The sequence below is a fragment of the Malus sylvestris genome, chromosome 6 (assembly GCF_916048215.2).
Source record: "Malus sylvestris chromosome 6, drMalSylv7.2, whole genome shotgun sequence".
Classification (NCBI taxonomy): Eukaryota; Viridiplantae; Streptophyta; class Magnoliopsida; order Rosales; family Rosaceae; genus Malus; species Malus sylvestris.
Genome location: NC_062265.1, coordinates 27,466,370 through 27,588,265, shown reverse-complemented (window position 1 = coordinate 27,588,265; position 121,896 = coordinate 27,466,370). Strand labels below are relative to the sequence as shown.

Sequence of the window (121,896 nt, the reverse complement as noted above, 5' to 3'; positions counted from 1 at the left end):
CATCGAGCAAGCAATAATATTGTAAGTTGTAACTCTGCGTAAGATTCCACATAGGCTCTAAGTTATCTGCTTGCTAAAAATGAATAAATATGGATTTGGAACTTCAACAAAACTTTGGTGGGGGGTGTTTGTAGTTTGCACGTTAACTTTTACCCATTTCCGAGGTAAATGTGAAACCTAATTACAACTCTGTATTCGTCTAAAACCAGTAAAGCCTATTGTGTTGTAGCGATAAATATCACATTTCATGTCCTGAGCTCTCCTGCTTTTGGGAAAAACTTACCAACTTTAGATGCAGTATAGTCTGCTAGAGTACACTAACATGGAACCCTAGTTTTGGAGTCACGTTTCACAACTGTATTCCTTTTACCAGATAGAGTGCAAGATATTTTAAAGTGAAAATAACAGCTTCTTAATATATGAACCAAATCAAATTGATGTACATTTGTATGGGTCCTCAGCCAACCCGATCGATTTGAACGAGGCTTTGGATTTGGGTTGAATTTATTTGGATCCAATCTTTTTAATATTATTATTAAAAAAAGGGAGAAAGATTCAAAACTATTAATTACATTAATTTATTTGGATCGGCTTAATCGAAGTTAACTTGAATGTTGAATGTGAATTAAATAAGTGGGTTAAAACTCAGGTTAACCTTATAAGTCCGGCCGATTATGAGATTTTACGAAAGTTCAAATGATAAGCCAGTTAAACTCGATCTACTAATTGTAACACGATTAATTGGATTTAAATCAAGCAAGGGATGTTTTATTTAAATCAGACGAGATGAACTTGAATTCTCTGTTAGAACTAAATAAGTGGGTTAAACTCGTTATCAATAAGGATGCATGGTTAAGCGACTTTCACCCTGAATTATAACTGCCATATTTCTAAAGACATTTTTGCATTTCAACAAATTTAACATAGCTACACAAGAAGTAAAGAAACGTGCATATTCTTGATGAATGCAATGCCTTTTCAAGCATGGAGTTTACAAATCTAGCTAACTTCTCTTTCGAACCAACACCTTCAACCCACCTGCCATATGGGCCGTCAAGAGAGGAACAAAAACCGGCCGGTCCTCCCCACAAACCGGTCTGATCTCAAACCGCCTCAACACCGAAGCCATCACATACTTCATCTGAATAAAAGCCATCTCCTTCCCAAGACAAACCCTTGGACCGGCCTGAAAAACCGGGAACTTATATGGACTCACAAATTTCAAAACCTTATTATCACCATCACAACCCGGTTCAATGTCAAACCACCTGTCCGGGTTAAACTCAAACCGGTCTTTTCCCCACAGCTCCTCCATCCTCCCCATCCCATATGGAAAATAAGTAACCCTATCTCCCTTCCCAACCCAAGTCCCATCTGGCAAGACAGTGTCCACCTCAGCATGCTTGGAATCCCATGGGACTGGTGGGTAGAGCCTCATAGTCTCACACAAACTAGCCCTCAGAAACCTCATTTTTTGCAAATCATCAAACCCTAGTTTTTCCGTACCATTGTTTTGTACGACGACATTTTCGACTTCGTTCACAATCTTGTGGGTTATGTCAGGATGCTTGCTGAGCAACCAGAAGAGCCAAGTCATGGCTGCTGAGGTGGTGTCACGTCCGGCAAGTATGAAACTTATCACCATGTCTCTCACCACTTCCTCCCCGTGTCCTGCTAGTAACAACCGTGACAAAATGTCGTGGCTTTCAATTCTCTCTCCTTCATCTCTTTCAAGAATCTTCCTTTTGTTTTGGATTATTTCTGCAACAAATCAATCAAATCACAGTATTAAGTACCGATGCGACGGAAATGTCCGGGTATGAAAATATATACAAAAATATCAAATAAAATACCCGAATTTTGTTTACAAAAACTAAAATACCCGTATTTTATTTACAGTACATTGTCAACAATTTTTCCCAAGAGAATATTTTACACTACTTTAATTTACAAAAAGAGATTCAATCTAAAGTATTTTCGGTGTCTTGTTGATATGAACAAATTAACGTGAATAGTATCGACTAATATCAATTATATTAATCAAAATTTTATCCTCCATATTGGCAAATATAAACCAAATCTCAACCAGTTATGGACAATTAATGTTTCAGCGTAAACCAAAATAAAATCGGGAAGTAATTGAAATTTCATACCATGAACAGAGCCATGAACGAGATTCACTGCTTCCCTGAGCTTCTTTTCGGACCCAATGCTCAAAGCACGCTTCATCTTCCACATCAAATACAAAGGAGCTGTAGCCCTTCTGGCACTTATCTCAGCAGCACAATCAAAAGCTTTCACAAGGGGAGGCACGGGTCGGCTCAAATCCAAGCAAAATGGGTCGGTGCCCAATGAAACCTTGCACACAGTGTCAAAAGCAAACATCTTCAGTATTTCCTGCATATCCAAAACCCTTTGGCTCTCTGCAGCTTCTTCCAGCAGCGGAATAAGTCGGCCCTCGACTTCTTCCTCAAGAGTCTTCACAACAAACTCCCTCAGGGACTTTGTGCTGAACTCATGGCTCGCGAGCTTCCGCTGCGTGGACCACAAGTCGCCATCCACGTTGAATATGCCGCAGCCCAGAAGGTCCCCGAGGAACTCAGTTAGGGGTTTTCCCTTGGGGAAGTTTGCAAAGTTTGTTTTGAGAATGTGCTCCACGTTGGATGGGTTTGCCGTCAAAACAATGCGTCGTGCACCTATCCTGTGCACAACTATAGTCTGTGACGGTGAGGCTGAGAGGAGACTGGTGTACCAGTCTAGGAGGTTGTGTTGGTTCTTGCAGAAAGAGATAAAGCAGCCAATTATGGGGTAGGAAGGAGGCCCATAGGTAGAACTCAATGGTGGTTTCGGTAGTTTTGTTTGATATTTCCGGATGGTGGTGAAGAAGACGTAGAGGAGGAACAAAAGAGACCAAAGTAAAAGGAGAGCTAAAAACATGGCTGCCTTTGAAGAGAAAACTTCGGTTTGCAAATGGAGATTTTTTGAGGATGAAAGATGAGAGGGTAAGAGGGAGTATTATATATACTATATGCGTAGAGATGGACTTCAAAATTTTGTTGATATATAAATTGTTTGTAAATTTGTGAGGTCTCCACTCAAAGGTAGCTAGGGTCTACATGATCATCTAGAGATATTGAATCCGTCCCTACTCTACTTGCATAAAATGTGCAACAAAATTAATTAGTCGTTTTAAAAATATAATGTTGTTGGTATAACTCGTTATTCTTACTGTCATTTTTTTTTTAATATTAACAATCAGCATAAGTCCGAAAGGAAATGAAAGATTATATAAGAATATCATGAGATCACGATAGTCACAAGACCCGAATTATAAAATAATTGTTATATTATATTAAATCACATAAAAAAAAAGTGTTGCAATAAAATGAATGGGTAATGTTATGGAGACTTAATTTGTAAACAAAAACTAAATGACATGAAAGTTGATAATTAAATTATTACTTAATGTTGATTAACGTGCTTATTTTTTATTAGTCGCACATCATTTAGTTTGCAAATTTGATTTACAGTTTAATCTATTTAACATTACTCATAACGAATTACGCATGCAAATTGTGATATTTTCGTTTAAACATAAAGATTATATATATGTCTTGGTATTTTTAAAATCTATTAGGAAATAGAATTTAGAATTTATTAACATACATTAAAGAAGTGATTTATGTACCCTTTTTTTTTTCTTTGTCTACACACTTATTATTTTTATTATTTTTTTAATTCTCATTTAATTTATTCAGTTGAAAGGTTTCTCGTGTCACTCTTTGTATTAGTTAGATGGATGTGGTGGGTGCATATATGTATTATTCTGCCTAGTATAATTTAAGAATGGACAATAGGGTTTGATGTGTCATATTTGTAGATATATTAATAAATTTACTTGTTATAATTTGAGTATAATAATAATACCACGGGTTATGTTAACTCATAGTACATTGCAAAGTGCTCGTTTATTGCTTCTTCAGTAATCTTGGTCAAAATATTGTACATATACGTAATAATATCATTGAGCCATATAAAATTATAACGATGAGTAGGGTTTTTTTCTTCCTTAAAAAAAGGGAGACAACTGGTGGCAAACCACGGTTATTCACCCTTTTCAGGTCCAAAAAAGCTATGAGGAATTTCACCTTGCATGTGACTATAGTCAAGCAAACTCACCAGCTCGGAGCATCGAACCCAGGACCTCCCACATTTTTTTGTTTATTGGGGAGTCGCAGTCTGCACCATTTGATTAGTCAAGACCTAAGCATTATTTTTTGAATTGTTTTATAGAAACGATATTTTACTTTAAATGAATCTAACTATTGTAAATGAAATTCAAACTTAAGTGCAGTACACTTGCTCTTATAATCGTAAGTTTGTAGCTACGCCTATATTTGCTTGTCCTGCAAATTAGGTGCATGACTTTACTATGAGCGGATAATGAAGCTAATAGTAGGAATTGTTACTAACTAATCGCGCATGATTGCCTTCTCTTCTTGACTGCCTCAAGTTTTAGCATTATATATATCACAGCTGTTCTGCCTCATCGGCAGTGAGAGAGAGAGAGATACATATAGTAATTAATCACCTTTCGAACAAGAGATGATAATATTAATAATATGTAGAGTTCGTTGAAATATACCACATGGGGTAGAGACAGAGAATAAAATTTTAAATATTTTAATCGCACTTCAACTATTACTGAGATATTTTAATAAAATCTCATACATGTTATACTGTGCATATATTAATTAAGAAGTTAGAAACAATATCAATATAATTAGAAACCGGTCTTTGACCCTCTCTCAATAGTTTGACATGGTTAACTAGGAGCTCTGGTTTTTTTACCTTAGTTAATATGTAGGGTTAGCAGCTTTGGTATAAAATAATATTAAAAAATAATGAATCTCCACCTTTCAAACACAGATGTCAAATTGGAATTATCAAACCCTAAATGGAGGCGCAGTTTTTCACCTTTTTTCTTTTGACTTCATGAATAAATAACAAATCCAATTTTCAAAATGAAACATTGCTTTATCCTGTGCCGAAATATTAAGAAAAAAACCACGTGGAAAGTATTTAGCACGTTTTTTCTTTCCCCAAGTGGAACTAGCACTTTGCAGTTGGAGAAGAATTAGAAATATAAAAGCCATCCATTTTTCAGACCTACCTTATCCCCATTGGATCTCAGAATCAAACGTCCGATTGAATTTGGATTCTATTCGGACTTTAGTGTCCGAAGCTTAAGAATCAAATAATTTGGACCCGTGATTTGTATGAAACAGAAATCAAACCTCTTAATTTGTGTAAGATCGACTAACATGATGAGTTAATGATGATCATCAGATTTAATTTGAACATTCCGAATTGTTTGACTATTAGACTCTGGACAGTGATATTCGAAGTTTATTTCTGTCATGTATGACAACATCAAACAAAAATTGTCCATGGAAAATTAGGTAGTGCAAATCTTGTTTTTGAATAAATAATGAGAGTTCAAATTCAACTGTATTTGCTTGTGCCATTTGTTAATTAGTTAAAAGTGTTTTGGAGCTTGCGTCGAGTGTTTTTGTTGCTTTTAAAAACGACTGATCAAGCTTTCTGTTTTCAATTGAAGTCCGCACAGGAAAAAGATAATCAACCGACAACCAAAGAATTAATGTTTTCTTTGGCTACAACAACTAATTGATTTTTCAAATTAGATTATAACTAGCCTCCATGCATGCGCGTGAGTGCGTGCAGAAGATATTTTTTGAATCACGGCGTGCTACGTGTGACTTACACGGTTTAAATATATATATGTGTAAATTGACAAAATGAAAGTCAAATATTTGAAGTAAATTAATAATCTTAGATCATGCTAGATTAAACCCCTCATAAACCAATTAAAGTAGCTGAATTCACATAATAAAATATGTCTCTATAAAATTTACATTAAGAATAGAGAAAATAATATTTAATAAACAATTAATTGAACCACATTATTGCTAGCTCATTGTGAGGCTAAGTTCACCCCCTCCCCCTTAGTGTAGATAATATCGTTTGTTAAAAAAAAAAAAAACAATCATCTCTAAAAAATGTTGGTCTTGCGTTAATTATTTATAAATGTATTAGACTTATTTGATACATTTGGATGCCAAAACGATCTTCATTAAATTGATATTTTTGTAAGGATGAGTTGCAAATGAAGATTAAGACATCGAAAGGTTCTGATTATAATATTGTTATGGTGAATATTTGTTATTTACACATGGAAGAATGAGCTCATCTCACAAAAATGACTGCAAGCAGTATTCTCTAAGTAAACATGCAAAAAAATTCAATTGATAGTAAGAGTAGGTATCTGAACTAACAAACTAATGAAAGTGGGTGAACTGCCAGGAGGATCCTCGTAGTGAGGATCTTGGGAATCCTCCAATCACATCCGTTCATCGTACATTGTGCGGTCATAAATCATTGTAATTTTTTATATTTAAAATTGAATATAAACAGTACTTGACAAAAATTGACCGCACGATGTACGATGAACGAATGTAATTGGAGGATTACCGAGATCCTCATAAAAAGAATCCGACAAGGATCCTCTCGGTGAACTGAGCCGTAAAAATTCAAAAGTTCAATTTTGGTTAAGACTTGGGTCTTGTTGAACTAGTCATCACATTGGCGCATTCGGCTTTTTTACTTTGTATCTCTTTTTGCAGCTCTTATTTTCTCCCCCTCTCCTTCTCTTCAATACTCTTTCCTGAATTGAATAAAATCAATCAGATCTAGCCAAAAGTGAACCAAATCAATTATATCATTCATTTTCAACCAAATCAATTATATCATTCATTTTCATTTATAGTTCGTTACTGAATATGGTATCAATGAATAGGGTTTTTTTTTCCTTTCAAATTACAACCTAAACTAAATCAAACCGAATCGTAATGTTAATATTAGTTCGATTGTTTTCAAACTTAAACTAAACTCAACCGAACCGTTTTTTCCGTAAAATTTTGCACGCAAATCCCCTTGCATGTACGTACGAAAATGATTCCCCATCTCATACCTCACGGCACAAAAATAATGGAGAAGAATCAAATATGCTTAGCATGCGAACCAAAAGCTCTCAATTTTGTTTGGTGGGAAGTCTGTCTTCCATGTACCCTCCTACATTGCTAGTAATGTTATGTATTTCGTAGTTTGTTGCTTGCCTCGGAGTAGGTTCTATTTGTAATCTTGGCATCTTTGCCCTAAAAGTTTACCAAAAAAAAACAAAAAAACAAAAACTAGCTTGGAAGATTCCCTTTTCTCCCCACGGAGATATTGACACCAGATCTTTTCTCCCATAGAGATATTGACACGTGCTGTCACCTTTATCTCTCCATTCCAATCAGAGTGATGCTTCTCCTTTCAAGAAGTGACCGGTGCACCACCCAATCCTTTCCCCCATCATCAATACGGCGCCGTGTAATCCCCGCAATTTGGACAGGCCCTCTGAGTCTAAATGGTACGGTCCTCGCAAAGTAGGCCTTGTTGGAGACATCCAAACCAGTTTTAAAACTTGAAGCCTTCAACAAGTTGGATACTCCTGTCGGAAACAAACGTACCAAACTGATTTCGAACGTGCGCGGTCAAGGTTACAAAACGGCTGTCTCAAATTTGCACGTGGGTTTTTAATTACTTGCACCAACAGCTTTCGTAGACTGAAGTTGTTTGGACCACACTTCTTATAAAAGCACGAGCCTTCTCTTAATAAGCACATATCAAGTGTGTGTATATATATATTTTTTCTTTTTTTCCCCGTTTTTCTTATTTGTAAGTTTTTTATTTTATTACAAACGATATTTATACTTTTAAGTTAAGCTAAGAGTACGGAAAAGGGCTCGAATGTGATATATAGTTGGATGAATGCGTATCCACCACTTCAATCCACGGTAACATTCATAAGTTTAGTCTACAAGAATAAAAACCTAATGTTGAGCAAGTGTATGGAATTGTATCAACTAACCGACAATTCTGCAATGCATCGGTGCATTGGACAACTTGATTTGATAATTTTAGTTTAGTCGTTCAAACATTAGTGCATCCCAATACACGTGTGTACTATAAAAAAAACTCCCAACATACTTCTCTTAACGTTGAAAAAGGTCCTAAATTCGAGTAGTACGCCCTTCATTCGTAAGAAAGAAAGGGAGTGTAGAAAACTGCATATTCCAATTAGAAAACTGCACCCACTAAACCACTCAGCACACTCCTTTCTAATAAATTTGGGAATATTTCTAATCCAAGTTCCTCATTTGCAGTAGCTTGAGCATCATAGCCAGATCTGTCGGTATAAACTCCATTAAAGATAGAAAATACTATACGAGCGAAGTACAAAAAGCAATGCTAAGAGAGCGAAATACAATTTTTCGAACAAGATGATACAAAACAAAACGCGGTTCACGGTCCCTAGAACTTGTCGTTGTCATTCAAATTCTCGATAATTCCATCTTGCAACATTCCTAACTTACATCAAAATGGATGAAACTATTTTCCTTCCCCTAGAAAACACATACAGATAACAGACTTGTTGCCCCCGCCCCGCCGTCTGAACCATGCTTAACCACTTGAACTTTTCAGCCGTGCAATCAATTCATCCTGCACGCATCATTTCATGGATGAATAAAAGCAGATGAAGGTTTAATCTCCACAACAAAAAATGATAAGACCATCTCCAACCCTGGGCTAAAAGCTAAATTACCCCCCCAAATTACCCTCCCAAACACTCTCCAACCCATGCTAAAATTTTAGGCTAAATGCCAAATGCTATTTCTGGGCCAAATACCCCCAGCTTTCCCCCCGGGCTAAATGCGAAATGTTTATCGGAATTTAAATTTTATTAGATTAAAATGTTTATAAAATTAATTTACAATAATCTACATATTTATTTTTAAAAAAAAAATTGATTTAAGAAAAAAATTTAGGCTAATTTCATTCTTTAATAATTCCGGGCTAAAATTTTAGAGTAGAAGGGTTGGAGCAGAAAAGATGTTTCTGGGCTAAAAGCTAAATTTTCCGGGCTAAAAAAATTGGCTTTTAGCCCAAAGGTTGGAGATGGTCTAATAGAGCTTTATTGGACCTCAAGTGTCAACGGTCCACAACGCCGTAAACAACCGATTCCGGTTAACATGTAAATAGGTCCTTTAAAGAGATATTTAGACTTGAGATTAGATTGTCTTCATACTTACCTTTTTTCCCTTTACGGAAAGACGCTTAGCCTTCAGAAGGGCACGGAGCCTCTCGACAGTTAACCCGTTGAAGTCCCTACTAGATGATGCGTGACTGCTTGATCCCCCTGCACGTTAAAGCAATTGTAAGCTATAACTATAAAAATACAATTGATTTAACAAGAAATTCAGAAGAATAGAACTCGTCCAATAGATTATCAAAAACTGCTCGAATTTAAAAAGCATTGGGTCTTCCAGTGAAGACTGAATGGCTCCACCCATTATACATGGAATTACAAACACAAACACATCTCTCGAATGCTATAATTAAAATCAGAGATGTTGGCAAAAACAAGAGAGTTGAATTAAAATATATGATTTGAAATTGTAGACAGAAGTAATAAGACGGCAGAACCTTCGGAATCAAAACTGCACAATGTGAAATTCTTTGCGCCATGCAATCATTGTTGATTGGTAACCATTTCAAACCACAATGAGACCGTAAATTTATGTAATTGGCCATCAATTTCACATATAAGAGAAAATTTGTACCCTTTAACAAGCAATAAAGGTGATACAATTCAAAGATGGGACTTTACAACTTAACAAAATTATGAAACTTAAAAATTATAGTTAAGCGTAGGAGATGGATGTCAAGGGACCACCACACTAAAACCCTTACAAACTATCACGAACAAAACGTTCTTGTTATTCAAAACTGAGAACCCAATTCGTCCAACACAATTCTTTTAGTCAAAACACTTGATGATGACTTATGGCTGACTGATAGCAAATGCAATATAAAAGCTATAGAGCCTTACCTTGTCGAGAACTAGTTTGATTAATGGCTTTCTTAGCTGAAGCCTTGCTATCCAAAACTCTTTCAGCAGGCCTAAATGATAAACGAAAACAGGTAAACGAAACTGCACACAATCTTTTTTTCAGGTCAAATAGAGACTGAATACAATGATAAATATATATGAGCACCCAAAAACGCTGCACCAAGGGATGCCCATTAAGTAAAACCTCAAAATAGTTAGTTCATTCAAACATAAACATGTGGATCTTATCAATAAAATTCATGCCGTACCTCTTTTTAGAACCTTCAGCTGCACTGGCGCCTTTCACATCCTTTGAACTGGAATCTCCCTTCTGTTTCTTAAGTGTAAGTGATCTAATCAATATGTTCTGTTGGTTTGTCTGTATCAGTTGACCATCTGGATAAACAAGATCAAGCTGTAAAGTCAGAAGTGGAATAAAATGAATGGGATACAAAAATAACAAATTCTGCAAAACATTAGCGTGAGCAAAATAAATGTATTTTAGAAACTTAAAAGCACATGTAAACCTGGGGGTGAGGTGTCATGGGTACATACATAAACTCGCACCCCGCCCTGTAAAAGTTCTGCATCACGTAAGCAAAATCGAGAGAAGGGTAGTGGCGGAAGAACCAGATAGGAAGCAGACAAGATAATTGGTCCAGGTAGTTCTTTAAATTAATTTCTAAAAACACTTTCCTTGTAAACGGCCAAATGAGTGAAACACACAAAGAAATGCATCACAGAAAATTGATTTCGTGAGCTTGATCTAACTGACTTCTCATATTAGAAAACAAAACCTAGATACAGAAAACTATGATTACCTCTATAATTTCAAATTTTTTAGACTTTATACTCTTTCCAGCATTTGATCAATAAAGTATTGATTCAAATAACTTGGTACATTGTTGTTCTCCGATGAAGCATTCTAGGCCGCTAACTCCATTCTATGAACACACCAACATATTTTAATGCAATTGAGAAAAAAAAAAAAATGAGCATTCACATGTATACTTGGTAATAGATAAATGCTCCAAGTTCGCAAACATACGATTAGCAATTCAGTACTTTCAAAATGCATACAAGCTATATATATATATGTGTGTGTGTGTGTGTGTGTCTATATAACACGCAAAACGGAACATCTGTATAAATAAATAGAAAATCGTCCACGGGTAAAATCAATGTTGTGTCTTCAAATCTACTTTCTCACAGAGAATTGAAAACCCAATAGTCATAAACTCAATCAAAACAAAACCCAATACCTTTTACTTCCTAAGATACAGAATTACACCAAGATTATTCACAATCGACAACATACAAAAGCAAATTATACAATTCAGTCTGAACCCAAATCAACCTTAAAAAAATTTTTAAAAAAAAAAAAATCGAGGTCTTTTCTCTGAATTTACTTCCTAACTGTAAAACCCTAAAACCCAAATGCTTGTTTTAGTCACAGATTAATTGGAACCACGTAAAATGAAAAACAGATGATTTTTTCAATATTATATCGGCAACCCAAAAGGAAAATACAAATAAAAACGAAAGAAGATAAATTGATAACCGGATTGGAGGAGAGGACGGTGGAGGAGAAGAGGCCGCGGGAGGGGAGGTTCTGGAGGAGCATGGAAGGGCCGGAAGTCGTTTGATTCGAATCTGACGGCGGTTGAGAAGGCGAGGCCTCCATGGTGGCGCGTGAACAATCCCTTGGGTAAAGAAGTATTCACTCACACAAAGGTAAATAGCGGGAGACGGAGAGAGTCTTAGTTTGATTTGACGCCACTACTCTTCCCATTTCGCTATATATGGGGGTGGGACCGTCTGGGGCCCACCGACACTGTTGTAATAATTTGGCGGTCATTCTCGGTTTTTTGGAGGAAATTGGGGGAATTTAAATTTCCATATCGGAAAATAAAAATACAAAACGGAAATGATTTATGGAGTAGGGATGACAACGGTTCAGTTTGATACCGTTTGGTACGTGGGACGGGACGGAACGGAACGGGACCAGCCGTTCCGTCCCATGTTTGATGTTTCTGAAAACTATGGAACGGGTTGTCCCATGGGACAAAATTTGGCTGATTTTTCATTCCACCTCTTCCCCATGGAACGATCCGTTCCACATCCGTGGAACACAAATTTATAACATTTTATGACAAAATTTCTCCTTATCTTTTTCAATATTTACATCATATGTTCCATCATGTTCCGTCCCGTCCCGTCCTGTTCCGTCCTGTTCCGTCCCGTTCCGTCCCGTCTACGTACCAAATTGGGAACGGAAATGTTATACCCATTCTCATAACTACGAAAATTAACTATATTCATAACCGCTAATTAACTCTTAGGTATTATCCATAACCATACTTACCGAGTAACGAATTCCTCATCGATTAACAGTTATACCCATCTTCGTCAATACAAAAAATTAAAAATATATTCATTCAACTGACACATGATAATTTAGTAAATATTAATTTTGTCATTAAATATTTGATGTATAAAATGATTTAATGAATGAATTCTATGGAGTATAAAAATTAAAGCTAAACATTGATAATGTTAACTGATCGTTGATATCTCCCATAAGTACTATTTGTCATAGACCCGTCCCTGAACTTATTGTATTTTATTCTCGATGATGTGAATTGACGGATTTACCCTGAGGGATGGATTGAGTCGTTGAAATTGGGCAAATTTTCGATTTATTTTATTGCCCTAGTTTATTTTGGTCAAGTTTAGACCTAGATATTTTTATGGTTGGTGTTGTAAAAGGTTGTTTGGTGATGTGTTAGTGTGAGGACCACACACACACACCCAAAGATCTATCCCTCCCGTGCTCTCTCTCTCTCTCCCTCTCTCGGTCTCTCATCCATTACCGTACCATCGTACGGTCAAACTCCAAACCAACCCAAATTTTTTATAGATCGAGCCTATGGTGACTGTCTTCGAGTTCTAGACAGCCCTAGGATCTCAACTATACCATTTTCAAGTCGTTGAACCATCCGAAAACCCAAGAACCGTAACCCTCAATCGTGGTACTGTTCATGCACACTGTAATGTGAAGATTTCAGTGGTTTTTTAGCTTCTAGGGAGCTTTAGATCATCTCCACGAAGCTCGAAGAAGAAAACAAGGTGAAATGGACGTCGGGAAGCTCAGTTTCAACAAGTTGCAGAGGTGACTGGAGATTCGAGATTTCTTCGACGAGATTCTGATTTTTGGAGCTTAAAATTGGTAAAGTGGTGTTCTTCAAGTTTAGAGCTTCATTTTGGTGAAAATTTCATGAAATTTGGTTGAGAATTGAAGAAGAAATGACGATTTAAAGTTTTTCCAGTTTATCCGGTGACAGCAACGGTCCGCCGAGCCAAGGAAGGAGATGATGGAATATTCCAACGACGTCAGGTTAGTTTTAACGGTATATACTACTTTTTAACGGAATATTCCCTAATGCCGTTAGGGTTACTGTCAGTGTGCACGGCACATGTCCGCGCGTGGGAGGTTCGTCTAGCCGTGCCTTGGCCAGCGCGTGGCGATGCGTGGGTGGTCGGAAATTTTTTCTAAAAATATAGGGATGTTTGTGGAGTTGTGCAGATCACGTTGGTATATTCAAACACACCATTTGAGCATTGTATGAGAAGTTATTAGTTAGTTTTGTCTATGTGCTTTAAATTAACGTTTTTATAGTTGTTTCGCATATAGGGGAGACTTATCCCGAGGACGAGCGCAGTCACGGGCGATTAGGGGGCTACGACCCTTCGACATACCACTGAGTGGGCTTTTGGTTTTCAGTATATAATACAATTATATTATATATAATTCGGTTTGGATTCGGGGACAGATACGAATTGGGGACCCCTATAACCATATCCAAAATCATAACCGAATATTATTCACGATTTTTCCCTATATCCAAAATATACTCAAATTTTCATACACAAATCCAATTCATTCGGGCTGTTATCTACGGTTATCAGTTTTAACTAGTGTTCTAAAAATCGGCCTAGGCGGCCCCTAGGCAGTGGGCGGCGGGTTGCCGATCCGATTAAGCCCAAATCGTTGTATGAGTCGGAAAACCCATTCAACAGCGCCTAGGCGAGAATCTAGGCGGGCTAGGCGGAGTAGGCGGGGCTGGGCGGCTGAGAGATCTGCCTGGGCGATTGATTTTTTCTGGAAAAATAATAGTAGCCACAATGAAAAACATGAAGTTCAGTGACTACCGAGAAGAACTGGAGAAGATAGAAGGTCAGAGTAGCAAATGAGAAGATGATGAATAGTTAAAAATAAACTAGGCTTACGACGTCGTTTCCTTATCGTTATATTATATTTAATGCAAGTGGATGCCAGCATATTCTCATTCTCCAAAGTTAAATGGACTTGAAAATTAATGGACATTTTGACCCAATCAAAAACGTCCAGTACGAATCTAGTAATACAAATGATAATGGGCTTTTTCATTTCTAGTTTTTTTTATTAGAGTAAGAAGACTTGCAATAAGTTTTTAATATGTTTGCTATTTTTAAATATAAGAATGTAATTATTCATATGTTTTATGATAAATTTAATTAAAACAAAGGAACCACCCCACCCAACCCAACCCACTAGTAATTTTATTATGAACCACCCAACCCACTATGTGGGATTTTTACTTTTACTTTTTAAAAATTATATATAATCATTTAAAATGTCTTTTATATGGCATATATGCTTAATGTGTTTTTAAATTTTAGACTTGTTAGATACTCTTTTTGTATTTTATCATTCTTTTATTATCTTATTCAAGGATTTCATACAAGTATAATTTTTTATGTGTTAATATGCACTTATTTACAAGATATACAAGAAATTTACCTAAATCCGCCTAGATCCCACCTAGCAGCCTAGGCGCTAGGCGCCAGTCCGCCGCCCAACTAGTGCCTAACGTTTTTTAGAACCTTGGTTTTAACAGTTAGAATTATCATCCCTAGAGACTATTTTCCTTTTTGTGCTGTTTCTTTATGTTTATTAAATCTAAAATATGGTTTTTATACCAAATGGTCTTTGAAATTAACCCACGTCATCAAGATGATCATTGAAATTGAATTCTCTCTAACCGTGACCCCATGTATACTTCTAAAATTTGGACTACTTTCATAGGGCGTTGTGCACGTTGATTTATTTATTTAAAGTTTAAATTTAGTCTCACTTTTACACATCAACCATGCTTATGGCTTCGTCACCCTTCAAATGTTAGCCAGCATATCATGATTCACATAGACATATTGACATTTCGGGCGGGGACGTGTCAGGTTATCGATCATTGTCGTTCCTAAAAATAGATGATGCAAATCAATGTTGTCCTTCAGTTTGAATTTCATTAAAAAAATCTATTTATGTCCTGACATGACACATTTTAAACCCCTACTACAAAATTATGTTGGTGGATTAGAGAAAGTTTTACTTGAAATGCCAGTAGCTTTGTATCATGAGACTAATGGAATGGGTTGGACTCAACGCTAGTATTGTCCAATCCAAAATAACCAAACCGCTATAGTTTTAGTCTTTTCGAAGCCCACAATCGGACAAGTCAATATTGGGCCTGGTATAATGTACCCCGACCCGGCCCATACAAATTGCGCAGCCGCCTCACTCGCCCACTGTTTCGCTAGCAACCGCCAACGGTCAACGGTCAACGACCGAACCGCATGTAACACTGAGCAAAGCTACAAGTCAATCTAGTCAACTACAACCACGTGTCGGTCTTACTTCCACGTCACCGGTTCACCCTCGAACTCAGGGTCCAGCGCACGATAGAGACGCCCACCGGCCAGCATTGAAAACCGGATAAGAACTTGTGCTTAAAGTAATCTCAGCGAATCGGACGTATACAGCACGTAATGATTGAACCGACGAGTTCATCACGAACAATGCACCTTCGTCATCGCAACCGTCCACGCGTCCGAACGAGTAACTTTGACTTAGAAAGATGATAATCCAACGGCCTGGATTGTTTGTGCACGGAAAGAGGAGTGACGTGTGTGTTTTGGTTTTAGTGGTTAAATGATGTCGGAGCAAGAGTCGCTTGAAGGGGGGAGAGAGAGAGAGAGAGTTGGAATATTGGGTGTGTTGAGAGGAAAGATGGGTGTGCCGGCGGTGTTGACGATGGGGGAGGGAGGGAGTCCGAGGAGTCCAGAGGCGAAGCTGGGAATGCAGGTAGAGGATTTGTGGGACGTTCAGGAGCCACAGCTGAGTCCAACTGAGAAGCTCAATGCTTGCTTTGAGGGTGTCCCTGTTTCTGCTTTCCCTCCTGCTCCTGAGAATCAAGGTACCATTTTTACATCCATCCATCCATCCACACATACATACATGTAACATATATATATATATATATATATATATATATATGTATGTATGTATGTACGCATGCATGCTTATACAGGTAACAGATGTAATAACATGGGATCATATGTTAGAAATTTTAGTATATGAATATGTTGTGATGATCAAATGATTAGTTGATTAGAAATTCAGGAAAATACTTGGCTCATTACATGTCGTTTCTCGTTGCAAACAAATCACCGAATCGTCGTTTGTGGAGATCGAAATTTTCTTTTGAGATTTTAGCGATATTTTTGTATACGTATCAGACTGTCATTTGTTGCAAGTAGGGAGGTATGGAGCCAACCAGATCAATGTTTTTAGAAGAATTAAACAAAAATTAAGAGATAAAAAGTGGAAGATTGAATTTGGGACTGAAAATTTGCTTTTTATAATCATCTGATGTTTGTCTTTAATCTGGAATAATGTTTTGGAAAATTTGTTGTGATTCAGTGATTGAGATAAAGTCAGACACCAGTTTAGCAGAAGCTGTTAAAATCCTGTCCCAACACAAAATTCTTAGTGCACCGGTGGTGGATGTCGATGCGCCTGAGGACGCTAGCTGGATGGACAGATACATCGGTATTGTCGAGTTTGCCGGAATTGTCGTGTGGATCCTGCATCAGGTTAGCAAGTTAACAAACCTTATGCATTGAAAACGTTAACTATGTTGTTTATAAATGCATTGTCTTAGCGTTATTCCTCCTTGCCTGCAAATCATAAAAAGAAAAGTTATGCACACATGTCAAACTGTGATTCCTCTGGAAGGAGGAACGACTCCTTCAATGTTAAGGAGCTGAAGTATTTTCCTTTTTAGCTATAGACTCGGGAACTACTTGCTATATCACAATGTGGAGAAACTGAAAACATGATAATTGTGCTAATCTTGGCAGTCAGAACCACCGTCCCCGAGGACCCTGACTAGTCCATCTAGTGCAACTGCTCTTGCAGCAGCCGCTAATGGACCGAAAGGTCTTGATCTTGCAGGACTTGATTTCGGCTCTGAGTTTGCCGCAGCAACTTCAGGAAGTTTTTTCGAGGCTTTGACTTCTTCCGAGTTTTACAAGAACACACAGGTCATTCAATACTGTTGGCATCTTCAATAACATAAGCATTATTCATTCCCATGATATATGTATTAACATTTTAGCATACAGGTTCGAGATATCTCGGGGTCATTCCGTTGGGCTCCGTTTCTTGCTTTGCAGAGCTCCAACTCGTTTTTGGCCATGCTTTTGCTTCTTTCAAAGTACAAAATGAAGAGTGTTCCTGTCGTTGATTTGGGTGATGGAAAGATTGATAATATCATCACACAATCTGCTGTGATTCACATGTTAGCGGAATGCGCTGGACTTCAGTGGTTCGAGAGCTGGGGAACCAAGAAACTATCCGAGCTTGGTCTTCCCATGATGACTGCTAATCGCATTGTCAAGGTGAAATCTCTTCTCAGTTCCCATATAAAATTATCTTTTGATGAACTTGGGGATTTTTCTCATGCATAGTTACGCTTAACGCTTAACTTTGAATGCTTAATATTCTGTTGCAGGTGTACGAGGATGAACCAGTGCTGCAAGCGTTTAAGCTGATGAGGAAAAAGAGGGTTGGAGGGGTACCTGTGATTGAAAATGGTGGTAGCAAGGCGGTAGGTAATATAAGCCTAAGAGATGTCCAGTTCTTGCTTACTGCACCAGAAATTTACCATGATTACAGGTTCGTAGCGAAAAGTGTTAAACATTTTCATGAGAATTTTTAGTTGCAATGTAAATCTTGATCACTTTTTTGGCATGTCTTAACAGATCCATCACGGCGAAGAACTTCCTGACAGCAGTTGAAAGCAAGCATCATGAAGTCTACCCAACGTTGAGTACCATGGTTACGTGCAAAAGGGATGACACAGTTAAGGATTTAATCTTGATGCTGGACTCCAAAAAGATCCACAGGGTATACGTTGTGGACGATGATGGGAATCTGGAAGGAGTCATTACCCTCAGGGACATCATCTCAAGGCTAGTTCACGAACCCCGTGGCTACTTTGGTGACTTTTTTGACGGTGTTCTACCGCTGCCCCAAAACAGCAGGGTTTGAGAGAGGAATCAAGAGCAACATTCCGATCTTCCCCCAAACCGAAATGAGCATGTTCCTATTTCGTTTTCTTTTTTTTCTTTTTTTCCTTTCCCCCTTGTATGTAATGATCTCTTAGTCCTATGGTGGTTTTGCTGGTTGTGTTTTCGTTGTAGGCAAGTCTTTTGTAACTAGTGTTCTTCAGTTTGATAGAGCTTTTAACTTTCTGTAAATTTGTTGTATCCATGAGCTCCATGGGAGCTTTTCTGCAGTAATAATCTAATTATCAAAACTCTCTCTTTCTATCTACGTGTCTGCTCTATGAGTCTTGGCATTTACGAGCGATATTGAGAAAGCGAGGAGTCGAACTTTGGATCTCGAGGAGTCGAACTTTGGATCTTGGTATAAGGGGTAAATCTCTTGACGACTTGAGTTACAAGCCAATTTATGGAGATTGGTAAAGTTTTAACCTCTATTGGTAATGGGAATATCTTCATTGGGATGTTTTGAAGGTTTTGGGGGTTGAGACTTCGGTATCAACAATTACTCTCCTCCCAAGCAAGAAGCCAACTTCTTTTGTAGTACCTAGATTAAGCTCTTTAGACTAGTTTCCTCATTTCAAGCAAGAAGTGAACACTTCTATGCGTTGCATCTCATACATGATAGCTTTCTATATAATCATCTATCCATCGGATAGATAACTTTTCTGGATCTTATTGTTCGGAACCCGATGAGCAGGTAATTTGGACCGCTCAAATTGAATCCAACGGTCCTAATTAACTCGCTCCGCTAACTCACCTCACAAACTAAGGGCCCAGATCTGTTTTTCTCTCTTGATCGGTCTGGAGTCCTTGATCTTTAGGCTCCAGACTGTGAGGTCTAGAGAGGATCCAAATACCTATCTATCTCCCTCCTAACGTAATTTTGAGTTAGATAAACGAGGGCTTGGATTTCCAAATTCTTAACTTTAGAGAGACCAACTGGTTGATTTTCCTAACATTTGTTGTTGGAAAACGCTAGAATTAGTTGCCCATGCTTTCACAAACTAATCATGATATTCTTGTCCGAAGATCAAGTTGGATGGTTTCATGAAACATTAGCTGTTGAAAAATGCTAAAATCAATTGCATACACATGTGTGAACTAATCTTAACATTTCTTACTCGTATTCGACTGATCTTAACACTCTTATTAAAGGCAAGGGGTGGCTAATTATTAAAGGGAAAATTAAACCTCCTTGAGGTCCCATCAACTTAATCTTTGTGGCCACATAAACAAAAAAACACCAAGGCTTTTAAGTGATGATATTTACATATAAAGGCTATATATGTATATTACCATAAACCTATAACAGCCAATTTGCAGTTGCAGACAAGGCACGTTTATGGTTTGCACTTGCAGCATAGCAATTGGGGCTCTCTCTCTCTCTCTCTCTCTCTCTCTCTCTCTCTCTCTCTCTCTCTCTCTCTCTCTCTCTCTCTCTCTCTCTCTTTCTCTCTCATCATCCCCCAAATAATTGAAATTTGAGTGGATGACTATGAAACATTATGTTATGTCCCACCTTTATCTTTTTCATATTTATTTTTGGTTTTTTAGCTAAAATAGTCTCTATGATTGGATTAACTTTTCATTGGCTCTTGACATTCAAAATCGATAGTAGACCTGAGTTTGTCAATCGTAAATTATTTTGGTCATGCTGTTAAAAATTGTCAATATCCTCACTAAAAGGAGATATTGGTTTGACAAAAAAATCCTGAAAAAGGTAATCACATGATCGTTCACGTGACAATTTAACATGGACAAATTTGTTACGGAATGACCAAAATAATTTACGGTGGACAAACTCATAGAGCACTTGCTTCAATTTTCATTGTTAAGGACCAAAGTGGAGTTATGTCAAACTCATGGACCATGTTAACTAAAAAGGAGATTTTTTTTTTATTCAATTCAATAAGCATTTGTAGAACTCCGCCTGCATAAGTTTATCTTACACTATCGGTCTAAGTCCGAATAAAGGAGGAGGGGGAGGGCATCAAGTAATCGACAACCTACACTCTATTCTTACGTCAAATCCCTATGAGTACTTAAAACTAACGGAAAACTTGACACAAAAATAAACGCAATAGCATCCAAAAGATTCACACAACCAATCCTACATTGTGAGATAAAGCTTTATTATAGTTGTTGCGTTGTTTGTCAATGAGCATTTGTAGGTTCATCATTGATTAATTAAAAATAATATATTTAGTCTAATTAATTAGTTAAAAGAGTTCAAAGGAGGGCGAAGACTACAAGAAACTATTTCTAATTAAATTAATTTAATTTTCTACCCGTTGCAACAATGCCTTGCAGAAGCCAAACAGAGCGTTCCAAAACCAGCAATGTTCCCAACTTTGGGAACTTAGTGCTACACGAAACCACCAAATTGCATCTAAACACTAATAGCAAAAATTGCCACATGCTGAAAACCGAACCGAGTCGAGAAAGACCTCGGTTCGGTTCAGAATGTGGCGGAACTCGTCTTTGAGCCGAGTCATCGCAATCCCGTCCCCGTCTACAAGTTTATCATCTGAACAACCTTCTACTTTACCCTCTGGAAACTTAAAACCACTTATGCTGCTCATAAATAGGTCCTAATTCTAGCCAGACATCTTCATGATCTTCCCTATTTATAGCCGAAAAGTTCAAGATCGGAAATGCACGAATGAATCTAGCGATGACAAATTCATAACATCGCCTTTACACAATTGCGAAAACTCAATAAAAGAAGAGAAGAATTGTAGCAACCCAGCTAGAGAGATTCATGCAATATCCTGTAGACTCCATTCTTCAAATTTATAGCTCAACTTTCACTCATGTTCAGATGAAAAAATAAAATCGAAACTTAATTTCTGAATCTGTGTGTATATCGAATTCACTATTTCACACGAATGGTTTTAGTTCTTCTTCCGCACGCAGATAACATACAAGACTCGATGGCGATTCATGGAAATCAAATACATGAACCACGAAAAAATAAATCCACAGCATACGTAAAGCTAAATTCTATAGAACCTGTACAAAAGTTATTACAGTAGATTGATAGACGGGTTGGAAAATAGCTTTCACAAAATCCTGTGTTTATAACATTAACACCAGCAAAATATTTAAACAGATATCATCATCATAATCAAGCTACAATTTTTTTTTTTTCATTTTCGACTAGGCCTTGAGAAAATCAAAGGGCATACCTGTATTCCTATGTACTTTTTCTTCTCAGATGGTGCAGAACACACGGTGTCCCTTCAAACAAATCCAACACGTAGCTCTCCAAATCATCCGCTGTGTATTTTATATACTTCCCGGCATGCCTTCCACTCTCCAGCTGACTCCCAAACCTCCCCATAAACGATCTGTAAGCTGGGATCACCTTCTCCGATATAGATATCCGAAGCTCCTCCCGAAGTTGAGCATCCGGGACCTTCCAAGCTGTCTGGGTCCGATAGATTTCTTCAAAGTGTGCATTGAAGTTCTTAAACCTCTCCTTCAAAGCCATCCTCGAAGCATTACTCGTGCTCCCGCCAATCCCCTCGTCTTTCAAACAAGAGAGGGCCTTGCTCCAAGCAGCTCTTAGATACCCAGTAGCATACTGGCGTACCTGACCACGACGCTTGCGAACCCATTGGTCTCCCAAGAGCTTTCTAATCTCAGAATCCTTCACTTTCTGCACTATGTACTGAATGTTATTCATCAAAAACACACTCTGCATTGCTCCATCATCATAAACCCTAGATTTCTCCTCGAGATTGGCTTCCAAATTTGAAATCAACAACAACAACCTATGGCCTATAGGAGACATGCTGTCTATACCCAAATCATCATTTGGCAATCCTTGCAACCTTTGCAACTCTTCCTCACCGGTATCCAAAAGCGAATTGAGGGTATCACTATAATCAACCAACAATCTAACATAGTTCATGACATACCGAGTAAGCGGGTGAATCTCGCCGCTTAGCATTGGTTTCTTACTGGCCTCAGTCTGAACTGCATTTTCAAACTCAGCAAACGTCCCTCTCGCCGCATCACCGAGCGCATCCAACACTCCCCTGGCCTCACCAACCACATATTCATCCGTCATCATTTGCTGCAAGTCCGGCAACACATCCGCCACAGCATCGTACATGTCAAGTATCCGAAACAGCTTCTCGGGCGACCTTCGACCAATGGCGACCGCCTCTCCGAAATTCAACAGCTGCATAATACACCCCTTGGAAGTGTCAATGAAGCAACACTCCCTAGTCTCATCAATCCCTTCAAAAATCTGATCACAGAGCCTCCTTTCGCCGTTTATCAAAACCCTAACACCGATTTTCACAGCTTGTATCCACTTCTTCATCTTCTCATCCAAACTCTTCCACTCAATCTTCTGCACCTCCTCAATGCTCAGCTTCTCGACACCGAGAATCACCAAACACTCGTCCAAAGCGTCGCGCCTGACGCTGCTATACACCTGCACACACTCCTTTTCGTAGCCGGACCGAATCATACGCTCGGCGATCTCCTTCAGCTCCACGACGGCGTCAGGATGTATCAAATCGACGTCTGTATCGCCTAGGCTGCCGCCGCGCTCGTGGAACCTGCCCGCGTCGCGGTCCTCCTCGCCGAAACTCTCGAATTCATCGTAGATTTCGCCGTCGTTTGACGCGAACGACAGCGACACTCTCCGGATCGAGCCGTAGAGTCGATCGGAGTCGAGAGGCACCGTGTTCCTGATCAGAATGTGGCGGAACTCGTCCTCCAGCCGAGTCATCGCGATTTGGAGCGCGTTCTCGACCCGGTCCACCAATTCGTTATCGGACCGGACCGAAAGCCCCTCCATGTGCGTGAGGATCTCATCGACGGCGGCCAAATACTCGGCGGCCTCGACCGGCGACTCCTCCCACGGGACCGAGTTTCTGTGAGCTTCGGAATTGGACTCCCACCGGAAAATCACCTTCTCGGCTTCACCGAACCGGTCCTCGTCGGCCTTGGAATCCTCGCCGTTGATCAAATTGGTGATGTTAGATAATCTATTGTCGAAGCTCGAGAAGATCAGGAGCATGTCCTCGCGGACCTCCTTGGGGGTGTTGAGGCTCTTGACGATCTGCTGAGCCGTGGCGAGGACCCGGTCCTCTCCGCCACCGCCTATGCCGGTGGTGGTGGTGGTCATTTGGGAGATGTTTGGCTGCTAGGGTAAACTGGTATTCGGTTGCGGGGATAAGAAAGGACGGATGGAGTTAGGATTTGGATTTGAGGAAGCTGGGATTTGAGGCGGAGGAGAACATTCGGCGGACGGCGGAGTCGGGGACTTTGGGGGGGGTGTTTGGTTGCGGAGTTTATCTGAGACTGCGACGGAATTGAGGAAACTGTCCGTTTGGCTTCTGGCCGGCTGCTTTGTGGGTTGTGCTGGTTTTCGACAAGAGAGAGAGAAGAAAAGAATTTTAGAGAGAGAGAGAGAGGGAGGGAGGAGTGAGTTTACGGAAACTCCTTGTCGTGCTTTGAACTTTGGTGAGTGTTGGAGTGGGGAGATCGGGAGCGGTGCTGGTGCAGGAGTGTTAACCTGGGGTTAAGTATTCAATCGTACCGTTTTAATTGGGTCAAATTAGGTGGGGCCTACCATCGGACCTTGTAATTCTCTTTTGCACGATAACGGGAATTTAATTTTTAAATAACGTGACACGAAAATGTTTTATTTGACAAATAATAACGCATTCACACCTATAAAAAATGGTAGCAACAGAACCCTGTTCACACACATATTTTTAGGATAAATCTGAGCCCACTGTCAGGAGGATGAAATTTTTTTGATTACGAGGAGAACACGGTTGGTACATCATGTGTTTTTATGTAAGTAGTGAAATTTTTTATTTTTTAAGTTATTAACTATTTAACACATATATCCCACTATTTGTATAATGACACGTAATGTGCCATCTCGTGTGCCGGTCACACTGAAAAATCTCTCCAAAGGGATAAAATGTTGGTTTATTGGAATCCTAAATCTCTTTTTACACTTATAGATTTTAGAAGCGTATTCAATTGAGATTTTAAAAACTTTTAAATGAATTATAGATTTGAGTTTAGTGGAGTTTCATACACTTCATGTAAATTTTGGGTGAAATTATTAGAAATTTTTGGGGTTGAGGTCTGATTTTTTTAATCATAAAAAACATCATAAAATCCCTCTAAATGCATAAAAAAATTCATCTTTTTTCTTTTCTTTTGAGGTAGAAAATCTTTCATCTTTTTAATACTTCAAAAATCATAAATAAATCAATAATGCTATTCTTACCATATTTTTGTACCACAATTGTATACGACCTTAGGTGGCATCTGATGTGGACAGTCACATCATCTAAATTAATTAGCATTTAATTTCAAAATGTTAATCAATAATTAATAAAAAGATGAATGCTTTATGTTCTAGTCCATCGGTGGGTGGTGTCAGCGAGCACACCCGCCGTTCACAATGAATGCTTTATGTTGGAACTGCCGAGGATTGGGGGATTCTCGTGTAGTTCAGGCTCTGTTGGAGCTTATCCAACATCATCGTCCCCTGGTTGTCTTCCTATGTGAGACAAAATGTAGTGATGGTACAAAAACAGCGTAGCTTGGGTTTTGACAAATCTTTTTCAGTTTCGAGTAATGGGAGGTCGGGGGGTTTGTCGGTGTTATGGATGGAGGAGGTGGTGATTGATGTTATTTCATCTTTGGCAAATCATATTGATATGGAGTGTCGTTTGGGAGGGTCGGAGGTTAGGTGGCATCTTATGGGCTTTTATGGACATCTAGTCACGGTAAATAGGCACCTTTATTGGTCCTTACTTGCTGATCTAGGGCAACGAAGCTCATTGCCGTGGATATGTCTAGGGGATTTCAATGAAGTTCTAAGTGTGGATGAGCAGTTGGGGGGTAACCAGCGTAAGGAGAGTCAAATGGACGGATTCCGGGAGGCGGTTCATGCTTGTCAATTGATTGATATGGGTTTTGTTGTGAATTCTTATACTTGGACAGATAATAGGGAACATGAGGTGAGATGTCGCCTTGACCGGGTTTTTGTTTCTCAACCATGGTTGAATTTGTTTCCTGCATCATGGGGTTGCCATCTAAATCCATCTAAGTCAGACCATTTACCTATTTGGGTGGAAATTCGATGTTCGACTGCGTCACCTAGTAGGAAAGGGCGGAAGAGGTTTAGATTCGAAAAGATGTGGCTTAAGGAGGAGAGTTGCGAAGGGATCATCAGTTTGGCATGGAATAAATTAGTGTCGGGTTTCCAAGTGTGTGAGAAGATTCGTTTCACACGATGTGCCTTGTTAGCATGGCAACGGGAGGTGTTCGGCTTTACGAAGGCAAAGATTGCTAAAGTGTGGGATAAGTTGGGTATGTTGTTTAAGCATCCACCTTCGGCTGAGTTATATGCGGCAAAGGGGAGCTATTGGGTCAACTTGATTCACTTCTTGGGCGGGAGGAGATGTATTGGAGGCAACGTTCGTGTGTACAGTGGTTATAGGAAAGGGATATGAATACAAAGTTTTTCCATTTGCGAGCGTCCAACTGTAAACGGAAAAATACTATTAAGCGGCTAAGGGATGCGCAAAGAGTGTGGCAGGTTTCCAGGGCTGGAATTCAAAGCACGGTTATAGGGTATTTTCAAAATATTTTTCACTCCTGTGGTGTTCTTGACAATGCGGTACAAGAGGTAATAGCGGCTTGCTCTCAACGGGTTACCCCTGAAATGAATGCGGAGTTGTTGAAGCCTTACTCGGAGGATGAGGTTTGTGTTGCACTTTTCCAAATGCATCCATCCAAAGCCCCAGGTCCGGATGGTATGTCAACTTTGTTTTTTCAAAAGTTTTAGCATGTTGTTAAGCATGACGTGGTGAATGTTATTTGCTCTTTTCTCACCTCTGGACGGTTACTACGGAAGGCTTGTTTCACTCATGTTGTATTAATTCCTAAGGTAAATCAGCCAAATGAAATGTCACAATTGCCCCCGATTAGTCTATGTAATGTAATCTACAAGATTGATGCAAAGGTGCTTGCGAACCGATTGAAGAAATTTTTGAATGTCATAATTTCTCCACATCAGAGTGCCTTTGTTCCAGGGAGGTTGATTTCTGATAACACTTTGGTGGCAGCAGAAATAGGTCATTTCCTTCACAATAAGAGGTGGAGACGGGAGGGATTTTTTGCACTCAAATTGGATCTGAGCAAGGCATATGATATGGTGGAGTGAAATTTTTTGGAAGCTATGATGTTGAGGTTGGGGTTTGGTAGTAGATAGGTGGCTATCATGATGATGTGTGTGAAATCGGTTTCATACTCATTTTTGGTTAATGGCGAGGAATGTTGGTTTGTTGTGCCATCTCGCCGTCTTCGTCAGGGTGACCCTCTATCTCTCTATTTGTTTCTTTTTTGTATTGAAGGTTTGTCAGCACTTATTAAGCATAAAGAAGAGAGGGGAGTGATTCGTGGGATAAGGATTTGTGATGGTGCTCCTAGTGTTCATCATTTGTTGTTTGCCGATGATAGTTTCTTGTTAGGTAAGGCGAAGTTGGAAGAGTGTGCAAATGTTCAACATATTTTGGATGTGTTCTCCCAAGCATCAGGTCAAGAAATAAATTTGGGTAAAAGTAGCATTGCTTTCAATGCTAACGTGAGAGGTCGTGAGCAGCATGGGTTGGCGCATTTTTTGGGTGTTCAATTGGTGAAGCAACATGAGAGATATTTAGGCCTACCTACATTTGTGGGTAAGAACAAACGGCAAACTTTTGCTTATATTAAGGAGAAAGTTCATAAGAGGCTATGTGGGTGGAAAGGAAAGTGTTTAAGCGGAGCAGGACGGGAGTTGCTTATGAAGGTGGTGGCTCAGGCATTGCCTTCATATGCTATGAATTGTTTTCTGCTTCCAAAGACTTTTTGTGATGATCTACATCAGCTCATGGCTCAGTTTTGGTGGGGTAGTGATCCTGACTCAAGGAAAATTCATTGGAAGTCGTGGGATAAGTTGTGTTTGGCTAAACCGGAAGGGGGTCTGGGTTTCGAAACCTTTATGCCTTTAATCTGGCAGTGTTGGCGAAACAGGAATGGCGTATTCTCCAGGATCCCGAGTCTTTGACGGCAAGGTTGTTTAAAGCAAAATATCACCCCCATTCGTCGTTTTGGGATGCTTCAGTCGCCTCTTCTTCGTCGTATTGTTGGTCTAGCATACTCAAAGCTAGAATTGTCTTGGAGAAGGGGTCCAGATGGTTGATTGGTGATGGGGCGTCCGTACGTGTATGGAAGGATCAGTTGGTACCTAGACCATCGACTTTTTGTCCTATAACCCAGCTGCCTCCCTCAAGGGAGAATATGTTGGTGTATGAATTGATTGATGAGGCTAGGAGAATGTGGTGTGAAACTGGATTGAGTGCATATTTTGAAGAGGAGGATAAGGAGCATATTCGTGCTCTACCAATTAGCCATCGTCGACCTCCGAACAAGTTGGTATGGCACTACACTGATATGGGTCAATCCACGATGAAAAGTGCTTATGGGGTTGCTTGGGATTATGTTAAACCACCTTCTTTGAGTGCTTCTTCTTCAACTCTTGGTGGTAATCCATTTACTCCATTATGGAAGGCAACATGGCAGGCCGGAGTCCCGCCGAAGGTGCGAAATATGATATGGCGGACTTGTCAAGACATTATCCCGACAAAAGAGAATTTGTCAAAGAAAGGGGTTGGTTCGGATTTGTTGTGTGTTTTATGTAGAGGAGAGCCAGAAATGGTGGTGCATGTTCTTAAGGATTGTTCATTTGCCAGAGCTACATGGTTTGCAACCCTATGTAGTTTTCTAGTTGATTTTGTTCCATGTGGATCGGTTAAAGAATGGTTCATGTTGTTACTTCAAAATCACCATTTGGACTTTGATTTTATGTGCATAGTGGTGTGGCATTTGTGGCTGAAGAGGAATGATAGGATTTGGAAGGGGAAGCATGGGTCTCCAGCTATGGTGGCTCAGCATGCGGTGTCTAAGTTGTAGGAATTTCGGGTCGCGGCAGAGCTTGTAACTGCTACTCAGCAATGCCATCCTCGGGATGGGCTTACGGGTGATGGTGAGGGGGTGGCGGAGGATTGGGTACGGTTGAATATAGATGGTGCGACTAATTTACAGAATAAGGTGGGTGGGGCGGGGGTGGTTCTCCGAGACGGGTAGGGACATTTTCTGGCTGCAGCGACATCTTTCCTCCCTACGGTGACGTCTGCTCTCCAAGCAGAAACGTTAGCCATTAAGCGTGGTGTGGTGCTCGCCCATCATCTTGGCTTTTAGAAGGTTCTAGTTCGAAGTGACTCCTCCCAAGCAATTTACATCATTCACACTTGTGTTGACCGTGCGTCGGCTATGGATTTGTTAGCGGGGGATGTCCTACATATTGCAAAGGCTTTTATTGCTTCTAAGTTTATTTTCATTTCTAGGAAAAATAATAATATTGCTCATTGTTTGGCAAATGTTGCATTGTCTGTTGAGACAAGCATAGTTTGGGTTGAGGAGCCTCCTAGTGTTATTCAGAATCTCCTTATCCATGATATTTTGTAATTTTCCTTTGTTAATGATATTGCCTTTTATTAAAAAAAATAAAAATAAAAAGATTGTTAATTAAATGATGATTGTGGTATACGAGGAGTCCTCTTCTGCCACCTAAGATTATTTAAGTGTTTCAATTAATAAAAAGATTGAAATTAAATGATGTAGCTTGTCTAACTCATATGCCACCTAAGATGGTAAATAAATGTGGTATAAAATTATGGTAAGAATAACATTACTTTAAATAAATATATATGAAGTTTTATGAACTACCTTAAAATTTAGAATGAGTACAATCTGATTTATATAGAGTTTTATGAACTTATTTAAGATTTTGATTGAATACCCGTAAACTTAATGAATTGTAAACTCTTTAAAATTTTTAAACTCTTAATTGAGTATTTGATTTGGTACCATCACACTTCAAATTGAACCATCTCATCTCATAAAGTTTAATCATCCGGACATGGATCCTCTCTTGATCCATCATCCTAATCCTAGGGATCCACCAATCCGGACTATTGAAATTTGATCCAACGACTACAAACATGAACCTACTTTAAAAGTTATAATAACTTTAGCAGTTGAATCAAATTTTAAAGACCCCGATTGGTGCCCTAGGATTAGGATGCATGGATCCAGAGAGGATCCATGTCCTAATCATCCCATCTCATCCGGATTTGTTTGGATAAAGATTACGGAAGCATGATATACCACAGAGTAGCTTTATCGTAATTTCAGTATTTTTGTGCAAAAAAAAAAAAAAAAAAAAAACCTAAGTTTTGAGTTGTCAAAATAAATGAGAAGAAAACTCTTCTTCTTATAGTTTTTATAATATTTGCATACTTACTAATCAGTACTTATTTTTTATTTTATCCAATAATATTTTAACATTTATTTTTATTATTTAAAAAAATAACAAAAATGTTATCTAATTTTTTTTAACTTAAAAAACAAGAAACACTTTCAGTACCTTGCATACAATACTGTCACCGTAGTAGAGTTTAACTACCAAGTTCGGATGGTGTGGTTCCTCCACGCTTAGGCAGAGTTTGGTTTTTTGAGGGTGATAGGGGAAAAGTTAACAGAGAAGTCATCCTTATTGCCACTCTACAGAACAATACATGAAATTTTCACCTTATAGACGGCTTGTTCAATTCTTTTGAAATCATTGGATTTTTTTCTTTCTCGTTTTTATTAAACCAAATCAGAAAGTGAGCACATAACTAATGAGTACCTAAATATTATATTTTTTTCGTGGGTGGTTTGCACATTGCAATATGTCACGAATGTGACTTTTTGTGATTGTCGACTACAAACCCCCCATTGATTGACTAATAAACTACTAGAACCCCTAAATATCCTTTTATTTTATTTTATAATTTATTTTGTGGACTATTAAAAAAAATGAAACAAATAAATAAATAAAATAAACCAACTCACCTAAAACGTCAGATTTCTAATTTCTCAAATCTTGAATCCAAATCCATGCTTTGTTTGCAAATGATTCAATTTCCATCAACATTTTTAGAGAATATTAAGAATCTTACTTAGGTTAGGTGTGATGAGTTGAGCACATGCACACAAAATTTAAACTTTGATTTCTCAAAATAATAATTCTTTATATTATTTTACAGATAACTTCGGATTAGCGTATTTAACCATAACATATCATAATCAGGACTATTTATTTTATTAATTATATAAGAGATGAGGTTCACATACCATGTGGGTGTAAATATTAAAAAATTTAAAAAGAAAAAAAAAATATATGGAAGAGATAAATTTTGCGAGATATATGTGAAAGCGAGAATGGGAAAGATGTTTAAAATTTTTATTACATTTAGAAAATAGAGATATGCTAGGATGACATGAAGATAAAGGTAGAAAAAAAATTGATTTCTTTAAATTACATTACTACCCATGATTTTATGTTGTGATAGAAAATCAAATTGTCTTTTCAGCCCTCTTCTGTTAATAGGTAATTTAGCTATGAATTAAACTGCGAAAACGCGAAATTCAAACTCAAGCAGATAACCAAAAGAACACCCGCTCTAACCAATGTAAACACGAACACATTTGTCAAATCAAATTTTACACACCCACAATGTAAAATCAAAGAAAACAAGAGACTATTTCCAAAAAATCTGCACCTAAAATTCTTGGCCTCAATTTTGGATGTAGGACTATGTGGCTTACTTGTCCTAATCTATCCTACCCATCAATTATGGAATATTTTATAATCCCATTAGTTAATTATTTTACAAAATGTTATTATGGTTGTCTCTCCTAAATTAGGGTTTCCAGTTTCACACCGAAACATGGAAAGCAAAAGTTTGGACCATGACTTATGACTCATGACTAAAAGTCTAAAACCATCAAACCTGCAGTTTCATATCTCACAAGTTAAAGGTTTTTTGGGATTAATTTTCCCAATAAACCTAATGATTCGCTGAATGTCTGGGCACACGAGAAATGACACGAGAATGTCTGAGGTGAAGTAGAGTGATCGTAATTGAAAATAAGATGAGAGAAAATCGGTTAAGGTGATTTGGACATGTAAACCGAAGACCTACAGATACTCCGGTTAGAAAATACGATTATAAGATTGAGATTCAGGACAACATGAGTAGATGAAGACCGAGGATGACTTGAAAGAGGCTTAGCGCAGAGACTTTCTAGGGATTTATAAAGCTAACTCACTTAGTAAAATAAGACTTTGTTATTATTGTATTATCGTTTTAAGAAAGGACAAAAACAAATGATGTTTCCGCTACATTTCAATCTTTAAAATGTAGATCGTCATGTTAGCGGCTGAACACCCATACGAATACAGCACTTGATGTTTACATGATTACGATTGTTCAGCTATTATCAGTGTCATATTAACAAAATGACTACTTTTCTCAATTTAAAATTTTTTTTTTCTTCTGAAGAATAGTGTGATTTATTGTATTATTAAACTATTATTTTATTACTATCGTGCATGTTGATCAACAAACATGGATTTTGGGTTTAAATTTTTTTTGATACAGTTGATATTTTTGTGAAAAATATCCGAAAAATCAGATATGGAAAGAAGGTGGAGTCTAAACTTCACACCATATGAGAAAAACTTTTAAATTTAAGCTAAAATCAACATATATCGTCAATATTTTTACATATACCAATTAAATATCGAAAAAACTCTTATATTTCATTTAAACCAGTGTTTGACATTTCCTAAAGTTTTAACATTTCTATTGAAAGCAGCCGATGTCAATATCGATATATCCATCGATATTTTCACAAATTTGCATATCAATACCGATATTTTCACAAATTTGCATATCAATACCGATATTTTAAACGCTACATAGATTGACACGAACACAAAACACATAAATTAGCAAACCCAAACACGTCCCAATTGGAACATTTACCCTACATCCGAGATCCTAGCGGCTCTCCCCACCCCGCAGAAAGAGGAGAATGGCTTTCCTACATGGGCAAAGGGCTTAGTTTCCTCCTCAAATTAAGCTCCAAACGAAAGTGATTGGCATCAAAACAGAAACTTCTCATGAAAACGGCATGCCATTGAAAGTTCAAACAACTACAAGACAAGTCGATTCAATTTTGAAAACCTTTTTACACGGCACAAATAGAAAGACAAAATCAAAACATTAGCCAACCAATTCTTTGAACTAATTTGTCACTTGTAAGACGTAACGAACACTTGCAAACAACTAGGAAATGAAAAAGGGACACCCATCTACGGGTCATATCAACATTATTTGTACAGTGATAAAAATCTTATAACCAATAAAGGGAGAAAAATCACCGACATCCGAGCGATCCAATATTTGGACGGCACTCTACAAGTGATGGGACGGTCACGTGATGAGCGTTGTAACTCGTAGGAACATTTGTTCCAACACCCGAGACATGTCAGTCTCTCCCAATAAAGGTTTCAATTATACAATGGCACATATTTTTTTTTTCCTCACCATGGGTCATATCAACATTATTTGTGACAACAGTGATGAATATCTTATAACCAATAAAAGGGAGAAAAACCACCGACATCCGAGTGATCTAACATTTGTATGACACTCAACAAGTGATGGGAACGTCACGTGATGAGTGTTGTAACTTGTAAGAACATTTGTTCCAACACCCGAGACATGTAAGTTTCTCTGCCAATAAAGGTTTCAATTGTACAATGGCACCGAATTTTGTTTGGGGAAAAATCATCCTCAGCACCCTCACACAACAATATTCATCCAAGCTGGAGAAAAGAAAATAATTGCAAGTCACCGTAGTCGTTTGGGATGCACCGGAGTTTCCTAACCGGCATGATACACAAGGAAAATTGGATCCATAAAGTTCCATATTATCTCAATTTGCATTACAATAATCAGAGTATCAAGCTAAGCTAGCAATATACAAATCACGGAGCTCTACGAGTTTCCTCTACTAATTTTTTTTTCTTCATCTTTACGGGTTATAAGACAACAAATACGGCAGTCAGTAACTACTAACTAACTCCATAAGTCTACCTAGCTAGAAGGTGGCTTGTATGAGCCAAATCTGACATGCTTTTGTGGTTCACTACCGGCATTCTCTATGCCTTTTAACAATATTTTCCTTGAAATCTAACATAGTGAAGAAAAGGACACTGGACTTGGAGAGGAACTCTTGGGTTTTAAATGCTTTCAAAACTCTAACTGGTTACTAGTCCCTCTCTGAAGTTTGGGAGAGAAACTTAGGTGCAACGGGTGTATACCCTATTGTGCCTATCTCACTCCTCGCATAACACGTGAGGAGAGAGATACGTACAAGGGAATATACACCCAATTGCACCTAAGATTTTGCTGAAGTTTGGGGCATGGTGAAGTAAGTCACTGATGCTAGATTGGACTCCCAACACAGACAACACAAAAACTAAGAAAAGTTCACATCTTAAAATTAATCTGGCAAGGGTTTTGTCATGAAATTGATATCATGAGGGACAGTAGAACCAGCCATACCATCCTATCCGAGGCGTACGGATTATCTTCTATATATTCACATCTTGATATAACTGGTCATTTGATGCCTCACCCTGAGAGTGAGAAGGAGATGAGAAGGCATGATCAGATTCCCAAAACCAAACAGAAAAATATTTGCATTCTCGACAACATATGACCGAATGAAAAAATAGAAAATCTCGGAAGCATGACACTTACCGAGTTAGGGAACTGGTCTCTTATGCAATACATGGAATTCAGCATTGTTTCAAGAGTATCATTAGCTAATTCGAACTTCACTTCCGATTCTTTTGAGCGGGACTGCGAATCATTTAGTAACTGCAGAAAGAGCAGTTATAACTTATAAATCAAAACCAATAAGCAGATTAAAATGACATCTTTATGGCATTTTCACATACGCTAATAACATCACATTTACATGTAATGCTAGTTTTTCAGTACCTTCAAGTTGATCACAGCCATGGGGACTGTGAATTCAGCGTCCGGATTCGCCATGTCCCATGTCATCGTCTTTAACCGTGGCAAAGCACCCTATTTATGCCATTGAGTTCACAAATTACACACATAAAATGTCATCAGCCTAGTGTCCTCCTACCCGGTATATCAACGTGTTTACACACAAATGTCGAACAACGCGAATCTCTAACCTGATCTTTGAGTGCATCTCGCCGCCATTCTCCCTGAAACTTTTGCAGCAAAAGCGTCAACAGCCTCTGCAACTCAGGCAACACCTCGCTGGGAAACAGCTTCTGAATCTCCTCCCTCTTGACGTTATCGTAAACACATCGCCGAATCAACATTCGCAGGCACACCAAAAGCTGCCCAACAAAAAACAAAACAATATTTCACAAATTACCCAAATGAAATTCAGCAACAAATTCCCAATAAAAAGCACAAAATTCATAAAAATTCGAAATTGAAAGAGTGAGAGTAGTGTACCGGGTCGATGTCCGATTCATTCTGGAGCTGGAGCATATCTCGGATTATGTCTCGGTCGGCCGGGTCGAGACCGGTTTTTCGGGTCCTCCAAAGGGCCTGAAGAATGTACTCCACCGACTCCTTCGAATTGGACCGGACCAGTAGCGGCAAGTGGCTCCACAGCGTGTGCTCCATGGCTCGTCGAGCTCGGAAATCAATGCCCTAGCTCCTCGACTCCAGAAATTGGCGGATTTTCGCGGCCTAGCAAAAACCTGCAACTCTTCAGGGTTTTAGCTTTCCAGTTCTTTCCCGTGGAAGAAGAGCATCAAAACGGCGTGACGTTTGTCGTTCTAAGTTAGAAGCTTGTACTAGTATTGCAATTGTGACCCTGCAGTTTTTGAGTTAATCACAGACACACCCCTAAATTTGAGAATATTTACTGATTAGCTGCTTTATTATTTGTATTTTAAAAAAAGCCCCTTTTTGCTTTAGCCGTTGCCGTATTTAAAATTTCTGAGGAACGCCAGTTCCTTAATTCAATTTACGACAACCATAACATGGTGCGATTTCTCGGCGTGTCTGCTGGTCTGAGACCGCCGGTCTCTTGTACGCGCAATCTCAAACCAGCACGTCAAGAGATCGCGAAGCAACGCCAAGAGTAAGCCTGGCGCGACACTGAGCTCCACGCGCCCCTTCACCTTCTTCGTTTCAAAGCCGTCATTTTTTCGCTTTAAAGATAGAGAAGAACCATAAAAAAGTAAAGAGATGAGAAATTAAAATGCAATGAGGACGAAGCTTGGTGAAATTTCTTAATCTAAATTGATCTTGAAAATACTAATACCCCAATTGGAAATTACATTGCTCATGTAACATAATTGAACTGTCAATAAATAGTTGAGTAAATAACATAATATGCTACATTATTGCCCCCATGAAAACCGAAAAGAATTGGAAGAAAGGGTTCTAATTATCTAGGACGCAGCGGTCGTCGCTTCGCAACTGTCGTGCACACAAGCCAATACGTCTGTGTAGTCCCTTGATATGGTGAAGGAATCGTAGACCTTGCCGTCGCTGCTTTTCTTGTACTCGAACAGGAGAGATGTGTGATTGAATGCCGTCATTTTGACAAAGCCGTAGTCATAATCTCTGAAAATACTCCAGTTAGGAGTCACTTGGCTGAAATCAGATAAGTGGCTCCCTGCGCCACCAACCACAACATGGATTGTTCCTTTCACAGCGCCGGAATAATGGGATTTTTCTGAAGTTACGCATTGGCTCTGCAGCACCGCACCCGATGAGGAGAAAAACAAAGAGATTAAAAAGAAATGAAATGGAAGTCGTAGACAACTATTTGATGAAAGTAAAAGTGAGAGATTTTCAAGCTGAAGAAATTGATACCTGGTAGACGGGGCATGATCTTTCATAGTTATGGACATGGCCGTAAAAGGCAATGTCAACCTTGTATTTCTGCCAGAGTCTCTGCAAGCTTTCCCTTCCCATAGGCTCTTCAAATGAGCCCTCCTGCCCATACCAATAGTCAGAGGAATAGCCAAGCACTCGATGAGCGGCAAAGATCAACCAAGGCTGTTTCTGTCTATCGACAGTTGCAAGGCAATTCTCGATGAACTTGTACTGCTCTGATCCTTCTCTCCAGTCATGTTCAGTGTCAGCTATGCAGAAGCGAAACATGCCATAGTCGGTTTTGTACCTGTTCATCCATAGAAATCTCATTAGAATGTGGGCGGGACACAAAACACTGATGCACACATCCTATACTTTTAAATCAGTATAAATACTTCAAATTACAAGACATGGCACTCATGCAATTTACCAAAACTTTGCTCGGTTCTCAGCTGGAACATAGAACATGGTCTCAGCCAGCACACCACATTCTCCACCAGAATCCACTTTGTCGTAAAAGGACCCCGAATCAGGCCAATCACGTTCATGATTACCACTGCAGGAATCAAATTCGAGATTCATCAACTGAGATCATAAATCAGTTTTCTAAATCTCATTTGAAACTGATGAAAACATGTAATGAACAATTCCACTAACCTGCCAACCATATATGGCACAGTTGATGCAATGGGCTCCACCTGTGCTGTGAACTGGTCCCATTGTGAGATGTACCCGTTGGCATACGATAAATCTCCAATATGAAAAACGATATCAATGTTTTTCAAATCCCTGATGATTTGATCGGTAGTGTTCAGGGCACCAGGCTGGTAATTACTGTACTCATTTGAACCATCGCGCTCCCCCTGAAAGATGCAAGAGGAAACATGTAACACACACCGAAATGTCAATGTAATGACACTCCTTTTGTATCCTACAAACGTACAACATTGAACAGTAAAAAGGCCGGGGATTAAACCTAAAAAGTAAAACCCCCAGCAGGATTGTACAAGCAACCACAAAATGGAAGTTCTATGTAACCGGTAAATGGTGTGGCTCATAATCTTTCTTCTTAGATCTTCCACTAATATGTACAACACATCAAGTGTTTCTATCATTTTGGGTGCCTACCAGTTAGTTTTATTTGCAAATAATAATTACAAATGAAAGTACCTTCCCCATGTCACCGAACATTATGACACGCTGTAAGGAGTCCTGTCCAGGATATGGAGATGATCTGAATGTGTACTTCTTGCTCCAAATAATTGTACCATTGGATAAACGATGGCCCATCCTGTAGAATTGCCTGAAAAACAATCATCACAACAGTAAGTAGATATCATCGATACTTAACAGCACTCTTAGAGGAAAAGACAACAAACAGGGAAGAAATTCTTATATGCATACTCGATATTCGGCCACAAATCCTTCAGGAAACTTGTATGTATGAAACCAGGATCACGCCATCCGACTGTCTTTGCAGGTGCACCTAAAGATGAAGGCGATAACACACTCAGTATGCAACGTGGCCTAACCACACCTTAATGTACCATAACAGTTTTAATCATTTTATGCTTAAACTAGATGTCTCAGTAAATCATGCAAATGCGAGGTGATCATGAATACATAAAATGAATTTTACCACACATCATGCTCCGATCAAATGTCAATGTTCCAGCTCCGGATCGCTTTCGGGTTTGCCCCTCTACACCCCACTCAACAAATGGAACAGCTTCATTTATGTCGTAGCCACTTGTCCAAGTTACTGTCATCTGAAAATATAAAAAAAAAAAATTAGAAAAAAAAATCAATACCTTAATATGAGTTTGCAGCCAGCCAAAAGGCACAGGAACCATAACATAACGTTTCAAATTCTTGGATGCTTATAAAAGAATTAGCATCAAATAACCAAAGGTCCGGATTAAAATAAAGTTTAACATAAACACACGGGGGACCGTAAATTAGGATGAACTCACTTCGTTCCAAGATTTCCCTTGAGCAAGGCGTGGATACACAGGTGCTTTGGGATTGGAAAAGGTTATGAAGTTTGAAACTGCCACCAGTTTTGGCTGCAACATTCAAGTATTGAATCAGTCACATAAAGAAAGACAAAGATTCTTTAATAAACAAAAATAGATTATGAGGAGCCATGGGAACACAAGAAAGAATCATGCTCATACATTCAATAACCCGCCTGTAAATAATGCGAACGAGAAATCTGCCCGCTGATTGATAAGCTGAAACTTCAAAGTAGCTTTGCCAGTCTTTGTATAATTTGCATTGGAGTCTGTTGCATACTTGTACTGAAACATAGGCATCCGTATATCACAATGGTTAGATAAGTTCAAACGAAATTGTTTCATCCGCTATTTACTATTACAGAGTTGCAAACTACAAGCACAGACCTTTATAGGGGCAGTGCATATATAGGGAGTTTGTTCTTTTGGTGCATTCACTGGCAGGCACATCGATGCACTGTCATATCAAAACATTATTACTTCAATCTCCAATCATAAAAAAAAAAAGATTTTGTAAACATTTTTGCACAGAAGATTGGATTAAGTTGAATCGATAGCTAGATAATTTGTGGTAAAATAGGTTATGTAATCGTTCTTAGACACATTACTTGAATCTTGCAGGAGAAAAGACTCCAACCCAATCATCTTCAGTCGGAGTATGGTTCTCAAGCTTCACAGTTACCCATTCGGTATCCTCACCCTACAGTCATATGAATCAAAATACATATTATCAACACTTTAACTCCATGAAGATCATACGAACTCAAAACTTGAATGCCATGCAAAAACTCATGTCCTTGAAAAGTCACCACACACTCGCCAACAGTTACACGCAATATACACCCAAAAGGCAAAAAGTAAAGACTGATTATTCAACCAATGGTCTACCAAATAAACTACATTACAGTACCCCCAACTGTTTTAACACGCGATATTCTTAACTAATATAATCTACGAGGAAGGGGATACGAACTTGGGTGCAAGGGGGCCGGAACACGGCCAAAGCCCACACAGTCCCCAACGGTTATTATACATATTAAAGGTAAGAAATTGGAGACTGCAGCAATCAAATTCAAAAGTAAATGATGAATGATGATCGAGTTAATTTCAACAATCCACTTTTACTCCACACTTTTTTCACAATTCCAATCTGTTTTCCTTTATTTCACATTGACTCCTATAAAGTCATTGCAGCAGCAGCAGCAGCTAATAACTTAACAGATGATCGTTGTCAGCCATTGAATCAAAACAGTAAAAATAAATTGTTACCTGCAAGCCCAGCACCAAAGGAGAGGCATTGATGGAGGCAGTGCATGAGAGGTTGAGAGTGGCTTTCTCAATGGCAATCTTGGAAAGCGGCTGTTCCCCGAAACCACCGCCGCCAGCGGCAGCTCCGCCCAAGTTGGTCAAACCCAGAATCACCAGAATCGCAAAAAGTTGAAAACTTTGCTCCATTTTTGAGTTGGGTTTTTGAAAACGAAAACAAGATTCGATATAACCCAAAGTTTCACTCTTTTCTTCTTCTTTTTTCTCCCGGTAAATTCTTGGAGTTATGTTTTTGCAATTGGGAGACAAAATTGGATTGGAATTTGAATTGGGGGAGGATTTGAGAGGGAGGGAAACCTAGAGAGAGAAACAGCTTGGATTATCAGAAACCACAAGTGAGACTCTCTCGGCCTCTCCCGGAGAAGAGTAGGGGAAGGGAAGGAGAATGTCTGATGAGTCTGTATTTTGATATTTTCTCTGATTTTATTTTTAGTATTAAGTTTTAATTTTATAAAAATTTGAGGTTAACTTATTCGACACGTGTCAATAAGTAGGAACATAAACACGTAAGAGGAAATTAAATTTAAATAACTCCAAATCTAATAAATCTTTTAGATCAAACATCCGACCCTTTCATGATTGAGGAATGTTATGAAGATTTTCTATTACTTCTCAATTTAATATTAATTTTTGTGTTAATGTTATAAAACATCGTATGCAGAAAAGAAAAAAAAAGTTAGGTAGCAGAAAGTAGATAAAATCTCATTAGTATTTATCTTTATGAATTTGATCGAGATGCTTTAGTATATTAACCCACTCTATTTATCAAATTAAAAATTATTATTATACTTTTGAAATTCATATATATTGATTTCTTAATTTGTATCAAAACGTCCCTAAACATGAAGTAGACATCAAATTGAGGACAATACTCATTAGGGCAATCCGCCACTGGCAGTATGGGGATTTAAAAAAAAAAAAAAAAAAACAAGTATGCGAAACTTCTTAAACATGAAGAAAATAGGAATTATTCATTGATAGAAAATAACCAGAAATCTCACTGGCTTGCTTCTTGCATTCACAACTGAATAGCTTCACTAATTAAATGGATAATCTCTTTTCCAAGCTAATAAGTCGGCTTGATTAGATGAAACTTTGATTACGTAGCCAAAGTGGTTGGTTCACAGCCATCATGAACACAGGCCAAAACATCTCTGTAATCTCTTGAGATTGTGAAGGAATCATAGACCTTGCCATCACTGCTCTTCATGTACTCAAACAGAAGTGATGAGTGGTTGAATGCTGTGAGTTTCGTGTACCCAAAGTCCCGATCTTGGTAAACACTCCAAACTGTCTTCAGTGTGCTGAAATCCGATAAGTGGCTGCCTCCTCCGCCAACAACTACATGGATTGTTCCGTTCACCGTCCCCGAATAGTGAGAGATTTCCGAATTCACACATTGATTCTACAAAAAAAAAAAATCCGGCGTCAAACGATGAATAATCAGTATTGTTTTTGCAGGACTTAATAAATATTGGCTAGTGAGTGTTTGGAGGGACGAGAGCTTTCTCTCAGGGATAGGTTCTCTCTACTGCTTTAGAAGTCTGATGACTTGATTCTGATGTGTAATTCTGGCCGTCTAATCCTTGCAGGACGTATCAGGGTTAGCTTCTTTCTGACCGCTTTGAGCGAGGGGAGGGGAGGTTAGGATACTCTCGTTGTCCGATGACTTAGCCCTGATGTGTAGTTCTGGTTGCCTAATCCTCTATTGTACTCACTATTATCCGTTAAGAAGAAATGTAGGTTGCAGGACATACCTGATAAATGGGGCATATTCTTTCATAGTTATGGACATGGCCAAAAAATGCAATGTCCACCTTGTACCTTTGCCAGAGCTTTTGCATGTCATCTCTTCCCATAGGCTCTGAAAATTGACCCTCCTGGCCATACCAGGAGTTGGAGGAATAACCGAGAACACGATGAGCAGCGAATATCAGCCAAGGCTGTTTGTTCCTGTCAGCTGCTGCAAGGCACTTCTCAATGAATCTGTACTGCTCAGAACCTTCCCTCCAATCATGCTCAGTGTCTGCTATGCAGAAGTGGAACATTCCATAGTCTGTTTGATACCTGTAAAGATTCAGGTACAAACAAAAGAACATTTCTTACTTCTCGAAAATCTTTCTTGTCTAACAAGTCACAATAATGAGGCACATAATCATTTAATCTTATTTACCAGAACTTGGCTCTGTTCTCAGCAGGAAAAAAAAACATGGTCTCAGCCGGCACACCACATTCACCACCTGAATCATTTACGTCATAGAAGCCTCCGGTGTTTGGTGTAGTTCGTTCATGATTGCCGCTGTTGGAGCAAATCATCGCGTAAGTTTCAGAAATGTGAACTTCTACATAAAAAACATCAGCAAGGATAGAACAAGCAATGCAAACCTTGCAACCATATAAGGCACAGCTGATGCAATGGGCTCCACCTGTGATGTAAACTGGTCCCACTGTGAGATGTATCCATTGGCATAGGGCATATCCCCAATGTGAAAGACTATGTCAATGTTATCCAGGTCCTTGATCAGTGCATCTGTGGTAAGGAGTGCCCCGGGCTGGTAATCAGCGTATTCATTTGAACCATCACGCTCAGCCTGAAATTCGCGCGAGGACATATGAAACTTTCCTTCTTCAAGGAATAAAGATAAACATCTAGGCAGATACATTTGCAGAAATTCAATGTGACATGCAAAGTTTAGTGGCAAAATTTTCATTTTCCATTCAACATCTCAGCCAAGCTTTGATTTGCTAGTTTTTGTTTTCTTGAAATTACCTTTCCCATGTCACCGAATATGATAACCTTCTGCAACGAGTCCTGTCCTGGATACGGGGATGACGTAAAATTGTAGGTCTTGCTCCAGATGTAGGAACCAGTGTTTAACCTATGACCAAGCTTGTAAGTGTACCTGTAGAAACAGGCAATCAATATTCGAGCACTACGTACAAAATAAAAATTTCTCATGAATGTGATGATTTTCAAGCTGCATACTTTGAATTAGGCCACAAATTTTTCAAAAAACTTGTATGGAAGAAACCAGGATCGCGCCAACCAACTGTTCGTGCTGGTTCATCTGCAGATTATTACAACAAGAATTTCATTCCACAACAATTTATTTTTCCTTTTCAGTGTCTCTCTCTTTCCACAAATCCTTATATATAAACTTAGCCTTGTTCTTGAAATTAGATTTGATCATATGATTCGTACCACACATGCTTCCTCGAGGGAAAGTCAATGTTCCTGCTGGGGATCGAGTTTGAGCTTCTCCCGCGAAACCCCACTCGACAAATGGTACAGCTTCACTGATGTCGTAGCCGCTTGTCCAGGTTACTGTCATCTGCAAAAGAATAAAACAAACATTCTTAGGAACTCAGTTTCACAGGCACATATAATACATAGCTTAAAAAAATGGAGCACTTTATCAGCATGACCGGAACATAAACATACTTCATCCCAGTGCTTCCCTAGAGCAAGACGAGGGTAAAGAGGCGCCTTTGGATTTGCGAAAACTATAGCATTAGAAATTGCCACTAATTTCGGCTGCATTGCAAGAAAAATATCATATGCTCAGAATCAATTAACAACAGTTGAAGTGCAAAAAGAGAAGAGTGCAACGGATGGACTCACGCTTGACAGCCCGCCGGAGAACAATGCAAATGCGAAATCCGAGCGTTGATTGATCAACCGGAAATACAGAGTGTTTTTGCCTGTCTTGTTGTAATTGGCATTGGAGTGGTTCGCATATTTGTACTGCAAGAAATGAGAAGCAACAAGATTTGAGTTCAGTGAGACAAATAGCTCGAGCATTTCGAAGTGCAACAACGCCATGTAACAACATATTTACCTTGATAGGAGCTGTGCACAGATATGGCTCATAGTAATCTTCTGTGAATGGACAACTTGATGCACTGCCATTATATAATTTGACTTGTTTAATTAATTAGTTAACCTACAAGCTCTATTTAAACATATGCAGTGGAAGTAAAGAAGATTATGCAGTAAAATATCGAAGAACAATGAAGTGCATTTGGTCCGATTTCCCAATCGACAGGATGTTGGGTTTCTACCTATATGTTTCGGGTTTGAAACTCTCATTTCCCTTAAATTATTATACTAGTTTCAAACTCTCCCCCTCTTCCTAAAAATTAAATTAAAAAATAAAAAAAAATGAAGAAATATGTGCACGTAATTTGTGTCCTTGAATCAAAGAAAAATTGAATAATTTGCTGCATGTATGAATCAAACAAGTAAGAAGAGGGAAGCTCATTTGTGTCCTTGAATTAAAGAGCCAAAATATTAGAAAGTGGAAGATAATTAAGATGAGCAAAAACGCAAGTATATTGAACTGAAATGACAATTTTAATCTCAACCCTATAAAAAATCTAAGGGCTGAAATGAACTTGATTAATAATGAGAGCTACTAGACCTACCCTAGAACCCTATTCCCTACCCCACCTTATATTACCGGACAAGGATTGTTTGTCCTCTCACTTCACGTGCCCTTTCGTGCTCCCCAATTTGTGTGAACACGGTTAAGTCACGTCAACATTTTATATTACCATTTATTTTTGTCTTATTATCTCTATAAAAAAAAATATATAAAATGTTGACGTGTTTTAACCGTAACCACACAAAACAGGAAGGCATGGTGGGCAGACAATCCTTGTCCTATATTACCACCCCTCAAAAAAGTAAAAAAAAAATTAAAACACTATTTCTCCACCCACCTATATTCATAAACTGTCCTTAAAATATTCTACTATTTTGCAGAAATTGAAAGAAATAAACTAAAAAAAGCACTCAACCCAACTACCACCCAACCCCTTACAACACAACGCAACTCAACGGCAACCTCTCGATCTTCATATTTTCAAACGAGTCCAAAGCCTCATTCTCAAAGAAAGTGCAGAAATCATCGCATTCCAAGTACACATTTTTTAAACTACCATTTGCTGGAACATCATATCCAGCGCTATCCAAACAACCTGTCTTCCTGTAAAGATCCACCAACGCAGTCCCCAAATAACATGCCTATGGATTTGCTTTCTCCAATAAATATATCCCAACCCATCCAAATTAGCACAGGAAGAAAGCACACTAACATAAGTAGCTTCATTTGGCTTTCACAAAACAACCCTGATGGGGAAAACATTTAGCAAGAAAAAAAAAAAAAACAGATGGGGAAAAAATAAAAAAGGAGGATGGTATTGTGAGGGAAAGGGGATGAAAAGGAGCTGAGAGAGCAAAGTAAGAACAGTAAAAATCAAAGATTGCACTTTGAACAACTTGTTGTCCATATTCGTCATTTTGTTAAGAGATAAACTTGTGAATAAAAAATTTATTAAGACAAAGGAGTGGGGATATCAGCATTCTTAATAATTAGAGAGTGGAAAAACTGCACATTACTTGAATTTTGCTGGAGAGAAGACTCCCAACCAGTCATTAGCAGAAGGATTAGGACTAACAACATTCACAGTTACCCATTCATAATCCTTCCCCTGAAAACGGAAAATGAACCAAAAACATCATTATATTATTTTTCCGAACATAACTATGTTTGTGACGAGCAAATGTGATACAAAATTGTAGTTGATGACGATACCGTGGTGCCGAGAAGTAGAGGGGACGCATGAACGGAAGCCTTTTCGTGAATCGCGTTCACGGTTTTGTGGATTAAAATCTTGGAAAGTGGCTGCACTCCATCACCTCCCTCCTTGTTCCTGTAATGTTGATGACCTGCTGAGGAATTCACTAAGAAAATCAATAAGAACGCGGCCTTCAGAGACAGGAAGCTGCAGAAGCTCTCCATCTCTGTTAAAAGTGGTCACACCCAAATGTGCCTAACACATACGTCCCATGCCATATTTATATACATTTTCAGACCAGGTTTAAGCACTAATTAATTTTTTTAGTCTTTGATGCAGTAATTATTGGCTTACTCTTGTACTCGTAATTGATAATATTTATTTATTATTATTGTCTTTTTTCGTCGGCCGGTTTCATTGGATGCGATCTGGTCAAGTTCTATTTTGAGATAAAGGAAGGCAACAGGAGAAGAAGGACAAATAAAACTATTTGACTGAGATGTCGACTTGTTGCGTGTCGGTCCCTCCAAGTGGATTTGGATCCCATCAAGGATCATAGGAATCTTTACATCCTAACCGCATCGTACCGTCATATATCATTTTAAATTTATTTATTTAAAATTAAGTACAAATAGTATCTAACGAAAACTAACTGCACGGTATACTATGAACGATTATAATATGAGAATCCCTAGGATCCCCACAAAGAGAATCCAAAGAGGATCCTCATCCCCTGTAAGTCTGCAATACTACAATACAACCACGTCGGAATTTAGGGCACAGATGATATGTTTTTTTGTTGAAATGAAATGGCAAGGAAGGTCTCTAAAAAGTATAACTGTCTACGATCTTTTGTCACTTCATGTTTTGACACAATATTTTATAGAGTAAATTGTAGCTATGGTCCCTTAACTTTAACTCAATTGGAGCAATGGTTCTTCAACTAAAAATCCATTACCATTGGTCCTTCAACTCATCAAAACGTGCAGCTATGGTCCCTCAACTAAAAATTCATTACCTTTAGTCCCTCAACTTTAATTCAACTGGAGAAATGGTCCCTTAACTTTAACCCAATTGTAGCAATGGTCCTTCCAACATAACTCGTTTTGACAAAATTTTTTACGTAGTTGACGAAAAAGACCATAATTACACACTTTGATGAGTTGAGGGACCCTAATTATATAAATGGTTATTCCAACATAACATATTTTGACAAAATTTTGAAGAAATTGATGAAAAGGACTATAGCTACACATTTTGATAAGATGAGGGACCAATGGTAATGGATTTTTAGTTGAGGGACCATTGCTCCAATTTGATTAAAGTTCAGGGACCATTGCTACAATTTACTCTATTTTATAATGTCATTATGAAAACTAACGTTGAATTGTAAGATGACAAAGAAGAATTTCACTTTGCCTTCTTAGCATTTCTCTTTTTTGAAAAATAAAAAGTCATGAGAGTCCTTGACTGAAGAATTAGATCATGGTCAAATTTTCTTACCTACTCAATCTAATTGTTAGTTTTTCAAGTATTAGTTTACGTATTACATATATGAGATTGAGAGGCTGAGAGCTACCTAATTTTTTTATCTTTTATTTTTTTTGGTATGAAGTAAATGCAAGGATAGCAAAGAATCGAAATGCTACCAATATCTTATGTTAGCAAACATAAGTTAGGAAGCGAAACATGTTAAAGGAAGTGATTTTCAAACAAATTTTTGTAGCTTTTTACACACTTTTATTATTTATAATAATCAGGTTGAATAAATCAAACGAAATTAACGACAATAATTAAACAAAAATACGTAAAAGTGGCTAAAAAAAAGTGTAAAAATGATTTTACATACCCTTAATATCCATTCCAACTCAGTTCGAGTCAATAGACATGACAATAATTCTTTAATACTGACACTTTTTTTTATAAGTGATAAGACTAATCTAAACTAGGAAAGGGGTGTGCATTTCACAAACTTATTTTTACTTCTTACACATTTTTGTTAATTGTGTCATCTGATTTTCTTCAATTCATCTGACCTGACAATAAAAAATTAAAAAGATATGTAAGAAGTAAAAAGAAGTGTGCGGAGGATATTACATCCCAAAAGAAAAGAAGACAGTTTGAACTGGAAAAGTAAGAATTGGAAAAGAAAATCCCTACTCAATAAAGCAAATCTACCACTTACAATAATTATAATCATGCCCTTTATTTAAGGGGATTCCCATTTTTTGGTAAAAATAGAGATTAGTTGTAGAGTTCATCCCATATTAAATTTCAACGATCCGAACTGTGTATTTTTCAAGTTGCACTTTAGAGATCATCCTTACAAAATATTAACCAAATCGAAAATGTTTGAGGCACCTAATTGAGTTTAAAGAAATTGACGAACACTATGTTCCAAGAAACATTGAAATTTCATCAGGGCAATCAAATGAGTAAATGGTTTTGGATTGAATTGATTTTTTGCAAAGATGATATCTGCATGAAGACTTAAATAATAGACGGTCTAGATTGTTGAAGTTTGATGTATAAGAGCCCCATAATTAGTCCCCATTTTTACCAAAAAATGAGTATCCCTTTGGATAAAGGCTCTGTAATATAATAATACTGTCCTTTTGTTTGCATTGAGCACCTCCAAATCCCTTCCACCATGTCCACCAAACTCACCCATCCAAATCCTTGAAAGTTGATCCAACGGCTACAGACAAGAGATCACTTTAAAAGTTATAATAACTTTAACCGTTTGATCAAATTTCAAGGCTCCGGATGGATGAACTTTGTGGAAGGAATCTGGAGAATCCCTTTCCCACCTCCAAAATCCAAATATCTTCTGGTTGACAATGTTTTTAAAATTGTTTTTGATTGTAGGGACAGTTCATAATTGAACGAAACATTATCCTACTCCTATTTATTAGTTAAAATATCGACACACCCTCGTGGGGAGAATACCTTTTCAGGGAGCAAGATTCTCTCTATTTGTTTTTTTTCATTCCCTTCTCTCTTATTTGAACAATTACGGTTAAACCATGTTAACATTTTATATTAATTTTTTATAGAAAAAGAAAGATAAAATAGAAATTATAAGAGGAGTGGACAAAAGACAAAATACAAGCAAAACCATAATTAGTGAACTCTTTTCCTATCTTTGACTAGTGATAAACTTTCTTTGTGTCCCATTTAGTACTAATGCATATATGCCTTTGCTTGCAGTTGCAGGTGATATTTAATTCACTAATTATATTGTTTGAATAAAAAGAAATTATATGCCTTTACTTTTAATTTGCATTGAAACTTTTTCCTACTTTTTATGGCTTCTTTTGCTACAATTATGTTTGATGCTGTTTTCGGTTTTGGCTATAATGTTTAGGGGTGTGCTACACACACCCCATTTTACTTCTTACACACCTCTTAATAATTTCCGTCCGTTGATCTTCTTCAATTCATCCGATCCAACGGCTAAAAATTAAAAAAATGTGTGACAAGTAAAATGGGGTGTGTGGATATCACACCCCTAATGTTTATTTTTTGAGTTTTATCATAAATATTTTTTGAAATTGACCCAAATCATATCATCATTGTAGTCCCTCAACTTCAAAATCTATCAATTTCGTCCTTGAATTTGACCACCACACATCAATGTAGCCTCTATCGTCTAAATCCGTTAATTTTTTTGTTAAATTGCTGATGTGGCAAAAAAAATCTTTTTTAAAGTTTAAAAAACAATTAAAAACCGAGTAAAATAATTTTGTTATGTAATGAATTAAAATTTAAATTGAAAAGCAAAAACCATACCAGCCATATAGCCCCAGCCCAATCCGCCATCTGCCACACTCACCCGCCACCCCAAGCCCAGCCACACCCCGGTGGTGGTTATGCCGTTGAGCTACCTGTGAGGCTTGCAGTCAATCTCTCTGTCTTTGCTTCGCAATCTGCATCTTTCTCTCTCTACCTCTTTTGCCCGCGCCCTTTTGCCCTCTTCAGCGCCTTTGCCTCCTCATTACCCAATCTAGCATCTGGGTTCTTTTGTTTTCCTTTTTTCTCTCCTGGGTTTCTTTCATTTTACCATTCTGCCATTAAAGATTGAAGATTGAAGATTGAAGCTTGAAGATTTGAAGGGAGCTGAGCTCAATTTGCAGATAATGCGTGCCTATAATTCAAATCCCCACACTGCCAAACAGAGCACGCCATTTATGGATTCAAATACCCACCAACCCAATTGCACCAACCAATTCTGGGTAGCTCAGAATTTGCTCCGATCTCCCTTCTCGCCAATTTCGTCGATGGGTGTGACTGGCTTGGGGTGGATGGGTGTGGCAGATGGGCGGAGGGGGCGGAGTAGATGTCGTTGGGCTTTATTTTATTTTATTTTATTTATTTGGTTTCTAATTGTTTTTTTAACTACAAACAAGTGAAACATTTTAGGTATAGTCTACGTGGCATCAAAATATTTGTTGTGTGAGTTTTTGCCACATCAGCAAACTAACAGAAAATTTGACGGATTTGGACGATAGTTACTACATTAATGTGCGGTAGTCAAATTTAGGGATGATATTGATTGATTTTCAAATTGAGGGACCGACCAAAGTGATGAAATAGGATAATTTCATGGACCATTTGTAATAAAAATCCTTATTTTTCCTTCTTCTATCTGTTATACAAGTAAATATTGAGGAGGATAAATCGAACATAATATTGAACTTTGGGTGCGAGGCATTTGCTCTCAATCACATGAATTACAAGTCATTGTTTATGTTTGATAGTTTTGCAAAGGTTTTCATTTTCTATACAAACCGTATAGGGAGAGGTTGAAATTAAACCTCGATTCGAGATGAAGGCAAATATAATCCTGTAGTGTTTATTAAAATATTAACATTTTAGAGGAAGCCTTCTGGCCAATCGTTGGAGATTACCTTATCTTTACTGCAAATAAGACACAAGAAATTATTTTTTATGAAAAAAGAAGAAGGAAAACGTGGTCTAATATTTAAAGTGATCACAGCATATTTGTTGAGATACGCTCTGCAGCTCTTGTCCAAAGAAACTTTGGCCCGCGAAACTAGAAGTCTGTCAATTATTTCACAAACGTGGATAACTTGTCTCTGCTTCTACAGTTGTTTCGAGGGAGGATGCCTCAGTATTTAAAATATCTTTATTGATAGAAATGTTGATATGTAAATTTGTGAAAATATTTATAGATATATTGAATATTGAATATTAAATACTGAATATCGATATCGGTTGCTACCAATGGAAATTATGGAAATTTAAAAATAAAATTTTAAGGATTGTCAAACTTTGGTTTCGAGGAACTATAAAAGTTTCTTCAATATGTAACAAATATGTCAGAAATATCAACGATATATGCTTATTTTAGCCTAATTAACAATGTGAAGTGAAGTTTAGACTTCAACCCCTTTTTTTATATATTTCTCTGATTTTTTGCATATTTTCATGGAAATGTCGACCATATCAAATAAAATTTTAATTGGTTGAACCGAGCCAGAGGAATTGTTTAATATTTTGTTCTTTGATGTAAACGTTACCATTCAAATCTAATGAAATTTCTAACTTTAGAAAGAAAACAAAAATTATTGCCTTTCAAATTCAAATTCTTCTACTATTTTTAGTGTAGAAAAATTATATATATGTTGTAGACATAATTTACTGAATAATTATAGAGAGAGAGGGTGCGACACATAGAGAGAGAAGAGAGATGTGTAATTGTGAGGTGTAGACATCCCAATGATCATTGGCCATTCTTGTGTAGAGAATCAACAACGCTCATGTGATACACTTCTTGACATTCTTGGTGAATCAACAAGAGGTTTGTGACTTGTGAAATTCAGTATTGTCTTTGACAATCAACGAATCTGCAAGGAAAAGTTAGGCATTTGGCGAATCTGTTGATTAATAAATCTGGATACTAATCCTCAAATTTCACTTAATGAACTCATTAATATTAATCCCACTTAATCTTTATTACATTAAATAAAGATTGAGTCATCCTGCATCAATTTGTGATAAAAACCCTTATTTCCCCTTCTTCTATCTGTTATACAAGCAAACATTGAGGATGATAAATCAAACATAATATTGAACTTTGGGTGTGACACATTTGCTCTTAATTACATGAATTACAAGTCATTGTTTTTGTTTGATACTTTTGCAAAGGTTTTCATTTTCTATACAAACCGTATTGGGGGAGGTTGAAATTAGACGTAAGACCATATGCAGTAGTAATGCACTTAATCACTTAAGTTATAAACCATTTCCTTGGTCAAAATTTCTTTGTTCACAAAACAATTCTAAATTACATTCAACAAAAAGAGAGTTTCGAACTCATATATTAGAAAACGGATATATTACTGTCGTCAACTAGCCTAAACCAAGTCATGAAGAAATAAAGAGTATGGGATTACATTTGCTTATAAATTAAAAAGTGGGCCTATACCAATGAGCGAGAACAAGAAGTGAGATATTCGCTCCCCAGTCTATATTTGTGGGGATTTTCAAAGATTGCAATCTCAAATACATGTTTACTTAACAGAAATGAGAAAATGAAAGAATTACATAGGTTAAAAGTAGGCGAAGTACGAAAAGGAAATCAAATCAACTAGTCCTCCCTTGTCGATCTAACTCCTGATTTTTAGTTATTTGATTACGAATTTCAATAACAAACTTATACTCTTTCAATTCATTACGTATAAGTAAACGCAGAAAAAAAATTAAAGAGTAAAATGATTCCTTTACCTATATTTTAGACTAAACACATGAAATTTAAAAATCAGAATAATTTAAATTCATATTTTTTTTGTAACTAAACATGTCCTAATATTTTTTTGGTCTCCAAATATCTTATACCGTCTATGTCAAGGTCACATAAAAATTCATATAGACCATAAGCCAACAGGATCCTCTCCGAGTCCTTTTGGTGAGGATCTTAGAGATCTGTGAATCGTGTTCGTTTATCGTATTTTGTGCGGTCAATTTTTGTCAAGTACTATATGTATTAAATTTTAAATAATTTCTGACCATATAATATATCATGAACGGATATGATTGGATTTAACCTAAAAACTAGCAGGAACACAAGCAAGTAGTTGTTTGCCACTTTCAATTTTTGACTTTGAAATCAACGATCCATATCAGGTGATCATTGTGATCCAACGGTTGCATTTAAATCTTTTTTTGCCCCCAGATTTCTTCTCTCCCCCATCCAAACCGTCTCCAATCCTCTCTCGTGTGTCATGTATTTGGTGCCCTTCATATGTGTTTTTCATGCGTTTTGTGTGTAAAAGAACTTAAATGTAATTTGTGTGCTCAATGGATGGTTTGGTAAATTTCATATTTGTCGAAATTTTACAACTTTTAAAATAAAATGTTCATAAAAAAATTAAGATTACTTGTATAAAATATCCGTTTTTTTTTAAATGTTAAGAGAAGAAAAAGACTAAAATAGTTTTAGCATTTAGCATTTCCTTATTTGGAATTTAGCATTAGGGTTGGAGATGGTCCCAATAGGAAAGGAATCATTTCCGGATCCCTTTTACCAAATCCACCAAATCAATCAATTCGGATTTTTGAAATTTAATCCAACGGCTAAAATTATTATAACGTTTAAAGAGGTCATCTATTTTTAACTATTAGATCAAATTTTAAGAACCCAAATTGAATAATTGGCTAAATTTGATGGAAATGGTTCGAAGAGGATCCCTTTCCGTCCTAATATATACAAAAGGGCAAAAAAAAAACGTGTTAGGACGTTTGAAATCTGAACAATTCCAGACAGGATAATTGCTGGATATCTTATCTTTACTGCAAGTAGGACCCAAGAAATTATTTTTTTTTATGGAAAAAAAGGAAAACGTGGTCTATATGTAAAGTGATCACAGCATATTTTGTGAGATATGCTCTAGAAACTTAGGCCCGCAAAATGAAAGTCTTGTCAATTATTTCACAAACGTGGATAACGTGTCTCCGCTTCTACAGTTGTTTCGAGAGGGTGACGTTTTGGTGCGTTTGATACGTGGGATGGGACGGAACAGGGTGGGACGGACGCGTTCCGTCCCATGTTTGGCGCGCTAAAATTATGTGGAACGGCTGTCCCGCGGGACAGAAATGGGCTAAATTTTGGTTCCGCGCTCCCCTCCTGGAACAGGTTTTTCCATCCTGTGGAACACAAAATTCGTTCCCTCTCCCATTGTCTCTTTCCTCGGATCTCAGCCTCTTCGTCTCCTCCTTCTTCCTTCTCACTTCCATCCGACACTTAATTTCCAGATCAAGGCCTCCTCCTCCCAGGCGTTCACCGAGGCCAAGCAGCGGCCTCCACGGCGAGTCTATACGAGGTCCTCCGAGTCACGGCCAACGCGTCGCCAACGAAGATCAAGTCGTTGTACCGGAGCTTGGCCAAGCAATACCACCCAGACGCATCGCGGTCAGAGTCCGACGATCGGATTTCATCCAGATTTTGGCCAAGCAATACCACCTAGACGCGTCGCAGTCGGAGTCCGACGACCGGATTTCATCCAGATTCACAACGCCTACGCCACGCTGTCCGATCCGGCAGCCCGAGATTTCACCCAGATTCACAACACCACGCTGTCCGATCCGGCAGCCCGGGATTTCACCCAGATTCACAACGCCACGCTGTCCAAATTCACACGTCGTTGGGTTTCAAACCGACGGGTTTCGAACAGAATCTCGCTGACGGGTTTCGAACCAACGGGTTTCGCAGTCATTTGCGTTCCCTCCAACACATACAAAACGCAGAACGGAACAACCAACATGTTCCGTTCAGCGCGTACCAAACATACACGGAACCTTCGTCCCGTCCTGTCCCGTTCCGTTCCGTCCTGTCCCGTCCTGTCCCGTCCCGTCCCGTCTGCGTACCAAACGCTACCTTTAGGAATGGGATTGTGTTGAACTCAGTGTTTAAAATATCTTTATTAGTAGAAATGTCGATATGAAAATTTATGAAAATTTATGAAAATATTTATAGATATACTGAATATTGAATATTGTGACAACTCGTCTTTAATTTTACGAATTTATGAATTTTAAAGGCATGATTTTACGAATGTGCCCTCAGAGGCAAATGTTTTGATTTTCGTTGATCATCGTATAGTGAGACGTATGAAATTTTGCTTTAGCGTATCCCTGAAGTATTTGACAACACGGGCTCGTAGGCGCAAGCAGAAGAGGATTTGGAGTTACGGTTAAAGTTTTACGGAACTGTAAACCCAAGAAGTATGCTGGTTTTAGTTAATATTTATACTTATATATATATATATATATATATAAGTATTTTTATAGGAGTATTGTTAGAATATGGGAAAAGAAAAGAAAAGAATAGAGCCGGGGAGGAAGAATAGAGGGCAAACGGGATTGGGCAAAGCTGCCCAATCTAGAAGAAGGAAGAGAGGGCGAATCAAAAGAAGATAGAAGGAGAGGACGGCCAACCAGAAGTGAGAAAGGAGGGAAAGAAGGGAGAAGGAAAATGAGGGGAGCAGTCGGGTCCTTTTAACCCGTGTGAAGACTTGGTTTTATAGGGTGTTTTCCCGACGATTTTCCGTCCAAATTTCCAATTTTCTTCAACCTCCCATCACTCTCAAACATCCTCAAGATATCCCAGCATCCAATTCGACCCAAAAATCAACGAGTTTCATTGTGATTTTGCGAAGAACACCCACACGGGTGCCGTGAGGTTTTTGCTCCAAATCTACCATTTATGAAACAATTTCTTCCAATTGCCACTACCCATACACTTCCTTTGAGCCTAGAAACAATGCCCAATTGTTAGTTGGAGCGGCGGAGTTAAGTAGAGGATGAATCGATCACACCGAAAACTAGGGTTTCCAACGGGTTTTGATGAAATTTGAGCCTTTCCAGGCTAAATTGGCCTTGGTCACAGGCGCCGATCGATTGTGACACCTTGATGTTTGTGTTAGGAAGCTGTAGCGTGGACTCCAGGTGAGTAGATCTTTCCTTGCTTATCATATTTTTTCATGATTGATAATTCTATAAATGCTTTTAAATAAAACTAAGAAATTTATGCCATGACATATATATATTTATATGTTATAAAATACTATGAGATTGTTGAGTTTAGATTTCATCGTGATATATCCATATGCGAACTACGAATGGCTTGATCCATGTTTAGGGTACGTAGGCAGTCTAACGAGACGTTAGATGCAGCCATATAAGAAATGAGATTATATAATCAAGACAATAGCCTTGTTTAAGGAATTAAGCAATGTGAGGGATATTGGTGAAAAATGTGCGTTTTAACTTTATGTTTTGGTGATTAATAGTTAGTACATCGTATTATATAATTGGAAATACTATGATTACTGTGAGGCATATCCATACATATATTCCTTGCACATAATTACTGTGAACGCTCTGAAGTGCAAAGGTGAACGCAGGACACATATATAAGTTCAGGTAAGTTTAGGTAAGTTTAGGTAAGTTCAAGTAAGTATACGGTATTAGTTGAATTGATGGGGTTATTATATGACTACAATTATGTTTTTAAGCAACTTCGGCATTGTCGTACAGGTTGCTTATGATTCGTATACGTTGTATTAGATGCATTTAAAGCTCATAAACCTGCACCCTGAGTGATTGTGATTTAGCCAGAGATATGGTACATGTCTGTTTATAATGTTACCTCCCGCACCCTATGCTCACATTGGATCCAATTTAGGTGCACAGTCTTGTCGTACAGACCATTATAGGTGGTTCCGACTCGTAGGTGACTAGCAATATATCGCACAGCTATCATGAGAGAGTAACATTGAGCATAACTATCTTACACCCAGTCTTGTCGCACAGACTCTGATAGTGGTTCCAATTCGTGTGCAGGCGTTATGCCGTATAAGTCACTATAGGTGACTCCGACTAGATTGATTGATGAGATATGAATATACCATATAGGTCACTACATGTGACACCGACTTATATGCTAGCAAGGTTTGATGAGATATTGATGAGATATGGGTAAGTCCTACAGGTCACCCTAGGTGACTCCGACTTACGTACTAGTATGAGTCATTAATTGCATGATTATTTGATATTACTGATGAGATGTTATGTTGTGGTATATTATGATTTTTCTGGAAATTATACAGGTGTTGTAGCGAAGGGTTATAATGTTCTATATGGCTTCTATAAAAATCTTACTTACAGGGCCACTCACCTATGTCTTGTCTTCACCCTTCAGGTTTTATCAGATGAGCTTTCTTATCGTCGAAGGTTCGTGGCGATTCTTAGTATTGAAGATTATTTCGAGGGTACGATTCCCAATTCACTCTTCTGTACTTACTTATGCTGTAACATCATGTGTGCAGTGGGTTTATTCCTGCTCACCAGTGCACTCTGTTATTTAGGCACTCTTAGGTTTAAATTTATTCACAATTTTTCCACATCATCACACTTTATGGCTTAGTCACCTTCCAGGTGTCGGCCAGCACAGCTCGATTCGGAGTCCTAGTGGACATTCCGGGTTAGGGTGTGTCAAATATCGATATCATTATCGGTTGCTATCAATGGAAATGATGGAAATTTAAAATAAAATTTTAGGGATTGTCAAACATTGGTTTGGAGGAAATTTAAAAAAAAAACTTCCCAGATTCGGAGGAAGGAGAAGAAAGAAGAAGGAAGAAGAAGAAGAAGAAGAAAAAAAAAAAACTTTCCCTGATTCGGAGGAAGAAGAAGAAGGAGAAGGAGAAGGAAGAAGGAGGAAGGAAGAGGGAGAAAGAGGTGAAGGATTTATTTTGAAAAACATGTTCATTTGAGCAACATCATATAGCATGCAATTAACAATTAAAGGCGGAATCATGCTTGCATGCACTCAAAAACAAAACATTACCATGAAATTCAAAGCCTAGTAGATTGGTGAACCAATAATCAACTCAAAACAAAGTGAGTTGAAATTATTACCTTTGTAGATTCCTCTTTGCATAAGCAAAGGCTAATCACCCAAAGAGATAGGGCCTTCATTCCTTGCTTCTTAGATCCATGGATTTGGATGGAAAAATAGGTTTCTCCAAGTTCCCAAAATAGGGAACCTCTAAGTCTCTTCACCAAGGTTTGATTGTAGAAGAAATGAGTGACCTTGGAGTAGTAGGATTGCTAGATGTACCCTCCAAGGTGTTGGCCTCTTTAGAGAGAAAATGGAGAGACAATTCTCACCAATTTTCCCCCAAAATAAACCCTTAATCACTTAATGAATATTTGGCTATAAAGTCATTTATATAGTCACTTCTTTAAGTGACCTAAATAACCAAAACCCTAATTCATCACACTATGGCTTGCCATTTAGGGGATTTTGGGCTTTTGGGCTTTAATGAATCTTCATTCATTAAATTGTCATACAACTTAAGTTAGTGGGCTTGACGTTCGAAGCCCATTGGGCCTTAAGGTCCAAAACTATCCCGAAGTCTTTAACGAACTTATTCGTTTGATTAATTAACATATTAATTAATCCTTGCCATAAATAAATGATTAAACCATTTAATCATTCTTACTCATTTCCGTTTAATCTTCAATCTCCACCTTTTATGGTGTGCGATCCATTAGGTTCCTTTTAGCGAGGTAGTGGGCGATTAAAACCATTTTACATCGATTGTGAATTGAAACTATTTTCAATTCTCCCTTTAGTGATTACACACGTTTAGGGCTTCCACAAACCATGAGTGACACCTAGCAGCATATCATGGTTACCCAAGCTAATCAGAAGAGGATAGAGAACCTATTCAGTTTGGGATTACAAATGCAATACGGTCCTTCTCTAATCTAATACTCTTGTCCACATTGTTTGGTATGATAGTTTATTTATTCATGTCTACTATCCAATGTGATTCGTGTGCTTATATGATTTCCTTGAATGTGATTTGGAACGCATTCCCTAATCTCATTCATACTCTGGCCAGAGATTTCAAATCATATCATAGAGTATTCTCCCTCAACTGTTTGAAGGTTAGAGATCCCTTGTTGCGCATTCACTTGTCTCCATAGCTAAGTGGCTTAACCCCAACGATGCCGTGGACACCCCGAGGGGGTGACTTTGACATAATCAAAGATCAAGGACTTAACCACAAGACAACTGTGATGCCTTAGGTCAAAGGACTACTTTGCATTATCCCAACCATGAGTTCTCATGTGACATGGAATATAAGAACTCTTCGTTGATCACGTTCAGTGAACTCATTCTCTATTGAGCACCTACGTACTTGTCTTGATGTCACACACACCAATGACTCGAGACTAATCACTCTCCCTGAGAGAAGACATAGTACGTACTGATCTTAACGGACTGTCAACGTCTAATTGGCAATCCTATGATCAGGAACATTTAGGATGTGTCTACGAAAGAATGGTCTCATGAATCTAACTTCATTAGATTACATTCTCCCAATCACATATTCCTTGGACTTTATCGTTTAAGCATATAACATTTATATGAGACGGCTCAAACAATAATTTATGCCCTTTATATGTAAAACTAGATTAGTTTAACATGTGAAATGTCCGTAAAGTATCATCACATGATTGGCTTTAGGGCACATTTCCAACAATCTCCCACTTGCACTAGAGCCAATCAGCTTGGTCATCTTGATGATACCTCTTCTGTAGTCATTTCATAAATGGCTGAATAGTAGGCCTAGACAGTGGACATCTATATGTGTTATCCATAGAAGCAACCTTGAGAATAACGACGTCACCATTATACATGATTCTCAATCATGTGGTTCAGTCTCTCATTTGAGTTCGGATCTTGATGAGACCTTGATTCCCAGGCTTGAGCTATCGCCCCATTAGTGTCATACACTTTCTGGTTGGAACCGAATAGAGAGTTCATAAATGAACTTTCCCATCCAAACAACATTGTTGTAAACTTCTATATGGCAATATATCTTGCATTCATAATGGAACACACTAAAGTCATACTTTAATGTTTCCATCCAAATATCTCTTTAGTCATAATAAAGAGATATCTGTTTATCTCTTCATTCATAATGAAGAAACATCCAATGATGGATTAGATTCATAATCTAATACATTTACGCTTCCATTACGTCACTTTGATTCTTCCTCGATCTTTGAGGAATTTATCCTTTAGTATTTCTCAAATACTTAAGGACTCACTTGACAGTTGCCATGGTTCTGATCCTGGGCTTGCATTGATATCATCTTGTACCGTTCTAGGTACAACTCATATCAATGTTTTTCATACAATATGAAATACATAAATCACCTTTCTGCGTATGCATAAAGGATTCAATTTACGCATTATTTCTTTGGGAGTCAAAGGGTACGTTCCCTTTGAGAAGGGCAACTTGCTAGTCTCACTAGAATCGTCCTTCTTATTGAAGTTTATCATCATATGAGAAACTTCCTAGCATCCATTGTCTATTATTAGGGATTGATATAATCCAATTATATCATGAAATATATCATTATAGATTTCCATCCCATGTATATAGACTATATCTCCCATATACATTCTATCGTTTATAGAATGCTTAAAGTCATAACTTTAACGAAGAAGCTTTCTTTTCATTTCCAAAATTAATATATCATATATACTTAAATTTTAGGAACATGATTAACTCCCACTAATCTTTTGTAAAACTAGTAAACAAAAGATTCATTTACATCTTTATGAGAAATCAAACGATTTGATCCTTTTCTCATAAAATGCAAATAGCTCCCACTAACTTGCTAAGATCCATGATGGATGGATCTCTACAACTTACATGTCTTGTGATTTATAGTTTTAGACATATATTATCAAGACTATCTTAATAATGGTTTCGGAAACCCATATTATGTCAAAACATTGAATCACCATTTAGTTGTAGCTAGCAATCTTCGAATTAATTGAAACCAAGACTATCTCAAAGATGGTTTCTTCAAAGTCAACCATTCTCTTTGATTGTAGTCACCTTAAGCTACCAATTAGCTTGAAGGTTTCATTATTTCGAGTCAAATGGTACTTTACCATTTTCTTGAGTATATATCGTATATGCACTCAATGTAGTCATAAGGATTTTCATTCTTATCGACTACCTTGGAGCTTGTGGTATAGGAACTAGGTTGTTATATTTGTTGATTACTTTCTTGTCTCTCAAAGAACTCATTCTTTGAGTTCTATCTCTCGTTCATTTGCATCTTAGGCAAATCACATTGTAGGATTACAATGAACTACCTAACAAAACAACCTTTGTTAGTTGGTTTATAGAAGCGATATCCAAAAGTTATTTTAAGGATATCCTACAAGATTGTTATCAAACAAATATTGCTAGTTAGCACACAACCCCAAATCTTTAACATGCTTAAGATTTGTCTTTCTTTTCCAACTACATCTTATGGAGTTATGAAAATTTTGGAAGATCTTCTAATTGACAATCATATTGTTTTAGAAGTATATATCCTATATATGGGTAATAGATAACATCTAACGAACTAAATCTTATTTGAGTTCGTTCTTCTCCTAATGGAGAAATACATTATCTTATGATGCTATTTTCCTTGATATCTTTCAAGGAAACTCATCTAAAGTGTTACCTTTCCTTGGATCAAATCTAGGGAGGTAAATACTTTAGATATCTTACTCATCTATTTACATTTCTTGAATTCTTTGAAACCTTTTGCAAAGTATTCGGACTTGTGTTTATTCAAAATAAACTATAGTCCAACCGAGAGTGATCTTCGGTGAATGTCATATAACATGAGTAGTATTATGTTGTGGATAAGTGCCACTAACATCTAAGTGAATTAACCTCAACAACTTTGTGATTCTTTCTTCTTTCCAAAAGAATAAAGATTCGAACATTTCGCCTCTATACAATTTTAACAAGAAGGTATTGGATCCGGATCTAACGATCCAAAGCATCCTTGTTTCACCAACTCGTAACTTATGTTTTTAGAGGTATCACAATTTAGTTAGGATTAGTCACTACCTTGCAACCTTTTGGGTTTTAAGCATCATTATATTCTAAACAGTTAACACTACCATATCATCTCTACTATAGAGACAATCAATTAGATTACTATAATCCAATTTCTTTGGTAGTTCATATGAGGAAGTAAGTACTATCTGCTTTCGCAGAGATCTATATCTTATTCACGTTCCGTATGTGAAGCACCTTTTCTTCTCTCATATATCTTCTACTTCTTATTAGTCACACTTTTACAACGATTTGTAAAACATAGTTACTAATACGGAATCATACATTCAAGTAGAAGAACCAACAGTTTTGAACTATTCAAGAACAATTTACAACACCTTCGAAAGGTGTGTTCTTGACACTTGCAAGACATTTCTTGCAAATACCCCTTCCAATGTCCATCATTTCATAAAGAAAGTTTGTTCCCTTGGAGTTATTTATCTTCTTTATTTGACTTTCACCTTTGACTACATTAGTCATGGTCCCTAAACTCCCACTATCTCTCTTGAAACCTTTTTCAATTGTGTTATACACATCAAACAATTTGGAGAGTATGTGGTTATTGTTCACTACATAGTTTACCATAAACTTAGTGAACCATTAGGATAGGGAAACAAAGGTGAAGTCCTTGCCTAGTTTCCGTCTCGTTAAGTGGTTTAACACTTCAACACTCAATGATTCAAAATCATCATAAGTCCATGTTAATGGACTATTTTTGTCAACCAACCATTATGTTCTAAACATAATTACAAACTTTCAAGAGTTGTACAAGGCAACTCTCATTTCTTCATACAACAATTTGTAAGTGAAGAATCATGGCACATAAAGTGTCCATGCCCTTGTGCTTACTTCTCAAGTTCTTTGTTCAATTAACAAAGAAATAAGCACTAAGTGTTTGTATTGACTAAGGGTTGTTCAAAGCAACTCTTATTTCTTCATACAACAATTTGTAATTGAAGAATTATGACATTAAAAGTGTTGTCCTCTCTATGATAGACCTTTTCTAACATATTCTTCTAATGATACATTATCAATAGGAAGATTGTGAGGATGAGACTACTTAGGTACATTTACAAGCCATTAAAGACAATCTATGGTTTTGTAGTACCAAGTCCGTAAACTAAACGTTCGGCTTTTATTTGTCAAGTGTTGGATAGCGTTTGCAAATATATTGGTAAACAAATACATAACGTATATAAATTGATTGATATTAAGCCATTTGATTCGGGTCTTTAAATCAAATAGCATCACCCACTATTTTTGGCAAATTCCATATCCCTCATTGGAATTCGAGAGTTTTGGATGAAACTCTTAGTAGGTTATGGGAGACTCACTACTACCAAGCCCACCTCAGAATTATATCATGTTGGCTAGCGTTAATAATAATGAGAGAGTACGCTTACTCATTTGCAACAACCTCTTGCAAGTACCCATCTAGTTTGGCCTCTAGAAAATGATGCCTCAGAATTATATCATGTTGGCGTCATTGTACTTAGTTAAGTCATTCCCACCATGCCTAGTTCGTGTAGGTGTTCAAGCATAGCCTCAAAATTATATCATGTTGGCTAAACTCGTTGCCTACCTCACTTCATCATGTATGTATATAGAACTCCTCCTGAGTGTAAGCACGCACTTTGTACTCCCCCATTATAGGGTGAAGCCGGTGTACGAGTCACAAACAATCGGAGCCTACCACGGTGGAAGGCCACGAAAGAGTGTTCTAAGCACTCTCTGCTTATCAACTTAATATTGGTTTGGTTGAGGGTTTTAGGTCTCATCACAAATCAATATACATTTTAATCTCTATTAAAACAATTTTGGTCCTATTACAACTATTGGTCCATATGATTGTTTTAGTTGTACATAATACTCCCACTATGCTTTTAAAACGGTTTTTAAAGCAAGAGTATATGTTACTACTAACATAAGGTTTGCATTCATTTGATGGACTATATAGTTGCCTTAGGGCCTTAGGATGACTATGAACCTTTGTTTAGATTCAACACGAGCCTTGTGTTGAATCTCGGTCTAGGGATGGAGATTGATTTTAGTTACGCGTTTAATCACATTAAGGCGTGTTGTCTTAGGGGCGTTGGACCCAATTACTTCATTTTCATGCATATCATATAAAGCAAGAAAGAAATACTTCAAAGTAAAGGATGAGCTTATGCTCATTACAACATTTGCATAAAACAAATTACCTTAAAGTAAAGAAGGACTTATGCCCTTTTACAACATTTGATCAAATCAAATTACAACCAAAATCTAATCTACACATTCCCATGGTTCAAACAAATTTGAAACGCCTTTCACATAGCTCAATTATATTAGGCTTAGGTTCATAATCATCCTTTAATTAATTAACGCTTTAACTAATTAATTGAATGCAACATTTTCATTTGGTTTTTGTATTCATAAAATTGATTTAAGTGGAGCTAAACAAAATGAAAATCCAATTCTCATTTAAAGAGACAAAACAATTTTGTTCTCATCCTATTTGGGCCATCATGCAATAACCACAACTTTTTGGGCCATATTGCGAAAACATAAACTTTTGGGGTCACTTTGTAAAAACACAAAAGTCACTACTTCATGTAAATACAACTAGAACCCAAAATTTAAATAAATTCAAAACTTCATTAAAGGAGCAAAACAATTTGTCCTTTAGCGTTTTTAGGCCTTAACGTCAAAACGTAAACTTTCGGGTCAAAGTACAAATACACAAAAGTATCAAAACTTTATGTAATTGCATAAAAGCCCCAAAAATACCCTATTTTATTAGGGTGGCCGGTTTTTAGGGATAAAAAGGAGTGGTGGATGTTTTGATTTATTAATTTTGTCAAAAACAATCAAGTAGTGCTTTCACCTTTCATAAAAATAATATATGTTTTGATGATTGATATTTCTTTCATCATTTATACAAATATTTAACACTTTAAATACTTTCATAAAAATAATATATGTTTTGATGATTGATGTTTCCATCATCATTTATACAAATATTTAACACTTTAAATACATGATAAATCATTTGAAAAACATATATCATAAACTTTATGAAACAAATCAAAACTTTGAATCAAAACACCAAACCTTTTTGTTCTTGGCAAGAACATCAAGAACAATGAAGAACATCCATGAAAAACCCAAATTTTTCCATGAACTTTTTTTCACCCAAAAACATTCCAAAACCATTCTTACTTAAGGGAAATAACATCTAACCAAACTAGGGTACTTAGGGATTCCAAAGAACACATTAAAACACTTTTAACAAGTCAAACAAGAACCCAAAATTCCACCCTTTGGATTTGGCCGAATTTTCCCAAAAGCATGGCACCAAATTTTAGCTCCAATATTCATGCTCATATGAACAACATCTACAACATTTGAGATAGCAAATTTTCCAACAAAATTTACTTTCAAAGAAGCAAGAATAAAGCTTGTAACAATTACAACTTTTAAATCTCAAACTTATGAACTACAAAACCCAAAAGGATTCACCAACTACTAGACCTAGGCTCTGATACCACTTGAAGGATTTATTTTGAAAAACATGTTCATTTGAGCAACATCATATAGCATGCAATTAACAATTAAAGGCGGAATCATGCTTGCATGCACTCAAAAACAAAACATTACCATGAAATTCAAAGCCTAGTAGATTGGTGAACCAATAATCAACTCAAAACAAAGTGAGTTGAAATTATTACCTTTGTAGATTCCTCTTTGCATAAGCAAAGGCTAATCACCCAAAGAGATAGGGCCTTCATTCCTTGCTTCTTAGATCCATGGATTTGGATGGAAAAATAGGTTTCTCCAAGTTCCCAAAATAGGGAACATCGAAGTCTCTTCACCAAGGTTTGATTGTAGAAGAAATGAGTGACCTTGGAGTAGTAGGATTGCTAGATGTACCCTCCAAGGTGTTGGCCTCTTTAGAGAGAAAATGGAGAGACAATTCTCACCAATTTTCCCCCAAAATAAACCCTTAATCACTTAATGAATATTTGGCTATAAAGTCATTTATATAGTCACTTCTTTAAGTGACCTAAATAACCAAAACCCTAATTCATCACACTATGGCTTGCCATTTAGGGGATTTTGGGCTTTTGGGCTTTAATGAATCTTCATTCATTAAATTGTCATACAACTTAAGTTAGTGGGCTTGACGTTCGAAGCCCATTGGGCCTTAAGGTCCAAAACTATCCCGAAGTCTTTAACGAACTTATTCGTTTGATTAATTAACATATTAATTAATCCTTGCCATAAATAAATGATTAAACCATTTAATCATTCTTACTCATTTCCGTTTAATCTTCAATCTCCACCTTTTATGGTGTGCGATCCATTAGGTTCCTTTTAGCGAGGTAGTGGGCGATTAAAACCATTTTACATCGATTGTGAATTGAAACTATTTTCAATTCTCCCTTTAGTGATTACACACGTTTAGGGCTTCCACAAACCATGAGTGACACCTAGCAGCATATCATGGTTACCCAAGCTAATCAGAAGAGGATAGAGAACCTATTCAGTTTGGGATTACAAATGCAATACGGTCCTTCTCTAATCTAATACTCTTGTCCACATTGTTTGGTATGATAGTTTATTTATTCATGTCTACTATCCAATGTGATTCGTGTGCTTATATGATTTCCTTGAATGTGATTTGGAACGCATTCCCTAATCTCATTCATACTCTGGCCAGAGATTTCAAATCATATCATAGAGTATTCTCCCTCAACTGTTTGAAGGTTAGAGATCCCTTGTTGCGCATTCACTTGTCTCCATAGCTAAGTGGCTTAACCCCAACGATGCCGTGGACACCCCGAGGGGGTGACTTTGACATAATCAAAAATCAAGGACTTAACCACAAGACAACTGTGATGCCTTAGGTCAAAGGACTACTTTGCATTATCCCAACCATGAGTTCTCATGTGACATGGAATATAAGAACTCTTCGTTGATCACGTTCAGTGAACTCATTCTCTATTGAGCACCTACGTACTTGTCTTGATGTCACACACACCAATGACTCGAGACTAATCACTCTCCCTGAGAGAAGACATAGTACGTACTGATCTTAACGGACTGTCAACGTCTAATTGGCAATCCTATGATCAGGAACATTTAGGATGTGTCTACGAAAGAATGGTCTCATGAATCTAACTTCATTAGATTACATTCTCCCAATCACATATTCCTTGGACTTTATCGTTTAAGCATATAACATTTATATGAGACGGCTCAAACAATAATTTATGCCCTTTATATGTAAAACTAGATTAGTTTAACATGTGAAATGTCCGTAAAGTATCATCACATGATTGGCTTTAGGGCACATTTCCAACAAGAGGAAGAAAAAAAAAAAGTTGCAGTTGGAGGAAAAAGAAGAAGAAGAAGAAAGAAGAAGAAAAAAAAAATGTGGATGACACGTGGCACCTAGTTATTGTCCATATGGGTGCCACGTCACAATTAACGGCAGATTTAATAGTTTGACTAACGGATTTATGAGACTGTCCCAAAATTTACACTTTATGTATGAATTTAAGATGAAAAAAACTTAATGTACTAAATGTTGAAAACCACGAAACATGAGGTAGTAAACAGTCTTATACCCAAAAAAAAAAAATACAAATTTCAAAACTCAGAGGTAAGAACCAATAGAGTCTAAACTTGGAGGTTGTTGATGCACAAACAGTTTTGTACCATATATTGGGCCTCAACATTTGGCGCCGTCTGTGGGAATCGATACGAAAAGTTATGTCGGTTCTCTTTCATTTTTTCACCTCCGCCGTGATTCTGCAAAACCCACAGAGACCAACACCACTACGATTTGGGAAAGAGAATGCCAGCTTATGGTGGCATGAAAAGTATTTACACCGCAGGGCCCTTATCAGTTGCCTCGAAAGATTCTGTGGTGAAGTTGGCCGAAAAGGATGGTCCATGAGTTTTCATCCTTCCGATGGCGGCTCAAGCTCACTTGCCACCACCGATGGCTCAAGCATCTATTCCTGACGGCCGGCGCCAGCTCAGGCGTCCTCGAGCTCGGCGACTGCTCCGCCACCGTCGCCGTCGAAGGCTGTCGCGTATCCGACGAGGCTTGGCTACGGAAAGTTCGGAGATGTCAGGGCCAACCAGTTGATAGTGGAGGTTGCAGCGGCGAGAGACCAACAACCCTACGATGGTGGTCCTTTTTACTTTTTCAAGCCTACTACTTGTAAACCTGAGTCGCTCATGGCATTTTTGGACCCTGTGGGAAATATATTCCCGGGAAGCATATTCGCAGCACTGGCGAGGTCAGAGCTTAAGCTCGGCGCCGAAGAACTCCGATGAAGGCAGCCTGGATTTCTTCTCGAAGAATCGTCGAACTCTCTCTGTAATTTCCTCCAACGAGTCTTCCGACGTTTCTGTGAAATTGGGGAGGCTGTCAGTTAGGGCACGTTAATTTAAACCCAAAGGTTTGGGGTCAATGAAGGAAATGCTGGAATTATGAGGAACCAAATCAGGTTGGCGATTCAGGAATCTGGGTTGGTCGAAAAGATTCAATCTTGCGGCTTTGAAGGGTTTTGGAGGGAGTTTATGCGGTAGAGGAGATTGGCGCAAATGACTGCTAGTTAACCCAAAAGTTTGTTGCCCACACAGAAGACACCAAGTTCATTTCTCTCTTGCTTGTGAACTCAGCTCACTCTGTCCCAACGATTCAACTCGGTGATGGCGGTTACGATTGTTCCAAGTTCACTTCTCCGAGTTCCCATCTTCACGACGACTTCTCCGCCGTTTGATCATCCTCGTTTGAGATCTTTTAGGACTTTTTTCACCTCCTAGTGTTACTCCGTGTTCAAGGCTGTGCTCGCCAATGGTGTGATCTCGACCGACGAGATACTCAGTTCCTAGCTTATCCTGCAGATTTCGAAGAGCTACAGTGCTTCATATGTGTCCCAATTTCCCAGGAAGCTGCCCTCATTGTCCTAATCTCCCAGCTTTCCAATGATAACTTCACGCAGGAGAACATGCAATGAACAGAGAGAAAGCAAAAGCAAAAAGAAAAAGAAAAAAGAAGAGTGAGAATGGATGGACACGACCAGGCTGTCCAAGAAAAGCAAGTGGGTTTGCAAGCAAAAGATACCTTACAAAACAACATGGGTGGACAGAGACGGAGCGAGGAGATCAAGAAAAGCAGAAAGCAAAAGCAGAAAGTGAAAGAAAATAAAAAGAAGCAGACATAATTGCGGTGGTGATGACATGCAGAAAAGGGAATTATGGGCGTGACCCATTGAGCAGAGGGTCGGATTTATTTTTGAATGATGTAAATTATTTTTCTTATCTTTCAAAGACATCTGTATAAACCCCATCAGAGGGTAATAAAAAAAAAAGTCAAGCCTAAAATAATGGGCTTGAATGTTGTGTGGAGGGCGAAGGCCCATGTGCCCAAAAGAGTCAGTCCCTCTATTATCACCAACTAGGTGATCAAAAGTACGTCCAGTACTACAAAAAATTATTCGGCAGCCTACCTGGTGATCAAAAGTACGCCCAGTACTACAAAAAATTATTCGGCAGCCTGCCGCTATTACCACTAACCAGGTGATCAAAAGTACGCCCAGTACTCCAAAATTATTCGGTAGCCTGCCGCTATTATCGCCAACCAGGTGATCAAAAGTACGTTCAGTACTCTAAAATTATACATGAGCATCACTCATATCAATCATACATAAACATTCATAAGCATCACTCATGTCAATCATACATAAACATTCATGACCATCATTCATGTCAACATTCATGAGCATCACTCATGTCAAACATTCATGAGCGTCACTCATGTCAACATCCATGAGCATCACTTATGTCAACATCCATGAGCATCACTCATGTCAATCAACATAAACATTCATGAGCATCACTCATGTAAATCTAGCTTCAAAAGCTTCATTTACAGAGTTTTAGCTTCGAAAGCTTCATTTATAGACTTCTAGCTTCGAAAGCTTCATTTATAGAACTCCAGCTTCGAAAGCTTCATTTATAGAGCTCTAGCTTCAAAAGCTTCATTTACAAAATCTCCAGATTCGAAAGCTTCATTTACAGAGCTCCATCTTCGAGAGCTTCAGCTTCAAAAGCTTCATTTACAAAGCTCCAACTTCAAAAGCTTCACTTGCAAAGCTTTACCTACAAAGCTTCAGTGTAGGGTATACAAATACCGCCTCCGAACAACCGCCACTTCGGCCCATACATGGATTCAATTTGAAGTCTCCAGCCAACAGACTCTATTGACTGAAGACTTGGGGGACTACATTATGTACCATATATTGGGCCTCAACTGGGCCTCATGAAAAATACTTGGGGGACTTAGCCCATTATTTATGTATTGAGGAGCGAGCCCTTATTCTATAAAATGGACTCCCTCACCTTCATTAGAGAGCATCGCCGCCAGCTGAGCAACCGCCTCGCCGCGAGCATCACTCCTAACCCATTGTTCATGTACTGAGAAGCGAGACCTTATTTTATAAAAGGGACTCCCTCACTTTTATTAAAGAGCATTGCCGCCAGCTGAGCAACCGTCTCGCCACGAGCATCACTCTTAGCCCATCACTTATGTATTGAGGAGCTAGCCCTTATTCTATAAAAGGGGCTCCCTCACCTTCAACGCCATAAGCTGAGCCAACCAAGGCAACATAAGCCACAAGCAGAGCAACTTCGCAACATGCGCTATGATGAGTAGATTTTATATTATATATTTTACCCTAATCTTAGTATATTTTGGTTAATATATTGGAAGAATTTTGATACTTTGAATTGTATTTTCAATATAGGACTTTCGACTTCCTCTGGAGCAAAACAGGACCAAATGGACGAATTTTGGAGTAATTCTAGTTGGAGGACGTTCATGAGTCACTTAGCTTGATCGTATCAAAATTTGGGATTTTTACACCAAGCGGTTATTTTCTGGCAATGAAATAAAGAAGCAGTGCGCAGTGCTGGAAAATGACGTTTTTGGGCTTAAATGACGTTTTTGGAGCCCAAGATGACCTCGGATGGGTTCGTGGCCTTCTGGAAAAGTGTTCAGAATATTCCAAACATTAAATCCAGCTATATTGGGCCAGTTTTGGAGCAGCTTATGGGCCAAAACGTGGCTGTTCAGAATTTAGACGAATTTTGCTATTTTTATTTAGGGTTTTTATTAATTTTAGTTGGCTAGGGTTTGGTGGTGGCTTGGAAAATATATTGCTTAGCCGCCTACAGTTTTAGAAAAACGTTTATTTTTATGCAATTTTGGAGACAGAGAGAAGGGTTAGGGTTTTGAAGATTTTCTACTTGAAGGTGCTTTCAATCCTTTTCTTGAATATATTTTCTATGATTTCAATTATGAGTATGCGTAACTAATTTCTTTTGCTAGGACGAAGCCTTAAGCCTTAGCATGAATATGTGATTTTTATTTAATTGCTTATGATTGATTGCATGCGTACTTTGAATTGTTAATCACCGGGATAAAAACTATCTAATTGTTTTAATGCCTGATCACCATTAGAATCTTTAGAAAAGTAATTTGATGCAATTTTGGTCGGAAGGTTCCCTGAAATTGACGCTGGCTTCTTGTGATTAATAATTGTAATTTCTCTTAGGATGAATATCACGTCTTAAGGAGTGTATGGTTTTTCAAAAGATTTTCATAAAGCATAATGAGTCTTTCATGTTTAGATTTGATCCGAACGTCCGGATGGGTTGCATGTTAGATATACGTTCTATGTTGGAGGTTCTAAGTAGAATATGAATTAGGAAAATCTAACCTTCAAAGTGGCATGTGTAGATTATAAGTAATTGGTAAAAATTCATAGGATTGCTAGGTGACGGTGGAACTCTAGTGCTTTCTTAATTTGATTTCTCTCAAAACTATTTTCTTTTCTCTCTAGTTTTAATATTGCAGATTGTCATATCATTAATAGTTAAATTCGTTTTTAATTTAAGTAGGTTATAAAATCAATCATCTAAATTTCTACTTTACAATCATTAATTGGAATCTGATTTGTTTCGAATTATTTAATAATCCCTGTGGAGAATGACCTTACGAGATCTGTTTCTACTACAATAACCTTGTAATTCTTGCAAGTAAAATAGGAGGTTTTTATCGCATTCACATAAATAGTAAAAATCCTATCACGCTACTTCTAGTTGAGCATCATTTCAGATTGAGCATCATTTCAGATTGAGCACCACCTCATATCAAGTATCAGTTCAAGACGACATCTAGTTATTTCGGCCCACACATGGACTGAATTTCAAGTCTTCAACCAAAAGACTGTCTTGACTGAAGACTTGGGGGACTACTGTTTGTATCATACTTAGGGCCTCCGTATTTAGACCTCGTATAAATACTCGGGAGACTCAAATGTAATTATGTAATAAATGGAGGGGCAAATATGTAAAAAGGGAAGGAGACCTTATTTTATAAAAGGGTCTCTTCACCCTTACAAACCTCAAGCCCTCTCACCCTCACAAAGCTCATCTCTCTCAAGCTCTCATGCTCACAAACAGAGAGCCCTCTCTCAAACTCTCTCTTTCTCTGGAGGACTCCCCCTCACTCTTGTAATCCATACATATAGTTAGAGAAATACAATATCAGTGTGGACGTAGCCCAAACCTTAGGGTGAACCACGATATATCTTGTGTTATTTACTCAAATGCAGATTCACGGTCGGATTTACGTTGTTCCAAGACCTCTGGTTTTGTGCATCAACAGAGGTGATTAACTCTCTCTTCCCAATTAAGACCTCGTTTAGATGTACTTTTAAAATGATTGAAAACACTTTTGGTGAAAATGTTTTTGAAATCAATATTTAGTAAAAATGTAAGTAAATATTGAAAAAGCACTTAAAGTGCTTCCTAGAAGAAGCACGTAAATGATGTTTCTTGTAAAAAGCACTTTAAGTGCTTTCGGAACCCAATTTTTTTTTTTTAAATTGTTTTCAATTATTTTAAAAACACATCCAAACGAGATCTAAAGCTGACAGATGTGGCCTCTTACACACCAAGCATCTGTCTTGGTATTTTATATTAATATTAAAAAATTTCCCTTTAACAACTTTAAGATTAATATTTCAATTTGTCTTGGTATTTTATATTAATATTAAAAATTTACCCTTTAACAACTTTAACATTAATATTTCAACAGACATGAGAGGTCATGTGTTTGCATAACATAGGGTTTTCTTTCTTCTTGAACACCCTTCGCCAAGCTCAGCCATGTTCATGGATTCCGTCAAAACGCTAGCACATACCTAATTCCAGATCACAAATACAAGAAACAAGGCAAATGGTACTAATGGTATATTTGGTCTGCATTTCTTTTACCTGTTGATGTGCATATTTGAAGTCTTCCATGTTTAAAGGCCGGATATCGGCACTCCCACTCAAGCCGGAGCTGGTTTACCTTCTGCTAGGGCTGCAGCTACCTCCTGCATGCCATCAGTGAAACATACAAGATTAAAGTTACGTGAAAAAATGGTGAAAAAACACGAAAGATCGACCTTTTTTTTCCTTCTCCATAAGCTCTTTAATTGGATGGTGTGCAGCAGTTACACATAGATCCTGCATTGTAGTAAATAATTTTTCATAGACACTAGATCCGTCATCAAAGTAAAAAGGGAATTGTTACTAGTACTTTAGAAAATAATTTAGATCCTGGCCTCCCTTTATAATTTTAAATAGGGAGTAGTACAAAATGACATGTTTGGAATGCCAATAGTAACTTCTAACAAGAAGCAAGAAAATGAGAAAAACGCTATCACACATTTATATGTTACCTTAAGGTCACACTCGCGATTGCATCAAAATCAGCATCAGAAGATAAGTCCTCTTTGGCCAGTATGACTTTCAATATCTTTGCTCTATTGGGGAGCATCCGGCAAGTTTATCATCAATGTGTTGAAGTCAAGAAGCTAATATAAACCAAGGAAGTGTGACAATACATCAATCTTTTGAAGGCATAAGGCCATCTCCAACCGAAGGGTCCAGAGGGCCAGAGGGTTGAAAATAGCCCTAAAACCATCTCCAACCGAGGGCTAGGCCAGAGGGCTCTGGAATCTGCGAGGGCCCCACGGGATCGGATCGGAGACAGCATTAAAGAGCTTTTTTTTAATAGTTCTACTATTAGTGTCGGTTATAACCGACACTAATAGTTTGAAATGTTTTTTAATGTAACGGCTAGCTGAGTCAGCTAGCCGTTGGTTTTTTTTATTTATTTTTTATTTTATTTATTTTAAACATTTTTTTCTTCTATAAATATGGTGAAGTTCTTTCAATTCTTCACTTCATTTGCAATATTTCCTTCTTCAATATTTTTCAATATTTCCTTCAATATATTTCTCAATATTTCCTTCAATATTTCCTTCAATATATTTTCTAATATTTCCTTCATCTATAATATTTGTTTCAATTTTTCAATATTTATTTCAATATATTTTCCAATATTTCCTTCATCTATAATATTTGTTTCAATATTTCCTTCATCTATAATATTTCTTCATTTCATTTGCAATATTTCCTTCAATATTTCCTTCATTTTTTTTCAAAAAAAATGGCCTCATCTGCAATGAAAGGTAGGGCTTGGACCCGAAAAGAAGATGAAGCTCTTTGCAAGGCTTATAGATGGATCTCAGAAGATAGTGTGAGGGGAATTTCTCAAACAAGTGAAGGTGTTTGGACTCGTGTGTCCAAAAAATACTTAGAGTTCTACGAAGGCACCATTCCACCGAATACCCGAAACCACGAAAGTTGTTCTTCAAGATGGAAGAAACATCTTCATCCAAGTTTGAATAAATGGCATCAAGCACTATTAGCAGCAACAAGTAGACATGAAAGCGGCGCCAATTACTATGACGAAGTTAGTGTTTTTACAGTTTATTTTAAATGTTTAATTATATTACATTAATTTCGTGAATTAATTTCCTAAAATTTTTTTAATTATATTTTCTAGGTACGCCAAGCGGAGGAATTGTATATGGAGGGCAGCTCAAAACCCTTTCAGTTTCACGGTTGTTGGGAAATTTGTAAAGGGTGGGTGTTATTTGAAGATCCACCTCAACATAGAGTGGATTCTTTGGAAGCTGCATCCCCATCTGTAGATATGAATGAAGATGGATCTCCTACCATTCAACAAACAAGGGTAGAAAATCCGACTCCGTCCGAAATTTCTTTACCTAGAGCTATGGGACGAAACAAGGCCCGAAGGTTGAGGGAAAAGGGCAAGGCAAATGCTGATTACACCGCTCAACATGAAGTGGCGGCCTCATTTCGATTACTGGCGGAGCAAAATGCCCGTGAGGCGGAAGAAAGGAAGTGTAGACATGAAGAGCGAGCCAAACAAATACAAGAAGAGATGGATGATAAGAATATGGAAAGGAACACTTCGAATTACACTCCAATGAGTAAGGCCTATTTTGATAGGAAAAAAAAAGAAATTATGGCTCGGCGGCAATTGTTTACCTCTGACTATACTCCTACAATGGCGGATGATGAAGATGATATTGATTATGGATATTAAATTTAAGTCGTTGTAATTTTTAAATTTAAGTTAATGTTGTTTTTAAATTTAATTTGTAGTGTTTAAATATAAGTTGTTGTTTTTAAATTTAAGTTGTTGTAGTTTTTAAATTTAAATAATAAATTATGTTTGGCCTTATAGCCCTTTGGCCCTCGGTTGGAGACGGTTTTTTGTGACAGGGCTAAAACGAGCCCTTTGGCCCTCTGGCCCTCGGTTGGAGACGGAGGCAAATATGGTCATGTACTGTTCATTAAAATATTAATATCTTGGGGAATATTGGAGGGCCAGAGGGCTCAAATGAGCCCTCTGGCCAGCCTTCGGTTGGAGATGGCCTAAAATGATGGCTTAAAGCCCATCCCACAGTCTTCTCCAAGACCTACTCTAATCCTTAGAGTAAAACTTAAATTTAGGATCTAAGCTTACCCCAATTTGCTTCAACCGTTGGGGCAAATATATATATATATATATATATATATATATGAGTTAAACCCAAAATTCATTTATGGGTTAAATTTAGCGTGAGATTTTCCCTGAGTTAGTGGGGTTGGCCCACTCTATATATATATATATTTTTTTTTTGTTTGTTTTATATTTATAAATTCATTGAATCCAACGGCTAAAATCTAATTTGATTAAATCCAACGATTAAAAAAAAAATTCTAACGGTCCAAATTTAAATCCAATGGCTAAAATATTTAAAAAATATATATTTTATGTGTTCCGTATTCTTTCATAGTGTTCCACGAGTTTTATGGTGCAAGTTTAGTGAGTTTTCAATATTTATCGAAATCTAAATAGTTTTAGGTTAAAATGTTCATAAAATTAAATTATGATAGTCTACATAATTTATTTTTAAGTTACTTTAAGAAAAAAATTATCCTAAATTCATTATTTGATAATCTCAGACTAAAAATTTAGGGAGGTTTAATGAAAAGGGCTTGAGCCAACAAATATTTAATAAAAAATCATCCAAAAATGTTATTTAACCAAAAGGGCTCAAAGTTTAATAAAAACCCATCATCTTTTCACCCTTCTCTGGCTTAAGCAGTGCAAGCTCCGCACAACACTTGGGTTTTTTCAACTTCTCCAACAACGGCAACCCCAACAACAACATCTTCGGTGTCGAGTTTGAGTCTTTGAAAACCAAGAGTTTCAGGATCCTAATGACAACCATGTTGGTTTGGACATCAACTCCCTTACGTCTAATGTTTCGAGCACCACTGGGTATTGGAGTGGCAGACTTGATCAAGATTTCAACGAGTTGAAGCTCAACAATGGAATTAACTATCAAGTGTGGATTGATTTTATGGGCTTGAGAATTAACGTGACCATGGCTCATGCCGGCGTGGCAAAAACAACCAAATCGAATTCCTCCATTTTAAAAACAACCAAATCAAAGTTGAAAAAGGAAACATTCATTAGCACAAAGCCGCCGAACACAAGTTCAAAGAAGTTTAATGGTCGAAAATGGGGAAAAAGTGTCTGAAAAAAAAGAACCAAAACATAAAACTGTTTCTGGAGAACCCAAAACATAATACTGTTTCTGGAAGAAAAAAAAAATCAGATACAGTGTTTGTTTTGTTTGGCATAAATAAACACTGTATCTGGAAAGAAAAGAACCAAAATTCAGAAACAGTAACTTAAATTCCAGAAACAGTGACTTAAATTTCAAAAAAATGACTTAGATTCCAGAAACAGTCTATGTTTTAACCTTTGATTGTTTCTTTTCTTTCATGCATCAGTTGATTATATTTAAGAAACAAGGTAATTTGCTTTGAATCCAAATACAGTGAATTTCACTATTTATTTTCTAGCTTACATTTAAGAAACAATGTGTCTATTTCATTTGGATCCAGAAACAGTGACTTAGATTCAAGAAGTAAAGTAACTTAGGTTCCAGAAACAGTGACTTAGATTCCAGAAACAGTGTTACTTAAAATCCAGAGATAGTTTATTTTTACAGTCCAGAAACAGTGACTCGTCTTTATTATTGAATAACATGCAGATCTCAAATTAATTTTCTGGAGAAACAAACGATAAACTCCACTGATGAAGAAAAATTGAAAAACAGTATATCAAATACATTATGAATAATAACGACGATCACATTTCAACGAAATAATACAAAATACAGTATGAGGATCTATATTTTTGTTTCAAAGAAAAAGAAGAAGGTCTGCAAAACAACGATGAACTCCATTAACAACGAAAATCTGGAACTCAATCTAAAAAAGTTAGGGGTGAAATTTAATATGGGCCTTGTACTAATCATTAAACAAAACTTATAACATGGTTTTTTATTAAAACTAAAATTTTTCAAGCCCTTTTCATTAGTTTTCCTAAAAATTTAACCTAGAAGGATTGAAAGAGAAACTATTTTTGAGTTAAAACTTGAATTTTTTGGGTTAAAATTTTTAAGTTTTAACTCAAGGAGATGGTCTAAGCCTGCAAAACAGGAGATTTTAAAAAAAAAGTGAAGTAAGTTATCAGAAACTCATCAAAACCTTACGAAACTAATGAGCTCTTGACATATCAGAAATACAGCGCACTTTCATTTGCAAGTATTTGATCCTTGATGCGTAGTGTCTTGACATATCAGGTGCTGCTTCTCAATATATGTTTACTTTGATCACTCGAAAGTCTAACCGCAACCTTCCTTCTAAACATCCTTTAACGTAGGCTGTTTGGTCCATTGTGACATTAGCAAGAAATGCTACTCCCAAGCTTAATGTCTCGTTCGAGTCACAAATCTCTGCTATTTTGCAAATTTCTTTCTTCTCTCTTGGAACCCTCTCTTCACAGTTACAGTGAGACTTGCTCACTCTGGAAATACAAAAGCAAGCACTTTGGTATGAGTGGTTTTGAGAAACATATGGACACGTTTGCGCTGCAACGTCTTCATTGTGATCTTTTTGTTCTTTTATCAGCCTAATTTTTCGAAAAGTTGAATAGCGCTTATCAGATTCATATCACAGGCCAACTTGTCAGATTCATATCACAGGCCAACTCATCAGATTCGTATCACAGGCCAACGTATTGACCTGGACATGTCTCTAAAAGTACCATTGATTAACTGAATTTGTGACATTCCTGGACTATGAAGGCGAACTTGCTTCGGACTAGACAGTGGACATAGCTGAGGGTTTACTTCATCAATTCACGTCCATTACGAACATAGTAAAGAGTCAACAAGAAATGCAGAAATACTTGACATAGCAAATGATTTTAAAGTTCTGTAACGTAATGTGATAGCTAAATTTCGGATGGATACCTTTCAGTCGTTATACCAATTAAGCGATTTAACTTTGTAATGTGACAACCTTTAGATCTGAAATTCCTTAGAGAAGCGCCTTCTCCAAATGTACTGCAAACACTTAAAAGACTTTTTCTACTGAACACATTTTAACGTTTTCTACCAAAAACTCACGAATACGCGGTCTTAAATGCAGTTTTAGTTATCTGAAAGCGCTTGAAATCCCTTTCAAAATAAAATAATACTTCAAGAATACATTGTCGATTGTTCGATGCACAATTTCTTGTCAAGAATACATCATTTGTTGATCAGAAAACAAGTGTTCATCATGTAGCTAAAGTAGTTGGTTCACAACCATCATGAACACAAGCCAAAACATCTTTATAATCCCTTGAGATAGTGAAGGAATCATACACCTTCCCATCATTGCTCTTCTTGTACTCAAACAGAAGCGACGAGTGGTTAAATGCCGTAAGTTTTACGAAGCCAAAGTCGGAATCTCTGAAAAGGCTCCAACTCGTTTGCACTGGGCCAAAAGCCGATAAGTGGCTGCCTCCTCCACCAACAACAACATGTATAGTTCCATTCACAGTTCCTGAGTAATGAGACTTTTCTGTATTCACACACTGATTCTGCAGCACACGAACGTCATTGATGAAGGATCAGAATACAACATGTGTGCAATTTCTAGTTAATACAATCTTTTGTGTGCGTTACCTGGTAAATGGGGCATGTTCTTTCGTAGTTATGGACATGACCGTAAAATGCAATGTCCACCTTGTACTTTTGCCAAAGCTTTTGCAAGCTTTCCCTTCCCATAGGCTCGCCAAATGCGCCATCTTGCCACTGTGCGGACGAATAACCAAGAACACGATGAGCAGCAAATATCAGCCAAGGCTGTTTCTGCCTGTCCGCGGACGCAAGGCATTTCTCAATGAATATGTACTGCTCAGAGCCTTCCCTCCAATCGTGCTCACTGTCAGCTATGCAAAAATGGAACATCCCATAATCTGTCGAATACCTGTAAAAGAACAGTTACAATATGCTCAACTATCCAATTTATCGGATGATTGGTATACTTTTATTTTGCAAAATAATTGGTTAAGTAGCTTGTGACACAAGCATTCTTGTTATTTACCAGAACTTCGCTCTGTTCTCAGCAGGAACATAAAACATAGTCTCCGCCAGGACACCACATTCGCCGCCTGAATCATTGCCGTCATAGAAGGATCCTGTCCCTGGTGCATCGCGTTCGTGATTGCCACTGTTGGAACACTTCATGTGAGTTTCAGAGGGAAATGTGAACTTATACATACATGCACAGAAACAAGGATAAATCGAGCAACAAACCTTGCAATCATATATGGCACATTTGATGCAATCGGCTCCACCTGTGACGTGAACTGATCCCACTGTGAGATGTATCCATTGGCATAGACAATATCTCCGATGTGAAATACTATGTCAATGTTATCTAAGTCCTTTATCAGTGTATCTGTTGTATTGAGTGAGCCGGGCTGATAATCAGCGTATTCATTTGAACCGTCACGCTCAGCCTGAAATTTATGAAACGAAAAGTGAATTTTCGTGACCCAGCTTGATAATATGAACATTCACCAAGCCAGATAGTTCTTATTTTTCTTGATGTTACCTTTCCCATGTCGCCAAATATAACTACGCGCTGTAATGAGTCCTCCCCCGGGTATGGTGATGACTTGAAGTGGTAGGACTTGCTCCAGATATAGGAACCATTAGATAATTTATGACCGAGCTTGTAAGTGTACAATGAGTTTGGCCACAAATCTTTTAGAAAACTTGTATGGATGAAACCAGGATCCCGCCAACCAACTGTTCGCGCTGGTGGACCTGCAAATCACAAGAACTTTTACATTAATTTCTTGTTTCGATTGGCCTTATCTGTATGAATTGGATTGATCATATTATCCGTACCACACAAGCTTCCTCGAGGGAAAGTCAGTGTTCCTGCTGGAGATCGAGTTTGAGCTTCACCCTTGAGACCCCACTCGACAAAAGGTACAGCTTTGTTGATGTTGTAGCCGCTTGTCCAGGTTACTGTCATCTGCAAAAGAACAAAAGAACATTATTATAACTCAATTTCCGTCCAGATTTTTATGAGAAAGGAAAGTGGTGGATACAATTATATAAACTTACTTCATTCCAGTCCTTCCCTTGAGCAAGACGCGGGTAAAGGGGTACATTCGGATTAACAAAACTTATAGAATTAGAAACTGCCACCAGTTTTGGCTGCATTTTGTGGATATATAGTTAGACAACACTTGGAAGTGTCACTGTTAGCATGAAGAAAAACACGAAAATGGTGACTCACTTGAAGTTTGATTAGTCTTTCCAAAAACAATCAATTAGCTGAAATATTGAAACAGTGATATTTAACATTGTATGAAGCAAAGCTGAAAGAGAAGGGACATGAACGCACGGTAGACAGCCCGCCTGAGAATAATGCGAATGAAAAATCCGCCCGTTGATTGATCAACTGAAACTTCAAAGAAGCCTTGCCTGTTTTCGTATAGCCAGTATTGGAATCATTGGCAAATCTGTACTGAAATGAGAACATCAAGATTTCAGTACGCACGTCAACGGTTAGAGAACAATAAGAGCTATAATTTCCTCAAATTCGAAGAGAGATTATGAATTTGAAATAACACAAACCTTTATCGGAGCTGAGCATATATTTGGAGCCACTTCTCTATCGTCGGTAGGTGGACAAGTCGATGAACTGCCATAAAATATTGAGTTCGTGAATCTACTAATTTTTCTTTTGGTGTGAAAGTATGACATTCTATATTAATCTAATCTAACTACGGGGAAAGCATCCGCTTTAGTCAATGTGACTACACCTACGCTTGCAAGAAACGGATTATGTTGAAAACAACGGAGATTAAGAGTTAACAAGATGGACATTACTTGAAATCTGCAGGAGAAAAGACTGCCAACCAATCATCTTCAGCAGGCTTCGGACTTACAACTTCAATAGTTACCCACTGAGAATCTTCCCCCTGCGCATAAAGTGAATTTTTCAGCCAAAATCATCGTCAAGATTATATAGATACATATATATATATATATATATATATATATATATACGTATGTATATATATGTATATGAGAAACTTCATAAGGGGATTCCGCTCCGCTGTTCATGTAGCAGGATACTCGATATACATATGGGCCAATAGCGAGGAGATGCAGGATGACATACTTTGGTGCCAAGAAGGACAGGGTAAGCTTTGACGGAAGCATTTTCGTGAAGCTCGTAAACAGCTCGGTGGATTTGAATCTTGGACAGCGGCTGCACCCCGTCGCCGGCGTGCTTCTTGTGACTGTGATCAGCTGCTGTGAACTGCACCAGCAAAACCAACACCAACACAACTTTGACGGACAAGAAGCTGTAGCCCTCCATCTGTCCAAATTTCTGAGACCCCAAGTGTTTAAGCCTTGATGTTTCAGCCAGCTTGTAAAGTAGCAGGCCAACCAAATTTGTCTCTACCTCTTTCTTCTTCTGACTTTTATTTCAGAATTATCGTAATTGTTGACTAAAATTGCCGACTTTTGGTGTTGGATTTATTGTTAAGCCTGCACCACACGTGAGTGAGCTATTGTATTATATTTGTGGTGTTTCTTCCAAGAAGCTGCATTTCTAAGGTTCTTATTAATTATTTTGGTGAACATACGTCTACGTTTTAGTAGTATTTCTCTCGGCTTTTACGTGGAAGGTTTCAAGTTCGAGTTGTGAGGATGACGAGTTTAATATCAATTTATTACGGTTGGCTCGTTGTTTGACTTACCTAAAATTCTCAATTCTTTTAGTTTAATATCGTCGGATAAAATATAAAATTAAAAAACATACAAACAGAGTCTCACCCCTATTCCTTATTGTTTAGGTAATAAACTATTTTAAGAATCTTGCAGTGCAAGGATAGCCAATTGACCGGACACACGGTGTTTTCGTATAGGATAATACTAGAGACTAAATTTTGTCGATAAATTTAATCTTGCTAGCATTACCCTTCGTATATCCAAATCTATACAACAAGAACGGGTATGTAACGAATGAATCCGATTCTTCACATATCTCGTACTTGAACAACCAGGTATCATTCCTGTTCATGACTTCCGATTCCGAGTCGGTAAGCATGCAGCCAGTGTGAACACATACCAAGCACAGGGCAGTTTCTAAGCAATAACTTAGTCTACACATTTGAACAAGTAGAATTTGAAAAACATAAAAATTGTAGATTTATGAGAGCATATTCTCCGTATCATGCTCTTGCACCACAAGCTTCTTCAGTTGACGAAACTAAAATCCAATGCAAGTCAAGGTTAACGATTCATTAATTTAGGAGAGGTAATGTCAGTACAATTACAACGGAAATATATAATCTCGGAGAAGTAGTATCCGGGTTTCCACTGTTCTAAAAATTCCCGCCTACTGCCACCTAAGCGCTAGGCGGTTGGCCACCGTTCTGATTAATGCTTAAGCGTTCAAAAATTAAGAAATGGCGCCTATACCTGCATAGGTGCCCGCCTAACTGCCTAGGCACCCGCCTAACCCCGTCTAGACCTGCCTAGGTTGCGACTCACTTAAACAGAAAATAAATAACTTCATTTTGCATTTTATTTTTTTTCAATAAAATGTAAGAGACTTGTTGAATACTTAAATGAACACACATTATATGTTAGTTCCCCATGTTTTCGTTATGTTCCAATACTTCATAACATATATGTCATTCTATTTTGTAGTTTATGATGTAATTACATATATTTTAAGTATACACATACACTTATTTACACGAAATATAATAGATTTATTTAAATCCGTCTTGGCACCCGCCTAGGCCCTCCCTAGCTGCCTAGGCGTTAGGCTCCAACTCGCCGCCCGACTAACGTCTAGCGTCTTTTAGAACCTTGTTTTCCTAAGAAGAACTATCATTCAGATCGGTCAAAAGTGAAAAAAACTAGTAATGAGTCAGCAAAGCTCTAGCAACATTACAGAACTACAAAAGTGCAGGCAGGACTCCGGCACGAGCTTGGTGTTGCATATTCCCTTCATTTGTTCGTATCTACGCGCGTTAAAAAGATGGGGGCAAGCAGCTTCTCCAGCTCCACTAATCTGAAACCACATGAAAATAATTAGTAAACAAACAGAAACATGTTCTGGAGCATAAAATGCAGCAGAAAACATCAATCGTGGACTTACATCTCGTATTTCTGAATTGCTTCCTTTCGTTTCATCGCATATGCATCACTATCTTTAGGTACATTGATCAACGCATTGCATACAGATAGTGGAGCTGGGAAGCAGGTCAAACCAACAGAATTTGAGTCAAATAACAAAATTAAGAAGAAAAAAATGCAACAGCTTGTGTATCATTTAATATAATCTATATAGCTATTAATGGCCTTTAAACCGAGTTTATTTTGTTCAATTTTAGGCAATGGCTCCATTCTCCGTAACGCAACCAAACTAGAGAATGTGCTGTCGAAAAGACAAGCATATCGATCATTCCATTTAGAATGGTTTTCAAATATTCCCTAGATTATAAAGAAAATGGTCCATACATGGCACTGGAGCTTCTTGTTTCATCTGCACGTCTTTGTGAACCTTTAGAGCGGCTGGTGTGTCGGGCTGCACGATACCCTGCTCAACACGAGCAATATAACCACGTAAACCATCTAAACAGCCTACAGAAATACATAGCAGTCGAGTGAAACTTTTGAATAGATTATGATCATTTAGTGGATGCATCCTCCATTGCAAGAAATAAAAACTACTGAGACAAACAATTCTTACTGCTGTGGTATATATGGAAGAAGCATCTGCATCTTCAGACGGACGCTTGGAATTTTCTAGGGTAATTGGGCTAAAACAAGAAGTATCCAATACCTTCTTCTTTTCCCGCCTCTTCAATATCTTCATATGGCACTTCTTGATATAGTGCATCAAATGATACTTAGAATGCCTAGAGCACAACTCTGCTTGGATATCCTGGTTCTCAGTTAGCCAGTCTGCTATATCTTTGGACTTAACCACGTCATCTTTATCCAACGATTCTAACCAAATATAAACCGGTCTCCACTGATCAGTGCGTTTAAATCGAGCATGTGGAATATCAACATCACCTTGGTCTTCTTCCTTTCCTTCCTGCCATTTAACATTACAGAACCCATGTCAAAACTTCTGCATAGTATGAAAAGAGCATTAGCCTAAAACTAAAAACCAAAGCCGAGTTAAATAATCCTAAGTAATATTATCAATTCAAACATCAATGGTGTATTTCCCAAAATCGATTAGTAAATTAGAAAAAACACCTATGACAATTATAAGTTTTACAGAAACACAAGAGCTTAATTGGAGAAAAGAACTCCTCAACTATCTACTCGCCATGCTCTAATTGATTCTTAGTTGCGAAATTCCGTTCTTACCTTTCTTCATTGCAAAGCAACAAGAGTATTTTTCTAATGTATGGGGTTCGAGGTGGCTTTCGCAAAGTGTAAACTTTTCAAGGGTTTATAAGCGAAAAGCCGCTCATTTTAACTCTACCCCATAACCACATTTGCCTAGTAATCTGCCAGAAGGCACCCAAAACTTTCACTAATTTGCCTAAAAATCTCATCGTTCTAATCCCAATAGCTTAATCACACAAAGATTACACCTTTAACAAAAACCCAATTTGTATTCGAAGGGTTATCAAAATATGAAACTGAATTGGTGAATTTGGGACCTGACTGGGGAGTCGCATGCAATTCTGAATGGCAATGAGGCGGTGGCAGAGGTCGGCCCGGGGCATTGATTTGATGCCTTGGGGTATGAAATCGAAGTTGGAGTCGATCCAGGTTTCGACCTCGTCCATGGAGACAGCTTTGGCCTCGGGAAACGAGCAGAGCCAAGCTCGGGCCATGGTCTCCCATTCCTGGGAGGACTGCTCGCTAGTGTTGTCGGTGTCGGAAACTCTCTGTTCCGCCGCCGCGTCTTCTTCTTCGGTTGCCGCTGGCGGTGGTGCTGGTGGTGTCGCTGCTAGGGTTTGGTCACCGGAGCTCGACATTTTGGTTCCCGCGAAGAGAGCGGAAGCTAACAGTCTGTGAACCGTAATTAAAAACCGGGGGCGGGAACGACGTCGTTTTAAGGGTGACATCTATTTTTTTATTATTCATATTTTAACCCCAAGGGTTGAGCTGAGTTTTAAAAATAGGCCACATAATTTTTGTTTTAGCTTTTCACACCCTGTTTAAATTGTACCAATTTAAAACTTCCATCACGTTGACCAAAGGATCTGCTAATTGCTGAAATGATCGTGTGTAAGAGGAGAACAACTCGTACAGTCACCATCACGTCCGGTGCCGATAATACAATGCTATATGATGAGACGCATGTCACGGGACATGACGTCAGCATGCCTCACAAATTCTAATTAGGAACGTGAGACTTTATATAGTATAACATGATGACATGCGAAATAAAAAATAAAGATTATATTTCTCATATATCAAAAGTATATGTTGTAGTTCTTAATTCTTAGCAAAAATAAAGAGAGTAGATGTTGGAAGTCAAGCAATTTTCTTAATTTAAATTTTGTAACAAAATTTCTGGAATGCTTTCTCAATAACTGCATCCAATTGCTCTATATAGTTATCCCAAGCAGTGTTGTGATTGGCTCATATTTTGAGCTGGCAACAATTAAGTGACTTTGTGTGTTATGCTTTCGGAGTAGTGACCAAATGTGTCCATATCTCATTTCGGCTAATAATGGAAGACAATGATGATGTTTGCTTGGGATTCTTTTGTTTTGGCCTTTTTTCTTGGTTTCCCATTTGCATGCCACGTGAGTGGCTTTGGGGTTTGAGTAAAAGGCAAAGGGAGCATGATGCATCATCATTATGTCTGTGGAAAAAGGAAAGGTTGATTCATTTTTCTTCTCCATTTAGCTGCAAAGAGCTGAAGAGGAGAGTGTGTGAGAGAGAGCATCTGAAGGAGAACACAAAGGAGAGAAAATATAGAGTGAGAGTGAGAAACTCTTGGGGAGAGTGAGGCTGTTAGTAAAATTCTGTGAGGGTACAAGGGATTGGGGTTTGGGTTATATTGATTTAACTCAAGTGTATCTTGTACTAGTTATTCTCATAATGAAGAGCAATATCTCTTGGATGACGTAGGCAGATTTTTGCCTAATCTCGTAAATTTCTCAGTGTATTTATTTCTTGTAATTTAAACTGTTCAACTGTGGGTCTGTAGTTTGGTGAGACAATCTGAATCTCACTTCCGCACTGACAACGGCCAAGGCACAACAATTGGTATCAGAGCATTGTTGGGCGCTTTGGTTCGTTGGAGGTCTAGATTTGTTGTTCACCATGGAATTTTTAGTTGAGCAGTTTAATGGGAGAGGCGGTTTTGCTCTTGGTAAAGGAGAGTAATGGAAGCCTGAAGAAATGGAAGCCGTGTTCAGGGATGCTTGGATCAACTGCGAAAGTTGATGTTGAGGAAGAAGAAAAAGGCCTCTTTCTTCTTACCTCACTTTCAGATTCGTACGAGAACCTTGTGAAACTTTACTGCATGGAAAGATACAGTAAGTTTGGAGCAGGTGCAAGCTTCTTTGGTGTGGAATGATACACAAATGAGACCATGGATGATGGTGGGCACGAGACTGCTTAAGCTATTCAAGGTTGGAATCGTGGAAGAAAATTGGAAAGAGGATCTGAGAGAGACAACAGGTTCAGATCCAGTTCCGGAGGCAAGGGTCCACAGTGCTACGGTGCAAGGCCGGGTGGGAGCAAGTTTGTGGCAGAAGGCTTCAAGTATGCCCTCTAGGTACTCGAAGCAACACTTCTCCTGGTGATGTTTAGTCTCAAATGTTGCAGGGGTTTTGCAGCAGGTGGAGCTATAGGATTCACAGGTGATCAGATGGTCCTGAGGTAGGAGGAAGTGTGGGAATTTTGTCTGGCTCGATGGGTTGTTGCTGGAAACGGGCGTGCTGACGAGTTTCCAGGTTGCAGACAATGAAGATGAGAAAAACCTGCTGGAGGAGACGAGGATGTGTCGAGATCCTGTCTGAAGCTAAATTGTGATTTTTAGCTTGCAGCAGCTGCATATGCATTGGCAATGACTGAATCGGAACAGGACCAACGAGGTTGATTCAGAGTGTGTATGCTGGTACGTAAGGCCAATGAGCTTTGGTGATGGGTGCAAGGATTTTTGCATGGTGTATTCGCCAAGGTGGAGATTGTTGTGATTGGCTCATATTTTGAGCTAGCAACAATTAAGTGACTTTGTGTGTTATGCTTTCGGAGTAGTGACCAAATGTGGCCATATCTCATTTCGGCTAATAATGGAAGACAATGATGATGTTTGCTTGGGATTCTTTTGTTTTGGCCTTTTTTTCTTGGTTTCCCATTTGCATGCCACGTGAGTGCTTTGGGGTTTGAGTAAAATGCAAAGGGAGCATGATGCATCATCATTATGTCTGTGGAAAAAGGAAAGGTTGATTCATTTTTCTTCTCCATTTAGCTGCAAAGAGCTGAAGAGGAGAGTGTGTGAGAGAGAGCATCTGAAGGAGAACACAAAGGAGAGAAAATATAGAGTGAGAGTGAGAAACTCTTGGGGAGAGTGAGGCTGTTAGTAAAATTCTGTGAGGGTACAAGGGATTGGGGTTTGGGTTATGTTGATTTAACTCAAGTGTATCTTGTACTAGTTATTCTCATAGTGAAGAGCAATATCTCTTGGATGACGTAGGCAGATTTTTGCCGAACCTCATAAATTTCTTAGAGTATTTATTTCTTGTAATTTAAACTGTTCAACTGTGGGTCTGTAGTTTGGTGAGACAATCTGAATCTCACTTCCGCAAACGGCCAAGGCACAACAAGCAGAACTACCTGGTCTTTTGTGCTTTGGCCATCTTTTTCTTTCGTTTCTTCAGAGCCTTCGGCACTTTAGTTTTCCGAGCTTCCCTCCTCTCTTCTTTCACCTTCTTTTTGTTCTCTTTTCTCGCAGCTTTCTTTTCGAGAGGATCCTGTGCCTTGGTTTCGGAAGAGGAACTCTGCCCTTCCGATTCACTTGAGTTCTCGTCATCCATATCAGAGTCGGATTCAGTCTCAGGATTTTCAGACTGCTCTGCTACAGCAATAGCATCTTGTTGCTGCTCTTTCTCCGATGGAGCTGGTTGACCTTGAGGAAGAGCCTCCTTCAGTCCTGTAATCGTTTTATAGTACATGTCTGCAGTGTCCTCTCCGCTAGTTAACCGTATTACATCCCACTCAGCATTCTTCACGTCATCTAATGTCTTCGGAATGTATGACTGGAAAGAAGAGAAGAAAAACATATCAATATCTCAAAAGTTTGGGTGCCCACAATCACGCAAATACGCAAAGGCCAAGCCATTCAATAAACACAGTTACATTGTCATCACCTGTACAAATACAGAGTCTGCAATTTCCTCCTCTGCAGATATATCTCCACTTGCCATAACCTTTTGTTGTAGCTGAAGTCAGCCAGTCAAACAGAGATCTTATTTAAGTTGTTTATCTATTTATTTCTTGTTTGTACGAACCTGAATTCTTTAATATTTGAGAACAAAATGGAAGAAATCAAACCATATCGAGATAACTCTCCACCGCATCATCAGAAATTGTTGGATCAACTATAAAATCAAAGAGCTCTCGAATTGTCATAACAGCTACACCATGTTTTTTGAAGAAATCCTGTATGCCGACAAATGCTTGGTAAGCTCAAAACACCAAATGCATTACTTCTACTTTTCATAAGCAATGGACGCAGAACTTTAGGAAGTGACCTCAGTATGAAGAACTTACCGATACATGGACACAATCTTCACGTAGGAAATCAAGGGCATGAGGGTGTGGTCCAAATCAACTGCTTGAGAAACGTCGATAATGTACAAGTGACCCTGCCAAAAAGGAAGGGATGACACAAGGACATCGCATACTATCATGTAAAATAAGCTCCAACTTCAAAGTGGTTAAGTGCAACTCACCTCAAAGTAAAGTGTGTTGTATTCACTAAGGTCTCCATGCACCAGTTTGCTCTTCTGATACATTGTTCGCATAGCAATAATCATCTGGCAAAAAATTACTACGTCATCACTCCGGTACCCAAAGAAAATATCAAATACAAAAAACATTTTTGCTAGTGTAAAATTAATTCAATTAAAAGTTTCCCAGTAATATATAGAGCAGCAAGCAAGAATTCAACATATATTAACACCAACCTATTTCCATTGAACACCAGTCCAGTTACTATAACCTAATCCGTCCAAAGTATAAAATCATTCGTATACAATCCAAAGACAAATCTAGAAGATCGCCTTTTAGTGAGCTTAGCAACAAAATAAAAAATAAAAAATAAAAAATCTAAGAGCTTTCAAGGCCTGAGCACATGTCCAATAGAACTATCTTAGCCAAAAGGTTCTTGTATTTAAATTATTATATCACAAATATTTTGGCACACCTCCATATAGCCTTCTCGAAGCTTGTCTAGTGATAACGCAGCATCCTTCAGACGAGGCGCTGCCCAACCTGACTTCCCTGTAATAGACTACATCAATCAAGGTTACTCTAACTAGCAAATCAAATTTTGATACGCCAATTCCGTCAGAATATGTCATATCAAAATTAGAAATACCTATGAATTCCATGACCAGAACATGAAGTCTTAAAATAACTGTAGATGGGCACCTAATTCCATTGTCCTTTACCTCTTCAAATTCCTCATCTCTTTCTCAGCCCATGTCTGCACCATTTTCCTAGGATTGCGCTTGCAGTATCCATGTCTGAATTGGTAGTCCCCTTGTACGTATCTATCCCTGTCCCTGAAATTTTTTGGCCGGCAAACAAGTAAGATATATTATAAATCTATTGCTATAAACGCACGTATGGAATCCAGCATGCTAACTGGTCGTCCTTAAAACTGAAAAGCTTTTTTTTCCTTTCTGCTTGTTCGATGATTGCATGGCCAATTTGTCAATCTTATCAAAGATAACAAGATAATAACTACAGATAAAAAAAACAAAAGGATTTAAAAATAAATACAAAAGAACCATCATACAACTACATGACTAAGCATAGAAAGATTTTAGAAGATGTGGTAAGCAATGTGCACTATATATTTCTATGCCCTAAAGAAAAGTTTCATTTTTGGAGTGTTTGTTATAGCAATGGCGTAGCCAGAAATTATTCGGTGGGTGGGCTAAGCTAAAATTATTACTACGAAATCAAACTTTTAATCTTATGTTGCCTACATAAAGTTATATAATAGTAAAAACTTGAATGTAGTAATTTAAAGCAAGAATTTTATGCTATGTTTTCTAGGTTTCTAGCCTTCAAGGCTTTCAAGTGAATAAAATAAGGAACCATTTGTGGTATGCAAGTTTTAATTTATTACTATTAAATATAGTATTGGTTAAAGCGATGAGTTTATTTAACATCTATTAGCTCTTATTATTCTTAAAAACAGCCTTACTAATAAAAAAAATCATTTATTAAGTAGAATATGACAATTAAAAAACATAAACTAACCCAAAAATTAATATTTTTAAGCTTGAAGAACCAAACTCTCCCTATGCTATAGCCTAGGGGAGCCTTGTACTTGGCTCCGCCCTTGTGTTATAGTGTTTGACATAAAAACAATGTAACATTGCTAAACTGTCAATTAGCCAATGGGACAAGCTCAAAGTGTCACAGAAAACTTAATTAAAAACCAGAATAGATGTTTTGAACACTTTAATCGCCATTTCTTGGCCATCAGATTTTGTTGTGTGATACTGTTAACCCTAAAAACTACCAAGCTTACGTGGCGCGCAGGCTGAGTAATTAATAAGCTAACTACGTCATTCAGTTGTGTACGGGGCGTGCCAACTCGACGGCCGAGCTGCTAACTTTTTGATCTTACGACGTGACCGAGGAAGGAACACGTATCGGCCTTCGAGTTCTAGAGCCTAAAGACAAGGCTACTAATTCTGCGAAGTTCACAAATCGTCGGCGCCGGATTCGGTCACAGTGATTATATTCGTAAGAGTATAAGCATGCCGAATCGACACCAGAGTATAGGGGCAAAAATACTCAAAACAGATATATGTCTTGATGGTAAACGTGGTTCGGCCGTCAGAATGCCGAACTCTAAAGCCTATCTGTGAGTATCCAATCATGAAACAACTCGGCGTTCAATGTGTCGAGCCCTAGTAGTAGGCCTGGCAAACGGGTCGTGTTAGTCGTGTTCGTATCGTTTTCGTGTAACACCTGTTATCTTAACGGGTCCTTAACAGGTCGGGTCACTTTACCCACCCGACCTGTTATGACCCGTTATGATCCGTTAAGAAAAATATTTTTCTTTTCTTAAATTTGCACATACCACACATTGTCACATAAATATTACTTCAAAACATTAAAACACATTTGTCGCTTAAGTACTACATCTACACTAAAAAATAAGAGCCTCATAAGAAATACATCCATACACTACTAATCTATTACAAATATTAAATGTGCAAGGATATGCAAAATGAAAGCGTTTTTGTTCTCAAGGTTGTGAAGTCTTTCTCAAAAGTTTAAACCTTGCCAATGGAACTCAAAGCTTAATGAAAGTGACCCACTAGTGTGTTTATTCGTACTTTCATTAAGTATAACATAAGATTTTGTGGTATCCACTAGTGTAAATATTTTAAATTGAAGATCCAATTCAATCATTGTATTCATATAGGGTCAAGGAGTGTAGTTGTAAAAAATCATCAAAATCGGAGTTAAAATAACCGTTAAATTATGATTTTTCGTTTATAACCGTCGAAAAGTTTTATCCCGTTATTTAATCTTTAAATGTTTGTTTTTTGCAATTTTTGGCGTATGCGATCTCGAAGTATATACAAACAAGTATGACGGTTAGATCATTGAAACTAGTTTCGTAGAATTCGTATCCCATCAAAACAATAAATTCACTAACACTTAAAAGTTTATTCTTACTTTCATTAAGTATAACATAAGATTTTGTGGTATCCACTAGTGTAAATATTTTAAATTGAAGATCGAATTCATTCATTGTATTCATATAGGGTCAAGGAGTGTAGCTGTAAAAAATCATCAAAATCGGAGTTAAAATAACCGTTAAATCGTGATTTTTCGTTTATAATCGTCGAAAAGTTTTGTCTCGTTACTTGATCTCTGAATGTTTGTTTTTTGCAGTTTTTGGCATATGCGATCTCGAAGCATATACAAACAAGTTTGACGGTTAGATCGTTGAAACTAGTTTCGCAAAATGCGTATCTCATCAAAACAATAAATTCACTAACACTTAAGAGTTTATTCATATTTTCGCTAAGTATAACATAAGATTTGGGGGGGTTGAATAGTGTGCCTAGGATTTGGGGGCGCACACAACTCTGGGCTCACTGGTTTTCAAAAGGGAAGGGGACTGAACGGGGGAGTGAGGGTGGAGGTAAATGGGGACAAGTCGTTCCCCCTTTAATTAATTTTTTTTTCAATCACTAAACGAAACAGCGTCATTTCAGTTAAAGAATATTTTAATTTTTTTAATCACTAAAGTAAACGATGTCGTTTTGTTTAAGGGTTTTCAGAAAAAAAAAATAAAAATTTAGAACTTTGCTGCGCAGCGCAGCAACAGCAACCCAGAAAACCAAAAGTTGCCATAACTTCTGACGGGACCAGAGGGGCGGAACCACTATTTTTGGGCTTGATTTTGGCAAGGGGAGGGGCGGCCGCCCCTCCTTGCTCCTCTGTAGCTTCGCTACTGGTGTGACTGGTACATGGGGTAGTACACCACGTGTTACTATATAAATTGTGGGATACGTGTTAAAAAGTTAATATTAATAACTTTAAAAAATAAAAAATTTCACCACTTATATAAAAACACGTGGTGTACCACTCGTGTTCCGATCACAATGAAAATTTTCTCTGGGTCTGAAGTGGGGTCTACAACAGACACACATGCTTATAATGGAGGAATGGACCGAAATTTTGACAGATCTATGGAATTAAAATAAAATCACACTTAATGTATGAGGTTGTAATTAGGGATGACAACAGTTCGGTTTGAGGACGGAAATGCTATATCTATTCCCATAATCACGAAAATTAATCATATCCATAACCGCAAATTGACCATCAGGTATTATCCATAACCATATCCACCAGGTAACGGATTCCTCATTGGTTAACAATTACATCTGACTTCGTCAATACAAAAAAAATATATTCGTTCAGTTGACGTATTATAATTTAGTAAATACTAATTTCGTCATTAAACATATGATGTATAAAATGATTCAATGAATGAATCTTATGGAGTATACATATTAAGATAAATATTGGTTGACCTTTGATATCTCTCATAAGTACCATTAAATTCCCATTGATTTTGATTCAAAATATTGAAATTTCCCACAAAATGCAACTCACACAATGCAACTTTTGTATTCTCAAGGTAATAGATTTGGTGAATAGTGAATATATATATATATATATATATATATATATATATATATATATAGGGAATTGTTATTGACACTCCAAAATTCTCATTCTACACTTCAAACTTTCTATATTTAGAAAGAAAAATACACTTGTGATGAGTGTAAAATGAGATTTTTGGAATGTCAATAGTATTTCCCTATATATATATAATACTATTATATTATATATTATTCGGGTCGAGTTCAAGGACGGATACCGATTGGGGATCCATGTAACCATATCCAAAATCATAACTGAATAATATTCACGGTTTTCCCCATATTCAAAATATACCCGAATTTTCATACCCAGATTCAATCAATTTGGACAGTTATCCTCGGTATCAAATTTAACGGTTAGAATTGTCACCCCTAACTTGTAATTGACCCAAATTTCTAAGTTTAAATGTCATTTAGGGGAAATTGAAAGTTGCAATTAATTAATTTTTTCTGTCTTCTAATTATTAATTTTTTAACATTTATTCCGTAATGCATGTGTACAAATTGCTAATACTATATATATACACACATATGTAGCTAGGGTTTAGCGAAACCCTAAAATCGATTTTAATCGACGATGAAGCGATTACAAGTAGCTCCTCCTGCTTCCGCTTCCGATGAGATTGAGAACGGGGATGCTAAAGCAATATATAGAGACGACAGATTCAGTGCTCTTCCCGATGAAGTTGTTCATCATATTTTGCCCCCTCTTCCCTTCTCAGACGTCATCCGAGTGGGAAGCTTGTCGAAAAGATGCGGGCAAGTTTGTTCCTCAATTCCCACCTTAAATTTCTCTGAATTTCCCTCAGATTCCACAGCCAACTTCGTCAACCGATTGGAGTTGCTGGCTTCCTTGGACAACTTCTTCGTGAATCGCAACGGCAAGGTACAGTTACAAACCTTTGATCTAGTGTGGGAGTTTCCGCTTTATCAATTTGAGTGGGATACAAGTTACCAACGTCCCAACGTGGAGGGTATATGAGGCACGTCGCGTTTGCGCTTCTATTAGTAATGCTGTCGAGTGTCGTCTTGAAAACCTTTCCGTTTTCTGTGGGAGTCGGTCTGCCAAGGTGGGTTGGACACTTCGTGAACCCGTTGAGTTCCTTGTTGCGTTTTCAATTGTGGGTCTCTCAAGTCTGGAGATCTTGCAATGCTTGGTACAATTATTAAAGCTCGTAGCTTTTCTACCTGCACTATCTCTAATCTGGTACGTTTGAGGTTGAAAAATGTGATGATGGAAGATGGTGAGAGATTTTGCAAATGGGTTTCGTCCGCATGCAGATTTATTAAGGAATTAGTGCTTGAAAATGTGGCTAGGTTACAGAATATCACCATTGAAAGCTCGCCTTTGGAATCATTTCAGCTGCGCTCCACTTTGGGGTGGCACCCCCTCCGCCGTCTTCATGTCTGCTGAGAAACTTGAGCATGTATCTTAGGTATCTGAGTCTGTATTGGAGAGGATACGCAACGATAAATCTTCGGAATCCGGGAGAATTTAATAATTTGGAAAAGGCAGAGCTTGACAGGGACATGGATAGCAGCACAACTCATGATCAGTTGATCCTCTCTAGAGTTCTTCAGAGTGTTAAAGTTCTTAATTTACGCGACTGATGGACTATAACAACTCTGTCCAAGGAAGGTTGCACTGAACCACCATTACATAATGTTTGGTGCTTGCGAATTAGTACTGGGATTTGTTACGGATTTGGCAACAACGTAGTCCCAACATTGGCCTCTTTTAAAAAGGCTCCCTAGTTTGAATATCTTGGAGATTTACGTATCCTATGTGTTTGGAACACCAGAACGTGGATCTGATAGGAGGTATTGGCAACTCCAAAACCTAGATTTTATATCTCAGCTCAAGGAAGTAACCTTAGAGGTTTTTGAAGCGTCTAACGACTCTAATCTATACGAGTTTGCAAGGAATGTGCTCGACCATGATCAGAATTTGAAGAAAATGGTTGTGATTTGTGAACCCAGTGAATCAAGGTTGATAAGGTGAAGCGTGAGTATTTCCGGTGCCTCAGTTGTCTTTATGAAAAAACGCTCTACAAAAAAGCCAAAGCGAGGAAGGAGAGAAGGAGCACAGCGCAGCTGAGGTCCAATCTATGCCACAGTGCCACACCCCCACCTCAGCTGATAAAAGGCTAAACAGAATTGGACATGGGAGGCTATCCCTTGACAGAATGTGAACTAGAGAGGATGGGGGTAGAATGACCCAAAAATCTGCTCGCATCCCTCCTTATATTGTGATGCAACCCAATCAGCTGGGAGACGGGCCCCTGCCGCGGTCCCTTCAAAACCATCGAAGCTATATTAGGGTTATGAAGTTTTATAATTTTGATTCCAATTTTCAAGTTCAATGTCAATTTTACATTGTGGATGTTCAATGAAATTTCTTATTTATTTCAACATTCATACTTCTAGTGAACTGAATAAATTAGTATACTGGTGTGATTTCGATGGATAGTTTCTTGGTATTTTTGTCGTTGTAGGAACAAATTATGCTTGGGCATAAGGAATTGAATGGGCTTTTATTTTTCGAACTTCCTCAATGAAAAATTAATCATCAAATGCTTATATTTGAGAAAAATTAATTATCACATTCTGATTGAGTGCATGTTTGTTTCTCAGCAGTTGAGTTATAAAAAAGAATCGAAATAGCAGAATTGCATACTTTAGTGGCACTTGCACTTGGGCTTAGCAAGCATCTCACAAATGCATAATGTTTGGTAGTACTTTGGTCTCTTTTTAGTTTTAAACTGTAAATCTCATGTGGTTGCTAAGAACTTGCATTTGAACGAGGAAATTTAGACCAAATTTATTAGGAATGCATTACAAAATTATATGGAGATTTGAAAAAGACCAGGCCTAAAATTCAGAGAACTTTCAAACGGCTCCTGAATGAATCCTAAACCAAACGAGGTAACTTGACAAATCTAATCACTTTGAGATCTCCTCTTCAAATCCCACACTTAGTGACTTTCCATGGATAGATAGAAGTTAGAATACAACTTTTGTAGATCATGTCCTTATTTCAAGCATAAATATCTTCACTCAAAAACTTCATTTATAAATACAGAAGGGTGGACAGCACTCCACCGAGGCATTTGACAGTGTATGATTGGAAGCATTATTATTAGACTCTACAAACTCTGGCTCTTTGGAATCCATGGTGACTTTGCCTTGCTTTCGACCTTCGGCTCTCAGAGGCAAACCTGCAATCAAACATTTTTACATTATATATTCACCATACTATATATTTTATGAAGAAAAGAAAAGGAAAATTGACTGAAACAAGGATTTTATAAGCAAAAGGCTTTTTAGCCAAAATGGTCTATGAGATTTGCATAACACATCACTTTGGTTCCTGAGATTGAAAATCATGTTGATGGAGGTTGTAGTTTGGGTGATGTGGTTACGAACGGTAGTGAGAGTGGGGAGATGCTAAAGTTTAGGTTGTGGGTGCTGAGAGACTTCCAATATAGGTCTATATTTACAAGAGGAGATTGTAGTAATTGTCCTTCAACTTTAACTGAATTTGGAGTAATGATTTATCAACTAAAAATATGTGACCAATGATTCCTTACTTATCAAAGATTCAAAATGTGCAGATATGGTCGTTTTTGTTAACTCCGTCAGAAGTTCCGTCAAAATGGAGTCACGTGCCATGCAATAAGATTGAAGGGAAAATTTGGAAAACCAAATAAGAAAATTGTAGCAATAGTCCATCAACTTTAACTAAATTGGAGTAATGGTCCTTCAACTTTAACTCAATTGGAGCATTGGTCTCTCAACTTTAACTCAATTGGAGCATTGGTCCCTCAACTTTAACTCAATTAGAGCAATGGTCCCTCAACTTTAACGACCATGACATTTTGACAAAAGTTCTTATGGAGTTGACTAAAAGAAGTATGGCTAGACGTTTTGATGGGTTAAGAGATCAATAGTAATAGATTTTTAGTTGAGAGAGACCAACGTTCTAATTAGTTAAAATTAAGAAACTAATGCTATAATTTTCTCAATTTATAAATTATAATAATTTTAAAAAATGACCATAAACTCTTAAAAATAGAAAGACTTTTGTCTCGTGTGCAAATATCTTTAAAAAAAATAAAAAGACCTTTGCCTCATGTGCAAACTGATCCCATCGATACGTTTTGATATTTATTTTCTTCCCAAAACCTTTTAATTAATAATATTATATAGAAGAGAATTGTTATTAATACTCCAAAAATCTCATTTGACACTCCAAACTTTCTATAATTAGATAGAAAAATACATTTGTAAAGAGTGTACAATGAGATTTTTTGAATGCTAATAACAATTCCCTATATAGAATTATTCAATTTTGTATGCACAATAATGTTTGTCATCTATGCACAATATCGATCGAATCGAACAAATAACAATGATATTTTATGCACGTAAGGTGCACCAAATACTTTTTATTTTTGCAAGTTGGGTACAACATTTTGGATGAAATTAATCATCTAATTTTAGGCCCTAGTTGCTAAAATGATTAGCTCTTAACACATGATTGATATTTGAGCGATATGTCGTCCCCGATGAAATTTGATTTTGGTAAAGATTTAATCAAAAAGTTTGAACCACATGGTTATGGGATGACACAAACGTCATCGATATTTGAGGGGTTCATACATAAAATATTTCCCATCACATCCGCGGTCTCCAACTCTCTCTAAAATGCAAGTGGTCCTTATCACAGTAATGAAAATGTGTTGAACCCTTACATGATGGTGTGGATTTAAACCTCATCAGTGATTAATCTAACATCTAATCTAACAACATCTATCGTTTGACAAAAAAAAAAAAACTCTCTAAAGTCGTATGCAGCCGTTGGGACAGAAGTTTATGAGAATTTAGGCAACACACAAAGTCCAAAAGGACAAACCAAACAGGCATACATGATTAATAAGTCCGAGGAGAATAAATTTGAGAATTTAACTGGAAATTTCAGATAATGTAACATTAAGAAACCTCCATGTCTTTAATGTGTGAGAAGTTAGTATTATCCATCTCATGTACACCCCACTTCTGGGTGTGACTATAACCTTAAAACCACGAAAGCTACGGGTCGATTTCGATTGCTAAAGCAATAATTGGGATGGACTATATCAAAGAAGAACGTCTACGATGTATTCAAGAATTTAGGGCCTCAAGTTGCTTTCGAAGATCTTCTAGGTCGTCGATGGTACCCTCTGTAGCTTCAGTTGGCGGTTTTTGGAACTCATCTGCACTGGGGAGCTCGCGAACAAGACCTTCTGGAAGTGCATCTGAGACCAGATGACAGGTGATGATGAGAAAACAAGTGATTCATTAATTTGGAAACTCATACACAGATCAAAAATAAGGAATTGTAAAACCCTACAGAATTTCAATTTTAAAAGGTGGGAAAGTGTTTGAGTGAAATCAATAGAACTTGAAACATTAAAGGATAAATCACCTGAAGTTTTGGCCTCTGCACTTTCCGGCTCGGTATCATCAACGACACTGCAAACAAACACAAACCGAACGTATGTTTTCATTTCCATGAAACTAGTCCTCCGAACTGCATGTCGGTCTTTTTATATGCAACTTAGGAAACATCCCTGATGTGCGTAGGTATTAACATGAAGAAACATTAACTACTTAATATGAAGAACGTTCCATTGTTGGTAGAAGTACCTTATTTCCCATTCATTATCAAGATGAAGCGGAGATTCCGGAACTGATGATGCTTCAGCTTCCATCTTTGCTTTAATTGCAGCATCCCTAGCTGGCTTTACAAGCAAGTATTCTTTCTGCGCGGTAGACATTGCCTCAGCGTCAATGACAAACCAATTAACCAGATGTTCAAATAATCATTAGATTCAGTTCGGGTGCTCAAGGCTGGATCTTAGTTTCTTTACCTGCCGTTCCAGACAAGCAAAATTAGAACACTGAGGGTTTGGCTTCATTTCCATAGTTGGGAAGAAGTCTTTAAGAGAATTATATCCCTACAACCAAGAAAATCAAAATTTAGGCGGATCAGCATGGAGCAGTGACACAGCATTTGATGCTAAATGTTAAAAATATAGATCTATGAACTTACCAAATCCTTCAAGATGTTTTTGCCAAATAAAAGCAGAACAAGAGAGAATACAACATACGACTTACCAAGTAAGGGGAGACGTTTCCGAAGTTCAGCAAGTATTTTAGTGTATTTTGGACTAGAAGCCCAGCAACAACTCCCTATAAGATGAAACGAAAGTTAGTTGCTATTGCTATACAAATAACAGCTGTACCATTGTCCATACTACCACAACATAAATCTGAAGCAAAGTACCAGTGCAAACCCAAACACTAATAAATTTGAATAACAAAAGTCCCAAGAAAGGAGAGCCACCAGAGATTGGAAGGGAAACCTTCTTACCATAGTGGTAGGTAAAGATGCAGCACAAACCCCTTCACGCTTAAGTGTACGTTCATCCACTCCAGATGCTACAACCTAAGGAAGAGATACAGAAGAAGAAAAAAGTTATCACTATTCCAGCATTCATGTTCCATATTTCTCACTGAGAATCCTCCAATCCAACATCATCAAAATTCAAACAAAAACAAAAAAGCATACCAAAGGTGGTGCACATGCAAAACATGCAGTTTCACCAGGAATCAGCAACTGAATATGGCCTGAAACGGCATCCTCAGACACACCTGTCAAAGTTTATGTTCTTCATGTGAATTTCCACGTAAATTATAACAAGATTTCGTATAGATATGTATTTCAAAAATTCTCTTTTTTCAAGATATAGCCTGTATGCCTCTTTGATTAAGAAAAACACATGCTGGATAAAGTTTATATGTCTAACAAATGCGAGTACCATATATTTCATACATACAAATGATACAGGAACATATATCTACAGCAATGCATCTGATCAACTGTGCACTTCAGCCTTGTATATCTGATCTAGATGTGGGTATCTTAGGTCCTGATTAGATCTCACCAAAAATGAATCTCAATGCATGTTGCACACCATGGCACTTTCAATTAATGCTTAGGGTAATACAATTAGTAACTACTTTGCTTACCAGACTCCATCCATGTCTGATTCAGTTCATTGCAAGCCTGTATCAGACGGGGAAAGAAATTAGACAATAGTTTTCTTGGAGGCAGAAGGAACAAAGACAACTAACTATATAACCTCATACCTGATTAACAGCCATTCTTGCTTCATAATTATCAACACAGCTTAACACAAGGTCTATTCCAGTGCCTTCTTTATTCGGGCGAAACGATTTATTTTTTAAACTACACATAAAGGTATCAAAACCTTGCACTGTTGTGATGTTCAGTGTATAGCTCTACACACAAAGAAGTTGATCAGCATTGTTATAAAATATAGGCACTATGTTTGAACAATTAAATATACAAGGATCCGTAATAATAGCATCAACATATAATCCCTCATCTACGCCTATAGATGGAATTGGATGCATTTTACAGACATAATGAAATTAGATAGAAGAAAAATCATGAGAAATGATTACCTCGAGTATAACATCGGGATTTATGTCTGAAAGGGTCTGTACAGCAGCATCTGTTTTTGTCATGCCACTCTGAAAAAAAAATCACATTAAAATTAGAAATTAGAAATTATTTTTAATCATTAAGTACTTGGAAATTATAATGATGACCGCAGCACCTAACCTTTGAAGCAGAAAATGACATGACTGAGACAAAACTAGTGAAGACAATTTTCAATAACAAAGAATGACGAATGAGAAAAACAAGTATCATTACCTGTTCTGGTCGAAAGAATAACCTATTCATGTTAGCTAACTCTACTTTGTCATAATCATACAACAAAAGGCGACCAATACCACATCTTGTAAGCATCTCAGCTGCTACACTTCCTACACCGCCTACTCCCTGCAAACAAACCAAATAGGACATCAGGCATTGATATAACAAAATTAAATTTCGTTCTACAATAACAGAAGGAACACTAAAAGAGGAGATAAATACAGACAACAATGGCAACTGAGAAATCCCGTATTCTTTCATAGTTCTCCACAATACCCATCCTCTGAAGTGCCATAAGCCTACTGTAAGGATTGCTATCTACCACCTCCGCGCTCATATCCTGTCAACACAAACATGTAATGCATGAACCAACAATACAATCATCATCACACATTTTGACAATGATAGTAGATAAACTGTAAAATTACCTTCACTTTTGAACGCCGGACAGGTCCAGACTTTGCAAGGCTCGTAAGGCGTTCTACGTGCAATTGTAGCTACAAATTACATTTTTCATGAAGCAAAAAGAAAAGTCAGTTCTACAAGAAAAAATTACGAAACTCTAGTAAACTTATCAGCATTCTGCGAGCAGAAACTCAAGTTCCCGGTAAAGAACAACAATCTAGTTAATTTTCATAAGTTAAACTTCACGCTAAATATATATAATTAAATATCCTTGTTTCTTTCTCTTAATTTTCTCAGGAAACAAACAACTACCAAAACACTAAACTAATAAAACATGGAATCAATAAACAAGCAATCCTAATCAAAGAATTACGCATATACTACTGAAAATTATCACAGATTAGCGATCAGAACCTGAATTTTCACATGAACAATTAACAATATCTAATAAAACAACAAACTGATCCGTTTCAGCCAAATCAAGCAGCTAATTCGATCGAAACCAATAAAATCCAAAGCTCTCACAAATTCTCATCTGTATCTCAAACGAATCGGAAATGCGAGATTTCACCTTATCGATTGGAGCATGATGAGAAGGATCGGCCAGCGATCTCTTCAGCGATTCCAGGTCGTTCAGCATCTCCTTCAGTTCCACCTCCATTGCCTCTCTCTCTCTCTCCCCTCCCTCTCTCTCTAAAAAACGCTCTTAAATTCGGTCCTATTCGGAATCGCCACCTTCCTTGCGAGAAGCGTTTACATGCGATGCACTTTACCGTTGCGAATTGTATTTTTATTTTTTTTTTGGCGGAATTGGAATTTGGCAGCGAAGGAATTGCCGTCACCGTTGCCACTTGCCAGAGCTGGTCTGTGAGTCTGTCAGACTGAGAGTGGACCAACAACCTGCTCTGCTACCGTTTGCGTTGTTGGGCCGAGTTGAGGCCGGCCCAATTATAATTTGGGCTGGAAATTGGGCTCACGTATGACAGCAAAGTACGCTTTTGGGGTGTTGGGACGGAGTTCCACTTTCGTTTTTGTTGATTGACGAAATTAAGCTATTATTATCCTTGGTCAAATTAGTAAGCTACACGACTTAAATTGTGACAATTTAGGGATGTAATCAACTGGTATATAAGGTTAAAGTTGAACTTCGTTGCCAGTAGCAATATGGCTAGTGATATTCCTCGTCAACTAAAGTGGGAGGTTTCATGATCAATTCACTTTGATGATAAGTTTGATATCTAATTATTATGGATGCTTCATTGTACATATTAGCCTAAATTTCGCACCCTTAATGTAGAATATTGTCGTATCAACAGTATAACTACATCCAAACTACATGATTCAAGTCATTATTTAGCCTTCATGACTACGAATACTATTAAGAGTGTTGTTATTTGGACCACATTTATTAATTGCACTATTGACGACTGTCTAATACAAGTGAATTTCATGTACATAGCAAAGAGGAACACCTCTATTAGAGAAGTGATTAGCAATGTAATATGTAGAAGTGACCAAAAAAACACTTTTGCATTAAAGTAAATTACAATTTGCACCTTCAAGTTTGAGTGCAATTGAAACCTCATACATAATCTTTAAAACATTACAATATCATATACAAATTTATGTTTTAGTTTCAGCATCATACATCTGTTACATTTTAATAATCAGTTTCGCTATTAAATGAAAACGTGGTAAACTAAAGGTGGAGCCCACATTTTTTTATTAAGGAGTTTGGTGGAGTGATGAATTGGTGGGATGGATGTGGTTGATGGGTGGGTGCAGGATTGGGTTCTTGTCAGAATCCCTATACTCAGAATTGATATAGAAGAAGCGTTGGAGGTAATTGGCAGCATACTCGTAGTCTTGGATGTAGAAGGCCTGCTTGACGCCATCGATGCAGTTGTTGTGCTCAACGATGGCGTCAAGCTGGAGGAGCGTGGACTTAACACGGAGTTGCAAGTGGAGGTGACGTTGGAGAGGACGTGGTCAGAGTTGGCCTTGACAGAACCTGGGGAAAGAGGTCGATGCCTCGTTTCCCGTGAAAATGTTTAAAAAAAAAACATTGGCACACAAAATTATTGGTTGTGTCTACATGGAACAAATTTGACGGCCACATTAACAAAAAAGTGGAACCCGTAGTTTCTATATCATCATTTAACGGTCAAATTGACATATTGATAATAAATTTATGATATTAAAAGTAAAGCACAAGTTTGTGTATGATATTGTAATGTTTTAAACATGAGGTATAAAGTTGCAGTTATCCAAACTTGAGGATTTAGAATGTATTTTCTCTTTGTATGTTATGAATTAATGTAAAGGTGGAGCCCAAAGTGAAAAAAACCTTTCGACTTCCTTGTAACATTGTGTGCAATTGTGCATCCCGACTTTTGTTCCTGCTGGCGAAATTTCAGATGGAATTATCAATCATACAGTTTGATACGCCACCCCAACAGCCACCACCCAATTTTTTGTCAACCATATATTTCCATGTTTTAGTGGGTCTAAATTGTAGTCTTGTACAACTTCACACACTTTTCGGTTTTCATTTTGTCCTCTCTAGAATTCTAGGACCATTTTTATCCTAAAGGAAAATTGATGGGAAGTAGGAACATATTCTTTGGTGCACTGAACCAAGTAAAAGCTTTCATGAACTTGGCCTAATTCAATCCCAGGTATAATAGTATATGTTCGTGATTGAGATACGATTGGAACTGAACTCTGAATCTATTCTAATTTTATCACATTCTCTTCCCGTTTAGGACAACACCAAACGCAACTCATATACAACTTTTACTATGATGAATCCCATGTTCGTCATCAATCTAGATGTATTCAATCTTACGTATATCGTGTGTGTGTGTATTATAATATATATATATATATATATATATATATATATATATATATGTGGGGTGTGTAATGTGTGGTATTTACAAGGTTGTCATTGTGTAGTTTTTGGCTTTGACCAAAAATAGACAAGCAAGCTGTTGTCACTTGTCACGTATGCAACCTTATAGCTGCAATAGCAACAGTAAAGCTCATGATAAAATCGATAGCGTACCACATATCATGGTATTATTCATCTATATGTGGCCTTAGCGTGCACAAAAAGCAAGGTGTACTCCTAGGTTTCTAGCTTCACAATTGATCACAATCCACATTTTATGACCTAAAAACCTTAGCCAACACTATATCGATCGATCGATCGCACAGATTTTGTGTCAGTTCGGATGGTAGCAGCCGAGCTTTTCGGCCTCAGCATGCCGCGGCAAGAGAAGCAACAGCACCATCCATGTATCATTACAAGAATGAATGCCAATTAAGTAGTGCAGTTTCACTGCATATATTCTTCGTTTAGTAGTGAAATTATTGTTGCACAAAAGCTGCAGATATATGGGTCTCTAAAAATTGTTTGGATAGATTTGGGAATCCTCAACAATGAGCATTGTTTCACAAATAATTTAAGGTTTAAATTTCTCATTGAGTCTCTTTCACTCAATATGCATGCATGTGAAGAGAAGCACTTGGCGTTGTGATTATGCCCATCAACATGAGTTATAATCACTTGTAAATTCTCTCAACAAATGTTTACGCTATTTTTGAATAGAGCAGCTTATATGAAATGAATTAACCACTAAACGACATTACTTGCTTAATAACGAAGTATTATATGTCAATTAAAAACTTATGCATGACATACAATAACTTAATAAATCTGTTTCATATATATCCATATCGGTTTTAAAAAGTGGCGTATCCTTCTCTCTCAAATTCTCGTAAGCACACAAAATAGTTAAATTAAGATGTGGGGAACTTTACGTCAGTCAGTCACTGTCATTCCCTCTTGAGTTGCGAGGTCAATAGGCGAAATCTATGACACTCAGAAATTTGCACCATGCCCAGGTATTTGAGAAAACAACCATGTGAATATAAAACAAGAGCAAATGACCGACCATGCCCTAGAAGTTATCTAAAAAATTATTAATCCCTGATGATGCATCTTTGCTTGTTATTATGGCTAATTAGTAATTAACCCCTCCTAATTATAATATATATATATATATATAATATAAATATCTGTGGGTATATCTGTCTCTTTTGAAATGTGGGTTCTCACTTCTCATTATGTTTTTTCTGGGCAGGAGACGATGAAAAATATTAAAACAAATATTTAATCGTATAATAGTTGCTCCAAAAGGACCGTTTAGTTAATTAATTGTTAGTTAGTGTGTGTTCTTGCGTATAGATTTATATATTAGTACTGTCGTTGCAGACTCAAGTGAGGTCTTTATATATTAATTAAGCAGCTAGTCATCTGATTGGGATAACTTGCAGAAGAAGATGAACATTATTTAGATGTTTATGCAGCACGCAACGCAACCACGTATATAATTGCATCGCATGGATGATGAACAAGTTAATGTCGACATTTTCTATTAATTTTATCGTTAAATAACTTTCTTTATCAACTGAGATTAATCATGGCTGACTTCTAAGTTCTATATCGTTCTCTATCAAATGGAATTATTAGTTGTCGCCCAAATTTCCTTTCCTGCTGGAAATTTTAGTGAAATGTGATACATATAGTATTACTCAAGTTTCACACATAAAATCGTCCATGCATGTAGAGATTTTTCACAAAGTGAATTTTACATTTTACATAATGACGCCACAATGGAATGACAAACATATCCTTTCTCTACTTAAAGTTAAATCGATATCTAATATCGTAATGCATACGATCGAGTTCATACTGCACATAAAAGTATAAAGAGTAATGTGTTAGGTAGATCAAATTTTAAACCAAATTTGCAAATCATGTGATGTGTCACCAATACAAAATAAGCACGTTAATCAACACTTAAGTAATAATTCAATCATCAACAACCACATCATATGATTTACATAATTTGGTCTGAATAATTAGTCTCTCTAACATTACCTAAGTATAAAACATGTCACCTAGATGAGCCATCACACACCTAATTAAAAGATGTGGACAAGGGTTTGGTCGGTAATATGGTACAAATCATTCTGATTAACAAATTAATTTGTCATTTGTCACTTAGCGTTAGCGTAACAAAACTATGGCCGGACCCCAAAATTGAAAAGATCTAAGTCTACTTTCTCACGAGGCTTCAGTAATGATGCATGTATATAGCCATCTAACTGGTTCTAATTATTTGAAGTCTTTAGCATTAGCCATATGTAATCCATTAAACGACGTCGCAACTACCTGAAAAAGCTTAAATTGATTGATGACATTGCCACCTTAACCTAATAGGAAATAGATTAAGCCAAGTGTTTGAATATGCAATTAGCCTAATAGCCTCCTTTCCAGATTAGCTTAGTGGTATAATTGTGTCTTGGACCAAAGCACCTACATTGCGACTACTTTACATCATGGGGATTTGAATTAATTAATTAATTAACCCTTGATTTAGCTCCTTGTTTTTTGATTAAGATTGAGTTAAACAAAATGATTATAAATCTGAATAAATAAATAAACGATAAAGCCTAAAGAGATACAATTGTTAAATTGTTAATATCTGAAATGTCAAAGGTGGATGCATGCTTGTGGCAAATGGCGGCAACGCAGCACTCATTTTCCACCTAACTATTTTGGAAATGGACAAGATTTGTGTTCCACCAACAGATCCACATCTTCAAGCCTTATCCAAATCCTCATTTCGATAACCAAACAGTAGATGTTTGGAATTTTTTTACTATTTTTGGTATTCATTTTTCGTTCACGTCCCTACGTACAGATGTGAAATATATATGTATCCACTTTAATAACTTGGTTTGCAAAACTTTCCCACCTTACAACTTGCACCGTCATGCCCTAGGGTATGTAATGTGTAATCAAGATAAAGATGGGGGCAGATGGAGATATCGTATTAGGGCTTTGACTCTGATGAAAAGTTTTGAGTGCATGAGACGGTAATATTAGAGTGATTTTTTAAAGGATCGGATCAGAAATAACAAAGAGCATTCTCAAGAAGAACTGTTTCTTTGTTTTATGCATATAAATCGTGAAAAGGTCTCCAAATTGAATTAATTTTTTTTCATATATTATCTTTAAATGATGATAGAAAGCATGAACTATTCCGACTATGATGTTGAGATGGTAAAGATTTGTTATTCGTAAGTAGGGAGGACAAGTAGGTTTTTCTATGGGAGAACACAAGTATTATCATTCGGTATATGCTTTTGTATAAATTCATTCAATTTCGTGGTATACTATAGTATGTTTATACTTCTTCTTTTTTTTATACACGTGTATGATTAATATAAAAACCATGAAAGAAATGTAACCCCAACTAACAATAAAATACAAAAATTAATTACAAATTACATAACTTTAGAAAATAAGTAACATTAAACATCAAAATATTTCATAATTATTTTACCGAAATAAGTTTGAAACAGTTGGAAACTTTTCAAATCGGGAATTCGGAATTGTCGAATTTTCCCCATTTCAACTTTTCAGAATAAAAATACTATTCCAACTTGCACCCTAGGTAATACTGCCACGTGTTATTTGTATGAGTGACGTAATTAGTTTATTTCTAAATTAAAATATTAATAAAAAGTATGTATATAAAATAAACAACTAGATTAGTAAATACTACATAACAGTATTTCAAAAAGTCTAGAAAAATGCCTCCTACATTATATAATAATCCCCAACAACTAATATTTGCATGAAAATTTGAAACTTAAACAATGGTTTATGGTTTATGTTCCTTTCAAAAAAAAAAAAAAAAAAAAAACAATGGTTTATGTACGTGACATGACAACTTCCACGTTTAATTACAAGAGAAAAGATAAGACGCGTATATATTTTTTTATAAAAGGTTGTGAAACTTTCACAACTCTCAGTTTGCAACTTGCACCACCATGGGCTAGAGTATGAAATGTGTAATGAATCGATGGGCGATGGGGGCAGATATAGACATCATATTAGGGTTTTGACTGTCATGATTTTTTTTTCTTCATATAATCTTAATACCGTTACATCTTATAGTATGAGTGTGATTATTTTTTTTTTTTTTGTTGACAATGTGGCATAAGCTCTAAAAAAATATGGAAGACATAAGAATATCATGAGACTACAAGACCTCAACTATAATTGCAACTAGCAACCGATAACAAAAAGAATGAGCTTGCTCAAAAAAACTGGACCCAAACTGCATGATAAACTCAAACGAGTCAAATCATCACTAACAAAATTCTTTTCACTATAGTGAAATTGGATCCATCCAAGTTACAGCTCAATAAAACATCTCAACTTCAGCACATAGAATCTCACCTCAACCAAAATTAGCACAAAAATACTTAATATTATTAAAGTAAATACGTATTATTACGTAAATGAGTTGACAACATCACATGGTACTATTACGATCCGTTCACAAAATTTATCATACATCAAATGAGATTATACTTATTACAAGAGATTATACTTGCATGAATATTCGAAACTTACAAAATGGTGAATGTATGTGCCGAACTTCCACCTTTAATTCAACGAGAAAAAAGGATATTCATGCACACATTGGTTGTTACAAGGTTGTTTGGATTGAATAACGTAAGGTCTTACTCTTACCCAATTTTCTGATGGGGGTTAAGACCGAGAACATGATGAAAACTTAGACCCTTCGACTTGGAAAGTTTGGCTTTTTCGTCGCTCATACAGACTGCGCTAAAAATAAACTAATAGTCAATATACATGTTTTTCATGCTGCTTGCCATGAGAACGAAACATATATTCTGCAATCAATAAAGTTATTTAGACACACAAAACAGATGTACATTTACTGACGTATTTTTCAATAGATATAATGTTACTATTCTATGTAGAACCCACGTACGTAAAATAGTGTACTAACACGTGTTTTAGTTTTGTACATTCAAATAACATCACTCTTAAATTATTCTGTTTTTTTTTATCAACTGTAAGGGAAACTACCAATCCCTTCTCATTCTATTTGGATTAACCCACAAATTGTGGGCAAATACACTTATAAGCATATAAACATTTATATATTTTTTTCCTTCGCACATGATCCACGTGCCACCAGTGCCGGTCCTAGTGCCCTAAATTGTCGCCAACCACCTTCATTGTGGCCAAAACTTTTTTCCAATCGCTGGAAAATTTCAAAAAAAACAAGCAATATGTGCAACTTTATAAGCTTCAATTATGTTTTGTTATGTGAGTTTATTATTGTTTTGGATATATACACACTAAAATTAGAGAACATATGAGAAAATTCATTACGAAACATGTTTTTTTGAAGGTCGATGTTGGATGGTGACATTTAAGACTCAAAAATTTTGAATGGCCGATTGCAGAAAACTTTGATCAACCGGTCGTAAGAAAAGTTTGGCCGGCTGAAAGAATTGAGTGACAATCATGTAATTATTTTGAGTTATAATAGTACTTATAGAATTGTTGTGGTTGACTTTTTCATTGGTACCTAAACTGAAAACATGATATTTTAGCTAAAAGTTTTTTAAGAATTGGTACCTATAAGATTCCGTATTTTTATTCATGTGTTTACTAAAAAACAAGAAATAAAAAGTAAATGCATCTCATACCCGTTGTATTCCTTGAATATCTAAAAAGTAAAGGTATGAGATAACTAAGATTATCTCCAAAGGAGATGTCAAATTCTAAGTGAAATGTCATGTAATCAAATTTGAAAGTAGAAGCAATCTCCAACCGATATGTCAATCTTATGTGGATGGACATATGAAAACGTCTCCAATGGAGATGTCAAAAGGTAAATATCAAATTTTAATTTGATGGTTGACGTGGCAATGTCAGATTTTTTTCTCTTTTCAACCGATATATTTTTTTTGTTATAAATTATATTTGTAGAACCCATTTTAAAAAGAAATCAATTACAATAAAGTTTCAAGATCTATAATTGGTGCATAAATGGGAATCACACAATAAAATAATTAAAAATTATTTGACATCACCTTTTCTCATATGTTAAATTTGACATATAAAAATTCATATGTCAATCCACATAGGATTTGAAATCTCCTTTGGAGATATCCTGAGAAAATGTGATGTCAAATAATTTTTAATTATTTTATTATGTGGGTCCCATTACTACATCTCGTTTGGATGTACTTTTAAAATGATCGAAAGCGCTTTTAGAGAAAATGTTTTTGTATTCCAAAAGCACTTTAAGTGCTTTCTACAAGAAGCACCAGTTATGTGCTTCTTCCACGAATCACTTTAATTGTTTCTCTAGGATTTATAAGCATTTTTACTAAGGATTGTTTCCAAAAATATTTTCACCAAAAGCACTTTCAGTTATTTTAAAAGCACATCCAAACGAGCTCATAGATCTTGAAAATTATTTTAATTGATTTCTTTTTAAAATGGGTCCTACAAATATCATTAATAATAATAATAAATAAATAAATAAAAACACACCAGGTGGAAAAAGAGAAAATTTGACATTGCCACGTCAGCCATCAAATTATCATTTGACATCTCCATTGGAGATGCTCTAAAACAGACAACTTATTCTATACTCATTCATTCTTATCATCACACGGAGTGAACATATCCTAAATTATTATTATTTTCTTTATCCAGTTGCAATAAAAACGAAATACGCGCAAATAACATTTTGGTCAACTATAAACATGGATTTGTTTTTTTCCTAACAATGGAATTGTTTTTTCTTAACAAATGGATTTGTTTTCTTAACTATAAAACTAAACTGGATGTTAAAAATCTAATGGTGGTCGGAGGAAGGCTGAAATGCTTATGTGAGTCTTTCTGGCTCCCTGAAAGGGTGGGCTGTTGTAGCAAAGCCACTGGCTGATCCTTATTTTCGATGAAAAAAATTCCAATGATGTCCAAGTGTTATATATTTTGACCATCCTTGTAGATTGAATCTAATCACTTCCCAATTCCAAAACAAGGATAATTGTAGAAAAAAAGTATATAGCTTCCAAACCATATATTTAGTCTAATTAGGTGTTTAAATTAAACTAAATATTATACAAGGAGACTTTTCAAATGACTTGTCAAAAAGAAAAAAAAATGTTTGCAAACCTAAGACTTGTTTGGTATTCTACTTGAATCCAACTTTTTTAATTCAAAAACAATTTTCAAGTTTTTTCAAAAACTGAACTAAAAAATAACTTAAAAATATAGTCTATTATCTAAAAAACAAAAAGAAAGTTTTTAGAGTTTTTAAACTTAAACTAACTCATTTATTTTCTCTCCCTCCTCCCCTCTCACTCCAAATCTATTTCTCTCTCTTTTCTTCTTTCTCTCTCCTCCTCTTTTTTTTTTATTATCTTTTTCGTTTTTCCTCCAATTATCTCTCTTCATTATCTCAGTTATTTCTGTTACTCTTCTTCCTCTCTATCTCCTCCGATCCTCTATTTTCTTTCTCTTTCCTCTAATCATCTTTTACTTTCTTTACTCCTCTCTCATCTTTCTCCCTCTCCTGCGACCCATCTTTTGGATCTTTTTGTCCAATTGAAGTCGTAAATTTAAAATTTTTAAATCACATACCAATCAAATTTTTGAATCTTAAAGAAAATTGTTTTCAAGAAATGTTCTTAAGAAATGATGAAAATTTTCGAATATGATACCAAACAGGCCCTAAATTTTTTCAAAAAATGGTTTTTGATTAGCTAATAGTTTAATTAGATGTTATGTCTAGTAAAGTATTTGACAAAGAACATGTACTACATCAGGATGAATACGACCATTTTAAAAATTCGAAGGAAATAACAGCTTCAACATTGTTTTGTACATATTAAGTTTTATTATAAAACGTTAATATAAAAATTTCACGGAAGTATATAGTGCTTGCTTGTATTAGAAAAGCGGTCCAATTAAAATGGAACCTTTCAATTCCATCTATCATGGAAGTTTCATGGAAGTTTAAGGCCAATGGAAGTGCTGTTAGCAAGTGGTGGAATGCCGTGGTGGATATAATTTTTCTATTTAATCTAATACGTCATTTTCAACTCTCTCATCTCTATAGTTTAGATGAATTACGTTCGTTTGCAGGTGTTTGGGCCCAAAATAATAGTTTGGGCCGAGGGTAGAATCACTTTCGGCCCGAGAAGCCGTGCGACGAAAGGGTCATGGAGCGTTCGGCTCGTGGGCTTCCAAGCCTAAGTCGGTTGAATCAGAACGCAAGTCGAGTCTTAGTACAATAGGGACTCTCGACGAGATCAATAATCTAGAAAGCGAATCCGGCTCAGTTAAGGACTAGATTCGTAGTCCTAGCGGAGATAGGACTGATCGAGGGGATGTTAATCCGGAGAAGGAAACCTAGTCCGAATAGGATTGGAACTCGGGCTCGATGTTCTGCTACTATAAATACAAGACATTCAGCAACAGAGAAAGCCCCCACAAAATCAATACAAAATTGCCCTGCGCAAACTCTCACAACTTGTGATTTTTTTTTCCTTTTTCGCTGACACATCTTCCGTTGGCATCAACAGCACTGTGGAAGCAACCGGTGATATCTTAAGTCGGCATAGATAGCTCTGTCACCGTAAAGTCAGTCGGTCTCGCAGTATCTTCTGTTGGCATCAACAGCACTGCGGCGAGAACGATTGATTACCTATCCAAGTCTCGGTCGAGAAGGGTTTCTAAATCCTTATTGGTCGAGGTCATCTCATCAGCCTTCTCGGCGAAGTGAGGTGTTACAGTTATTACATTCGGCACATTGAAAGCCGAATTTGATATTGAACTTCGTAAGAATAGTAACCTTGTCTTCAGGTTCGAGAGCCCAAGAGGCCGAGACGTGTTCCTTTCTCGGCCGCAATCGCAAGACGCAGAAGTCAGTAGCGCGACCCAACGCAACATCAACAAATTTACTCCTCGGCCGAGCTCGACCGACGAGTTGGCACGCCCCGCATTAACCGAAAGACGTAGTTAGCTCATTAATTACTCGGCATGCGAGCCACGTAGGCTTTGTAGTTTCTAGGGTCAACATTTTGGCACGCCCAGTGGGACCCAGTGCTAAACTACGAAGTTCATGCCAATTGAAACACGATCGGTAAAAAAGAAAACAATTATGGGAAAGTCGACAACCGATTTGCCGAATCAAAGCCTGGGACAAAGTGTGCCGCAGGCGCAGAATCCCCTTAGCGCTGTGACACCTGAGTCCACGAGCGCGACTCGCCGAGAGAGAGAAGTTAATCTCGGCGGTCAACTCCGTGGTTTAGAAATCCCTAACAGAAACACATGCGTTCTCAATGAAGGGCTAGTAGAGGAGTGTGACGAGGATGGTGGTGAAGGATCTGACCCACCAACAAGGTCGTTTCTTCGAAAGCGACTGGACGAGCAGTCTCGGTCAGTCGAGCAGACGTTTAGTCGAGGCATTGACAAGCTGCATGACGCGATACTCAGTTCCAATGATCGACAAACCAGGCTGCTCGAAATGCTGGTTAGTCAAGTTGGTGGCAGCAGGCCTTTCGATCTTCGCCAACCTTGTTTACCAGGAAACAACCCGGTACCGATTGTACCGGCCGAGCCTATTCCTGCCCCGCTCAACCCAATTAACTTGGAGAAAGGAGGAGGGTCGAATAGTAGGTCAGACGGGACCGACCAGAAGGTCGAAGCAACACCTGTTGATATGACCGAAGTTCAGCGGATGATCGACTCGGCCATGAAGAAAGGGCCGAAGTTTCCCAAGTTTATTCATCCGTACCCAGCTTACGTGGAGACGTTTGGATACCCGAAGGGGTTCAAGATCCCAGATTTTAGTCTTTTTGCCGGTGAATCGTCCCTGTCTTCGTTGGAGCACGTGGCTCGTTTCACCGCGCAATGCGGAGATGTTAATAGTGATTTCCACAAGTTATGGCTGTTCAATTTTTCATTGACCGGCTCGGCATTTGCCTGGTACATCAATCTCCCGCCTAATTCCGTCCAAAACTGGGAGGAGTTAGTCGAGAAGTTCCACGAGCAGTTTTATCGGCCGGGGATGGAGATGTCAGTCTCTTCATTAGCACGGATGGCTCAAGCATCTGATGAGTCACCAATGGATTATCTTACCAGGTTCAAATCGGCTAGGAATTGGTGCCGAGTGCCTTTACCCGAAGTTGAATTTGTCAGGCTTGCTTTGAACGGCCTTGACGTCGAATACAAAAAGAAATTCTTGGGGGCAAATTTCCGGGATATGTACGAATTAGCCCAACATGTCGAGCAGTATGATTATTTGCTCCGCGAGGAAAAGACTTCGAAGACTCCAACTCGGGGAACGATTTACAAGAACCCTACTGTCAATTATGCATCAACCGAGGATGAATGTGTTAGTGTGGATGCGACTGAGATAGTGATAGATAAGCCATACGTTTGCAAGGCATTGACTCAGGTTGATTCTAGAGAAGCCAAAAGTCGCTCGGCCACTGAAGGAACATTGAAGCCGTCAAAGGTTTATACTTTTGATATTACCAAGGCTGACGCAATTTTTGACCAACTGTTATCAGCAAGAATCATTAAGCTTCGGCCTGGTCATAACATTCCTAAGGCCGAAGAGCTTAAAGGCAAGGTGTATTGCAAATACCACAATTCGAGCAAACATACGACAAACAATTGCGTCGTATTTCGCGATAACGTCCAAAGCTGGATTGATAATGGCAAACTAAAGTTTCCCGAGAAGAGGATGAGTGTTGATACTGATCCGTTCCCCACGGCAACAGTAAACATGGTCGACGCGTACCTACCCAAGGACAAAGGGAAAGGCAAGGCTGAAGTGGTTGAGACACAACGCCCGCGGAACCAGAATGTTCGGCCACGGTTCATGGCCAATTTTCGTTCAAACAAACCACCTACGGCTTTAACGGGGCTCGCTATTGTCAAACCTATGATGGATTATAGCACCGATGAAGATAGTGGGACGGCGGTTTTGTGCAGGAAATGTAGAGCGAAGGTCGACAGTGAACCAGAGGAGAAGTCCTTTTCGCAACCTGTGGCCGCAACTCGGCAAAAGGTAGCCAATGAAGGCCAATATCACGGGGTTTTTGGGAGGCTCGGTCCTAAAGTACGGATGGAAGAGACACCCCCGGTCAGGCGGCGCCTCGATTTTGATGCTTCATTTTATGACGATGATTACTATAAGCGTAATTCTAGCAGTTCAGGATCATCGTGGAGTCAAAAGACCTTCAAGCCTCCCGAGCCTAGAGATCAACGTTGGTATACATACCATTCTTCGAAGGGCGTCTACACCGCGTTGTCCAAATCTCAGAAACGCCGGCATCAACGGATAGATTGCATGGCTCGCCGACAAGCAGCCCAAGAAACTTCGGCCCCTAAGTGGCGGTCGAAGGATACCGTTGCCACTGATGAGGAGCGACCACATCCAGCAATTATGACAGAGTTGGCTCAGGGGAAACGGCTGGTCGATCAAGATGTCGAGACCATGTTTGAAGAAGCTGATAAACGGATCAAACTTCTCATTCGACCAGGGAAATGAAGGCACGTCTTGAACATTTCAGGCAAGAGGCCGAAAGCAAATTATCCCCGCCAGTTATACAAGAGCCTTTGGTCAAAATTCGACGGAATTTGCATCCCCCGTTCCTTGGGGAGTCTTTGGAGTATATGCGAGAATTTCATAAGAATCATTCGGCCAACGATCTGTATGGTTTGCCGAAGGCATGCCAGGACACCATCGATCTGATCCTGACTTGTCCGGATGCCGAGCGGATCATCCAGAAGACCTCAGATCCAGGATTGAAAGCAAGGTTCCAGCACATACGAGAAGCTCGTGTCTTTGGATTTGAAGTCGACCCGTACACCGATATCAATGCAGCCGACCTTCCTTTCTCGCTGGAGGACCTTCAGTATTTACAATATCACTTTGAAGTATTTTCGGCGGTTTCTCTCTTCGGCCTTACGACCGATGAAATCGCATGTATTGCCCGTCTGGATGCTTATCTCGACACTAGGGATGCTCGGCTACACTACCAGGAGCAGGTTCAGGTACTGACCCCAAGTTCATTATCAATCTCAACCTTACCTGAGGCGGTCACGCAGAACCAACAAGTCGTCGAAGCAGCTCCGCCGAGTGACGTCATTGAAGAAGGGACAGAAGAGTCTCGTTGTCCGACTCTGACGACAACTGAGTCCGTAGTCGCCGACCAACCGAACGAGGAGGGTCTTGACCAGATGGGCCCTTCAGTCCTGGATAATATAGAAATCAGTATGGTCCATGTGTTACCTGCCGATTTTCAATCAAGCACGGCTCAACCAAATTTCCTTGATGGAGATGTGGTTGCCGAGGAACCCGGCCATGTTGATTTTGTATCGATTGCTGAAGGCGAGTCAACAGCAAAAGATGATAGTCTAAAGGCCGCTTTGGCCGAATTGTTCCCTCGTTCATCGTCGGCCAAGCTTCACCATTTAAAGCCACTGTATGTGACGGCCCACATCGAGGGATATCCAGTTTCTAAAGTTTTTGTCGACTGTGGAGCTACCGTTAATATCATGCCTCTGAACATCATGAAGGCCTTGCGCCGTTCAAATGACGAGCTTATTCCGTCAGGAATCACAATGAGTAGTTTTTTCGGTGACAAATCCCATACCAAAGGTGTACTACCGTTAACTGTAAATATTGCCGGTCGCACCCATATGACCGCCTTTTTCGTGGTTGATTCCAAAACCGAGTATAATGCATTGCTCGGCCGAGATTGGATTCATCAAACCAGTTGTATTCCTTCATCATTGTACCAAGTGCTTGTCTTTTGGGATGGCAAATCGGTCACTGTTCATCCGGCCGATAGCCAGCCCTTCGAAGCTAACATGATCCAAGCACGGTATTATGACGATCACGTCGGCTACATTACTTTGCAAGGCTTCAATGAAGAGGGACGGCCGACTAGAATTTCCGTTCAGAAAGCTATCGAGGTTGGCGCCGAGACTGTCCAGCAGGATTCAGCGAGACTCGGATTAGCTAACTTTCTCCCCGAAGCCGATGTTTGACACCGATCGGGAAGCACGCAGGGCCGCGGTTTCATCTACTATGGAACGACTGCTGGCCCATTGGTATACGATATCTAAACAACCAAATTCGAGCGTCAACCTCGTCGAGTTCCTTGCTGAGGGAGATAATGGGCCTGTATTATCTTTTGATAAAATTCGAGCCGCCCCGGCCGAACTCGAAGATCATCGGCCCCTTGTTAAGGACCCTTTGGAAGAGATTAATGTTGGGACGGCCGATGACCCACGGCTTTTATTTATTAGTGCGTTACTTCCCCAACGAATAAAAGACGAGTTTCGTACCTTGCTTACGGAATTCAAAGATTGTTTTGCTTTGAGTTATCATGAAATGCCCGGCTTAGATCGTACTCTGGTCGAGCATGAATTACGTATTAAGCTCGGATTTAAACCTTTCCGTCAGCCACCTCGTCGATTCTCGACCGAAGTACAACTCAGTGTCAAGGACGAACTAGTTCGGCTTTTGAAAGTCGGATTCATTCGGACAGCTCGATATGTCGAATGGTTAGCAAATATCGTTCCTGTATTAAAGAAAAATGGGGCACTGCGCATCTGTACCGATTTTCGCAATCTGAATCTGGCAACTCCCAAAGATGAGTATACAATGCCGATTTCAGATCTGTTAATCGATGCCGCGGCAAATCACGCGATGTTATCCTTTATGGATGGACATGCCGGGTACAACCAAATATTTATTGCTGAAGCCGATGTGCACAAAACTGCTTTCCGTTACCCGGGGGCACTCGGCACTTATGAATAGGTTGTCATGCCATTCGGCCTCAAGAATGCCGGCGCCACGTACCAACGGGCGATGAACACCATCTTCCATGATTTAATTGGTACCATCGTCGAAGTTTACATCGACGATGTTGTCGTCAAATCTAAACGCCGACGGACACATCTGGACGATCTCCGACAGGCTTTCCTTCGCATGCGTCAGCACAACCTCAAGATGAACCCTGCCAAGTGTGCCTTCGGTGTCTCGGCCGGAAATTTTCTTGGTTTTCTCGTACATCATCGGGGGATTGAAGTCGATGAGAATAAGGCACGTGCAATCATCAGTGCTCCACCACCGACTACGAAGAAACAACTGCAGTCCTTACTCGGCAAGATAAATTTTCTTCGCCGATTTATAGCTAACTCGGCAGGAAAAATGAAAGCGTTTTCCACGCTTTTGAAACTTAAGGACTCGGATACATTTGCGTGGACGACCGAGCATCAGGCGGCATTTACACAAATCAAAGTCTCCCTCACAACGCCGCCTGTTCTTGTTCCACCTCGGCGCGGTAAACCCCTCAAACTATATATTTCGGCGGCTGAAGAGTCCATCGGCTGCCTCCTTGCCCAAGACAATGATGTTGGGCGAGAGCAGGCTATTTTTTACCTCAATCGAAATCTTAATCCACCGGAGATCAATTATTCCGCCGTGGAGAAGCTCTGTCTTGCCGTGTTCTTCGCCGCCTCCAAACTCCGGCATTACATGCTTCCGTCGGTCACACAAGTCATTGCCCAGACCGACATCATCCGGTACATGCTTACCCGGCCGATCGTAAAAGGGAGAATTGGGAAGTGGACGATGGCGTTGTCCGAGTTTAGCCTACAATACGTGCCTCAGAAAGCTGTCAAAGGCCAAGCATTGGCCGATTTCCTGGCTCACCATCCTTCCCCCTATGGTTTTGGGGACACCGATGTCGAAATCGGCATGGTCGAAGCACGTGACAACTATTGGATGATGTATTTTGACGGGTCCAGTACTTCATCCTCGGCCGGCGTTGAAGTTATCATTCAATCTCCTAATCATGATCGTTGGTATTTTTCGCTTAAGTTGGATTTTGACTGCACCAATAATCAGGCCGAATATGAAGCCTTAATAATCGGCCTTGGCCTCCTTCATGACTTGCGGGTCACCCGTGCCCTCGTCCTCGGTGACTCTGAACTTGTGATCAACCAACTTAATGGATATTTTCGATGCATGAGTTGTACCCTGGCACCCTACCACATGGTTGCCAGCTATTTGGCCGAGTCCTTTGCCGGTATTACGTTCGAGCATGTTTCCCGGGTCCATAATACCGACGCATATGAGTTGGCTCAAATTGCCTCTGGCGCACAACTCTTGGGGGGCAAGCTAGGCCGAGAAATACCGGTGCTACGACAATTATACCCGGCCTTGGTCAACCAGCAAATCCTCCGGCGCGACGATGTAATACGCACTCGAGTCATGTCTTTACCTTCGTTGTTAGACCGACAAGATACTATAGAGGTCTGCACCGTCGAGGCAACACCAGATGATTGGAGAAAACCCATTATGCAGTACCTTGACAATCCCAATGGAAAACATAGTCGCAAGACACGAGTTCACGCCACGAACTATGTCACGTACCAGAACGAGTTATATCGAAAAGGGGAGGATGGATTACTACTGCTATGCCTCGGCCCCCAAGAGGGTGCTCGGGCGATCTCGGAAGTTCATAAAGGGGTTTGCGGAGCTCATCAATCCGGACGGAAAATGCGATGGTTACTTCGACGGCACGGCTATTTTTGGCCAAGGATACTAAAGGATTGTATCGAGTTTTCACGAGGATATGTACAGTGCCAAATCCACGGGCCAATACAAAGGGTCCCGCCCGAATCGTTACATTCGGTCATTAAACCATGGCCGTTTAGAGGATGGGCCATGGACGTAATCGGCAAAATCACGCCGACTTCTGGAGCTGCTAAGCATGCATGGATAATAGTCGCAACTGATTACTTTACTAAGTGGGTCGAAGCAAAGTCATACGCCGAGTTAACATCTAAAGATGTTTGCGACTTCGTAGAGGAACACATTGTGACCCGGTTCGGTGCACCGAAAATGATCATAACCGACAATGGAACAATCTTCACAGCCGAAAGGTTTAAAGAATACACGGTAAATTTGAAAATTCGGCTGGAACAGTCCACACCGTATTATCCACAGGCGAATGGGCAGGCCGAGGCAAGTAATAAAGTGTTGATCGGCATCCTCGAAAAAATAATAAAGGAAAGGCCTGGCATGTGGCATTTGAAGTTGAACGAGGCATTGTGGGCATACCGAACGTCGCCCCGGTCGGCGACTGCGACAACCCCGTACGCATTAACGTACGGGCACGATGCAGTGCTACCAGTCGAGTTGAGCATAAATTTGTTGCGATTAATTGAACAATGTAGTTTGTTTAGCGCCGAATATAATCAGTCCATGAGACAGGAGCTAGAAGATTTGGAAGAAGCGCGACTTGACGCTTATAACTTACTTGTGGCGTAAAAACAGATTGCCGAGAGAACCTATAATCAAAAGGTACGACAGAAAACATTCGGCGAGGGTGAATTAGTGTGGCAAACGGTGTTGCTCGTAGGACTAAAAGATCCTAGGTTCGGCAAATGGTCGCCGAATTGGGAAGGGCCGTTCATTGTGCATAAAGTATACGGAAAAGGGGCGTATCATCTTAAAGACCGAACCGGTGTAATTCACAGATTACCGATCAATGGGAAGTTTTTGAAGAAATATTATCCAGTCACATGGGAAATGCGGGAATAGAAAACCAGTCTATTAAGATGGATAAGCATTTACAAAATGAGTAGGCCGATTGGTTTACATTTAAAATCGTTCAAGGATAAGAGGGTAGAAGAGTGCTGAGCAAGGCCTTTAACTCCAACCACCGCACGTCGGCCATGATAACTTCGGCCTGCCGATTCTTTTTGTCCAGCTTTAGCCGCTCGACCCGTTTTTTGGTTGCCGCATACTCAGTTAGGCGATCCTTGCCGCCTGACTCGAAGTCTTTAGCAAGCTCGGAAGCGATGGCCGACCGACGTTGTGCTAGTTCGACCATCTGACGATCGAGCTCGGCTAGCGCTTCTCCTTTTGCCCGTAGATCGTCGATTTACGGACGAAGGGTGTCTTGAACGGCTGTGACGGCTTGAAGATCTTGTTCGGCCTTTAGAGCGGTCTGGAAGATACTAAAGGTCTCCCGAACACGCTCCAAGGCAGACGATGCCCGAACTATGGCATCACCGCTCAGGCGACCGTCGGCTCCAAGGTCGTTCAGACAGGCGCCAAGCAGATCAAGACCGTTGCGCTCAAGCACCTGCGGTGTTGAAAGCGACATGACTTCTCGTAACTGGGTTAAGGCGCTTGGATCGGCAGTTTCGGTCGTAGCGGCCGAAAGACCGGACTCTGCAGTTGT

At 38.1% G+C, this 121,896-nt stretch overlaps 11 protein-coding genes, 3 long non-coding RNA genes and 1 pseudogene across 16 annotated transcripts; 3 read left to right on the top strand and 12 right to left on the bottom strand.

Annotated features, from left to right (window-relative positions):
• Positions 1 to 887: 887 nt before the first annotated feature.
• Positions 888 to 3,010, bottom strand: LOC126627217 (cytochrome P450 94B3-like). Its single transcript, XM_050296669.1, has 2 exons — positions 2,154 to 3,010; positions 888 to 1,761 (listed from the first exon to the last, which is right to left on the bottom strand). The coding sequence occupies exons 1-2, from the start codon at positions 2,935 to 2,937 to the stop codon at positions 1,004 to 1,006; spliced, it is 1,542 nt and encodes a 513-aa protein (XP_050152626.1). The 5' UTR covers positions 2,938 to 3,010; the 3' UTR covers positions 888 to 1,003.
• Positions 3,011 to 8,312: 5,302 nt separating this feature from the next.
• LOC126627220 (uncharacterized) lies at positions 8,313 to 11,784 on the bottom strand. The gene is made up of 6 exons (XM_050296673.1): positions 11,577 to 11,784; positions 10,543 to 10,588; positions 10,285 to 10,411; positions 10,016 to 10,086; positions 9,216 to 9,322; positions 8,313 to 8,625 (listed from the first exon to the last, which is right to left on the bottom strand). Exons 1-6 carry the CDS (start codon positions 11,697 to 11,699, stop codon positions 8,587 to 8,589), a joined length of 513 nt encoding a protein of 170 aa, XP_050152630.1. The 5' UTR covers positions 11,700 to 11,784; the 3' UTR covers positions 8,313 to 8,586.
• A 1,037-nt stretch (positions 11,785 to 12,821) lies between these two features.
• On the top strand, positions 12,822 to 13,775 carry LOC126627222 (uncharacterized). Its single transcript, XR_007624936.1, has 3 exons — positions 12,822 to 13,244; positions 13,345 to 13,412; positions 13,695 to 13,775. It is a non-coding gene; the product is annotated as an uncharacterized LOC126627222 (long non-coding RNA).
• Positions 13,776 to 16,034: 2,259 nt separating this feature from the next.
• Positions 16,035 to 18,717, top strand: LOC126627218 (SNF1-related protein kinase regulatory subunit gamma-1-like). Its single transcript, XM_050296670.1, has 6 exons — positions 16,035 to 16,311; positions 16,818 to 16,990; positions 17,258 to 17,440; positions 17,522 to 17,797; positions 17,911 to 18,074; positions 18,161 to 18,717. The coding sequence occupies exons 1-6, from the start codon at positions 16,047 to 16,049 to the stop codon at positions 18,447 to 18,449; spliced, it is 1,350 nt and encodes a 449-aa protein (XP_050152627.1). The 5' UTR covers positions 16,035 to 16,046; the 3' UTR covers positions 18,450 to 18,717.
• Positions 18,718 to 21,453: 2,736 nt separating this feature from the next.
• On the bottom strand, positions 21,454 to 23,982 carry LOC126627213 (exocyst complex component EXO70B1-like). The gene has a single exon (XM_050296666.1). It carries the CDS (start codon positions 23,610 to 23,612, stop codon positions 21,663 to 21,665), a length of 1,950 nt encoding a protein of 649 aa, XP_050152623.1. The 5' UTR covers positions 23,613 to 23,982; the 3' UTR covers positions 21,454 to 21,662.
• Positions 23,983 to 33,362: 9,380 nt separating this feature from the next.
• LOC126627219 (uncharacterized) lies at positions 33,363 to 35,302 on the bottom strand. Its single transcript, XM_050296672.1, has 5 exons — positions 34,960 to 35,302; positions 34,668 to 34,838; positions 34,462 to 34,551; positions 34,219 to 34,338; positions 33,363 to 34,094 (listed from the first exon to the last, which is right to left on the bottom strand). The coding sequence occupies exons 1-5, from the start codon at positions 35,131 to 35,133 to the stop codon at positions 34,050 to 34,052; spliced, it is 600 nt and encodes a 199-aa protein (XP_050152629.1). The 5' UTR covers positions 35,134 to 35,302; the 3' UTR covers positions 33,363 to 34,049.
• A 432-nt stretch (positions 35,303 to 35,734) lies between these two features.
• On the bottom strand, positions 35,735 to 40,104 carry LOC126627216 (probable inactive purple acid phosphatase 27). Its single transcript, XM_050296668.1, has 12 exons — positions 39,624 to 40,104; positions 38,963 to 39,054; positions 38,742 to 38,811; positions 38,517 to 38,639; positions 38,313 to 38,405; positions 37,979 to 38,108; positions 37,744 to 37,825; positions 37,510 to 37,642; positions 36,997 to 37,202; positions 36,770 to 36,895; positions 36,337 to 36,646; positions 35,735 to 36,215 (listed from the first exon to the last, which is right to left on the bottom strand). Exons 1-12 carry the CDS (start codon positions 39,807 to 39,809, stop codon positions 35,910 to 35,912), a joined length of 1,857 nt encoding a protein of 618 aa, XP_050152625.1. The 5' UTR covers positions 39,810 to 40,104; the 3' UTR covers positions 35,735 to 35,909.
• Positions 40,105 to 40,632: 528 nt separating this feature from the next.
• LOC126627214 (nucleotide pyrophosphatase/phosphodiesterase-like) lies at positions 40,633 to 45,530 on the bottom strand. The gene is made up of 12 exons (XM_050296667.1): positions 45,278 to 45,530; positions 45,082 to 45,173; positions 43,520 to 43,583; positions 43,303 to 43,425; positions 43,123 to 43,215; positions 42,883 to 43,012; positions 42,667 to 42,748; positions 42,451 to 42,583; positions 42,066 to 42,271; positions 41,854 to 41,979; positions 41,438 to 41,747; positions 40,633 to 41,085 (listed from the first exon to the last, which is right to left on the bottom strand). The coding sequence occupies exons 1-12, from the start codon at positions 45,482 to 45,484 to the stop codon at positions 40,780 to 40,782; spliced, it is 1,872 nt and encodes a 623-aa protein (XP_050152624.1). The 5' UTR covers positions 45,485 to 45,530; the 3' UTR covers positions 40,633 to 40,779.
• A 1,558-nt stretch (positions 45,531 to 47,088) lies between these two features.
• LOC126627221 (uncharacterized) lies at positions 47,089 to 49,622 on the bottom strand. The gene is made up of 2 exons (XR_007624935.1): positions 49,053 to 49,622; positions 47,089 to 47,296 (listed from the first exon to the last, which is right to left on the bottom strand). It is a non-coding gene; the product is annotated as an uncharacterized LOC126627221 (long non-coding RNA).
• Positions 49,623 to 72,437: 22,815 nt separating this feature from the next.
• LOC126625304 (uncharacterized) lies at positions 72,438 to 73,188 on the bottom strand. Its single transcript, XR_007624379.1, has 3 exons — positions 73,009 to 73,188; positions 72,733 to 72,793; positions 72,438 to 72,660 (listed from the first exon to the last, which is right to left on the bottom strand). It is a non-coding gene; the product is annotated as an uncharacterized LOC126625304 (long non-coding RNA).
• Positions 73,189 to 73,731: 543 nt separating this feature from the next.
• On the top strand, positions 73,732 to 74,882 carry LOC126627087 (uncharacterized). The gene is made up of 2 exons (XM_050296510.1): positions 73,732 to 74,087; positions 74,181 to 74,882. The coding sequence occupies exons 1-2, from the start codon at positions 73,782 to 73,784 to the stop codon at positions 74,745 to 74,747; spliced, it is 873 nt and encodes a 290-aa protein (XP_050152467.1). The 5' UTR covers positions 73,732 to 73,781; the 3' UTR covers positions 74,748 to 74,882.
• A 3,314-nt stretch (positions 74,883 to 78,196) lies between these two features.
• On the bottom strand, positions 78,197 to 81,533 carry LOC126625793 (probable inactive purple acid phosphatase 27). Its single transcript, XM_050294874.1, has 11 exons — positions 81,239 to 81,533; positions 80,944 to 81,035; positions 80,689 to 80,755; positions 80,456 to 80,578; positions 80,173 to 80,265; positions 79,951 to 80,080; positions 79,652 to 79,866; positions 79,351 to 79,556; positions 79,139 to 79,264; positions 78,718 to 79,021; positions 78,197 to 78,632 (listed from the first exon to the last, which is right to left on the bottom strand). The coding sequence occupies exons 1-11, from the start codon at positions 81,437 to 81,439 to the stop codon at positions 78,327 to 78,329; spliced, it is 1,863 nt and encodes a 620-aa protein (XP_050150831.1). The 5' UTR covers positions 81,440 to 81,533; the 3' UTR covers positions 78,197 to 78,326.
• A 1,195-nt stretch (positions 81,534 to 82,728) lies between these two features.
• On the bottom strand, positions 82,729 to 85,133 carry LOC126625797 (uncharacterized). Of its 2 annotated transcripts, none has more exons than XM_050294880.1 (5): positions 84,762 to 85,133; positions 83,924 to 84,181; positions 83,599 to 83,677; positions 83,237 to 83,330; positions 82,729 to 83,149 (listed from the first exon to the last, which is right to left on the bottom strand). In XM_050294880.1, the coding sequence occupies exons 1-5, from the start codon at positions 85,080 to 85,082 to the stop codon at positions 83,086 to 83,088; spliced, it is 816 nt and encodes a 271-aa protein (XP_050150837.1). In that variant the 5' UTR covers positions 85,083 to 85,133; the 3' UTR covers positions 82,729 to 83,085. The 2 variants fall into 2 exon arrangements, with proteins under 2 accessions (XP_050150837.1, XP_050150836.1); XM_050294879.1 differs by having other exon boundaries at positions 83,831 to 84,181; positions 84,762 to 85,132.
• Positions 85,134 to 87,586: 2,453 nt separating this feature from the next.
• On the bottom strand, positions 87,587 to 93,733 carry LOC126625575 (uncharacterized; annotated as a pseudogene).
• Positions 93,734 to 98,448: 4,715 nt separating this feature from the next.
• Positions 98,449 to 102,579, bottom strand: LOC126625795 (ubiquitin-like modifier-activating enzyme 5). Of its 2 annotated transcripts, XM_050294875.1 has the most exons (14): positions 102,266 to 102,579; positions 101,718 to 101,786; positions 101,516 to 101,629; positions 101,287 to 101,415; positions 101,034 to 101,102; positions 100,695 to 100,847; positions 100,575 to 100,611; positions 100,114 to 100,196; positions 99,916 to 99,990; positions 99,660 to 99,734; positions 99,413 to 99,499; positions 99,189 to 99,304; positions 98,968 to 99,014; positions 98,449 to 98,797 (listed from the first exon to the last, which is right to left on the bottom strand). In XM_050294875.1, exons 1-14 carry the CDS (start codon positions 102,353 to 102,355, stop codon positions 98,664 to 98,666), a joined length of 1,278 nt encoding a protein of 425 aa, XP_050150832.1. In that variant the 5' UTR covers positions 102,356 to 102,579; the 3' UTR covers positions 98,449 to 98,663. The 2 variants fall into 2 exon arrangements, with proteins under 2 accessions (XP_050150832.1, XP_050150833.1); XM_050294876.1 differs by lacking the exon at positions 102,266 to 102,579 and having other exon boundaries at positions 101,512 to 101,629.
• Between the last annotated feature and the right edge of the window lie 19,317 nt (positions 102,580 to 121,896).

Bases quoted from the DNA above. Each gene is read 5' to 3' on its own strand.
- LOC126627087 (XM_050296510.1), top strand. From the start codon at position 73,782: ATGGCCTCATCTGCAATGAAAGGTAGGGCTTGGACCCGAAAAGAAGAT. The intron at 74,088-74,180 runs GTTAGTGTTTTT...TATATTTTCTAG, and splicing joins GCGCCAATTACTATGACGAA to GTACGCCAAGCGGAGGAATT.
- LOC126625797 (XM_050294879.1), bottom strand. From the start codon at position 85,082: ATGTCGAGCTCCGGTGACCAAACCCTAGCAGCGACACCACCAGCACCA. The intron at 83,678-83,830 runs GTAAGAATTGTT...CGTGTTGAGCAG, and splicing joins CTTCCATATATACCACAGCA to GGTATCGTGCAGCCCGACAC. The intron at 83,331-83,598 runs GTATGGACCATT...CCTGCTTCCCAG, and splicing joins ACAAGAAGCTCCAGTGCCAT to CTCCACTATCTGTATGCAAT.
- LOC126627217 (XM_050296669.1), bottom strand. From the start codon at position 2,937: ATGTTTTTAGCTCTCCTTTTACTTTGGTCTCTTTTGTTCCTCCTCTAC. The intron at 1,762-2,153 runs GTATGAAATTTC...GATTTGTTGCAG, and splicing joins CGTTCATGGCTCTGTTCATG to AAATAATCCAAAACAAAAGG.
- LOC126627219 (XM_050296672.1), bottom strand. From the start codon at position 35,133: ATGGAGCACACGCTGTGGAGCCACTTGCCGCTACTGGTCCGGTCCAAT. The intron at 34,339-34,461 runs GTACTGAAAAAC...CTCTTTCTGCAG, and splicing joins TGGCTGTGATCAACTTGAAG to TTACTAAATGATTCGCAGTC. The intron at 34,095-34,218 runs GTAAGTGTCATG...TCTCACTCTCAG, and splicing joins GAGACCAGTTCCCTAACTCG to GGTGAGGCATCAAATGACCA.
- LOC126627214 (XM_050296667.1), bottom strand. From the start codon at position 45,484: ATGGAGAGCTTCTGCAGCTTCCTGTCTCTGAAGGCCGCGTTCTTATTG. The intron at 45,174-45,277 runs GTATCGTCATCA...TTCCGTTTTCAG, and splicing joins CTCTACTTCTCGGCACCACG to GGGAAGGATTATGAATGGGT. The intron at 43,216-43,302 runs GTGAGTCCATCC...CTTGCAATGCAG, and splicing joins TCTCCGGCGGGCTGTCAAGC to CCGAAATTAGTGGCAATTTC.
- LOC126625795 (XM_050294875.1), bottom strand. From the start codon at position 102,355: ATGGAGGTGGAACTGAAGGAGATGCTGAACGACCTGGAATCGCTGAAG. The intron at 101,103-101,286 runs GTAATGATACTT...TTTTTTTTTCAG, and splicing joins TATTCTTTCGACCAGAACAG to AGTGGCATGACAAAAACAGA. The intron at 100,612-100,694 runs GTATGAGGTTAT...CGTCTGATACAG, and splicing joins CAAGAATGGCTGTTAATCAG to GCTTGCAATGAACTGAATCA.
- LOC126627218 (XM_050296670.1), top strand. From the start codon at position 16,047: ATGATGTCGGAGCAAGAGTCGCTTGAAGGGGGGAGAGAGAGAGAGAGA. The intron at 16,312-16,817 runs GTACCATTTTTA...GTTGTGATTCAG, and splicing joins TCCTGCTCCTGAGAATCAAG to TGATTGAGATAAAGTCAGAC. The intron at 16,991-17,257 runs GTTAGCAAGTTA...TAATCTTGGCAG, and splicing joins TCGTGTGGATCCTGCATCAG to TCAGAACCACCGTCCCCGAG.
- LOC126627220 (XM_050296673.1), bottom strand. From the start codon at position 11,699: ATGGAGGCCTCGCCTTCTCAACCGCCGTCAGATTCGAATCAAACGACT. The intron at 10,087-10,284 runs GTACGGCATGAA...TTTATCATTTAG, and splicing joins GCTGAAGGTTCTAAAAAGAG to GCCTGCTGAAAGAGTTTTGG. The intron at 9,323-10,015 runs GTAAGGCTCTAT...TTTAACGTGCAG, and splicing joins TCAAACTAGTTCTCGACAAG to GGGGATCAAGCAGTCACGCA.
- LOC126627216 (XM_050296668.1), bottom strand. From the start codon at position 39,809: ATGGAGCAAAGTTTTCAACTTTTTGCGATTCTGGTGATTCTGGGTTTG. The intron at 38,406-38,516 runs GTATGAGCATGA...TGAATGTTGCAG, and splicing joins TTACAGGCGGGTTATTGAAT to CCAAAACTGGTGGCAGTTTC. The intron at 36,647-36,769 runs GTAAATTGCATG...ATGGATGAACAG, and splicing joins GAGAACCGAGCAAAGTTTTG to GTACAAAACCGACTATGGCA.
- LOC126627213 (XM_050296666.1), bottom strand. From the start codon at position 23,612: ATGACCACCACCACCACCGGCATAGGCGGTGGCGGAGAGGACCGGGTC.
- LOC126625793 (XM_050294874.1), bottom strand. From the start codon at position 81,439: ATGGAGGGCTACAGCTTCTTGTCCGTCAAAGTTGTGTTGGTGTTGGTT. The intron at 81,036-81,238 runs GTATGTCATCCT...CTTTATGCGCAG, and splicing joins CTGTCCTTCTTGGCACCAAA to GGGGAAGATTCTCAGTGGGT. The intron at 80,756-80,943 runs GTAATGTCCATC...ATTTTATGGCAG, and splicing joins TTTTCTCCTGCAGATTTCAA to TTCATCGACTTGTCCACCTA.